The 121,354-nt window shown below is 38.7% G+C and overlaps 1 protein-coding gene across 3 annotated transcripts; it reads left to right on the forward strand.

Moving 5' to 3' along the window:
* Window positions 1-14,426: 14,426 nt before the first annotated feature.
* On the forward strand, window positions 14,427-101,960 carry YLPM1 (YLP motif containing 1). Of its 3 annotated transcripts, XM_003408770.4 has the most exons (21): window positions 14,429-15,427; window positions 35,165-35,404; window positions 36,298-36,477; window positions 37,290-38,263; window positions 64,034-66,160; window positions 68,788-68,911; window positions 72,575-72,992; window positions 73,105-73,197; window positions 73,424-73,619; window positions 74,103-74,221; window positions 75,090-75,244; window positions 75,784-75,846; window positions 76,133-76,252; window positions 76,492-76,668; window positions 76,756-76,839; window positions 77,110-77,193; window positions 79,368-79,448; window positions 82,590-82,641; window positions 87,628-87,758; window positions 101,069-101,251; window positions 101,571-101,960. In XM_003408770.4, the coding sequence occupies exons 1-20, from the start codon at window positions 14,558-14,560 to the stop codon at window positions 101,213-101,215; spliced, it is 6,435 nt and encodes a 2,144-aa protein (XP_003408818.1). In that variant the 5' UTR covers window positions 14,429-14,557; the 3' UTR covers window positions 101,216-101,251; window positions 101,571-101,960. The 3 variants fall into 3 exon arrangements, with proteins under 3 accessions (XP_064148823.1, XP_064148822.1, XP_003408818.1); XM_064292753.1 differs by lacking the exons at window positions 82,590-82,641; window positions 101,069-101,251; window positions 101,571-101,960 and having other exon boundaries at window positions 14,427-15,427; window positions 87,628-87,752; XM_064292752.1 differs by lacking the exons at window positions 82,590-82,641; window positions 87,628-87,758; window positions 101,069-101,251; window positions 101,571-101,960 and adding an exon at window positions 79,715-82,583 and having other exon boundaries at window positions 14,427-15,427.
* The last annotated feature ends 19,394 nt before the right edge of the window (window positions 101,961-121,354 follow it).

Genomic DNA, 121,354 nt, shown 5'->3' on the forward strand with positions numbered 1-121,354 from the left:
TGAAAAGTGAGATAGACACCTCCACAATTATAGTAGGAGACTTCCACACACCACTTTCGGAGAAGGATAGGACTTCCAGTAAGAAGCTCAATAGAGACATGGAAGACCTAATTGCTACAATCAACCAACTTGACCTCATAGACTTATACAGAAAACTCCACCCAACAGCTGCAAAGTATACTTTTTTTTCTAGTGCACATGGAACATTCTCTAGAATAGATCACTTATTAGGTAATAAAACAAACCTTTGCAGAATCCAAAACATCGAAATATTACAAAGTATCTTCTCAGACCACAAGGCCATAAAAGTGGAAATCAATAACAAAAATCAGGGAAAAGAAATCAAATACTTGGAAACTGAACAATACCCTGCTGAAAAAAGACTGGGTTATAGAAGACATTAAGGAGGGAATAAAGAAATTCATAGAATGCAACGAGAATGAAAACACTTCCTATCAAAACCTCTGGGACACAGCAAAAGCAGTGCTCAGAGGTCAATTTATATCAATAAATGCACACATACATAAAGAAGAACGAGCCAAAATCAGAGAACTGTCCCTACAACTTGAACAAATAGAAAGCGAGCAACAAAAGAATCCATCAGGCACCAGAAGAAAACAAATAATAAAAATTAGAGCTGAACTAAATGAATTAGAGAACAGAAAAACAATTGAAAGAATTAACAAAGCCAAAAGCTGGTTCTTTGAAAAAATTGATAAACCATTGGCCAGACTCACAAAAGAAATACAGGAAAGGAAACAAATAACTCGAACAAGAAACGAGATAGGCCGTATTACAACCGACCCAACTGAAATTAAAAGAATCATATCAGATTATTAGAAAAAAATTGTACTCTAACAAATTTGCAAACCTAGAAGAAATGGATGAATTCCTAGAAAAACACTACCTACCTAAACTAACACCATCAGAAGTAGAACAACTAAATAGACCCATAACAAAAAAAAAGAGATTGAAAAGGTAATCAAAAAACTCCCAACAAAAAAAAAGCCCTGGCCCGGACAGCTTCACTGCAGAGTTCTACCAAACTTTCAGAGAAGAGTTAACACCACTACTACTAAAGGTATTTCAAAGCATAGAAAATGATGGAATACTACCTAACTCATTCAATGAAGCCACCATATCTCTGATACCAAAACCAGGTAAAGACACCACAAAAAAAGAAAAATTACAAACCTATGTCACTCATGAACATAGATGCAAAAATCCTCAACAAAATTCTAGCCAATAGAATTCAACAACATATCAAAAAAAAATAATCCACCACAATTAAGTGGGATTTATACCAGGTATGCAAGGTTGGTTTAATATTAGAAAAACCATTAATGTAATCCACCATATAAGTAAAACAAAAGACAAGAGTCACATGATCTTATCAATTGATGCAGAAAAGGCATTTGACAAAGTCCAACACTCATTCATAATAAAAACTCTCAGCAAAATAGGAATTGAAGGAAAATTCCTCAACATAATGAAGGGCATCTATACAAAGCCAACAGCCAACATCATTCCAAATGGAGAGAGTCTGAAAGCATTCCCTTGAGAACGGGAACCAGACAAGGGTGTCCTTTATCACCACTCTTAATTCAACATTGTGCTAGAGGTCCTAGCCAGAGCAATTAGGCTAGACAAAGAAATAAAGGGCATCCAGATTGGCAAGGAAGAAGTAAAATTATCTCTATTTGCAGATGACACGATCTTATACACAGAAAACCCTAAGGAATCCTCCAGAAAACTACTGAAACTAATAGAAGAGTTCGGCAGAGTCTCAGCTTACAAGAAAAACATACAAAATTCACTTGGATTCCTCTACATCAACAAAAAGAACATCAAAGAGGAAATCACCAAATCAATACCATTCACAGTAGCCCCCAAGAAGATAAAATACTTAGGAATAAATCTTACCAAAGATGTAAAAGACTTACACAAAGAAAACTACAAAGTACTAGTGCAAGAAACTAAAAGGGACCTGCATAAGTGAAAAAACATACCTTGCACATGGATAGGAAGACTTAACATAGTAAAAATGTGTATTCTACCAAAAGCCATCTATACATACAATGCACTTCCGATCCAAATTCCAGTGACTTTTTTAATGTGATGGAGAAACAAATCACCAACTTCATATGGAAGGGAAAGAAGCCCCGGATAAGTAAAGCATTACTGAAAAAGAAGAAGAAAGAGGGAGACCTCACTCTACCTGATTTTAGAACATATTATACAGCCACAGTAGTCAAAACAGCCTGGTACTGGTACAACAACAAGCACATAGACCAATGGAACAGAATTGAGAACCCAGATATAAATCCATCCACATATCAGCAGCTGATATTTGACAAAGGACCAGTGTCAGTTAATTGGGGAAAAGATAGTCTTTTTAACAGATGGTGCTGGCAAAACTGGATATCCATTTGCAAAAAAATGAAACAGGACGCATACCTCACACCATGCACAAAAACTAACTCCAAGTGGATCAAAGACCTAAACATAAAGACTAAAACCATAAAGATCATGGAAGAAAAAATAGGGACAACGTTAGGAGCCCTAATACAAGGCATAAACAGAATACAAAACATTACTAAAAATGACGAAGAGAAACCAGATAACTGGGAGCTACTAAAAATCAAACACCTATGCTCATCTAAAGACTTCACCAAAAGAGTAAAAAGACCACCTACAGATTGGGAAAAAAAATTTCAGCTATGACATCTCCGGTCACCACCTGATCTCTAAAATCTATATGATTCTGTTAAAACTCAACAACAAAAAGACAAACAACCCAATCAAAAAGTGGGCAAAGGATATGAACACGCACTTCACAAAAGAAGATATTCAGGCAGCTAACAGATACATGAGAAAATGCTCTTGATCATTAGCCATTAGAGAAATGCAAATTAAAACTACGATGAGATTACATCTCACTCCAACAAGGCTGGCATTAATCCAAAAAACACAAAATAATAAATGTTGGAGAGGCTGTGGAGAGATTGGAACTCTTATACACTGCTGGTGGGAATGTCAAATGGTACAACCACTTTGGAAATCTATCTGGCGTTTTCTTAAAAAGTTAGAAATAGAACTACCGTACAATCCAGTAATCCCACTCCTCAAAATATACCCTAGAGAAATTAGAGCCTTTACATGAACAGATATATGCACACCCATGCTTACTGCAGCACTGTTTACAATAGCAAAAAGCTGGAAGCAACCAAGGTGTCCATCAACAGATGAATGGTTAAATAAATTATGGTATATTCACACAATGGAATACTACACATCGATAAAGAACAGTGACAAATCTGTGAAACATTTCATAACATGGAGGAACCTGGAAGGCATTTTGCTGAGTGAAATTAGTCAGTTGCAAAAGGACAAATATTGTATAAGACCACTATTATAAGATCTTGAGAAATAGTATAAACTGAGAAGAACACATTCTTTTGTGGTTATGAGAGGGGGGAGGGAGAGAGGGTGGGAGAGGGTTATTTACTGGTTAGTTAGTAGATAAGAACTGCTTTAGGTGAAGGGAAGGACAATACTCACTACAGGGAAGGTCAGCTCAACTGGACTGGACCAAAAGCAAAGAAGTTACCAGGATAAACTGAATGCTTCAAAGGTCAGTGGAGCAAGGGCGGGGGTTTGGGGACTATGGCTTCAGGGGACTTCTAAGTCAATTGGCAAAATAAATTCTATTATGAAAACATTCTGCATCCCACTTTGAAGTGTGGCATCTGGGGTCTTAAATGCTAATAAGCAGCCATCTAAGATGCATCAATTGGTCTCAACCCACCTGGATCAAAGGAGAATGAAGAACACCAAGGTCACACAATAACTATGAGCCTAAGAGACAAAAAGGGCCACATGAACTAGAGACTTACATCATCCTGAGACCAGAAGAACTAGATGGTGCCCAGCCACAACCGATGACTGCCCTGACAGGGAACACAACAGAGAACCCCTGAGGGAGCAGGAGAATGGTGGGATGCAGATCCCAAATTCTCATAAAAAGACCAGACTTAATGGTCTGACTGAGACTAGAAGAATCCCTGCGGTCAGGGTCCCCAAACCTTCTGTTGGCCCAGGACAGGAACCATTCCTGAAGACAACTCATCAGACATGGAAGGGACTGGACAAGGGGTTGGAGAAAGATGCTGATGAAGAGTGAGCTACTTGTATCAGGTGGACACTTGAGACTGTGTTGGCATCTCCTGTCTGGAGGGGAGATGGGAGGATAGAGAGGGTTAGAAACTGACAAAACAGTCACGAAAGGAGAGACTGGAGGGAGAAAGCGGGCTGACTCATTAGGGGGAGAGTAAATGGGAGTATGTAGTAAGGTGTATATAGGCTTATGTGTGACAGACTGACTTGATTTGTAAGCCTTCGCTTAAAGCACAATAAAAAAATTTTTTTTTTTTAAAAAAAAGTCTGTCTCCCCACTGGCTAGATGCAGACTTTATGGCAGGAGCCAGGGGAGCCACATTGAACCCAGAGATGGAAACTTTATGTTAAAGATGATAGCTTTGGACTGCTTACCTCTGAACTGTTCTATGAATGGAAAATGACCTTTCATTTTGTTTAAGCCAATTTAGTTTCTCTTTGTTACAGCAACTTAACGTGCATCCTTATGAGTAATTCAGTTCTTTTATATATAATCCAATCTTTTATATATTATCTATTCTAAAGCCATTTCTAGTTTACCCTTGCTTGGAAAGCCTGTGTTCATTCATTCTCAGGGTGTTTTTGGTGATATTCTTTTTGCATCTGATCTATACAAATAAACTTCTTTCTATGCCATGGCCTTTGAGCACATTTGCTTGACAATAGAGGCTGCTTCCCCAGTGTAGTGGTTATTTGTTGTTTTTTGCTTGCCCTATTCACTCCTTCTTCTTAACCATAAGAAGTACCATAACACAACAATATCTTTCCAATACACTTCCTTTTGAGTTTCAGTTGTTACTATGGTTAACATCCAAGGAACTGTAATGGATACAACTAATCTCAAGTTTCAGGCTCTCCTATACTGTACAGATCATTGGGAATGGTCAGAAGGATTAACAAAATAGCAGCTGAGATTACTTATGAACACATGGGTTTCTTTAGGATAAAATGGAAACATGGCCCCATGGTGATGTAAAAGGGAAGAAACACTCACATTGCCAAGGTTATGTATGATCAGGTTACTTAGTGAACCCTGGTGGCATAGCAGTTAAGCATTTGGCTGCTAACCAAAAGGTCGGCAGTTCGAATCTACCAGCTACTCCTTAGAAACCTTGTGCTACTTAGAAACAGTGCTACTCTGTCCTTTAGTGTCACTGTGAGTTGGAATCGACTTGACGGCAATGGTTTTTTGTTTTATTCTAGATACTATCCCTCCAGGATTCTGGCAAAATGGCTGCATAAGTGTGCATAGAACCAATAGCAGACTACATGTTTCTAGATCCTACTGTTTAGAAAGGTACAAACTGTAACAGCTATCGGGAATTTTTACACCACAAAATGGCATGCCAGTCACCAGCCAATCAGAATATGGCCTTAAGCCACCAGCCAATCAAACGTCACCTCCTTCTTCCAGCCGTCACCTATCTCCCTAGTAACAGCAAGAATGAAACACAACAAGAAAGACATGTAGCTGTGTTATAAACCTCATCTACAGAAGACTCATGGTAGTTGACTTTAACAGCAGTGACAATTAACAACTGACCCCCTCTGAGGTCTCTCACATAAAACCCTCTGTGTAATTTGTGCTTTAATGTATAAAATTTCATTCCTTTGTTCATTTTGAAAAAAAGCACTTTATACTTTTATTATTTACTTTTTCTATTGTAGATTAGTAAAATTAGTCTCTAAAAAATGGGACTGGGGTCAAACATGTAGCGTGAAATCGATGTTACCAAAATGTCACAAGGACAGCTTTTTCTGGAGACAGAGGTTCATATAATGAAGATGGCTGTGATTTTTGAAAATTAATTATAGAGGTTCGAAGTTTTGGGTGGCTATGTTAGTTCCCTGAAGGTGAGAATTTGGGATAGGTTGCCACCCGGCATTTAGCACAATGCCTAAATTTGTCTTGAAACAATGAGGGGAATGCCAAAGAGCCTGTTTCAACAGTGGTGCTGTCTCCCACAGAGGTGCTGAAAGGCTCCTTCTTGAGGGAAGGGTTCAGGATCCAAAAAAAAAAAAAAAAACCAAACCCGACTCATAGCGACCCTATAGGACAGACTGGAACTGCCCCATAGAGTTTCCAAGGAGCGCCTGGTGGATTTGAACTGCCCATCCTTTGGTTAGCAGCCGTAGCACTTAACTACTATGCCACTAGGGTTTCCTTTAGAGAACCTAATAGCTAAGACCCAACAGGCCAGGTGGAAAGAGAAAAGACAGAGAGAGCTTTCAACCTACCTCCACCTAAATCTCATCATTCTCTGTCTCCCACTAACAGCACTTTTCCTCTCCTTCCCTCCTTTGTTTTTTAAAACATTTTTTTAAATTGTGAAGTACAGCACACAAACAGGAAAGCACAAAGCATAAATGTACAGCTCAATGAGTTGCTGTTTTTTTTTTTTTTTTTTATCACAGCACAGCTCAGTGAGTTTTAACAAAGCAAATATTTGCGTAATTACTGGTTGGTTCAAAAAATAGAACATTGTCGGCACCCCAGAAACGCACTTCTGCCTTGTCCTAGTCATTACTACTTCCCTTTTCCCCAAAGGCAACCATTGCCCTCACTTCTAACATCAAAAGTGCCTCCTTTCATTCAACATTTTCTTGGAGATACATTTATTAGATTATACAACAGAAAAGTGCACAAATCATAAGTGGTCAGCTTGATGAATTTTTCACAAACAGAACATACCTATGTGTGCTGGGTTGAATTATATTCCTCCCCACCCCGCCAAGAACTATATTTGTGTACCTGTGAATGTGACTTTATTTGGAATTTCAGACATAGTCCAGTTATGATGAGTTTATACTGGATTAAAAGGTGGGCCCTAAATCCGGTATGGCTGTTGTCCTTTTAAAAGGAGAGAAATTTGGACAAAGAGACACAGGCACACAGGGAGAATGCCATATGATGACAGAGGGAGAGATTGAAGTGATATGTCTACAAACCAAGGGATACCAAGGATTGTCAGCAACCACCAGATGCTAGTAAGAGGCAAGAAAAGATCCTCTCCTAGAGCCTTCTGAGAGAGCATGGCCCTGCCGACACCTTGATTTTGGACTTCTAGCCTTCAAAACAATAAATTTCTGTTATCTTAAGCCACCCAGTTTGTGGTAATTTGTTACAGCAGCCCTAGGAAACTGATACACTATGTGTTATGGGTTGAATTGTGTCCCCCAAAATTATGTATTATAAATCCTAACCCTTATACCTCTGTTCATAATCCCATTTGAGAATGGGTTCTTTGTTACATTAATCAGTCAGTGCAGGGTGTGTCTTAAATCAATCTGCTTTGAGATTATAACAGGAGGAGATTGAGCAAGCAACCAAGCCAGCAAGCAGAGATGGGGAAAGATAAATGCCAAGCCACATGAAGATCACCAAGAAAAAGACAGAAGCTCAAAAGAGACAAGGACCCTCCTCTAGAGCCAACAGAGAGAGAAAGCCTCACCCTGAATTCGGATTTCTAGCCTCCTAACTGAGAAAATAAACTTCTGTTTGTTAAAGCCACTTGTGGTATTTCTGTATATCAACACTAGATAACTAAGAGACTATATAACCAGCACCTGGATCAAGAAACAGAACGTTACCAGGGGCCTCCATTGTGCCCCCTTCCAGTCACTATCTGCCCCCAACGGTAACTACTATCCTAAATCCTAATACTATATGTCAGTTTTGTCTATTTTTAAGCTCATACATATGGAAACGTATTGTAGATAGACTTTTGCAGCTGAGTCCTTTCACTCAACATTGTGTTTATGCGGTTCATCTGCGTTGCTGCATGTAGCTATAGTTCATCCACTCTCCCTGCTGTTCTGTATTCCATTGTACAACTATACCACCATTTGATGATCCATTCTAGAGGATGTGGACATTTGGGTTGTTTTCCAATTTACAGCTATTACAAATACTGCCGCTATGAAAATTCTTGTCCAGGTCTTCTGGTGAACACATACATGCATTTTCTGTTGGTTGTATGTCTAAGAGTGGAATTCCTAGGTCTTAGGCTATAGGTGGAAACCCTGGTGGCGTAGTGGTTAAGTGCTACAGCTGCTAACTAAAGGGTTGGCAGTTCGAATCCACCAGGCACTCCTTGGAAACTCTGGGGGGCAGTTCTAGTCTGTCCTATAGGGTTGCTATGAGTTGGAATTGACTCGATGGCACTGGGTTTGGGTGGGTTAGGCTATAGGTATGTTCGGTGTTAGTAGATCCTGCCAAATAGTATTTCAGAGTGATTGTCCCAATTTACATTCCTACCAGCAATGTAAGAGAATTCCATCTGTTCCACATCCTTGCCAACATTTGGTATTACGTCTGTAATTTTACCTGTGTTGGTGAGTTGCACATATACTGGTATCTCATTTTGGTTTTAATTCACATTATGCTGGTTTCCACTGAGGTGGAACTATTTTCACATGCATTGATCATTTATATTTCATTTTATGTGAAGTACCTGTTCAAACCTTTTGCCTATTTTTCTCCTATAAATTGTCTGTCTTTTTCTAATTGATTTGTAGATTTCCTTACATTCTCTATATATGAGTCCTTTGCATGAAAAATTTCTCACAAAATATTTCATTTACCTTTTGTTTTCCCCTTTTCATTTTCTTAACGAAAGTTGTTGTTAACTGCTCTTGTGTCAGCCCCAAACTCATGACAACCCCATGTGTTAAAGAGTAGAACTGCTCCATGAGGTTTTCTTGGCTGTAATCTTTACAAGAAGAGCCCTGGTGGCACAATAGTTAAGTGCTCAGCTGCTAACCAAAAGGTTGGTTGTTCAAATCCACCCAGTGGCTCGTTGGGAGAAAGACCTGGAGATCTGCTCCCGTAAAGATTTCTGCCTAGAAAACCCTATGGGGCAGTCCTACTCTATCACACAGGGTCACCATGAGTAGAAATCGACTCGACTGCCCACAACAAGTCTTTATGGAAGCAGTTCACCAAGCCTTTCTTCAGTGAGCTGCTAGGTGGGCTTGAACTGTCAACCCTTTAGGTGAGCAGCAAATCACAAACTGCTTGCACCATCTAGGCTCCTTAATGAAGGCTGTGTGTGTGTGTGTGTGTGTGTGTATGCTGGTATTTCTGTTACAGCAACACTACAGCACTAGATAACTAAGACCTGGTGGTGTAGCGGTTGAGGCAGAGATTGAAGTAGTGTGTATAAAAACCAAGGGATACCAAGGATTGTCAGCAACCACCAGAAGCTAGTTGAAGCAGTTGGCTGATAATTGAAAGGTTGGCAGTTGGAACCCACCAGCGTGGGAGAAAGATGTGGCAGTCTGCTTCCATAAAGATTTACAGCCTTGGAAATCCTATGGGGCAGTTGTGCTCTGTCCTGTAGGGTTGCTATGAGTCAGAATTGACTCGATGACAATGGGTTTTTTATATATATTTATATATACCAAACCCATTGCCTTTGAGCCAATTTCAACTCATAGTGACCCTATAGGACAGAGCACAACTGCCCCATAGGGTTTCCGAGGACCAGCTGGTAGATTCAAACTGCTAACCTTTTGGTTAGCAGCCATAGCACTTAACCACTGTGCCACCAGGGCTCCATATAGGTGTGTATATGTTCTTGTGGAAAAGTTACTAAAAATGAAATCTATCACCAACCTAGAAAACCTCTCCATAAAAATAGAAGAGAAAGGTTTTATTATTGAGTAAGCATTAAACCAGAATGTGATGCATCACAGGCAATGCGCTGGAGAGATCACAAAGACAGAAAGAAATTTTATTCTTTAAATACCTGAGTGGATACGTCTCATTACACTCATGTTTGAGATAAATTTTTTTCAGAAAAACAAATTCTACCATTATGAGTTACCTAGAATGAATTCTGAAAGAACTGGGGAAGAGTTGAGTTTCTTCTTTTATTTTCAACAGGGAGAATTAAAACCTCTTGTTTTTCGAAAGGGCAATAGTTTGAATCCGCCGGATGCCCCCTGGAAACCCTATGAGGCAGTTCTACTCTGTCCTATATGGTCGCTATGAGTCGGAATTGATTCAACAGCAATGGGTTTGGTTTTTTGGTGGTTATTTTTCAATTTGTACTTTTTCTCACAACGTACATATATTTATTTGTATAAGGCAGTCCCTGGATTACAAATGAGTTCTGTTCCTAAGTCTGTCTTTACATCAAATTTGTATGTAAGTCAGAGCAGTTAGGTATGGTTTATATCTAATGTCAGTTAAACCCCAACCCAATGCCATCGAGTCGATTCCGATTCATAAATGTCAGTTAGTCAAATGTTTTTCTTAGTACATATTATATAGTGTACCTTTCTATGCATAAAAAAATTAAAGAAACACTTCCAGATACACCAAAACATCTCTAACATAATACAGTAATAATAATGATGTTTTGATGCCTGTCAAAAAGTAATGCCCATTATTACAAACTATTGTATGTACCCAGAATTTTTAATATAATAGGCTTTGCTGCAGTTGGTTCCTAACTATGGGTTTTATGTAAGTCAGATGTTCATAACCCAGGCACTGCCTGTATTCACTTTATATTTGGCAATCATATTCTTATAATTTATCTGTAGATTATTTTGGATTTTCTGTGGACACAATAATACCATATGTGAATAGCGACAATTTTGTTTCTTCCTTTCCAATATTCAGATACTTATATTTTTTATTTCTTTTTATTACCTTATTGCCACAGCATGACCTGCAATACAATGCTAAATAGATGTCATGGTTCTTGATCTAAGTGGGAAAACTTTCAAGTTTTCATCATTAAGCACCATTTTGTTGGAGTTTTTTGGTATATTCTTTTTATCAGATGAAGGAAGTGCCCTTTTACTTCTGGTTTGCTAAGCTTTAAAAAAAATAATGAATGGATGTTGATATTTATCATATTCTTTTTCTGCATCTAATGAGATGATCATATAGTTTTCTCCTTTAATCTATTGTTGTTGTTGGGTGCTGTCGAATCAATTCTAACTTGTGGTTACCCCATGTGACAAAGTAGAACTGTCCAATAGGGTTAATCTTATTGCCAGGTCTTTCTCCCAGAGAGCTGGTGGGTGGGTTTGAACGGCCAACCTTTCAGTTAGCAGCTGAGTGCTTAACCGTTGCACCAGCAGGGCTTCTTTTTAATCTATTACTATAGTGAATTACGGGGCCCTGGTGGCACAGAGGTTAAGCATTTGGCTGCTAATCTAAAGGCTGGCAGTTCAAATCCATCAGTTGCTCCTTGCAAATCCTATGAGGCAGTTCTACTCTGTCCTTTAGGGTCGCTATGCATTGAAATCGACTTGACAGCAACTGGTTTGGCTTGGTTTTTATAGTGAATTACACTTATTTTTATATTTTTTAAAAGAGAATTTCAACAGAACACATTAAAAACACAACTAGCTGAGGCTTCTGGGTTGAATAACATTCTATTTCTTGATCTCAGTGCTGGTTACACAAGTATGATTGGTCTGTGAATATTCACTTAGCTGTACACTTATGACGTGTAATTTTCTGTATGTATGTTATACTTCAATGCAAAGTTAAAAGAAACACAACTAAATTCCTATTTGAAAATAAGAAGCTCTTTCTTTTGAAGGATACCTAGATGCCCCACTTTCTACTTACATCTCCCTCCTAAGAGAGGTGAAGATCTAGGTTGCTAAGGTGGAAGCAAGGTCAAATCTTTAAGTGGTGCACTACTGACACACTTAATATTTTCAGAGTTAGGTACTGGTTTTTGCAGAATCTAGTGTGTATCAGCTTTACTTTTTTTTTTAACTTTAGATGAAGGTTTAGAGAACAAACTAGTTTCTCATCAAACACAACACACATTGTCATATGACACTGGTTAACAACCCCACAACATACATGTCAACACTCTCCCTTCTCAACCCTGGGTTCCCTATCACCAGCTTTCCTGTTCCTTCCTACCTTCCAGTCCCTGCCCCAGGGCTGGTGTGCGCCTTTAGTCTTGTTTTGATCCATGGGCCTTTTCAATCTGTGGCTGAAGGGTGAACCTCAGGAGTGGCCTCATTACTGAGCTGAAAGGGTATCCACGGGCCATACTCTCAGGGTTGTTCTAGTCTCTGTCAGGCCAGCAAGTCTGGTCTTTCTTTTTGAGTTAGAATTTTGTTCTACATTTTTCTCCAGCTCTGTCCTGGACTCTGTATTGTGATCCCTGTCAGAGGAGTCAGTAGTGGTACCCAGGCACCATATAGTTGTACGGCACTCAGTCTGGTGGAGGCCATGGTAGATGTGGTCCATTAGTCCTTTGGACTCATCTTTCTCTTGTGTCTTTAGTTTTCTTCATTCTTCCTTGCTCCCAAAGGGGTGAGACCGGTGGAGTATCCTAGATGGCCGCTCAGCTTTACTTTTCAGTGATTCAGTCAAGCCAAAAAAGGAGTTCATGTTCTGTGTTACGTTAACAGATTTTTGGAGGATTACATTTTAGGTTGTCTTCTCCAGGCAATCTTTGTATCTGGTTTGTGCTATCTTTACTTTAACTCTGTGATTATCCAACGTTATTTTTCATATTTTTAATTTCTTATTTATTGTGCTTTAAGTGAACGTTTACAAATCAAGTCAGTCTCTCACACAAAAACTTATACACACCTTGCTATGTACTTGTAGCTGCTCTCCCCCTAATGAGACAGCACACTTCTCCTCACCACCCTGTATTCACAGTAGCCATTCAACCAGCTCCTGTCCCCCTCTGCCTTCTCATCTTACCTCCAGACAGGCCTCCAGAACCAAGAAGCTCACTTCTCACCAGTATCATTTTCTGTCTTATAGTCCAGTCCCTGTCTGAAGAGCTGGCCTTGGGAATGGTTCCAGTCTTGGGCTAACAGAGGGTCGGGGGACTGTTACCTCCAGTCTCAGTCAGACCATTTAGTCTGGTCTTTTTACATGTATTTGAGATCTGCATCCCACTGTTCTCCTGCTCCATCAGGGAATCTCTGTTTTGTTCCCCGTCAGGACAGTCATCGGTGATACCCAGGCACCATCTAGTTCTTCTTGTCTCAGGCTGATGTAGTCTCGTTTATGTGGCCCTTCCTGTCTCGGGCTCATTTTTTCCTTATGTCTTTGGTGTTCTTCATTCTTCTTTGCTCTAGGTGGGTTGAGACCAATTGACGCACCTTAGATGGCTGCTTGCTAGCATTTAAGATCCCAGATGCCACTCACCAAAGTGGAACGCAGAACATTTTCTTAATATGTTTTGTTATGCCTATTGACCTAGATGTCTCCTGAAACCGTGGTCCCCAAACCCCTGTCCCTGATAGTCTGGCCTTCAAAACATTTGGTTGTATTCACAAAACTTCTTTGCTTTTGGGTTAGTCCAGTTGTGTGTTGTCTTTCCCTTCACCTAAAATAGTTCTTGTCTACTATCTAATTAGTGAATACCCTTCTCGCTCCCTCCCCATCCTTGTAACCACCAAAGAATATTTTCTGCTGTGTTTAAACTTTTTCTCGAGTTCTTATAATAGTGGTGTCATACAACATTTGTGCTTTTGCCAACTGACTAATTTCACTCAGCATAATGCCTTCCAGATTCCTCCATGTTACGAGATGTTTCGCAGATTCATCATTGTTCTTAACCGTCCAACATTAATTTTTATGTGTTGAGATATTCTAAAGAATTCCATTTCTGTTTTTACAATACCTGCAAATGTTGCCTTTTATATGTCTGCAGGAATTGGTGCAATCTTACATTCTGTCTTCAAAACAAGTCTCCATTCTTTCACAGGTTTGTTCCCTATTGAATTTTTTTGGTTAGAATTGCGTTAAGTGTATTCCTTTAGTTTGAAATCAACTAGTATCTTTATAATTTCTCTCTTTTAAGACCACGGTAAGCTTCTTCATTATTTTAAGTCTGATTTTATCCTTCCCAGATACGAACATTCTGTAGTTTTTTTCATATAGGCTTCACATATTCCTTATTAGAGTTTTTCCTAGTTGTTTTGTGCTTTTTCTGTTGTTGTTGCGATTGTGAATGGAACCTTTTTTTTTTTTTTTCATTCAAAAATGAACCCATGGGGCGATAGGATCTCTACCACCTCTTGTAACTGTGAGACTCTATGGTTCCTTGGTTCAATGAGAACATTCTACTCGCGCCTGCATTGCCTGAACCTTAAGGAAGATGGCAACCGAGAGTGGCCAAGCGAAGGGCCGCTCTACCTCGCCTTTGTTCTCGTCTCAGTGGGTACTGCGCAGGCGTACTCGCCCCAGCCCGATCCCCGCCTTCCCGGTCGCGGGCCCAGCTCGGTAGCGCCGGCGCACTGGCGCGCTCCGTTTACACGCTCCGGGGCCTGTAGGCGCCGCGAGTTCCGGCTGTCGCCGCTGCCACCGCAGCTCCTGAAGGTCGGTTGCGAGGAGTAACGGCGCCGGGACGAGCCCTGCGCCTTCTTCTCCGATATGTACCCGAATTGGGGCCGGTATGGCGGGAGCAGCCACTATCCACCGCCGCCGGTCCCGCCGCCGCCGGTGGCGCTTCCTGAGGCCTCGCCGGGGCCCGGGTACTCGAGCTCGACGACTCCTTCGGCCCCCTCCTCTTCTGGCTTCATGAGCTTCCGCGAGCAGCACCTGGCGCAGCTCCAGCAGCTGCAGCAGATGCACCAGAAGCAAATGCAGTGCGTGCTCCAGCCCCACCACCTCCCCCCGCCCCCCCTGCCACCCCCGCCGGTGATGCCGGGGGGCGGCTATGGGGACTGGCAGCCGCCGCCGCCGCCGATGCCTCCGCCGCCTGGGCCGGCCCTCAGCTATCAGAAGCAGCAGCAGTACAAACATCAGATGCTTCACCATCAACGAGACGGGCCTCCTGGTTTGGTTCCCATGGAGCTGGATTCCCCTCCTGAATCTCCGCCTGTGCCGCCAGGATCCTACATGCCTCCGTCTCAATCTTACATGCCCCCACCTCAACCGCCACCCTCGTACTATCCCCCGTCCTCGTCCCAGCCCTACCCGCCTCCCGCTCAGCCGTCCCCTTCGCAGTCGCCACCGTCCCAATCATACCTGGCTCCCACCTCATCTTACTCTTCCTCCTCCTCCTCCTCGCAATCCTATTTGAGCCATTCCCAGCCCTACTTGCCCCCTTCTCAGGCATCTCCTTCCCGCCCCTCCCAGAGCCATCCCAAATCCCAACTGCTAGCTCCACCACCACCGTCTGGCCCTTCTGGGAGTAAGACAACAGTTCAGCAAGAGCCTTTGGAGAGTGGAACCAAGAACAAGAGTGCTGAACAGCAGCAAGCCGCCCCTGAGCCAGATCCCTCTACGATGACTCCACAGGTAAGAAGGCATCTGCTTGAGCAGAATCTTTTCACTTAGAGGATCCTAAGTGAGTAGGCCTCAGGGCTTTAACCGGTGCTTAGCCTGATTCCAACACAATGACTAGCTAATTTACACTCAAGGATTCTATAAGAGAGATCTGACATTCTGGCTTTTTAATCAGCTAAATGTGGATAACTGGAAGAACAGTGTTTAAATGAAAGATGTTCTGGACATCACAGAGTAGTGGGGTAGCTCAAGAGTTACTTGTCAATCTGTTCCTTGGTTTCATTCAAGCAACCTAGATTTTGTTGCTGTTGCAGAGGGCTGTGTTTTAAAATTGCATTTTAAAGTAAAAATTCCTTTTGAAAGGCAGCATAAAGAAGAAACCATTCAAAGGGCTAACACTTGAAGTGTATGACCAGTTAGCTTCTTCAAAAAAAAAAAAAAAATGAGGGGCCACTGATAGCTGTCAGCTTCCTGAATTAGGAGGCCTCAGCAAATGAAGGCTGGAAGTCTGTTTTATCAGAAGCATCCTAATTATGCTTATAGGTGCATGTTGCAGTTTTGTAGTTCATTCCCCAACAGTAAATAGGTGTGTTTCTAGAGATTTGACCCTTTTTGTGTGTCTCTTGGTGGAATTGGCCCATACATCCTTTTCTCACATCACTTTAAGATAGGTTTAAGACATGACCAATGGGCTGCTTTTCATTGTTTTTACCATTAACTCCAAAGTGACTGCCTTGGAATTTGGCCAAGGTAAAAAAAAGTTTGTGATATCTCTTCATTTGCAAGAGAGCTGTTCCTCTAATCTTCTGTTTGAAGCGAAGCTTTCCACAGAATGATCAAAATTGACAGGATAGTGGTAACAGTTGAATTTCTCCATTGAGAAGGAAGGTAGAACTAAAGCAGAATAAGTGATTTGTTGTAATTTCTTAAAATAGATACTTTTTGAAATTACTAGTGCATCTCAATAGAGGACTTTTATTATACAGGCTTAGATTAATATACATAAGATTTCCCAAAGATAGGCAAGTTGTATTCTAATTTTACAGCGGTTTGACGTTAGAAATTAACAGAAGCAAGTTGTTTTAAGGAGTGATGCTTGGCACATCATCATGAGAACACACTTGAAGTGCTGGAATAAGGAACAGTGGAATAAGTGCTTCTATTGGTTTTCACCAAATTAGAACCCTCGCCCAGGTTATTTCCTCGATTCCTCTGTCATATAGATAGAATTTCTGTCGCCTTCCCTCCTCACTCTGAAATTTTCAGTGTTTTGTTGTTAAATGCTCTCAGAGTTAGTCCAAACCAAAATATAACATTTATATGCTCGTCTTTACAAAACTACCTTTTTAACTTTTTAGAGAGACAGAAAAATTGTGTTTTCTGTTTTTTTCTTTTTTTGGTCAGCCTGGTCTATAATATAAATACTGACTTTTGAATGCTGCGTTTGCTTTGCTGCCTTTGTACCCTTCTCTATAGTGAATGTCTGTCAGTGCCTTGAATATTCAGTGCCTCCAAGTCTTTGATGAGAACCAGAAACAAAGCAATAGATGATGAAGCTTGAGAGGCATGCATTGGTCAGATCAAGAAGGGTCTTGTAAACCTTTTGAGGCTTTTGTTCTTTTGTCTAGAATTCATCCCAACTTCTTCTACCCCCTTCCTCCCTTATAGTTGTATCTCTTTTAAGGAACATCTCAGATATCAGGGTCTCCATGGAAGTATGCCTGAGCTCACCCATCTGGTTTTGTTCTGCCCTTCTGATTGCAGACAGGAACTGTCTCCTGATCTTTTATCTCTTGTAGCACCTAGGACAGTGCCTTGAATGCAAATTGTTGGCTCTCCACAAAGTTTGGTTGAATAAGATACAAGATTTGTCATGTTCTTGACTTAGAATACACCCTACTCTTCACCTACTATCTCGTTAACTTCACATTTTGCATTACGATAATAGTAAAAATCTAACTGTTTTGCACGTTAATGACTTAGATCTGATAGTAACGAACGCTGAGGTGTGAGGTGAGAGTAACGCTGGCTGTGATGGTTAAGGTTATGTGTCAATGTGGCTTGGCTGTGATTCTCAGTGGCTTAGCAGTTATGTAATGATGTAGTCATCCTCCATTTTGTGATCTGATGTGGTCATCCTTCATTTTCACATAATGCCGATTTTTGCATAATGACCTGGTCTTTGGAACCTGACCATGTCAATAAGTGAGGAGTGGGTATACTTTTGTTTATTTGATAAATGTTTTCTTCATACGAGTGTCAATCTCTGACAATTAATCCTCTACTCATTTATTATTCTTTGATTCATATTTTATTTTTGGAATGTGTCATTTAAAATTTTTTATGGTTAAAGATTTTAAACATATACAAGAGTAGAGAAGATGGTATGATCTCCCCATATACCCATCATTCAGATTTAATAGTCATCAAGATTTGCAGTGTTTGCTTCATGTAGGCCTTTTTTTGTTGTTGCTACTGAAATATTTTAAAGCAAATCTTAGATCCCATGTCATTTTATCCCTATGTTCTTAATTGTTGTTAGTTACCATCAAGTTGGTTCTGATTCATGGTGACCCCATGTGTGCAGAGTAGAACTGCTCCGTAGGGTTTTCAAGGCTGTGCCTTCTCAGAGGCATATTGCCAGGCCTGTGTTCTGAGTCGTATCTGGGTAGGTTTGGCAAGTAGTCGATGGTTTGCGCTACCCAGGGACTCCTTCTTCTTCTTTTTTTAAATAATATTTTACTGTGATTTAAGTGAAAGTTTACACAATAAATTAGGTTCCTCTTTAACAATGTTTATCCTACAGGATCGCTGTGAGTTAGAATCGACTCTGTGACTGTGGGTTTGGGTTTAAGAATTTTTATATAAATTGTTCAGTGCCATTGGTTACAAGTTTATAATGCATCAGCATTCTCATCATTTCCATTCTGTTTGTTGTGTTTCCATTGATCTAGCTTCTCTTCCCCTCCTTGCCTTCTCATATTTGTTTTTGGGTAACTGTTGACCATTTGGTCTCACATAGTTCATTGTTCAAGGAAGCACATTACTCATGGGTGATATTGTTTGTCTTATGAGTCAATCTATTATTTGGCTGAAAGGTGACATGTAGAAATAGCTTCAATTCCAAGTTCAAAGGGTGTCTGAGGGAGATAGTGTTGGAGGTTCCTCTAGTCTCTATCAGCCCAGTAGGTCTGGCATTTTTTAGGAATTTGAATTTTGTCCTACTTTTTTCTCCCATTCTGTCTGGGACCTTCTATTGTGTACCTGGTCAACAGTTAGTAGTGGTAGCTGGGCACCATTAGTTCTTCTGGTCTCCGGTTAGAAGAGGTTGTGGCTTATGTGGGCTCTTAGCCCCATGGACAAATTTCTTTTCTGGGCCTTTGATTTCCTTCATTCTCTTTTGCTCCACACAAGTAGAGATCAATAGTTTTATCTTAGATGGCCGCTTGGAAGCTTTTAAGAACACAGATGCTACTCATCAAACTGGGATGTAGAACATTATCTTTGTGAACCATGTTACGCCACTTGACTAAGTTGTACTTCAAGACTATTGTTCCAAGCCTTTTGACCCAGTAAACCAATCCCATGAGTTGTTTGAAAGTGTCTAGGAAGGTTCTGTAACTGTGCCCCCTATGTGGTTTGTTATTTATGTGGGTATATATGCAGCACACACAAACGTATGCCTATAAATACACCTATACATGCATGTGCATTTAGAATCAGCTCACTGTATCCGTGGGTTCCGCATCTGTGGATTTAGCCAACGGCAGATCAAAAATATTCCTTAAAAAAAAAAAGTTCCAAGAAGCAAAACTTGAATTTGCTGCATGCTGAGCAATAAACTGTATCCACATGAATAAAATGATGTGTAAGCATACCCTGCTGTAGCCTCCCACCATTTCACAGATCCTCAGTCTCTCTCCAGCACTCATTGTTTTTGAGTATTGTTCACCTCAGTGTCTTGTGATTATTCCCTAAACAATACGGTACTGTATAACAACTGTTGATATAGAATTTACATTGTATTAGTTATTATAAGTGATCTACAAATGATTTAAAGTATATAGGAGGATGTGCTTAGGTTATATGCAAATACAGCACCATTTTATATAAGGGACTTCAGCTTTCACAGATTTTGGTATCCATGGGGGTCCTGGAACCAACCCCCCTGGGTACTGAAGAATGACTGTACTCACATATGCCTTCCTATACACATATATGCATCCATACACATATTTTTTGGTTGTTTTTACTATTGTTGAAAAATTATACATGTTACAGCATTTACCAGAGTTGTCTTTTTTTCTCACGTACTTAGTGTCTTTATTTACATTGGTCAAGTTGCACTGACTTCCAATGGTGTCACTAGGGGGATGACTTCCAGTGGCGTCACTGGGGGGTGCAGGGGTGGTGCAGACCATGCTGGTTGACACTCTCAGTGGAGTTGACACTAAAATGACTGTCTGTAAAACTTCTGTGCAATGTTTCAGCAGAAATTTATTATTTTTTGTAAAAATATTTCTGGAGTTAGAAAACCAAAAAGGAAGAGCACAGTCAGCGTTACTCAAGCTAAAAGAACTGAAGAAAAAATTCAAGGTTTAAGTTGCAATATTGAAGGATTCTATGGGCAAAATATTGAACGATGCAGGAAGCATCAAAAGAAGTTGGAAGGAATATACAGAGTCACTGTACCAAAAAGAATTGGTCGATGTTCAGCCATTTCAGGAGGTAGCATATGATCAAGAGCTGGTGGTACCGAAGGAAGAAGTCCAAGCTGTAGTGAAGGCATTGGGGAAAAACAAGGCTGCAGTAATTGATAGAATACCAATTGAAATGTTTCAACAAATGGATGCGATGCTGGAAGCATTCGCTCGTCTATGCCAAGAAATTTGGAAGACAGCTACCTGGCCAGCTGACTGGAAGAGATCCATATTTGTGCCCATTCCAAAGAAAGGTGATCCGATGGAATGTGGAAATTGTCAAAGAATATCATTAATATCACATGCAAATAAAATTATGCTAAAGATCATTTAAAAGCAGTTGCAGTGGTACATTGACAGGCAACTGCCAAAAATTCAAGCTGGATTCAGAAGACGTAGAATGAGGGATATCATTGCTGATTCAGATGGATCTTGACTGAAAGCAGAGAATACCAGAAAGATGTTTACCTGTGTTTTATTCACTATTCAAAGGCATTCAACTTTGTGGATCATAACAAGTTATGGAAAACATTTCAAAGAATGAAATTCCAGAACACGTAATTGTGCTCATGTGAAACCTGTACCTAGACCAAGAAGCAGCCGTTTGACCAGAACAAGGGAACAAGGGATTACTGCGTGGTTTAAAATCAGGAAAGGCTCGTCAGTGCCCTTTTAACTCAGTACTGAAGTCACTCCTGAGGTTCATCCTTCAGCCAAAGGTTAGACTGGCCCGTAAAACAAAACAAGACTAAATGGGCACATCAGCCCCAGGGCAAGGGCGAGAAGGCAGGAGGGGACAGGAAAGCTGGTAAAGGGGGATGTAAGGTCAAGAAGCAGAGAGTGTTAACATGTCACGGGATTGGCAGCAGTGTCACAAAACAACGTGTGTAGTAATTGTTTAATGAGAAACTAATTTGCTCTATAAAAATCTAAAATGCGATAAAAAGAAAATCAGGGACGGTGTGTGTCAGGGTTGTATCCTTTCACCATACTTCTTCAATCTGTATGCTGAGGAAATAATCCAAGAAGCTGGACTGTATGAATAAGACTGTGGCATCAGGATTGGAGCAGACTCATTAACCTTCGATATGCAGATGACACAACCTTGCTTGTTGAAAGTAAAGAGGACTTGAAGCACTTACTGATGAAGATCAAAGTCTGCAGCCTTAAGTATGGATTACAACTCAAAGAAAACAAAAATTTTCACAACTGGACGGATAAGCAACATCATGATAAATGGAGAAAAAAAAATTGAAGTTGTTAAGAATTTCATTTTACTTGGAGCCACAATCAACACCCACGGAAACAGTAGTCAGTAAATCAAATGACATATTGTATTGGGCAAATCTGCTGCAAAATCTTTAAAGTGTTGAAAAGTAAAGATGTCACTTTGAGGACTAAGGTGTGCCTGACACAAGCTATGGTATTTTCAGTCGCCTCACATGCGTGTGAAAACTGGACAATGAATACGGAAGATGGAAGAATTGATGCATTTGAATTATAGTGCTGGTGAAAAACATTGAATATACCATGGACTGCCAGAAGAATGTCTTAGAAAAAAGTAGAGCCAGAATGCTCCTTAGAAGTGAGGATGACAAGACTTTTTCTCAGGTATTTTGGACATGTTATCAGGAGGGACCAGTCCCTGGAGAAGGATGGATTGATACAGTAGCTGCAACGGTGGGTGGGCTCAAGCATAGCACAATTGTGAGGTGCAGGATGGAGCTGTGTTTTGTTCTGTTGTACATAGGGTTGCTCTGAGTGGGAACTGACTCAATGGCACATAACAACAATAGTTAAAACAGCAAAAAAAATTTTCATAAGCCCAGCTTACAGGTATCAGCATACCTACAAGGCTAAAACTCTATGCTAATTTACTCCTTGAACCTTCTAATGTGCTCCTGACAGAGCTGTCATTATTACCCAATTACAATAACACTTCAAATGACCAGGTTTCATCTGTACACACTGCAAGCATGTGCTGTTGTTTTCGTTACTGCTGGTGTTTTTGTAGTCACTGGTTGTCAGATTTTCTGGAGTTTTAGCTATTAATATTATGGTAATTAATATGGGGGGGTGACACCATGAGTTACTGCACTGGGTGGCGCTAACCCTAGTGACGCCACTGCTGACTTCACCCATATTTGAGGTTTCCTTTTCCATTACCAAAAGTAAGAAGTGTCTGCTGTCTAGAAAGTGATTCCTCCTTTCCCTCCCTCCCGTTCTTGGTAACCATCAAAGAATGTTGCTTTCTGTGTGTAAAGCTAGTCTTGGTTTTTTATAAAAATGATGCTGTACAATATTTGTCCTTTTGCGATTAACTTGTCTCACTCAGCATTAATATTGTCCAGATTCATCCATGTTACAAGAGGTTTCACGGAGTCCTCGTTATTGTTTATAGTTATGTAGTATTCCATTGCGTATGTGTACCCTCAGTTTGTTTATGCGTTCATCCATTGCTGGGCATTTAGGTTGTTTCCATCTTTTTCCTATTGTGAATAATGCTGCAGTGAACCTGGGTGTGCTTGTGTCTGTTCATGTCACTGCTCTTCTATATACGCAGGAGTAGGATTGCTGGATCATAAAGTATTTCTAGCTTTTTGAAGAAGCACCATACTGTTTTCCATAGTGGTTGTATCATTCTACAATCCCACCAGCAATGTATATAAGTTCCAGCCCCCCCCGCCCACAACCTCACCAGCATTTGTTGTTTTCTGATCATTGCCATTTTTGCAGGGGTAAGATGATATCTCATAGTTTTGATTTGTATCTCTCTAATGGCTAGTTTTGATTCGGCACTGGGTTAATGGCTAGTTTTAATTCGTTTCTCTCTAATGGCTAATGGGAAACCCTGGTGGTGTAGTGGTTAAGAGCTACGGCTTCTAGCCAAAAGGTTGGCAGTGTGAATTTACCAGGCTGTCTGTGGAAACCCTACGGGGCAGTTCTACTCTGTCCTGTAGGGTTGCTATGAGTTGGAATCAACTGAATGGCAGTGGGTTTGGTTTGGTAATGGTTAATGGGAGCATTGGTGGAATAGTAGTTAAGAGCTTGGCTGCCAACCAAAAGGTTGGCAGTTCAAATCCGCCAGCTGTGCCTTGGAAACCCTGTGCGGCTCTGTCCTACAGGATTGCTATGAGTTGGAACAGACTCCATGGCACCCAGCATCAACAACAATAGCTAATGATTGTGAACATCTTTTCACGTGTTTGTTAGGCTGCCTGAGGTACTCTTTATCTTAATTAGGCATTCTGAAAACAAACAAAAAAAAACAAAACAGAAGGACCTTTTCTTAGATAATTACATTAGAACCTCTAACAAAATTAACAGTATTTTCTTGGTTTCATCTAACACCTGATCCATATTCAGATTTACCCTATTGTCTCATGATACTAACAAAAATAACAATAATTCCTCGGTATCATCCAATACTCAGTCCATGTTAAAATTTGTCAGTTGACTATATATTGTTTGTTACAGGTGGTTTGTTGGAATCAGGATCCAGACAATATACACAAAAGAATCTTAACTGAGATTAGGGTTTCTCAGCCTTAGCATGTTCAGATATTTTGTACAAGATTATTCTCTGTTGTGGGGGGAGCTGTGCTATGCATTGTAGGTTGTTTAGCAGCATCTCTGGCCTCTACTTACTAGATGACAGTAGCAGGCTCCAGTTGTGACAACCAAAAATGTTTCCAGACATTGCCAGATATCCCCTGGGGGACAAAATTACCCTTGGTTGAAAACTTCTGATCTAGATCAATCCTACCTACTCTTGTTTCTCCCCCGTGTCATTGAACTTAATGAAAAATCTGCATCAGTTGTCCTGTAGAATGTCCTACTTTCTGGATTTGTCAGTTTGCTTGCATTCTCATGGTGTCCTTTGACTTGTCCCTCTCTCTCCTATGTTTTTTGTAAACTAGCAGTTAACTCTGAAGGATTCTTAAATTTAAATTCAGCTTTCTTTTGGCAAGTGTACTTCATAGGTAGCTCTGTGTACTTTATATGCATCAGTCAGGAGGCACACAATACCTGATTGTCCCACTTTTAGCAGTGCCAACATTGATCAGTAGATTCTGATGGTGACAGTCTGGTCCCTTCACTGTAGAGTTCCCATCTTTCATCAGATACTTCATCTAGTGGTTCATCCATTGATGGTATTTGCCTGAATGTCTAATCAGAGGCTGTAACATGGTGATTTTTCTGTCATTTTTCCCACATTTCCTATATGTAAATCTTTGCAGAGAAACTCAACCACATGAACTAGGGCTATTTGGTCGAAATATAGTTAGTACATAAGAAAAACAAGATAAACATCTTTTTTTCCATTTAATTTTTAGTGTTCAGAGTAAAGCATTTGTGATTTAATGGAATGTGTCTTTTTAAAGAACTAGCTTTTCTGTATGTTTAAAGGATTTACTAGATAAAATGAATAGTAACCTTTTGTCATTAATTATGATTTTATTTATCCTTTTCTCAAAACAGCTGTCATGGATTGAATTATGTCCCCCCAAAAAGGTATCAGTTTGGCTGGGCCATGATTCCCAGGATTCTGTGGTTGTCCTCCATTTTGTGATTGTAATTGTATGTTAAAGAGGTTCAGGGTGGGATTGTAACACCCTTACTTAGGGCACATCCCTGATCCAATGTAAAGGGAATGATGTAGTGATATGATATAATCTCATAGCAACTGTACTTCTCTTAATTACTCATTATATGTCATTCTTTTCTATTGGAACAAAGAAGTCAATGAGTATAGGTACCATATCTATCTTGTTCATCATTTCATCATCAATACTAAGCACAATACTTGGTACATAATTGTTACTCAATAAATACTTGAGCATTAAAAAAATGACAGTTCTAACAGAAAGGGCTACATGAACTAGAGACTACGTCATCCTGAGACCAGAAGAACTAGATGGTGCTCAGCCACAATCGATGACTGCCCTAACAGGGAACACAACAGAAAACCCCTGAGGGAGCAGGAGAACAGTGGGATGCAGACCCCAAATTCTCATAAAAAGACCAGACTTAATGGTCTGACTGAGACTAGAAGGACCCCGGTGGTCAGGGTCCCCAAACCTTCTGTTGGCCCAGGACAGGAACCATTCCTGAAGCCAACTCATCAGACATGGATTGGACTGGATAGTGGTTTGGAGAGAGATGCTGATGAGGAGTGAGCTACTTGCACCATGTGGACGCTTGAGACTGTGTTGGCATCTCCTGTCTGGAGGGGAGATGGGAGGGTAGGGGGGTTAGAAACTGGCAAAATGGTCATGAAAGGAGAGACTGGAGGGAGAAAGCGGGCTGACTCATTAGGGGGAGAGTAAATGGGAGTATGTAGTAAGGTGTATATAAGTTTATATGTGAGAGACTAACTTGATTTGTAAACTTTCACTTAAAGCACAATAAAAATTATTCAAAAAAAATGACACCTCTAAAAACTCTAATCAGAGCCAACAACTTTACCTAAATTGTTATCTTAGTCATCTAGTGCCGCGAAGACAGAAATAGCACAAGCGGATGGCTTTAACAAAGAGAAATTTATTTCCTCACAGTCTAGTAGGCTAAAAGTCCAGTACAGTCGGGAACTCTAACCTAATTGAAGAGGCTTCACTTTATAAGTGATATTTAAGTGAAATCTGAAGGATTGGTAGAAATTAACCAGATAGAGTTCAAAGAACTAAGTTCAGTATGGCTAACTGAGGAGCCCTGGTGGTGCAATGATTAAGAGCTCAGGCTGCTAACCAAAAGATCAGCAGTTCGAATCCACTAGTGGCTCCTTGAAAACCCTATGGGGCAGTTTAACTCTATCCTAAAAGGTTGCTATGAATCAGAATTTTCTTGATAGCAATTTTTTTTTCTTTTTTTTTTAAGGCTAACTGAAAGCTCAGGATGAGAGTGGTAGGCACAGGTCAGATCAGGGAGGGCCTATTTAGGACTTTATTCCTGGGGCAGCTGGAAGCCTTGAAAGGATTTTATACAGGTGAATGTGACAGATAGGCATTTTTTGGAAAGTTCACTCTGCCTGCAGTGTGGAGCGTGGAATCGAAAGGAACAATAATTATTTACAGAGAATAGTTATTGAAGTAATCCAGGCAAGTGACTTGGACTTCGATGGTGATAGAGAAGATGGAGAGAAGCGGAAGGACTAGATAAATATTTAGGTGCTAGAATACAATTGGAGATTGAGTAGAAGTGGAGCAGGAGACTTCAGGATGATTCCTGATTTTCTGGAATGGGCCACTGGGTAGATGGTGGTTCCATTTGCCAAAACAGAAAAACTTGTAGGAAGAGGAAGAAAAGTTTGGGGCTGATGATATAACTGGCTTTCAGGCCTTTTAGACATAAGATTCCAACTGAAGGTATCCAGGTGGCAGTTATATAGGTTTAGAGATCTAGAAGACGTGATAGATTTATAAGTCATTAGCATAAAAATGGTATTTGAAGGCAGGGAAATAGATGAGATATTCCAAAGAGTATGAGTAAGAACAGAGCTTAAAGGACATTGGGCCTAGCCCCTTAGGATACCAGTATCTAAGAGGACAAGTGACCAAATAGATAGATGGGAAATCAGGACAGTGCAGGGTCACAGAAGCAAAGGGATGACTCTGTTTCTAGGAGGAGGGAGTGGCCAGCTGTGTCACATACTGCTGAAATGTCAAGAAAGATAAAGACTTCGAGTCATCGTTGGCATTTACTGATAAGTAGATTATTGTTGACCTTGGCAGGAGCAGTTTCATAGTGACTGAAGCTATTAATTGCATTGATTTAAGGAATGATGGAAGGTAAGGAAATGGGGATGGTGAGTATAGACAGCTCTTTCAAGAAGTTTGACTAAAGGAGAGTGAGAGAGAATGAGGGCAGGAGTTGGAGGAAGAGTTGAAGTAAAAGAGCATTTTTTTAAAGATGGGAACTGTTTGGTGACCGAAATTCAAAAATTGTGTGTCAGTTTGTTGTACTGTGGTGGATTGCATGTTGCTGTGATGCTGCAAGCTATACACCAGTGGTGGTCAGGTTTCAGCGGAGCTTCCAGACTAAGACAGACTGGGAAGAAGGACTTGGCGGTCTATTCCTTAAAACATTGGCCAGTAAAAACCTTATGAATAGCAGCAGAACATTGTCTAGTATAGTGCTGGAAGATGAGCCCAAGCCCCTCAGGTTGGAAGACACTCAAAATTACTGGTAAAGAGCTGCCTTCTCAAAGTGGAGTTGGCCTTAATGACGTAGATGGAGTAAGGCTTTCAAGACCTTCATTTGCTGATGTGGCATGATGCAAAATGAGAAGAAACAGCTGCAAACGTCCGTTAATAATTGGAACATGGAATGTATGAAGAATGAATCAAAATTGGAAGTTGTCATAAATGAAATGGGATGCTTGAAGATTGGTATCTTAGTCATTAGTGACCTGAAATGGACTGGTATTGGTCATTTTGCATTAGACAATCATATGGCCTATTATGCTGGAAATGACAAATTGAAGAGGAATGGTGTTGTATCCATTGCCAAAAAGAACATTTCAAGATCTATCCTGAAACACAAGGCTATCACTGCAAAGAAGACCAGTTAATATGACTATTATTCAAATTTACACACCAAACACTAATGCCAAAGATGAAAAATTGAAGGTTTTTACCAACTTCTCCAGTCTGAAATTGATCAAACATGCAATCTAGATGCATTGAAAATTACTGGTGATTGGAATGTGAAAGCTGGAAACAGAAGAAAGATCAGTAGTTGGAAACCATGGTCTTGGTGATAAAAATGATGCAGTGATTGCATGATAGAATTTTGTAAGACCAGCAACATCATCACTGGAAATACCATTTGTCAACAACGTGAACGATGATTGTACACGTGGACCTCACCAGATAGAATACTCAGGAGTCAAACTGACTACATCTGTGGAAAGAGACAATGGAGAAGCTCTATCAGTCAGAATAAGGCTGACTGTGATACAGACCATCAATTGCTCATATGCAAGTTCAAATTGAAGCTGAAAAAATTAAAACAAGTCCACAAGAGCCAAAGTACAACCTTCAGTTTATCCTACTTGAATTTAGAGACCATCTGAAGAATAGATTTGATGACATCAAGGACATCATACGTGAAGAAAGCAAGAGGTTATTTAGGAGACAGGAAAGAAAAAAAAAGACTAAAATAGATGTCAGAAGATACTCTGAAACATGCTCTTGAACATAGAATAGCTAAAGTGAACAGAAGAAATAATGAAGTAAAAGAACTGGACAGAAGATTTCAAAGGGTGGCCCAAGAAGACAAAGTAAAGTATCATATGAAATGTGCAAAGAGCTGGAGTTAGAAAACCAAAAGGGAAGAACACACTCAGCATTTCTCAAGTTGAAAGAACTGAAGAAACAATTCAAGCCTTGAGTTGCAATATTAAAAGATTGAACGGGAAAAAAATTGAACAATGCAGGAAGCATCAAAAGAAGGTGGAAGGAATACGCAGTCACAGTACCAAAAAGAATTCATTGACATTCACCCATTTGAGGAGGTAGCATATGATCAAGAATTGCAGTGGAGGTGTTGGGGAAAAACAAGGCTGCAGGAATTGATGGAATAATACGAATTGAGATGTTTCAACAAATGGATACAGTGCTGGAAGTGTTCACTCATCGATACCAAGAGATTTGGAAAACAGCTAAGTGGCGAACGGACTAGAAGAGATCCATATTTGTGCCCATTCCAAAGAAAGGTGATCCAATGGAATGTGGAAATTGTCGAATGGTATCATTAATATCACTCACAAGTAAAATTATGCTACAGATCATTTAAAAGCAGTTGCATCAATAGATTAGCAAGCAATTGCCAGAAATTAAAGCTGGGTTCAGAAGAGGACATGGAACAAGGGATATCATTGCTGATGTCAAATGGATCTTGGCAGAAATCAGAGAATACCAGAAAGACGTTTGCCTAGGTTTTATTGACTATGCAAAGGCAATCAATTGTGTGGATCATAACAAATTATGGATAACATTGCAAAGAATGGGAATTCCAGGACACTTAGTTGTGCTCATGTGAAACCTGTACGTAGACCAAGAGACAGTTGTTCTAACAGAACAAGGGGATACTGCGTGGTTTAAAATCAGGAAAGGTGTGTGTCAGGGTTATACCCTTTCAGCATACTTACTCATTCTGTATGCCGAGCGAATAATCCAAGAAGCTGGGCTATATGAAAGAAGAATGGGGCATCAGGATTGGAGGAAGAGTCATTAACAACATGTGATATGCAGATGACACACCCTTCCTTGCTGAAAGAGGACTTGAAGCATTATTTATTTTATTTTTATTGTGCTTTAAGTGAAAGTTTACAAATCAAGTCAGTCTCTCATACAAAAATGTATATACACCGTGCTCTATACTCCTAGTTGCTCTCCGCCTGATGGGACAGCACGCTTCTCCTCTCCACCCTGTATTCCCTCTGTCCGTTCAGCCAGCGTCTGTCCCCGTCTGCCTTCTCATCTCCCCTCCGGACAGGAGCTGCCCACACAGTCTCATGTGTCTACTTGAGCCAAGAAGCTCACTCCTCACCAGTATCATTTTTCTGTCTTATACTCCAGTCCAATCCCTGTCTGAAGAGTTGGCTTTGGGAATGGTTCCTGTCTTGGGCTAACAGAAGGCCTGGGGACCATGACCTCCGGGGTCCTTCTAGTTTCAGTCAGACCATTAAGTCTGGTCTTTTTACGAGAATTTGAGGTCTGCATCCCACTGTTCTCCTGCTCCATCAGGGATTCTCTGTTGTGCTCCCTGTCAGGGCAGTCATCAGTCGTAGCCGGGCACCATCTAGTTCTTCTGGTCTCAGGCTGATGTAGTCTTTGATTTATGTGGTCCTTTCTGTCTCTTGGAAACCCTGGTGGCGTAGTGGTTAAGTGCTACGGCTGCTAACTAAAGGGTCGGCAGTTCGAATCTGCCAGGCACTCCTTGGAAACTCTATGGGGAAATTCTACTCTGTCCCATAGGGTCGCTATGAGTTGGAATCGACTCGACGGCACTGGGTTTGGTTTAGTTTTGGTTTTCTGTCTCTGGGCTCATGATTACCTTGTGTCTTTGGTGTTCTTCCTTCTCCTTTGCTCTAGGTGGGTTGAGACCAATGGGTGCATCCTAGATGGCTGCTTGCTAGTGTTTAAGACCCCAGACACCACTCACCAAAGTGGGATGCAGAATGTTTTCTTAATAGATTTTATTATGCCAGTTGACCTAGATGTTCTCCGAAACCATGGTCCCCAAACCCCTGTCCCTGCTACTCTGGCCTTCGAAGCATTCGTTTATTCAGGAAACTTCTTTGCTTTTGGTTTAGTCCAGTTGTGCTGACCTCTCCTGTATTGTGTGTTGTCTTTCCCTTCACCTAAAATAGTTCTTGTCTACTAATTAGTTACTCTCGTAACCATCAAAGAATATTTTCTTCTCTGTTTAAACTATTTCTTGAGTTCTTGTAATAGTGGTCTCACAATATTTGTCCTTTTGCAACTGACTAATTTCACTGAGCATAATGGCTTCCAGATTTCTTCATGTTATGAAATGTTTCACGAATTCATCATTGTTGAAGGAGTTATTGATGAAGATCAAAGACTACAGCCTTCAGTATGGATTACACCTCAATTTAAAGAAAACAGAAATCCTCACAACTGGACCAATAAGCAACATAATAATAAACAGAGAAAAAAATCGAAGTTGTCACGGATTTCATTTTACTTGATTCCAGTCAATGCTCATGGAAGCAGCAGTCAAGAAATCAAATGATATATTGCACTGGGCGAATCTGCGGCTCCGACTTCTTTAATATGGTAAAAAAAAAAAACAAAGTTCTTGCTTTGAGGACTAAAGTGCACCTGACCCAAGCCATCATATTTTCATTCGCCTCACACGCATGTGAAAGCTGGGCAGTCAATAAGGAAGACGGAAGAAGAATTGATGCCTTTGAATTATGGTGTTGGCGAAGAATATTGAATACACCCGGGCTTGCAAGAAGAACGAACAAATCTGTCTTGGGAGAAGTACAACCAGAATGCTCCTTAGCAGCAAGGATGGCGAGATTGTGTCTCACATACTTTGGACATGTCATCAGCAGGGACTAGTCACTGGAGAAGGACATCATGCTTGGTAAAGTAGAGGGTCAGCAAAAAAGAGGAAGACCCTCAACGAGATGGATTGACACAGTGGCTGTAACAATAGGCTCAAGCATAGCAAGATGTGGGGATGGCGCAGGATCAGCAGTGTTCCATTCTGTTGTACATGGGGTTGCTATGAGTTGAAACTGACTTGATGACACCTAACACAGCAATTCCTGGAACAGAACTTAAATTTCAACAATATTTAAAATAAACATATTTTCAATAAAATTTTAAAACAGAAATTCATTTCTTTGTTTTACTAGGGCTTTTTTCCCTGCTTAGAATATAAGGCATAGAACATTCAGTGTTATAGGAATTTATAATAACCTGGATAGAGAAGGTAACCTTTGAAATCATTAAAACATGACACACACATACCCCCCTACCCTTCCTCCTTTTTATTCCCCTACTTGGAAAATTGTTTAGACCTAGTTCAGTACTGTACAGGTAGCAAGTGGTCAGTAATAAATTAGCATTTTTTTGGTGAAAATATTTATGACAAATAGTGTTTACATCCCTTAGTATTTAACTCACCTCACTCAGTCTCATTTTAAATGTGACACATGCTGTGATTTTCCTTTTTTTTATGAACCAACATCCCATGTGAGATGAAGCTGTTTGATAAGATGGGACTTTGAGAAAAACTGGCATCTAGTACTAGCTTCATTAACAAGCCCAGGTAGCCTTTTTTCTTTCTAAAATAAGGAGATAACCACCCTTCCCTTGAAGTTACTGAGGACATTTCTGAGCGATGTCATCATTATTCATTTGCAGAGCCTCAGAAATGCACAGAAGGCTAGGCCTTAGATTGAATTCGACCTGTTTTCTGCTTATTGGGTTCATACTAAATAGAAGTTGGCATAGGAGGCATATTCTCAGTATATTAACAAGCACTTGAGCCTCTAACAAGGTTCTTCTTAGCCCCAGTCTGGGTTGAAGACAAAGATAGGAAGCATGAGAATAAGGTGGGTGCAGATTGGTAAGGAATCTAGATGTGTACCTTCTTCATATCTGTAGCCATTGACTTCTATTTTGTGAAAGATAGTTTGCATCTTTGTATTTTTTAGTGATGTTTTCAAAGAAACTAAAAAAGAAATCTTAATGTCTCCTATTTGAAAGGAACTGAGTTTATTTTTTGAGCTGAAGCATAAAAAGAAGCATAAGCCTGCTGCTATTTTCACTATTTCCTTAAAATAATGGAAGAAAGTTGAAAATGTTTTAATACTAAATTATCATTGATGATCATACCCAGTTATATTGATTTTTTTTATGTTGGCTAGTCAAAGTAATTATATCCCAGGAACTGATGACTCTGCGTATGATAATGAAAAACAAAAACCTCCATCATGGGCCAAACTTCAAGATGAGTTAGTGAGATGGAACTTGTTCTTCCCAGCATATTGGAACAAGTTGCAGGGCCATTGAAATGAGTGGCCTAGAAGGGAAGCCTTCATTTGATCAGCAACCATAAGCACCAAATAGGGTATAAGAAAAGCGTAAAACATCTCTCCCCCCAGAAAATTATATTCTAGGAGTGAAAAAAAACAGGTAACAAACAGTATGTTTAGGGAGGAAAAAAAAGTTATGTGTTATGTATATTTTGTGTATCTGTTTACATATGGAAAATTGGGAAGTGATAAATAAAATATTAACAATATAGAAAATCCTGGTTATCCAAAGATAATTGGATTAGAAAATAGCCCAAGTAAGATGAATCTATTTAGCACAGGGACCAAAAGTTTATTATGAGTAAAAAAAATTCATTGGGACACAGTCTTGAAAAACAAAGCCCAAAATGATGAAAATAATTTGATTTTATGTTTAATGGAATTGTTATCTTAAAATGAATGGCGTCTTAGAGTGAACAAAGAATAGATTGGGTTTCTGTGTTTAATTTGTGCCACAAAATTGTATGGCAGCATTATATATCACTTTTTATCTAATTTTTGGGTGTATCAAAAAATATTGTTAGGATTTATCAATTTCCCAAATAATTTATGAAATTTCCCCAAGGTTGACTGTCAACCTTAGACACTCATATCCTTCTTTTCCAGTTCCTGTTGTAAAAGCTCTCTTTGGTTGTTAACTGGTTAAGGCTTCTGCCAGATCCTCATCTGTTAGTAGTGAGCTCAGAAGTTCTGTGACATCACTTTGATCAATTTCATAAAATCCTGCATCCTTACAATTGAAGTGGAAGTAAATGCTGTTGTTAATCATAAAAGTACATAGGGCAGTTGATTAGTGAATTTTAGAATTATGACAAGTTTTGTGTTTATTATTCAACTTTGTAATTACGGAGAATTAATGAGGACTGACCCTGTAGTTATTTCTAAGTGGTGAGATTTTTTATTGATTTTAATTAATTAATTATTGCTTACTTGTATTTTCTAATTTTTTTCCAAACTGACTTATTACTGTTGTAATTTTTTTTAAATGGAAACAAAATAAGCTCCCAGAAAATTAAATTACAGTATGAATTGGAAGAAAAAGCCAAGACTTTTAGAAAAAGTAAAAAGCATTCAGTCCATTCTCATGTATGTGTGCATACCTGTATGACTAGACTAATGATATACAGGTGTTTAAAAGAGGGAATAGCACTGAAGGGGAGAGGAGTTAGAGAGAAGTAGGACTATTTGATTATACCCCCACTCCTCACTTAACACCTCGGTTAAGTTCCAAAGACCAGGCTGTTATGCAAAAATCAGCATTATGCGAAAATACAGGATAACTACATCAGATCACAAAATGGAGGATGACTGCATCCTTATATAACTGCCAAGTTACATCATTATATAACTGCCAGATTACATTATTGCATTACTGCCAAATCACTGAGAATCATGGCCCAGCCAAGCTGACGTGTAACCTTAACCATCACAGCCAGCTTTCTCGGCATTGGTTACTGCCAAACATATGCTGTTACTGCACAAAATAGTCAGATTTTTTTTTACTGTTGTCGTGAGTGCAAAATGTTGGGTAAGGAGATAGTTGATAAGTGAAGAGTAGGTGTGTTCATTAATTACACCCCCCTGTGGGTAAATATAAAGAAACTAAGGGTAGATTAAAAATAAGTAGCTGTGTCCCAAAAGAAATGAAAGCAGGTGTGCAAACTGAAACTCGTACACCAATGTTTATTGCAGCACAATTCACAATAGCTCAAAGGTAGAACAGCCTAAGTATCCATCAACAGATGAATGGATAAACAAAATATGACATATTCATACAATGGAATATTATTCAGCCACAAAGAGAAATGAAGTCCTGGTACATGTTACAGCATAGATTAACCTTAAACATTATGCTGAGTGAAATGTTAGTCACAAAAGGACAACTATTGTGTGGTCACACTTATATGAAATCGGCAAATGTAAAGAGACCCAAGCCTATTAATGATCACTAGGGGTGGGAGGAGGGGAAAACGGGAGTCATTGCTTAGGGAGCACTGAATTTCTGTCAATAGTGTGGAATGATCTGGAAACGGGTAATGGTAGTGGTTGCACAACATGATGAATGTAATCGGTGCCACTGAATTGTACATGTAAAAATTGTTAACTGGCAAATGTTATGTAAGTATTTACTACAATTAAAAAAATAAATACCTGTGAGTGTACTGAGTTTCCTTTGATCATTTATCCAAAAAACTGTTCTGACATCCAAAAGCATGTATTTTAAGAGTTGAGAAGTATGTTGAATTAACATGTTTAATTTAAATTTATAAATTTGGGGGACGGATTGATATTTTTCTCTCACCTACTATGGATTCACATCTTGTTTACTTATTTGCCTTTCTCGGTCCAGATTTGCCTTTCTTATATGTAGATACATGAATACAGACACAAATGTAACTCCCTATCAAACCGTGTTGCAGAGATACAAGGATTGTCAATTAAAATTCTTAAAAATGGCTTTTGTTTTAGGAACAGCAGCAGTATTGGTACCGACAGCACCTGCTTAGTTTGCAGCAGAGGACAAAAGTGAATCTGCCTGGACACAAAAAGGGTCCTGTGGTAGCAAAGGATACACCAGAGCCAGTGGTAAAAGAAGAAGTCACTGTACCTGTCACTAGTCAAGTAGCAGAACCCCCTCCATCGGAGGAGCCTCCATTACCCCCCTCTAATGAGGAGGAGCCACCTCCCCTCCCACCTGAGGAACCCCAGGTAACCGTGGAATTATTGTAGTTTATTAAATTGTTTGACTTTTCTTGGTTCATTTATGTCATCTGTATACATAGATATATATTTACATGTGTTTTTTAAAGTACATGTACAGTGCTATTTGTGGACTAATCATATAGATACATGTCTTATCAGTTGTAGAAAAGTTTTTTCCCTGGTTTAAGTGAGAGCAAAGAATTAGACACTCTTCTGCTTTGAGTGTCTCTAAGTCCTAAAGGGGTGCCAGGATGGTTTTGTAATGTTGATGGCACATGGCAATAGTTAAGAGCTTCAGCTCTAGAGTCAAACTGCTCAAGCAGGAGTCCAGGCAGCACCACTTGCTGGTGGCAACTTTAGGCAAATTAGTTAACTATCCTGTGCTTCAATTTCCTATAGAGCCATTGAAGCATTAAATGTGATAATTCTTGTCACTTTTGGCACACTGAAAGTTCTCACGTTAGTCCAAAGGTCATTATTCTCCCAAGAGCCTTCTGTGAACCTTTACTGAAACATAACGATTGGATTGTAGTTCTTCAGTACATAGTGACAAAGGTGAAAAAGAGATTTCCTTGGAAACCTCTCGTATAGTGAAAAGGACAGTAATCCTGGGTTCACTTTCTGCTTGAGAAACGGTTTCCTTTTAAGGAATGGTGAGATTATTATTCCGATGAAGACTATGGAATTTTTAAACTCCCTTGTATTAGTATCCATAATAGCAGTAGAGATAGAGCTAGGTGTTTTATCTGAAGGTTGAATCGCTTATCTCATTCATCCAGACATGTAGGATTCTGGACTTTCTAGTATATTTATAAAATATTCAGTTTTTTTTTTTTTTTAATTAATTCGGTTGCTGTTTTATGATTTATATAAAAACATATTCTTTCTTTTATTTTTAGTCTGAGGACCCAGAAGAAGATGCCAGGTTAAAACAGTTGCAGGCTGCAGCAGCACACTGGCAGCAGCACCAGCAGCATCGAGTCGGCTTCCAGTACCAGGGGATAATGCAGAAGCACACGCAGTTACAGCAGATCCTGCGACAGTATCAGCAGCTGGTGCAGCAGCCGCCGCACGTGCAGGCAGGTGCCTCCTCGGCCGGCAGGCGGGAAACTGCCCCGAGGAGTTTGAAGGGTTTGCTATTCCTGAAAGAGATTCGAGCATCAAGCACTAAAGATATCAAGTGCTGACAGTTGTTTCCCAAAGGATGCCAACTAGTAATCTGTCACATTTGCCGGGGGCTTGGGAAGTGCGATATAACAATACATGATGTTGGGGAGAGAGGGCATAATGGGGTCTCCTGATGGCACCAGCCCTGGCTAGATGTTAGAGTACTGTTGGTAAGGGATTTAAGAACCAAGGATTTTTACTGCCTAGTTACAGGTCAACCCGTGTTTCACATACAGACCACTACAGTAGCAGACAAGCCGATAATCCACCGAAAAGACCGTATGACGGTAACAACAAAAAACCCTAAACAAATACACCATAAAAGATAAAGCAACTTGAATACTTGTTTTTCTTATATCTTTGAGGTAATATCTTGTATTGATAGATTTATAACAATAAATCACCTTTCAAGTTCTTAAAATGATACTTGGTAACATGAAACACTTGAAAAATACTCATTGATGAGGTAGATATCTGCTTTAGTGTTTGGCTGATTTTTCTAACTCTGTGATAAACATAAATGTAAGTCAAAAGAAGAAAGAAAAGTGATCATTGAAAGAATTTGACAAATCTATTCCTTTTTCTTTTTTATTCCTAGCTTCCCAAAGTCTTTAGTGTTTTAATTTCTTCAGGCTTCAAACGTCTTTAATTCATTAATATTTTAGCTTGTGATTAATTCTCTTATATGAATGTTTTAAGATAATTTTTCTTCCTTTATCTGTAGACCATGTCTGTAGATATGCAGTTGCGGCACTATGAAATGCAGCAGCAGCAGTTTCAACATCTCTACCAGGAATGGGAGCGAGAGTTTCAGCTATGGGAGGAACAACTCCATTCCTATCCTCATAAAGATCAGCTTCAGGAGTATGAGAAACAGTGGAAAACATGGCAGGGACACATGAAAGCCTCTCAGACCTATCTCCAGGACAAAGTCAATTATTTGCAAAACCTGAAGAATCAGTACATGGGGAACATGTCAATGCCACCTCCTTTTGTTCCATATTCTCAGATGCCTCCACCTCTACCAACAATGCCACCCCCGGTACTGCCTCCATCATTACCACCTCCAGTAATGCCCCCAGCCCTACCTGCTACGGTGCCACCACCTGGCATGCCCCCACCTGTGATGCCGCCTTCTCTACCAACCTCTGTGCCCCCACCAGGGATGCCTCCATCTCTTTCTTCAACAGGGCCACCACCAGTTCTTCCCCCACCTTCCCTCTCTTCTGCAGGGCCACCACCAGTTCTTCCCCCACCATCTCTCTCTTCAACAGCACCTCCACCTGTTATGCCCCTCCCACCATTGTCTTCGGCCACACCCCCTCCAGGAATACCTCCCCCTGGAGTTCCACAGGGGATACCTCCTCAGTTAACGACAGCCCCAGTTCCACCAGCTTCCAGTTCTCAGAGCTCACAAGTTTCAGAGAAACCTAGACCAGCACTGCTTCCCACTCCTGTGTCTTTTGGTTCAGCCCCACCCTCAACTTACCATCCTCCAATGCAGTCAGCTATTGGCCCATCAGAACAAGTGAATTCTAAAGCTCCTCTGAATAAGTCTACTCCATCATACAGCTCGTTCTCTTCTGAACAAGGACTTGGGGAATCTTCAGCTGCAGTCAAGGACATGCCAGTGAGGTCAGGTGGACTGCTTCCAGATCCTCCTAGAAGCAGTTACTTGGAAGGTCCAAGAGGCCCAAGGTAGGCCTGCCTTTGTTTGTTTATTTTGTTGACTTAGGCTGTGTAGGCCTTGATTATACAAAGAGCTTCATTTATACAATTTTTATATTCTCTTTTTTATACTATTACATACATTCCTGACTCAAAATTAATAATGTTGGTATCATTAGCTTTTTACACATGAAATAATGAAATCTAGAAGTGGTAATATACCCCCATTTCTTTGATGTCATTGCCTTTATCCTGTATGTAGAGGTTACAGTCCAGAATGGATGTAGTGTTTAAGAGCAATGTTTATCAAGTTCTTACGGACTTTTCAGCTTTAAAAATAATTTTTATTAAATTTGTTTTGCTTTTTCATTCATTTGGCAAACAATTGAATTGGTGGCTATTATTTGTTAGATAATATGCTGGCTGTTGGGGTTAAAGATGAATAAGCCAATATTCTAGTGATACAAAGCAATGAAATGTAGCGTAAGAGTAAATAGGACGTTTATTTCCAGCAAATATTTGCCAAGCTCCTGCTCTATGGCAGGCCCTGGAGATGCAGTAGTGAATTTAAAGAACAGACCGAATCCCTGCCCCTGCGGAGCTTACATTTATAATTTTCCTCTACTAGGGAAGTATTTTTCCTTTGTTTAAGCCACATTGTTATTTAGAAAAGCAAAACAAACAAAAAAACTGGTATACTTCCTATCTTTTTTTCTTCATGTCTTTTGAAAAATATTAAATTTATTTTTCCAAGTTTATAAAAGCATATTTTTTTCCTAGATAATTCTATAGGAAAATATTTTCTATCAGTTTTTTTCTAATTAGAAATTGTCATAGAAATATATACTTCTTATACAAAATTCAGACATACCAGAAAAGTATAGGAAAAAAAGAAAGTCACCTATTTCCACCATCTGGCAATAATCAATTTTTTAAATATAATAAAAGTGGGATTGTACTAAGTATAATCTCTTGTAACTTTTTCCTATTATCAGAATATTGATGGTAAGCACGTCATCTTAAATTTAAACTTAATTTTAGCATTTGAAAGCAAACTGTATCTTTTATCTGTTCTCCAGGTTTTAATTCTGAAAACAATGTGACACAAAACTATTCAATATCAAAGCTAAGAGAAGGTGGAGGCAATAACATGAATTCTTTTGTGCGCCAGAAGCCTTACTAGAGACTTTAATCTCATGTAGTCTTTTCAACCTGCCTGTGAGCTAGGCAGGTTATCCTACCTTTAGCATTTACAAACTGAGGTTGGGAGGATGGGAGAATTTGCTCGAGGTCATGTGGCTGGGAGAGTGGAGCCTCAGTCCACACCCACGCGGAGCTGAGTCTACAGAGCCCCCCAGAGCGGAAACACTAACAACTGTATCTAATGCCATGATTCAATGATAGCCATACCGTTAGTGACTATAAATACATTTGTAGTTAAGATTTATTTGGAATGTGTTTTTTTTTTTTTAATTTATCAGGGTATGATTTATGTAACAAAAAAAATTGCCATTTTAACCATTTTTAAGTGTACAGTTCGGTGACATTAATTACATTCACCATGTTGTGCATCCATCACCACTATTTCCAAAAGTTTTATCACCCCAAACAGAAACTTGGTACCCCTTAAGCGATTACTCTCCATGTCCCATTCCCCAGTCCCCTGATAACTGCTAATAAATTTTTTTTTGTATGCATTTGCTTATTCTAGGTATTTCATATAAGTGAGGTCATACAATATATGTCCATATGTGTTTCACTTATTGCATTCAGCATAATGTTTTCAAGGTCTGTTCATGTCAGCATATATCAGGACTTCATTTCTGTTTATGGCTGCATAATATTCCATTGTATCTGTATAAAAACCTTTTATTTGTCCATTCACTTGTTGATGGACACTTGGATCATTTCCACCTTTTGGCTGTTGTGAAGAATGCTGCAAAGAACATTGGTGTACAAGTATCTGTTTCAGTCCCTGCTTTCAGGTCTTTTGGGTATATACCTTGGAGTGGAATTGCTAGGTCATATGGTTGTTGTTGTCAAGTGCTGGCGAGTTGATTTTGAGTCATAGCGGCCCCATGTGACAGACTAGATCTGCCCCATAGGTTTTTCTAGGCTGTAATCTTTATACGAGCAGATCACCAGGTCTTTTCTTCTCTGGAGCCACTGGGTGGGTTTGAACTGCTAGCCTTTTAGTTAGCAGCCATGAGCACTTAACCATTACGCAACCAGGGCTTCTCAGGGTCAAGTGATAATTCTGTGTTTTTGAGCAACCACCCAACTGTGTTTTCTCCACGGCATCTGCATCACGTTACGTTGTCACCAGCAATGCACAAGGGTTCCAATTTCATCACATCCTCACCAACACTTGTTATTTTCTGTTTTCTGATAATAGCCATCCTATTTTTATTGGGTGTGAGGAAACCCTGGTGGCGTAGTGGTTAAGTGCTGTGGTTGCTAACCAAAGGGTCGGCAGTTCGAATCTGCCAGGCGCTCCATGGAAACTCTATGGGGCAGTTCTACTCTGTCCTATAGGGTTGCTATGAGTTGGAATAGACCCAGCTGCACTGGGTTTGGTTTGGTTTTTATTGGGTGTGAAGTGGTATTTCATTGTGGTTTTGATTTGCATTTCCCTGACGACTAATGATGTTGCATACGTTTCCATGTACTGACCAGCCATTGGTATATCTTCCTTGAAGAAATGTCTATTCAAGTTCTTTGCCTATTTTTTAATTGGGCTATTTATCTTTTTGTTGTTGAGTTATAGTAGTTCTTTATATATTCTGGATGTTAAACCTGTATTAGATGTATGGTTACCAGAAGTTTTCCTATTCTATAGGTTGTTTTTTTATGTCCTTGATAAAGTTCCTTGATGCACAAAAGTTTTTAATTTTGATGGAGTTCAATTTATGATTTTTTCTTTTGTTGCTTGTACTTTTGGTGTCATATGTTGAAAAAAAAAATTTTTTTTTTTTTTTTATATATAAGAATCCATTGTCAAAAATAAGGTCTTGAAGCTTTGCCCGTATGTTTTCTGCTATAAATTTTATGGTTTTAGGTTATGGTTAGGTCATTGGTCCATTTTGTGTGCCAGGTGTATCCTCTTTTTTTTTTTTTAGCTGTGTTTTTGGTGAAAGTTTACATGGCAAGTTAGATTCCCATTTAGTGATTCATAAATTGTTTTGTGACATTGGTTACAGTCCCAGCAACATGTCAGCATTCTCATCATTTCTACCTCGACTGCTGTGTTTCCATCCTTCCAGTTTCCCTGCCCTTCCTTGCCTTTTCATCTTTGCTTTTGGGTAAATGTTGACCATTTGATCTCTTATAGTTGATTGTGTAAAGGAGTACGTTCCTCCCGGGTATTTATTTTATAGGCCAGTGTATTATTTGGCTAGAAGATGACCTCTGGGAGTGGCTTCCAGGTTAAAGGGGTATCTTAGAGTGATAGTCTTGTGATTTCCTCTAGTAAATCCAGTAAGTCTGTATTCAGTCCAGTAAGTCTGTAAATTTTAGTTTTGTTCTACATTTTTCTCCCATTCTAACCTGGACCTTCATTTGTGTCCCTGGTCAGAAGGGTTTGGTGGTAGTCGCTGGGCGCTATCTAGTTCTTTTGGTCTCGGGCTAGAAGATGCTGTGGTTCACGTGTTCCGTTAGTCCTGTGGACTGATTTCTTCCTCGAGTCTTTGGTTTCCTTCATTCTCCTTTTCTCCAGATGGGAAGAGACCAATAGTTGTATCTTAGAAGACCACTGGCAAGCTTTTAAGATCCCAGACGCTATGTACCCGAACTAGGGTGTAGAACATTATCTTTATGAACTAAGTTATACCAGTTTACCCAGTTGTCCCACGAGACTATGGTCCTAACCTTCAAACCCAGTAAATCAATCCGACAAGGTGTTTGGATATGTCTTGTAAGTATCCATAACTGCCTCGTATGTGCTTTTTGTGTATATGAATATATATGCAGCACATACAAACATGTGTATACATACACCCACAAATATAGCATACATATTTACATATGTAACCACTCACTTATTTTTTGCTTGTTATTACTGTTGCTGCAAAATTGTATATGTTATAGCATTTACTCACCATAGTTGTCCTTTATTCTTACGTACCTCTCAGCGTCTTCATTAACCTTGGTCACGTTGTGCTGACTTCTCCCATATTGTGTATCGCCTTTCCCATCACCAGAATTAATATGTGTCTGCTGTCTAGTAGGACCCCTGCTGGTGCAGTGGTTAAGAGCTCAGGCTGCTAACCAAAAGGTTGGCAGTTCGAATACACCAGCTGTTCCTTGAAAACCTTATGAGGCAGTTCTACTCTGTCTGTAGAGTTGCTGTGAGTTGGAATCGACTTGATAGCAACAGGTTTGGTTTTGGTTTTGGTTTTACTCTCTAGTAAATGATTCCCCTTCCCTTGCCCTCTCATCTCTGGTAACCGTCAAAGAACTTTGGCTTCCCATCTCTCGCAACCGTCAAAGAACTTTGCCTTCACATCTCTGGTAACCATCAAAGAACTTTGCCTTCCCATCTCTGGTAACCGTCAAAGAACTTTGCTTTCTGTGCATATACTTGACTTATTATAAAAGTGGTATCAAGCAATATTTGTTCTTTTTTGTGTTTGACTTATTTCACTCACCGTAATGCCCTCCAGATTCATCTATGTTATAAGATGTTTTGCAGACTCATCATTATTCCTTATTGTTGCATAGTATTCCATTGTACGTATGTACTCACAATTTGTTTATCCATTCATCCATTAATGGATATTTAGGTTGTTTCCATTTTGCTATTGTAAATAACGCTACAGTGAACATGGGTGTGCATATGTCTATTTTTGTCACTGCTCTTACATCTCTAGGATATATACCTAGGAGTGGGGTTGCTGGATCATAAGGTATTTCTATTTCTAGCTTTTTGAGGAAGCACCATGCTGTTTTCCATAGTGGTTGTACCATTTTACAATCCCATCAGTAGTGTGTAAGAGTTTGTCTCCCCAAAATTTTGCCAGCATTTGCTGTTTTCTGTTTTGTTTTGTTTTTTGGTCATTGCCATTTTTGCAGTGGTGAAATGGTATCTCATGGTAGTTTTGATTTGTATCCCTGAATGTCCTCTTTGGTGAAGTGTCTGTTCATGTCCTTTGCTCATTTTTTTGATTGGATTGTTTGTTTGTTGTTGAATTTTTCTATATATTTTAGAGATTAGACCCTTCTTAGCTATGTTGTTATCAAAAAACATTTCCCAGTCTGTAGGTTCTCTTTTTACTTTTTGTAAAGTCTTTTGATGAGCACGCTGTTGTTGTTAGGTGCCGTCGAGTCGGCTCCGACTCTTGGCAACCCTGCGCACAACAGAACGAAACACCGCCCGGTCCTGCGCCATCCTTACAATCATTGTTAAGCTTGAGCCCACTGTTGCAGCCACTGTGTCAGTCCACCTCGTTGAGGGTCTTCCTCTTTTCCGCTGACCCTGTACTTTGCCAAGCATGATGTCCTTCTCCAGAGACTGATCCCTCCTGACAACATGTCCAAAGTATGTAAGACGCAGTCTCGCCATCCTTGCTTCTAAGGAGCATCCTGGTTTTACTTCTTCTAAGACAGATTTATTTGTTCTTCTGGCATTCCATGGTATATGCGATATTCTTCGCCAACACCAGAATTCAAAGGCATCAGTTCTTCATCGATCTTCCTTATTCCTTGTCCAGCTTTCACATGCATGTGATGCGATTGAAAATACCATGGCTTGGGTCAGGTGCACCTTAGTCTTGAAGATGACGTCTTTGCTCTTCAACACTTTAAAGAGGTCTTTTGCAGCAGATTTACCCAATGCAATGCATCTTTTGATTTCTTGACTCCTGCTTCCATGGCTGTTGATTGTGGATCCAAGTAAAATGAAATCCTTGACAACTTCAATCTTTTCTCCCTTTATCATGATGTTGCTCATTGGTCCAGTTGTGAGGATTTTTATTTTCTTTATGTTGAGGTGCAATCCATACTGAAGGCTTTGGTCTTTGATCTTCATTAATAAGTGCTTCAAGTCCTGTTCACTTTCAGCAAGCAAGGTTGTGTCATCTGCATAACGCAGGTTGTTAACGAGTCTTCCACCAATCCCGATGTCCCATTCTTCTTCATACAGTCCAGCTTCTGGGGTTATTTGCTCAGCATACAGATTTAATAGGTATGGTGAAAGAATACAACCCAGATGCACACCTTTCCTGACTTTAAACCAATCAGTATCCCCTTGTTCTGTCCGAACAACTGCCTCTTGATCTATGTAAAGGTTCCTCATGAGCACAATTAAGTGTTCTGGAATTCCTGTTCTTTGCAACGTTGTCCATAATTTGTTACGATCTACACAGTCGAATGCCTTTGCATAGTCAATAAAACACAGGTAAACATCCTTCTGGTATTCCCTGCTTTCAGCCAGGATCGATCTGACATCAGCAATGATATCCCTGGTTCCACGTCCTCTTCTGAAACTGGCCTGAATTTCTGGCAGGTCCCTGTTGATATACTGCTGCAGCCGTTTTTGAATGATCTTCAGCAAATTTTTCCTTGTGTGTGGTATTAATGATATTGTTCTATAATTTCCACTTTCGGTTGGATCACCTTTCTTGGGAATAGGCATAAATATGGATCTCTCCCAGTCAGTTGGCCAGGAAGCTGTCTTTCATATTTCTTGGCATAGACGACTGAGCATAAGTATTTAATTTTTAGATGGTCCCAGTTTCTAGTTTATCTTTGGTTGTTCGTGCATTTTTTGTTGTGTTTGATAATGTATTTATGCGAAAAATTAGGGTCCCTAGTTTTGTCCCTATGTTATCTTCCGGGAACTTTATAGTTTTAGCTTTACCATTTAGGCCTTTGATCCATTTTGAGTTAGTTTTTGTGTATGGTATGAGGTATGCATCCTGTTTCATTTTTCTGCAAATGAATATCTGGTTTTGCCAGACCCATTGTTAAAGGGACTGTCTCTTCCCCCATTGAGTGGACTTTGATCCTTTGTCAAAGATCAGCTGTCTGTATTGTTGTTGTTAGGTACCATCGAGTCAGTTCCAACTCATAGCAACACCATGTACAACAGAATGAAACACTTTGCAATCCCGTGCCACCCTCATAGTCATTGTTATGTGTGAGCCCATTGTTGCAGCCACTGTGTCAATCCATCTTGTTGAGGGTCCTCTTCTTTTTCACTGACCTTCTACTTTACCAAGCATGATGTCCTTTTCCAGAGGCTGATCCCTCCTGATAACATTTCTAAAGTATGTGAGACGTAGTCTCGCTGTCCTTGCTTCTAAGGAGCATTCTGCCTGTACTTCTTCCAAGACAGATTTGTCCATTCTGGCAGTCCATGGTATATTCAATATTCTTCACCAATATCACAACTCAAAGGTGTCAGTTCTTCGGTCTTCTTTCTCCATTGTCTATCTTTTGCATGCATATGAGACGATTGAAAACACCATGGCTTGGATCAGGCGCACCTTAGTCTTCAAGATGGCATCTTTGCTTTTCAACACTTTAAAGAGGTCTTTTGCAGCACATTTGCCCAGTGCAATGCATCTTTTGATTTCTTGACTACTGCTTGCATGGGTGTTGATTGTAGATTCAAGTAAAATGAAATCCTTGACAACTTCAGTCTTTTCTCCGTTTATCATGATATTGCTCATTGGTCTCCTTGTGAGGATTTTTGTTTTCTTTATGTTGAGTTGTAATCCATACTGAAGACAGTGGTCTTTGATCTTCATCAGTAAGTGCTTCAAGTCCTCTTCACTTTCAGCAAGCAATGTTTTGTCATCTCAATATCGCAGGTTGTTAGTGAGTCTTCCTCCAGTCTTGATGCTCCATTCTTATTCATATAGTCCAGTCTCTCAGATTTGCCCAGCATACAGATTGAGTAAGTATGGTGAGAGGACACAACCCTGACAGACACCTTTCCTGACTTTAAACCACGTAGTATCCCTTTGTTCTGTGTGAATGACTGCTTCTTGATTTCTGTACAGGTTCCTCATGAGCACAATTAAGGGCTCTGGAATTCCCATTCTTTGCAGTGTTATCCATAATTTGTTATGATCCACACAGTTGAATGCCTTTGCATAGTCGTTAAAACACAGTAGACATCTTTATGGTATTCTCTGCTTTCAGCCAGGATCTACGTGACATCAGCTGTGATATCCTTGGTTCCATGTCCCCTTCTGAATCCTGCTTGAATTTCTGGCAGTTCCCTGTGGGTATACTACCGCAGCCACTTTTGAATGATCTTCAGCAAAATCTTACTTGCATGTGATGTTAATGATATCGTTTGATAATTTCCGCATTCCATTGGATCGCTTTTCTTGAGAATAGGCATAAATATGGATCTCTTCCAATTGGTTGACTGGTAAGCTATCTTCCTAATATCTTGAAATAGGCAAGTGAGCACCTCCAGCGCTGCATCCATTTGTTGAAACATCTCAGTTGGTATTCCGTCAATTCCTGGTGCCTTGTTTTTCACCAGTGCCTTCAGTGTAGCTTGAACCTTTTCTCTCAGTACCATCAGTTCCTGATCATATGCTACCTCCTTAAATGGTTGAACGTCAAGCAATTCTTTTTGGTATAGTGATTCTGTGTATTCATTCCATTTTCTTTTGATACTTCCTATGTTGTTTAGTATTTTCCCCTTAGAATCCTTCAGTATTACAACATGAGGCTTGAATTGTTTCTCTAGTTCTTTCAGCTTGAGAAATGCCGACCATGTTCTTGCCTTTTAGTTTTCTGTCTCCAGGTCTTTGCACATGTCATTATAGTACTTTATCTTCTTGAGCTGCCCTTTGAAATCTTCTGTTCACCTCTTTGACTTCATCATTTCTTCCTTTCACTTTAGCTAGTCAGCATTCAAAAGCAAGTTTCAGAGTCTCTTCTGATGTCTATTTTGATCTTTTCTTTCTTTCCTATCTTTTTAATGACCTCTTGCTTTCTTCATGTATGATGTTCTTGATGTCATTCCACAACTCGTCTGGTCTTTGGTCATTAGTGTTCAACACATCAAATCTGTTCTTGAGATGGTCTCTCAATTTAAGTGAAATATACTGAAGGTCATACCTTGGCTCTCGTGGGCTTGTTCTGTTTTTCTTCAGTTTCGTCTTGAACTTGCATATGAGCAATTCATGGTCTGTTCCACAGTGGGCACCTGGCCTTGTTCTGACTGATGATTGAGCTTTCCCATCTGGGAAGGTCCATGTGTATAGTTGCTGTTTATGTTGGTGCGAAAAGATATTTACAATGAAGAAGCTGGTCTTGCAAAATTCTGTCACATGACCTCCAGCATCATTTCTATCACCAAGGCCACATTTTCCATCTACCAATCCTCCTTCTTTGTTTCCAACTTTCTCATTCCAATCACCAGTAATTATCAGTGCATCTTGATTGCATGTTCGATCAATTTCAGACTGCAGTTGTCCATTGATGAATGGATTTACTATTGGGTTCTCCCTTCTGTTCCATTGGTCTGTGTATCTTTCGTTCTACCAGTACCAGGTCGTTTTGATTAAGTTCTGATATCGGGAAGTGTGAGGCATTGTACTTTTTCTTCTTATTCAGTATTGCCTTAGCTATTCAGGGCTTTTTTCCTTTCTATATAAAATTGGAAATTAGTTTTTCTATTTTGTTAGAAATGGTTGAGATTTGTACTGAGATTGCATTATATCTGTAGATCACTTTGGGTAATATTGACATTTTCGTAATGTTAAGTCTTCCAATCCATTGAGCATGGGATGTTTATACATTTATGTAGTTCTCTTTTGGTTTCTTGCAATAGTGTTGTGTAGTTTTCCTTGTATAAGTCTTTACATCCTTGGTTGGATTTATTCCTAGGTATTTTATCCTTTTGGGGGCTACTGTAAATGGTATTTTTTTTTTATTTCCTTTCTGGAGTTCTCCTTTTTAGTGTAGAGGAACCCAACTGATTTTCATATGTTGATCTTGTACCCTTCCACTTTGTTGAACTCTTCTATTAGTTCCAATAACTTTATTATAGAATCTCTGGGATTTTCTATATATAGAATCATATCATCTGCAAATAAGGATAGTTTTACTTCTTCCTTACTAAGTCGGATACCCTTTATTTCTCTTTCTTGCCTTACTGCTCTGGCTAGGACTTCCAGTACGACATTGAATAAAACCGGTGATAATAGGCACCCGTGTCTCATTCCCATTCTCAAGGGGAATGCTTTCGGTTTCTCTCCATAGAGAATAATGTTGGCTGTTGATTTTGCACGTATGCCCTTAATTGTGTTGAGGAATTTGCTTTCTATTCCTATTTTGCTGAGAGTTATTGTCAGGAAAAGGGTGTTGGATTTTATCAAATGCCTTTTCTGCATCGATTGAGTTGATCATGTGATTCTTTTCCTTTGTTTTATTTATGTGGTAAATCATGTTGATTGATTTTCTAATGTTGAATGACCCTTGAGTCCCTGATGTGAATCCCACCTGATCGTGATAGTATTATTATTATTTTGATATGCTGTTTTATTCTCTTGGCTAGAAATTTGTTGAGAATTTTTACGTCTATATTCATGAGGGATAAAAAAATTTTTTTTTCTTATTTTGTAGTATATTTGCCTGGCTTAGGAGCCCTGGTGCCACAGTGGTTAAGTGCTTGGTGCTGAACCAAAAGGTCACGGTTCGAACCCACCAGCTGCTCGGGGGAGAAAGATGTGGCAGTCTCTTTTCCTAAAGATTTATAGCCTTGGAAACCCCATGGAGCAGTTCTCCTCTGTTCTGTAGGATCACTATGAGTTGGAATCAACTCAACAGCAATGGGTTTGGTTTTGGTGGTTTTTCCTGGCTTTGGTATCAGGGTTATGCTGGCTTCATAGAATGAATTAGGGAGTATTCCCCTTTTTTCTATGTACTGCAATAGTTTGAGTAGAATTGGTGTCAATTCTTAATCTGAATGTTTGGTTAAATTCTCCAGTGAAGCCATCTGGGACTCATTTTTTTTAAGACATCTTCAATTTCTTGTTTTGTTATGTGTCTATGTATATGTATGTATTTACCTCTTTTTATGTCAGTTTAGGTAGGTAGTATGTTTCTAGAAATTTATCCATTTCTTCTAGGTTTTCGAATTTGTTGGAGTGTAGTTTTTCTTAATAATTGTTATGATCCTCTTTATCTTGGTTGATTTTATTGTGGTGTTGCTCATTTTGTTTCTTATTTTGGTTATCTGCGTTTTCTCGTTTTTTTTTCTTTGTCAATTTGGCTAGTGGTTTGTCAGTTTTATCGATCTTCTCACGGAACCAACTTCCAGTTTTGTTGATTCTTTATCCATTGTTTTTCTATTTTCTATTGTATTTATTTCTGCTGTAACCTTTACTATTCCCTTTCTTCTGGTGACTCTGGACTTTTTTTTGCCGTTCTTTTTCTATTTGTTCAAGTTGTCAGGTTAAGTTACTAATTTTGGACCTTCTTTTTTGATGTGTGCATTTATTGCTATAAATTTCCCTCTGAGCAGTACTTTTGCTGTGTCCCAGAGATTTTGGTATGTTGTGTCTTCTCATTTGATTCTAAGATTTTTTTAATTTCATTTTTATTTCTTCTATGACCCAGTAGTTTTTAAGTAATTGAGTTTCCATGTATTTGATTTTTTTTTCCCCTTGCTCTTTCTGTTCTAGTTTTATAGTATTGTGGTCAGAGAAGATGCTTTGTACTATGTTGATGTTTTTGAATTTATTGAGGCTTGCTTTGTGACCTCGAATATGGTCTATTCTGGAGAATGATCTATGTGTGTTAGAGGAGAACATGTACCGTGCTGCTGTTGGGTAGTATGTTCTGTATATGTCTGTGAGATCCAGTTAGTTGATTGTGTTATTTAGATCTTCTGTATCTTTATTGGAAACCCTGGTGGCATAGTGGTTAAGTGCTACAGCTGCTAACCAAAAGGTTGGCAGTTCAAAGCCACCAGGTGCTCCTTGGAAACCCTGTGGGGCAGTTCTATTCTGTCTTATAGGGTTGCTATGTATCGGAATCGACTCAATGGCAACGGGTTTGTTTTTTTTGGTTTTGGTATCTTTACTGAGTTTCTTTATAGTTGCTCTGTCCATTGTCGAAAGTGGTGTGTTGAAGTCTCCTACTGTTATTGTAGAACTATTTCTCTTTTCAATAAGCGTGTCTTTTTTATTTGAATTCCTTCTTAATCCTGGATTGAGCTAACGTTAGATTTTAGATTGGTGACTAATTGGTTTTAGATCTGGTGACTCATTGGTTGTCAAATAAGTAAATTCTTAACACTTTATGGAACAAATTTCATGCTCACTTATTTTCTGATATATTCATGTTTTCTCTCTTTTGCCTACCAAATCTTAGCTTAAAATAGGTAGAACCTATTTTCTGTCTTTTCTTGTTTGAAAGGAACAATTAATAATCTTAGTGCTGGAAAAGATCTTAGCAATTATCAAATGCAGTATCACCTCTACAGCAAATCATATTTTTATTGCATTTTAGTTTGTCATGCTGAGTCTTGTACATATTGCCGTACTTTTATTCCTCTTTGCTGTCTCTTGAGGTAAATAAATAAGGAAAGCTGAGATTTAAGAGAGGTTATAAATATAAATAAATTGCCCTAGATGACATAGCTGGTGAATGGTTGAGATGGGATTAGAATCCAAGGCCTTGTGATCAATTTTTAAGGCCATTGTACTTCCTGTGACAAGCAGTTGATGAACTCTGAACATTTGCACAGCAGTTAGGAACTGCCCTATAAGGCATCAACAGTTTTCCAGAAAGTTTCTTTCTTTCATTGAATCTAAATGTGTTACTGTAACTTCTGCCCGTTGATTCTAGATCTGCCTCTGTGCAGCAACACAGAATGAGATATCACATAAGCTCAAATTCTTTTCTTTTTACCATTACGTTTGTTCTAGCCTCCTCCTGCTATATTGCTCACTGTCCTTTGATAGGCCTTTGGTTTGTTAGTCTCTTTCAGAATGAACCCTTACGTCAGATGCAAAAGACCGTAGGCCTATTACCAACTTTGTTGTAAACAATGTACTTACAAAAAGCTTAGCAAATTGCCTTTATTTGTTTTTATTTTCGTCAGTACTCTCACAGGGTTGACTCATGTTGAGTATAACATCAACTTGGCTTGCTAGATCTTTTTCACATTGTTAAGCCAAGTCTCTCTCATCATGAACTTGTACAACTTTTTTTGTTTTGTTTTGTTTTTCTTTTTCTAATTTAAGACTTTACATTTATCTTTACATTTCATCGAGTTAGGTTTGGTCCATCATTGTAGCCTGCAGAAATCTTGATGAATGTTGATCATATTGTTTTAGGTATAAGATATCCCTCCCCAGATTTTTCACCTGTAACTTTAATAAGGATGGCTTTTTTTTTTTTTTTTAATCCTTGAATTGGGTCCTGTTCACATTATCCACCTTGTTTTAAAAATCCTTCCCCAAATTAGCCTATATCATTCCTATTTCTGTCACCCTTCCACTTCTTGCCCATTTGGCCCATATAGAGTACAGTTTATGACTGTTGCAAGTCAGTTTGTGACTTGGTGGGTGTTCAGGTAAAAAAATACCAGTGGGAAGCTAGTTAGGGAGTAAAAGAGACTTAAAAAAATAAAAAAAGAGACTTAGGTAAGAATAATCCATGCTGTTAAGGAAATGTGTGAGCTTCTTTAATTAGTTGAATTTAGATTTTGCTATGAACACATAACTGATACAGAAAGCCACTGTATCTTTTTTCCATAAACAAAGCTGGGTAGGGAAAAAAGAATTGAGAACATAGGTAACTGATTTCCTAATAATGTGCTATACGAATAAGGTACTGTAAATTACTTGGAGTTTTTTTTAAATACTGGTTTAGCCTGCTTTTTAAAAAATGTAAAGGAACCCAAAAAGTCAAGTGACAAAACTGCATCATGTCAATAGTACACCGCATTGCTGAGCATCTGAGGCAGCTGCTTTGAAACTGGTATGTGTATGTGTGTGTCTGTCGTTGAATTTACCAAGTCTTCCAGACTACCCCTGCCCCAGTAAACTGTCGTGTCAGTGGACTTTGGTTTCCCAGAGCCTCTTACTTTTCAATAAATAAAACTTACTTCTTGAAGATAACATGCAGAGAAGTGCACAATTGTAAATATACAGTTTAGTGAGTTTTCACATATACACACCCATGTCACCACTACCCAGATCAAGAAATAGAAATTATCAGTGTCCGAGAAGTCCCCATTATACCCCTTTCCAGTCATTTTTCCTCACTGCAAAGATTACTATCACTTTTACACCATAGATTAATTTTGCCTATTTTTGAACTTTAAGTAAATGGAATCAGACTCTGTGTATTCTTTTGTGTCTGGCATCTTTCATGCAATATTATGTTATTGTGAGATTCATCCATGTTGTATGTAGCAGTAGTTTATTCATTCTCATTCTTGTATAGTATTCTATTGTACGAATATACTACAATTTGTTTATCCATTTTCATATTGGTGGTTATTTAAGTTTTTTGGTTCTAATGAATAATACTGCTATGTGTCTTTTAGTGCTGTATGTATCTGTCTTGGTCATCTAGTGCTTCTGTAACAGAAGTACCACGAGTGGATGGCTTTAACAAAGAGAAGTTTATTTTCTCACAGCCCAGTAAGCTAGAAGTCTAAATATAGGGTGCTGGCTCCAGGGGAAGGCTTTCTCTCTCTGTTGGCTTTGGAGGAAGGTCCTTCTGATGCATCCATCTTTCCTTGGCTTGGGAGCATCGCAGTGCAGGAACCACAGGTCCAAAGGATGCGCTGTGCTCCGGCACTGCATTCTTGGTGGTATTAGGTCTCCATGTCTCTCTGCTTGTTTCTGTCTTTTATATCTCAAAAGAGATTTGGCTTATGACAATACCTAATCTTGTAGATCTTATCCATATAAAAAAAAATATCCATATAAGTGCCTGTAATTCATCTCTTTACATCATAGTGATAGAATTTACTGCATGTAGGGAAATCACATCAGATGACAAAATGGTAGACAGTCATACAATATTGGGAATCATAACCTAGCCAAGTTGACAGATAATTTTGGGGACACAATTCAATCCATGACAGTACCCCATTAGTTGCATATCTGAAGGTTTTGTGTGTGTGTGTGTATTTAATTTTGATGGGCATATACCAAGGACTGGAAATTATTTGATCACACGGTATGTACGTGCTTTGCTCTGATAGATATTGTCAGTTTTCCAAAGTGGTGGTTTCAATTTACACTCTGACCAGCACTGTTTGAGTGTTCCACTTTTTACACATCCTTGTCAATACTTGGCATTGTTAAACTTTAAAATTTCAGCAGTCTGGGTGGATGTTTAGTGTTGTTATAGTATGGCTAATTTGCATTTCCCTGATGACTAATGGGATTGAACTTTTTTCCAATTCATTTTTGGTCAGTTGGAGTTCTTCTTTTATGAAATGCTGATTCAGGTCTTTTCCCCATTGTTTTATTGGGTTATCTGTTAGTTTATTTGTTTTTTAAATTGATTTGTAAGAGTTCTATATATAGTCTAGATATCAGTTCTTTGTTCTTTATATGTGTTGCAAGTTTCTTGCATAGCTTACCTTTTAACTTTCTTAACCTTCAGTATACCAGAAGAGTAGTCTTCACTGTTTACCATTTGGGTCTAATGGATTCTTTTTATTTTGTTTTCTCAACTTTAATTTAATTTTATGAATAAATTTACAGAACTAGGACTAAAGAGTGAAAAACAACTTCTTAGAAATTTTAATAAAAATTTAAAAAGGCCAAAACTCCTTTCATTAAGTTTTGCCACACAAACATCATAAAAGGTGAAATAATTTTGTCACATATCCTTTTAGCAAAACAGGATGGTCTAGGTTCTTGCTACAAAATATGTAATGAAATTCTTCCTGTTGAATAAGTGGATGAGAACACCACATTCCTTTCTGTCTTCAAACATATTGTTCCCTCATCGAATCTTGAGTTTGAGAAAATTCATCTAGGATAACATCATCTGAAGACTCATAGTCTGAGACTTCACTTTTTTGATCAATTTGACATCATTATTAGAGCCTAGAGTGCTGCTGTGTCTTTGTATTTACCTCTTGATTCACCTAATAATTTTGAAACAAAATTTCAATGTATTCTCTTTGTCATAGACAGGAACTGAAAAATTCTGAATTCTCGACTGTGTTCAATGAAACCTAAAAGCAAATTACAATATTTTGGGCAGTGTAAGTGGGGTGACCATTTGTTTTACTATTGCTTTTATCCTTCTAGGTAACACCATCTTATTATTTTGTATTCTTATTATTTTAATCTTTTTTAAAATAGTTGGGAATAATCGATAAGTAATGATGGGTAATGATGAATTCTAGGATAAGGAAGTCACAAAATATTTCAAGATGTAGAAAAAAGATCACTAAGGTCCCATAATGTATCTTAGATTTAGAAAAGGATCTAATAGAGACCTGTATGGTAAGTGCAAGCTAGAATGAGTTTTATTCTGTTTTAAAAAATTAAATTTTCTTTTGTTTGGGAAGATCAATAAAAAAAAGTCATGAAATATTTATTCTTACAAATAGAACTATTAAAAAAAGTATATCAAAACTCAGTAATTGTAATTGGTTCAGTGAATCCTGTTGAGCCCTGAGGGTTAATGGTGCCTTTTTTGATTAGTAGAAATTATTTTTTTAACTGAAATAATTTTTTTTAGTTGTGGTAAAAACATATATAACCAAACGTTTGCCAATTCAACATGTTTTATGTGTACAATTCAGTGATATTATGTTCATCATGTTGTGCAACCATTATCCCTCTCTGTTTCCTGATTTTTTCATTACCTTTACCAGAAACTCAGTGCCCCTAAGCAGTGACTCCCCCACTCTCCCTCTCCCATTCCTGGTAACCACTAATGAACATTGGTCTCTGTACATTTGCCTGTTCTAGATGTTTCATATGTCCTTTTGTGACTGATTTATTTCACTCAGCATGATGTTTTCAAGGTTCATCCATGTTGTAACATGTATCAAGACTTCATTTCTCTTTATGACTGAGTAATATTCCATTGTATTTATGTACCACATCTGTGGATGCATATTTGTGTCCACCTTTTGGCTCTTGTGAATAGTGCTGCAAATGAACATTGGCGTGCAAATATCTGTTTGCATTCCTGCTTTTCTTTTGGGTATACATCTAGAAGTTGGATTGCTAGATCGTATGATTATTCTGTTTAACTTTTTGAGGAACTGCCAAACTGCTTTTCACAGTGGCTGCAACATTTTACAGTCCCACCAGCAGTGGATGAAGCATCCAGTTTTTCCACATCCTTACCAACATGTGCTGTTTTTTTAATCATAGTTATCCTAGTGGGTGTGAAGTGGTATGTCATTATGGTTTTGATTTGCATTTCCCTAATGACAAATGATGTTGAGCATCTTTTTATGTACTTGTTGGCCGTCTCTATATCTCTTTTGGCAAATGTGTATTCGAGTCCTTTGCCCATTTTTTGACTGAGTTGTTTGTCTTTTTGTTGTTAAGTTGGAGGAGTTCTTTATATATTCTGGCTATTAAACCCTTATTCATTATGTGGTTTCCAATGATTAATAGAAATTATTTTAATTTAGTAGGCAAATTGATCTTTTTCCTTATAGTGCTTTTTTTTGTATTCTGTTTAGGAAATCTTTGCTTATGCAAAGGCTATATATATATTATCCTGTTTTATTTTATATCTTGCATTGTTTTACTTTTTATTTTCAGATCAACAATTACTGTAAAATTTTTTTTTTTTTTTAAATATATGGTGCGAGGTATAGGGGTCAAGGTTCATTATATTCCATATAGCTATCCATTTGATCCCAGCAGTATTTATTGAGATCATTATTTCCCTACTGCTTTGCAGTGTCCTTTTCATCATAAATCAAGTGTCTGTATATGTTTGGATTTATTTCTGGGCTCTATTTTATTCCTTTGGTCTAGTAGTCCCTGAGTGGTGCAAATGGTTAACATGCTTCACTGCTAACCAACAAGTTGGAGATTTGAGTCTACTCAGAGGTGCCTTGGAAGAAGAACCTGGCGATCTACTTCTGAAAAAGCGGCTATTGAAAACCCTATGGAGCACAGTTCTGCTCACAGACATGGGATTGCCATGACTCAGAATCGATTCAGCAGCTGTTTTTATGAATGCTGTAGTTATTCTGTATGCCTTCATCTGTCATGAATGCTCTTGTGTATAGTGATTACTTCTCTTTGGAATTTTAGTTTTTAGGATCTTAGTTTATATGTGTTAGAAAATAGGCATTATTTGATATGAAAACTAAAAGAGTAGGAATTTGATTCCAGAATTTAGTATCTTTATAATTCACATAGTCTGCTGATTTTAGTATGTTTATATAAGTAGTGTGATAATCAGACATTACCTTGTTTAAGGATATTTGTTTTCTGCATACTGCTTAGGTTTTTATATTCAATTTGGAGGTTTTACATCATATTTTGAACTTTTTATATCTAATTCTGTGAGTTTTATACTGAGATCTAGGATATTATACTCAGATTTAGGGTTTTATAACTAGTTTTAGGGATTTTATTTTTTAAGGTTTACAAAACAACAGTACAAAGGAAAATTTTCTAGATATTTAAACACCAAATATTTATTTTTCTTTTCTTCTAATTTGTGTGCATGCACCCGTTTTATGTGATTGGATTTAATGAATACATACTGTTTTACTTTATTTTGAATACATATTTTTATCTTATACAGTTATAATATTTTTGTATTGATGTAAATATGGCTTATTTTTATATATTAATTTTTAATGAGTATCTCTTCATATTTATTAATATATTTATTTATTCTAGAGGCCTACAAGTCCTTTGCTTTTATAAATGAAAAGGGTTTTGATAGCCTAGCATTTTGTAACATCCTTGAACTTTGAAAATTTGAAGGTGCAGTATTGATAAATAGTAGCCATATTATATGTGGTGTTGAAAGTATATTTCAGTGGTTTACCTAAAGAATAAATAAAATGGTGGCCTTTGGCTGTTGAACAACAATTTAGTCTGAAAGCAAAGCACCCTACGTTTTCATGGAAACTACATTTTCTGTGCGCAGGCACGAGGCTATGCAATAATGAGTTCATTACTTTTATCAACTCTTCCACCATGTTCTCTTTCTTCTTATCTGCACACCTTTGAGTGCCTCTTGTTTCCTGTCCTTTTCTCTGATCTTTACACGTGCTCTTCTCTTTGTCCAGATTACCCTTCCTCTATTTTTTGCTTGGCTAATTGCTATCTTTCCTGGCCAGGAATGGCACTTCAATAAGTATGTGTTGGGATCCTTCAGTGAGTCAGACATTGGGAATACTATGTGAGCAAGACAAACATGTCCCATATTTATCAAGCCCTGTTCTTATTGTTAATTTACTTATCTCACTCTTTCTATGGACTGTAAACTTCTTGAGTTAGGTATCACGCTGTTCCCAGCACTAACACAGCACCTGACAATTAGTAGGTGCAGTAAATGTTGCTTAAGCCAAAATGTCAGTCATGGATAAAATTCTCAAGGAGTTTACAATCTAGTTAGGAAGGTAGCTCATTCACATCCAGAATTTGATAATAATAATAGATAACATGTTGATAAGGTTTCCCTGGTCACTTATATGAATGAATAGTTGAACTGAATGCAAAGCAGATGATTTTATATAACTTTAATGATCTAAGATATTATCGTTCCAGGTACTTTGAATTAATAAATGTAACTGCAAAAAAAGGGATCAAACCCTCACAAGCCTTGAAACAGTATACTTTTTTCTCTCTTTAAATGTGTGGTCTTCATCCTTAGCACTGCAGTGTATACTTTGACATGTCCCTGGTCAACTCCTTTTTCCTTTGTCCACAGTATCTGTTAAGTCTTCACCATTTTGCCTAGGTTGTCTGCCCTAGTGCTGCTTTCTTTATCTCAGCAAACTTTTTTATTTGGCTTTATATTCTTAATTCAGCTTCCTGCTTCACGGAGAAAATCAAGATTATCTGTCCTGGTAAAACCCCTCACTTCCAGCTCTTACCTTTATTTATCAACACCATATGTATCTGTTCTCATCTTCTTTCTTGTAGTCTAGAAGAACCCCTTTAGGTTAGGCCTAATTCCCTCTCTGTACCTTTTAAAGAAATCCATTTATCACTTTTATCAAAGTGATACCTACACATGGTTAAAAAAAAAAAATGAAGAAAATCACCCATCTACTGCTCCAAACCACACTTTATTTGTTTACCAGCAACATCTTTTAACTTTTTAGTTATTTCTTTTGGTAGTTACCTTTACAATGTATGCTTGTGCTGCTCTTTCCTGATGTACGTTTTAGGTATTATATAATTACTTCTTGTTCAGATAAAGATTTAGTTTACACCACTCCCTGCTTCTCCATCCCCATCTGTCCAATGTGTCTAAATCACTGTTTTTAGATAAATCAGTAAACCATGTTTATATTATTTTATAAATGTCGTTCGTTGTAGAGCCAAGTAGTATACTATGATTACATTTTCTTTCATGTAATAACCTTTTTTAGAATCTCCAGTTGTCTTTCTTCTTTAAAATAATCGTCTACCCTTGACCCCTGAAACACCATTTTTTTTTTTTAACTCCTGGAGGATCTCTCTCTCAAAGTCCCACATCTTGTTGCTTTTGCCTAGGCTGGTTGGCTGGTTGGATGTTTTCAAGATCTGCAATGTGGCTGTTACTGTGGCTTTTCCCTTAACTATCTTCCTGGATTGGATTCACTGTTTATCGAATTTCATGTCTTCCTGTTTATTGCCACCTTTTCCGGAAGAGCATGCTGAAGTAATTTACAAAGAGAGTGTGGACAGGAAGTAAATTTTCTGAGTCCTTCGCATGTCTGAAAAGGTCTTAATTTCAGCTTTATATTTGATTAATACTTTGGATATAGAATTTGAAGTTGGACATAATTTTTCCTCAGGATTTTAGGATCATTGTTCTAGTTTCTTCTATCACCTAGTATAACTATTGTGCTGTTCTTATTGTGTCACCTCTTGGGTTATGTATCTTCCCTAATGCCAGAAACTTCTAGAATCTTTTTATCCCTCATATTCTGAAATTTCACAGTGATGTGTCATGGTTTTTGTTTTTTGAGTTTTTTTGTTTGTTTTTTAGTTTTATTATACTAGATAGTGTGCTGGACCCTTTCTGTCAGGAGATTGGAGTCTGTCTTAACTCTGGGAAAATTTCTTTGTGCTACTTCTTCATTTTTTTTATTTCTTCTTCTTTCTGGAACTCATAAGTAGGATTTTGGACCTGCTGGATAGATTATCTTTGTGTCTTATTTTTTTCTCTTTTACTTTGTCGTGCTTTTTGAGATACTATGATTTTAATCCTTTTATCGCAGGGCTTTTTAAGAATTTTTTTTGAGAACTTAGTTGTTTTTTTTTTTTTATTATTTCAATAGTTCTTCTGGTTCCAGCTCTTTTTTATATATAGCAAATTGTTCTTGATTTGGAATCCTGGTGGCATAGTGGTTAAGAGCTGGTCTGCTAACCAAAAGGTCAGCAGTTCAAATCTACCAGCCACTCCTTGGAAACCCTATGGGGCAGTTCTACTTTGTCCTATAGGGTTGCTATGAGTTGTAATTGACTCGATGGCAGTAGGTTTGATTTTTGGGTTTGTTTCTTGATTTGTGAGTACTGTATCTTTAAGAATACCTCTGAGGATACCAATTTGATTTTTTTTTTTTTTGGTTTTTCATTGTCTCTGTTTTCTCCAGATTCATGTCCTGTGTATCTTTGGTCACTCCTTTTCATTTTGGAGACATTCTTACAATATCTAGTGATTCTTGGGCTCCATTTTAGTTAAGAGTGGGAGACAATGACAAGCTCTTTGGGAACTCTGTGTGTGTGTGAAGGACTTGTCAACTGTTAGACTTTAGGTGACAGGGTAGGGAACTGGCGACTAATGCTAGAAGACTCATAAATACAAGGGTTTAAAGGTAGTCAGCATCGGGGGAAGCTGGTCGATGGCTCTGAGTATAGACTTTAATTTATATTTTTTCAGCCCCAAGTCTTACTCCTGTCCTTCCCCAACATCCCTGGTATGTGAGAATCCTGAACCTTTCTGGGTTCTGTGGACAAACCAGCCCTATTTTGGGTTTATCCCCTCTGTAACCAGTGCTCTTAAACTACTCTTCTTCTTGCTCCGTAAGTTACTGCTCATATTCTTTTTTTGTCTTCCAAGTTAAAAAAAATATATACTCATCTGCTGGTAACCTATAACCGATTCCCAAATCCTATAACTCATCTGTATTGTGTGGGTTTATGTATTTTTAAAATGTCTCGTGATAGCTTTGTAATGTGGCAGCTCGACTAGGCTGAACTACATTTCCCAGAGTTGCCTTTCTTATATGTTTCTAATTAGGGTGGGCTACTGTTTTTTTTACAAGGGAGATTTTTGCACCTAACACGACACAGTTATCCCTGGACAACCAAAAACACTCTAACCCTTTCCCTAAAAGAGGATAAAAAATCCCTTTATTGTCTTTGGGGTAGAATCATTTTTCTTCTCCTGGTTGATTCACACTGTTTCTTTGATATTCTGTAACTTAAATGCTAAGATATTAAGTTACTGTTGTTAGCACATTTTATGTTATGTGATAAGAAAGAAATTAATCAAAAATATTTGGTTAATATGCATGTATATGTATGTATGTTAAAATGCATAGATATCAAATTAAGGAAGAAATATACCTACTCCTCACTTATCGACTATCTCCTTATCCAACATTTCACGTTATGACAGTAGTAAAAAATCTACTATCTAACTATTTTGCACATTAACAGTATATGACTGGCAGTAATGAATGCCAAGGTATAAGGCAAGAGTAACGCTGGCTGTGATGGTTAAGGTTATATGTCAGACTTGGTTAGACTATGATTCTCAGTGGTTTGGCAGTTATATAATGATGTATTTTGGCAGTTTGTAGTGATGTAGTCATCCTCCATTTTGTGATCTGATGTGGTCATTGTCTGTTTTCACATAACGCTGATTTTCGTGTAACGACCTGGCCTGTTGATAAGTGAGGAATGGGTGTACTCCTAACTATGACAGTTCTTATTTCTACAACTGGTCACTTAGTGGTAACTGGTATTTATAGCTACCTTCTTCCATTACCAAGATATACTCAAACCCACTGCCATCGAGCTGATTCTGGCTCGTAGCAACCCTATAGGACAGAGTAGAACTGCCCCATACAGCTTTCAAGGATCACTATGTGGATTCAAACTGCTGACTTTTTGGTTAACAGCCGTAGCTCTTAACTGCTATGCCAACAGGGTTTCCTTTCTTCCATAACCCATTCCATATTCCTTTTGCCCCCAGCAGACATCTCAGCTTGTCATAGTTCCTTTCCTGGTAGAGTGATCTAAATTCTTGAAGGGTCTGGGCTATTAGGAGTGCAGCCTGAATTAGGTTATTGTAGTTTTCCATTGACTTTCATCACAAAGCTTAGAAGTACTAAGAGGTGTCCTAGAGGATCTCCTGCATTCCAGATATATACTTTCTTACCCCTATAGTGTAGTAGTAGCCCAGTTTCTCTTTGAAAGTCAGAATCAATCACCCTCAGCCAGTATAGGAAGCCCCTTCTTTGCCTGCTGATTCAGAACCCACAGTGGCCAGGTGGCAGTCTCAACTTGCAGTTCACTAGAGTCATTGTTGTGTCCCCTGGTAGAAGTATTCCTCCTTTTGGAACTAAGACTTCTAGACCAGCAAAGCCTAAAGTCACAGGAGTGGGAAGGAAAAAACTTACTGAAGTGGTATTTATTACTATTGATTGATTTCCCAAACAAATGAAACAAACATCCTTCTATTTCTCATGAAAGGTATCGTTGTCCACTCAGTCATCTAAGCCAGAAACCTTGTATTTATTCTATATTTTCCCTTTCCATTATCATTTTAATTCCACCTACTCCTAAATCCTATTAATTCTACCTTCTTCACATCTCTCGCTTTTATCCCCTGTTCTACATCCTCATATTGGTCACTGCCTTAGGCCAGGCATCATCTTCACTTACCCAAACTGTAGAAGTCATCTTTAAACTTTATTCTTCTATCTGTCCATCAGTTTTCTGCCAGTACAGTCTTAAAAATCAGACCATATTCAGTGACTCTCAGTGTTTATAAGGTAATTCTAAACTCCTTAACCAGCTGAATTAATTTAGCTGTTGTCACAGAGATCCAAAGTTACATGGCTTTAACAAGTCAGAAGTTTACTTTTTCTCAGGACTTATATGATGGCTCTACAGGATCTAAAATCTAGATTCTGATTTGTTACTTCACCATACCTAGTACAGAGCCCTTAGCAAGCTGTCCAGAATGCTTCACTTCACTACCATGTCAAAATTGTAGACGGCATGAAAAACAAAGTAGTGAAGGGGAAAATGTACCCTTCTCTTTAAGGTTACAACCCAGAAGATTGTGTAAATCATTTTCACTTCAGCCCGTTGGACAGAACTTGGCTACACCTATCTAAAAGAGAGGAAATGGAGTCTTAAGTCTGGGCAGTCTTATGTCTAGCTAAAAATAAGGGAGGTCTATTACTATAGAAAAAGGGGGAGTGGATGTTGAAGGGCCACCAGCACTCTCTGCCATACAAGGCAGACAAAGTTTTCTGGGGATTGACCCTTACCTACCTCTTTACCTTATCTTTTAGTTTGCTGTTTTTCCACTCTTTCCTCTTTCCCAACTTTTCTACTCTGTCTCCCCTTTACTTCAGCCATGCCAAACTGTTTGTACTTCCAAACATGCTATACTGGTATGTATATGTTTCCCTGCCTCCCTCATGCTTCCTTAGTATAAGATCCTTTACAACCTACTCCCTGTCATCTCCAACACAGTCCATCGGCCCAATCTCAGAGAATTTGTCTTTCAAGGCTTTATATAAGCATCTGTTTTTGGACACCACCACCCTCACCCTGGTAGAATTGAGCATTCTGCCTTCTGTTGCCTTTATTATACACAGATAGACATTACTCATTGCACCTATTGTAGTTGTTTATACTTAGGTTCTCTTTCTGCTAGATTGTAAATTCTTTTAGAGCACAGATGATGTTTTATGTGTATTTCCCTTGGACGTAGTGTGGTGCCTAACAGATGGGGTGTGTGACTAAATATTTACTGAATGAGTGAGTGGGTCCACAGCAAACTCATCTCTGTCCAGACTTTTTAAAAAGTCAAAGCGCACTCTTATAATGTGCTGCTGGTTTTTAAACTTTTGTCAGTTACTCAAGATCTTAATGCCAGCTCCAACAGTATTTATAATCATCATATTTTATTATTTCATATTCAGTTGTTAGCTATATTTTAATTCTAAAAGTACCGTCAGATTTAGCTATGGAATTTTTTTTTCCTGTTTAAAATGAGTAGGCTTTTCTGTCTGCCAAGGCGCAGTACTTCTAATTGCCATTTCAACCATTTTTATGTGTGCATTTCAGTGGCATTTTTTACATTCCCCTGTTGTGCAACCATCACCACTCTGTTCCCAAATACAGTTGCTTTTTAACAATTCCATTTATCAGTGACTTGCTGAACGGTATGTGTCCAATTAAATGCGATAATACTGGCATGATTTGCAAAGCCTGTCCTAAGACCTGAGCACTGCCGCTTTAGCATACTGATTTTAGGATATAGGTGACTCGGATTTGTTAATGACTGAAAGAGTCATTGTTGTAAACAGATTCTAAGGCAAGACTGCCTTAACTATTTTTACGTGGAGAATACTTTTTCCTGCTTTACTGTCTTGAGTAATATCTTTTGTTTTACTTGTAGATTTGATGGTCCTCGAAGATTTGAGGATTTAGGGTCAAGGTGTGAAGGACCGAGACCCAAAGGGCCTCGTTTTGAAGGAAACCGCCCCGATGGGCCAAGACCCAGATATGAAGGTCACCCAACAGAGGGCACTAAAAGCAAATGGGGAATGATTCCCCGGGGGCCAGCATCTCAGTTTTATATCACCCCCAGTACATCTCTAAGTCCTCGACAGAGTGGACCACAGTGGCAGAGCTCCAAACCAGCCTTTGGACAGCAACATCAGCAGCAGCCTCCTAAGTCACAAGCGGAACCTCTTTCAGGAAACAAAGAACCATTAGCAGATACCAGTAGTAACCAGCAGAAGAATTTTAAAAGGCAATCAGCTGTGTATTCCATTGCTGCAGATGTAAAGGATGCCAAGGCGGCTCAGTCAAGTGAGAATCTAAGCGACTCTCAACAAGAGCCACCTAAAAGCGAAGTCTCGGAAGGGCCCACAGAGCCTGCTAACTGGGACCAGAATTCTCAAAGTATGGAGACCCAAATGGACAAAGCCCAAGCTGTTACTCAGCCTGTACCCCTTGCAAATAAACCTGTACCTTCTCAATCTACTTTTCCTTCAACAACAGGGGGGATGGAGGGAGGAGGAGCAGCAGTAGCAGCATCGTCATCCTTAACTACAGATAATGATTTTAAATCTATGGGTATTGGTCTGTCCCATTCAGAAAACAACCAAGATAAAGGGCTGCCTCGGCCAGATAACAGAGATAATAGGTTAGAAGGCAGTCGAGGCAGCAGTTCATCTTACAGAGGTCCTGGGCAAAGCAGAATGGAAGACACACGGGACAAAGGACTGGTAAATAGAGGTCGAGGCCAGGCAATCAGCAGGGGCCCAGGGTTGGTCAAGCAAGAAGATATTCATGATAAGATGATGGGTAGAAGAGAAGACAGTCGAGAGAAGATGAACAGAGGAGAAGGCAGCCGGGACAGAGGGTTGGTGAGGCCAGGAAGCATTCGGGAGAAAATGCCAGGTGGTCTGCAAGGCAGCCAGGACAGGGGTAGAGGTGGCAGCCGAGAAAGGGGGCCACCTCGGGGGGCCAGCAGTCAGGAGAGAGGACCCCCTCGAAGGGCTGGGAGTAGGGAGAGAATACCACCCCGAAGAGCTGGGAGCCGGGAGAGGGGACCACCTCGAGGGCCTGGCAGCCGGGAAAGGGGACTGGGAAGACCAGATTTTGGTCGTGATAGAGGTCCATTCAGACCAGAACCAGGAGATGGTGGGGAGAAAATGCATCCATATCACCGAGATGAGCCTCTTAGGGCTCCATGGAACCATGGAGAAGAGAGAGGGCGTGAAGATTTCCCACTAGATGGTAGAAATGCTCCAATGGAACGAGAAAGGCTTGATGATTGGGATAGAGATAGATACTGGAGAGAGTGTGAACATGAGTATCAGGATGATACAATGGATCCATATAACAGAGAGGACAGGTTTTCAGCACCACCACCTCGGTCTCATGATGGAGATAGGCGAGGCCCTTGGTGGGATGATTGGGAAAGGGATCAGGATATGGATGAGGACTACAATAGGGAAATGGACAGGGACTTGGACAGAGATGTGGATCAGATTGGAAGACCCATGGATATGTATGATAGAAATTTGGATAATGAATGGGACAGAGATTATGGGAGACCACTGGATGAACAAGAATCACAGTTTCATGAAAGGGATATTCCACCTATTCCATCTTTACCAACCCTTCCACCTCTTCCACCATTGGATAGATATCGGGATGATAGATGGAGAGAAGAAAGAAATCGAGACCATGGTTATGATCGAGATTTCCGTGATAGGGGTGAGTTGAGGATTCGAGAGTATCCAGAAAGAGGAGATACATGGCGGGAAAAGCGAGATTATGTTCCTGACAGAATGGACTGGGAAAGAGAACGGTTGTCAGACAGATGGTACCCATCTGATGTGGATAGACATTCCCCCATGGCGGAACATATGCCCTCCTCACATCATTCCTCTGAAATGATGGGGTCGGATACAAACTTAGACTCTGACCAAGGCCTTGGAGGGGTAATGGTTCTCAGTCAGAGGCAGCACGAAATCATTTTGAAGGCTGCACAAGAACTGAAAATGCTTCGGTAAGTTGACTGCTTAAGATAATTTCTTTTAGTCAAAACCACATTCAGACTGTTCTTTTTAAAGTGATGTGACATATTTGAGTGGAATCATTTTACTTCCAGTTCTTACCATGTAATTTTAAGTTATATTTCTGGTCATCCAGAGTTGTTTTAGAGTTTGGACAGGTTTTTAGGAACTGTGTTAATTATAAACTTATGCCCCAAAATGTGAAAATTGATAGCCCTTCTTGGCTGTTGCAGCTGTGTTGCTGATATGCCATGCCTGTGCATGTTAGAAGTGCTGAACCTGTTCTGAATTTCACAGGGCTCATATGTGGCCTCCATTTTTCCTAGTGGTCACTTTGTTTGTGGGGATTAGATCTGACAGATTTCATGTTCACTAATCTTTGATATAGTTTTGAAAAGTGCTGCCAAGCATGTATGTTTTTCTCTGTGGAAGCTGAGAATGCTTTTACTTGGGAGTGTCGTCACATTCTTCTAACCATTGTTACTTTCTTTTTGGGGTGTTTTACCTTTCGTTATTACTAGAAGTAGGTATCTGCTTAAGGATGTTGCTTGTTTCTACACAATCACATATTTTCTTTCTGAGCTAGAGAATAGAATTTGGATTTCTTTCCTTATAGTCAAGTAACTATGTATAGATGTCTACATAATGCTTCCCGTGTTGTAGCAATAACAACAAAAGCTAACTTTTATTGCGTACTTACTGTGTGCTAGAAACTGTACTAAAGTGCTTTGAGTATATTAACTCACTTAATACTTTACTTAAATTGACTACATCCTAAGGATAGGAAGTTAGGGGTCAGTGACAGAGTGAGGATTTTTTTTTTTTTTAAGTACGTTCTTAGGAATTAGTAATGTTTTAGGAAAATTAATGAACAGATTTTGATAGATTCCAATATATTGTGTTTCCTTCATTTTTCACTTCTGGCCTGCATTTGTGAATTATACAAATTGAAGTTGTAATCGAAGCTTTAGGACTAGAAAAGTATGATGATAAAAAATAGCTTAAGGTAAAGATGAAAGTCAGGTGCTTTAAGCCGCAAAACCGATTTCTGTGGTCGATAGAGAATATGCAGTAAGAGGTGTATTTTTTCCTGAATTACTCATGCAGAAGACGTGGAAAGCGTGCCATAGAACAGTCAGCTACTACGCTATTCACTTTTACACTATTTAGGCATTTTTAGTTGAACACCTACTACGTGCTGTGCTAATCATTTAGCATGTTATCTCAGTCCTCCTATCTCAGATCCTTACATCGCAAAGGCCTGCAATGATAAGTAGTAGTATCTCCATTTCACAAATGAGGACACTAAGGCTTAGAGAGGTTAAGTTCACTTGGTCGATAAGTGACAGACCCAGGATTTGAACCCAGGTCTGTCCAGTTCCAAAATCTGTGTGGTTTATGGCGAGCAGTAAGCTGATTGTGTTGCTAAGCTACCAGGATTTCTTTCCTTTTCTTTTTAAAACTTCCTTTTTCATTCATTATTGCTTTGCGTAAAAATGCTAGGTAAAAGATGCTTCCCTTCGTCATTTTTTTAAAAAGCTCTTTCTAGGCAACATAAACACAGTTAAACAAAATATAGGAAGCGCTGGATTAAGAGTGGTTGTAGTTGAATACAAGTAGCCTGTGCTTTCAGTGTACAGTCGTAAGGAATATCATAAGGAATATGATTTAGATGAGGCAGAAAATAATCTTCTTATATACTAGACCATTATTTTCTTGTCCATTTGGGTCACTACACTTTATAAAATGTAGGGAGGAAATTGTAAAAGGTCTGAAGAGGTTGCAGTAAATGTTACATGTCTTATGGTTAGGCGTTGTAAGTAAAAGTAAAAGGAGTTTGACCAGAGATTCAAAAAAGAAACCCCGAAGGGTTTTACTTAATTACTCTTTAGGAATATGAAGTGTTGTTTTTTAGCAACATATGCTGACAGTCGTTCTCACCATCTACAAAATGCCCACATAAACCAGACAGGTAACAAAAACAAGTGAAAGTGGGCCAGATGTTGTCCGTTGAATGTGGTGTGGATTGTGGCAAACTGCTTCATCTAAAGCGGGCAGCCACTACACTCCACCTAATTGTTGGTATGTGGGAATGTAGGCCCAGTGTTATCAAATCTCTTTTAAAAATTGCATTTAGAGATGAAATTTTTTGTTTTATAAACAATAGCAACAAATTCAACATTCTAATTCAAAAAACTGATGTGAAGGCCAAATGAAAAAACCTCTCTAGGTCATATTTGACCTCTGTGCCACCATTTTGCAGTCTCTGGTGTAAGGAATATTGAACTAAGAGAGAAACAAAGCAAGAGAGAAAATCATGACCAAGTAGATAAGATATTAGAATGGACTACTGAAGCAGGTTGAAGAATCTGTCCTTGGAGATCTTCAATAATTTATAGTTCTCTATAGGCCTTTTTTTTTTTTTTTTTGGCCTTAGGACTGATCAGTTAGCTACATAACAACAGGAGAGGGTTTCTCCAGGGGTGCTCTGTGGGCACTGTAGAGGGTTTTAGGACAAAGTTTTTAGGTCTTTTTTTCTCCTTTGATGCTAGTTGTAGTCATGTCGGAATGGAGTAGCAATGCCTATATGCAATGGGAATTTTGTTTTATTTGTTTACAGGGAACAGAAAGAACAGCTTCAAAAGATGAAAGACTTTGGGTCTGAGCCACAGATGCCTGACCATCCACCACCCCAGGAATCATCGAGATTACAGAATACAGCTTCAAGACCTGGGATGTATCCGGTATGGGACGATGTGTGCTCAGGGAATGAATGGTTTCTACTTTATGTGTTTGTATGCTGTTTGATTTTTTGGTATTACAATAAGTATAGATTTCCTCTATAAAAAAATGTAAATTTTGGAAAAGTAAAAAGCTGTGGTAATAGATCTTTGAAGATCTTATAAACATGACCAAAAGAATGGCAGAAATGCTCCTTTTCCCCAGGTTTTGATAAGTACACCAAGCACACCTGAACTACATGGTTTCATGTTTACAAAATTGTAGAAATTTCCTCATAATCCTTTACGTCCAAATCTTCCTGTTTCCCATCTAGGCAGTCTCAGGGCTTCCACCTGTTATTTATGTGACCCTCATCATGTTCCCACCTCTTCAGGCAGGATCCAACCTCACACCCCAAGTTCAGGCAGTAATAATAAGGGATGGTTTATGTTAAAGAGTTGTGTGATTAGATTCTCCCTTTTTTTGTTGTTTGTTTGTTGTTTTACGCTTAAGCCATGATAGGCTTTAAAAATGTTATGCAGATAACTTTTAACGGCAAAATAAGACCATTTCATCAAATTATCTGTTTTCACTTCTCAGTGTTCTCTTCCATCGTGGCCTAACATATAACACTCGTGCCTAGTTGTGGACAACAACCACCCTGTCATTGCTTACTCCCTGAATTGTATCTAGTAACCTACACATGCATCTGCCTACAAGGTTTCTCTCTGTGGTTGTGTCTCCTTCAAACTCAGCATATGCAAAATGGAGCTTATTATCGCAGCCTCCCCCTCCCCCCCCCGCCACCCCACTGTTAAATTTGTTCTTTCTCCCCCTCACCATCACCTAGTCATCCAAACTGGAAACCTGAAAGTCAGCCTTTACCTCTTTCCTCTATCTTACCCATTCATATCCGTATCAAATTTTCTACTGATTGATTTTACTACCTTTGTAATGTTGCTCAACTATTCTATCTGCAAGAAACCCTGGTGGCGCAACGACTAAGTGCCTGGCTGCTCATGGAAGTGTTGGCAGTTCAAACCCACCCTGTAGCTCCTTGAGAGAAAGTCCTGGCAATCTGCTTCTATAAAGATTACAGGCAAGAAAACCTTATGGGGCAGTTCTGCTCTGTCACATGGGGTTGCTATGAGTGGAAGTTGATTTGAGGGCACCTAACAACAACATGGAAACCCTGGTGGCATAGTGGTTAAGAGCTATGGCTGCTAACCAAAAGGTCAGCAGTTCAGATCCCCCAGGCGCTCCTTGGAAACCCTATGGGGCAGTTCTACTCTGGCCTGTAGGGTCACTACGAGTTGGAATCGACTCGATGGCAGTGGTTTTGGTTTGGGTTTAACAACAACAGTTCTATCCTCTTCTTCCCCACAACCTCACTTCTGATCTTCATCCATTCTTGCCTAGATTATTTCAGAAATGTCCTAACTCACCTCTCTGTCATTCCCCTCTGAACCATTCTCCACTCTGCTCCCAGAGTAATTATTTTATTTTTAGAATCATCTTTCTTGAGGTATAGTTTACATACAATAACATATGCCCATTTTAAGGCTACAGTTTGAGTTTTGACAAATGTAAACTGAATTTCCATGACACCAAAAAGTTTCCTCATGCCTCTTTGTAGTCAGGTCCAGCCCCACCATCTGGGCAGCACCAATGTGATTTCTGGACCAAGTGGACATTTTAAAAAACGTAAATCTCACCACATTGCTCCCTGGCTTTAAATTCCTTCGGTATTTCCCCATTGCTTTCAGCATAAAATCTAGACTTTTTTTTTTCTAAATTTTATTTGTTTTGTTGTTGTTGAGTATATACACAGGAGAACAGACACCAATTCAACAGTTTCTACATGTACAATTTAGTGACATCAGTTACTTTCTTCAAGTTGTGCAACCGTTCTCACCCTTCTTTTCTAAGTTGTTCCTCTCTCATTAACATAAACTCTGTGCCCCTGCAGGTTCTTCTCGAACTTTTCAAGTTGCTACTCTAGACTCTTTTGCGTGGCCTTTTATGTTCTCCCTGAGCTGGCCGGACCTCTGCTTACCATTGCTTGCTACCCCCTACCCTTATGCTTCACTCTCCCTGCGTGTGGAGTTACTTGCGATTGTGTGAATGTGCCAGACTCTTTCACTGCTCCATGACATTGCATATGCATTTTCTCTAAGCCTAGGGTTTCTTTTCTCTTCCTTTCCCCAGCTGGTTACTTCTTGTTCCTCTTTTAGAACTCACTCTGCTATCTTCTCTTCCACTTGTGTGAGACGATTGCTCTCATATATGCCCCTGGAACACCTCATATTGACCTCTGTCATATCCCTTATCATATTGATTTTTGATAGTTCTCTTTCCTTCCAAATTGAGCCCTTAAGGATAGGAACTGTGTCTTTTATCTTTGAATCTCCTAGCAAGTAGTAGGAGCTGTGAATGATAGATCCACATTTCTGCTTTATTCACTTAAACAAACATTTTTCCATATTGCTACAGTCTCTATAATATTTTTAATGTGCAATAATTTATTAAACTATTCCATTTCTTTTGAACTTTTGTTTCCAATCTTTGACTCTTATTATTAACACAACTGTAATGAATGTCTTTGTATCAAGTTCTTACTTTGGATAACTGCTTAGAGTGATTTTAAATTCCTAAAGTAGAATACTTGAGTCAAAGAATAAGGGCTTTTTGTGATTCTTGTAATATAGCCAAATGGATCTCTAAAATAGTTGTATAACATCTATACTACGGCCTTACATGCATCAACCAGTTCATTTTTTTGTTGTTGTTGCTAAATTTAGTAGTTTTAACATGTATTTTTGATTACTAGTGAGCATGAGTTACGAGTTAATTGTATTTCTTCCTGTATAAATTTTGTTTTTACTCTTTAGTTTATCCTTTAGGCTCCTAAAGTTTTTCTTATCAATTTGTATTATCCTTACTATAATGTGGAAGTTAATCCTTTCTTATAAATACTGCAGGTTTTTTTAAAATAAATGTATCTTTTGCTCTTACTCTATAGTATGAATAAAATACTTTTTGTTTTATTTATAGACATAGTCCCAAGATTGTTTAGGCTATTTAAGCCTTGCCTAGATAGCTGGGCTCCAAAGAAAGTATCTTTGTCCTATGGAAGCATTTTCTTAACAAAGTTAAAAATGCCATACCCTAATAAAATTTTTACCTCTAGGTAAGAACAGCCATTTATCTTTAACTGTAGCCTGTAGTGGCCCCCGGTTAAGTACATTCCCCTGTATATGAGGCATTGGGGGCTCTTTGGTCAAACTCCTGCCTCCGGTGTGGGAGACTCAGGGCTAATCCCTGGCCAGTGCACCTTATGTGCAGCCACCACCTCTCTTGTCAGTGGGGGCTTGCATGTTGCTATGATGCTGAACAAGTTTCAGCAGGGTGTCCAGACTAAGAGGGACTAGGAAGAAAGGCAGGGCAGTTTACTCCTAAAATTAGTCAATAAAAACCCTATATTTGCAAAAAGTTTCTCCCTGTCTGTGACTTACCTTTTCATTTTTAAAGTGGTGTCTTTTGAAGCATGAAAAGTTTTTAATTTTGAATAAGTTCAATTTACCGTTTTTTTTCTTTTGTGGATTGAGAATGAGACTTTAATTCCTACTGATCTGTGAAAAGATGGTGGTATGCTTGTCTACTAAGCTATTTACTCTGTTCTCTAGCCTCCAGGGCCCTACAGACCGCCCCCTCCTATGGGTAAACCACTAGGTTCAATTGTAAGACCCTCTGCTCCACCCGCAAGAGCATCTGTTCCTGTGTGCAGGGCACCTGTCCCAATACCGCCACCACCACCTCCTCCGCCTCCACCTCCTCCTCCTCCAGTGATAAAGTCACAAACTTCTGGTGTGGAACAGGAGCGCTGGGATGAAGATTCTTTCTATGGACTCTGGGATACAAATGATGATCAAGGACTGAATTCGGAATTTAAGTCAGAAAATGCAGCAATTCCATCTGGTCCGGTGTTACCACTCCCACCTGTTCACCCTTCCATTCCTCCTCCTGGCCCAATGCCTTTGGGTATGCCACCTATGTCCAAGCCCCCACCAGTGCAGCAGACTGTTGATTATGGCCATGGCCGAGGTGAGTAATGATGGTGAACTGGTATTTGGGATTCTAGAGGAACCGTTAGCTTTAGCTTTGGCTTCTTTAAGCTGCATTCTTACAGTGTTTTATCCCTGGTTTCATTTACCAGATATATCCACTAATAAAGTTGAACAGATACCCTACGGAGAAAGAATAACTCTGCGCCCAGATCCAATACCTGAAAGATCAACTTTTGAAACAGGTAGGAGTCCTAGAGAGATCAGTACCTTTAAAACCTTTAGGACCTGATTATCATATAATTTTCCTTTTGGTCAGATTGTCTGGGCCTCCCCTTGATATAGCTAAAAGATTCTTAAATTGAATTTAGGGCAGCAGTTTATACTAGTTCTAAAGTTAGAGTTGTACTTTTCCGCTTTTATGTCATTAAAAGGGACGTAAGTCTTTTTTTGTATGACTTGCTTTTGTAGAGCATACATGCCAGCGTGATCGTTATGATAGAGACAGAGACCGTGAGCCGTATTTTGATCGTCAAAGTAATGTCATGACAGATCATCGAGATTTTAAAAGGGATCGAGAAACACATAGAGACCGAGACCGGGATCGTGGTGTTATCGATTATGACCGGGATCGATTTGACAGAGATCGCCGACCCCGAGATGATAGGTACGCTGTGAAGACTAATCTTTGCGAGGTGTGCGTATTACTGTATACCTAAGCTCTGCAAAGGTCAGTGTATCTAACGGCATTCAGTAAGTGACATATTCGTTTCATGTGTGTGTAATTTGGAAAAGGAAGAGCAGTTCTGGACCAGTTTTCAAGAAAGTAGGTGCTTGCATCTTCTCAGCTTGAGTTCCAGAGAATTAAATGGGAGATGGGAGACAGCCAGAAGGGAGTGGAAATGGTATTGTCAGTAAATGTTCAGTCATTACTTAATTAGTAGGCAAGCAATTTATTTGTGCAATTCCTGAGCTTGTTAGTTATATGTACGCAGGGCAAACCTAAATGGAAAAGCAAAATCAAATTGTAAATATTGACTGTGGAGTCACTACCCATAGAGAAAGTTGGGCAGATAATGATGTTGCATTATAAAGCAGAGATCTCCAAATATTTTTCATTTACCAAAGTGCTTCCTGTTATACGTTCTAGGACTCAGTCGTATCGAGACAAAAAAGACCATTCTTCATCCAGAAGAGGGGGGTTCGATAGGCCATCCTATGACCGGAAGTCTGACCGACCAGCCTACGAAGGGCCATCCATGTTTGGAGGTAGAGCAGTGCCTGTTACTATAAGGGTGTTAAGAATGTGAACATTAGGAGTTGCTTTTCACTGTAGCTATGAATTTAAACTTGCAGAGTAAAATCCATTCACAGAGATGGTGGCACTATCATCAAAAATAGCAATATAATTAATGAAATAAAGCATAAATGCCTTTTTATATTATAAAAGAAATCCTGGTGAATGGAAACAAAATTACTTAGGATCCCACTATCCCCCATACTACAACTATTAAAAGATTGTGCATTTCCTCTCATTCTCTGTTCCATGTACATATTTATGAAGTTGTAATCAAACTATAAATATAATTTCTGTGTTGTGCTTGTTCCAGGTTTGAGGTGGTACCATAGACATTTTCCCATGTGTAAACCTGTTAAATTAATGGCTCTGTGATATTCCATTGTGTGGATAAAATATAAAGCTCTTATTGTTGGACATTTAGGTTGCTTTTAGTTTTTTCATTGCTATAAATTATACTTAAACTAGAACTTTTATACCTATTTTTAAGAACAAGCTTTCCCAAGTTAGTGACTCTTGTTCTTAAAACTATAAAGGGGAAGTTACAGAACTATCAGTCATACTTGAGACTATCCAGCAAAGTATATAGTATTTTTCTATGTCCTGTTGCTTAACTTTTTTCCTAAATTTAATACAAACAAGGATGGATTCAGTATTTTTTTCAAAACATTCTGTTTGCCTAAAATCATACCTAAAAGTTGCTTAAATGTTCTCTAATTGATGGCTCACCAAATCATCAAACTTGGTTTGAGTTATATTACCTTAGGGTTAGTGGGGAGAATTAAATTTTAAAATAATTGCTGTATTAATAGTAATTTTGTTCAACTGCTCTACTTCTAGGAGAACGAAGAACCTACCCAGAGGAACGAATGTCCTTGCCAGCTCCTTCACTAAGCCACCAGCCACCTCCAGCTTCACGGGTTGAGAAGAAGCCGGAATCTAAGAATGTGGATGACATTCTGAAACCACCAGGCCGAGAGAGCAGACCTGAGAGAGTGAGTCTGATGAGGCTGACCAGTTTTCTTGCAAATCAAAACCTAAGAGGTTTTTAAAATATCTGGAACATAACTTCTCTCCTTTTCTGTAACAGAGTATTAATAGCAAATTCAAGGCATTATACCATCTCCAAATCATCACACAATTGAAATCTCATAAGCTGTCTACCCTATAGAATCTTCAAGAAGTTAAAGCTTAGTTGCTTGGCAAAAAAAAGATGTTGAAAACTTTTAAAAGTAATTTATAGGGGCTCAGTTAATTGCATTTTGAAGAAGGGGAGAAGTGGTTTTAGGTTTCTGGTATGTGGAACAAAAACAGGGAGAGGTACAAGACTTGATTCATCTAGGCTTATTTAACTAGTGAAGTATACATTCTTAAATTTGTCTCGTAGAATAACTAGGTTCCATTTGAGTAAACTAGTACTGGAGTTTTCAGCCAGATATTTTAACTTCATATATGTTCAATGGATAGATAGATCATTGCAAAAAAATCCTCTCTGAGTGGTCTTTTTTTGGTGTGTGTGTGTTTGTTGTTTCAGATTGTTGTTATAATGAGAGGATTGCCTGGCAGTGGAAAGACACATGTTGCAAAACTCATTCGAGTGAGTATGTGAAAGCCAAAGAACTTGTTGCTTTTGTTAGTCACTTGCCTTCTTAGCAGCAAGGCATTGGTACAGGTATCTCCCACCTGATCCCATTCTAGCTGGTCCATGTGATAGATGCCGTTGTGTACCAGTTTTTTTACCTTACACAAATACTTTGCCTCTGCTTGATTTGAAACCGCTGAATGATTACGTGTTATTTAGTCACAAGAGGGAACATTGATGTGAACATTCATTAATTTATTCTATAAATTCTCTTTAATCTCTTTGACTATATGATTCTTAGGATAAGGAAGTAGAGTTTGGAGGACCTGCACCCAGAGTTCTAAGCCTGGATGATTACTTCATCACTGAAGTAGAAAAAGAAGAGAAGGATCCAGATTCTGGAAAGAAAGTGAAAAAGAAGGTATGGTATATTCCTTTCAGATTACAACCTGATTCAGTAATAGTATTTAATGGAAAACATCCTCAGAAGGAGATGCGGCTTTTCTGAAGACAAAGAAAAACTGCTTTTTTCTGAATAAAATTTAGTACTCAGGTGTGAAAGAAGGACTTCAAAGTCATCTATTCAGATGCTACCCAAGGAAGAGGCTTAGAATGGTTCTTTGCTTTTGCTAACTCTAGATCTCTTTTGGGGAATCTTAGGTAATGGAATATGAATATGAAGCTGAGATGGAGGAGACCTACCGCACCAGCATGTTCAAAACTTTCAAAAAGACTCTGGATGATGGCTTTTTCCCCTTTATTATCCTGGATGCTATTAATGACAGAGTTAGACATTTTGACCAGTTTTGGAGTGCAGCAAAAACCAAGGGTTTTGAGGTATAGACCTAAAAGAACTTTAAAACATTTTGTGTTGTCAGGTAAGTATTGTATTTGTTTACCTAATAATTATTAATTCTTTCCTAGGTATATTTGGCTGAAATGAGTGCAGATAACCAGACTTGTGGCAAGAGAAATATTCATGGAAGAAAGCTTAAAGAAATAAATAAGGTGATTTTTGGAAACATAAAATGGTGGAGTATGCTAAACTTCATTTTGTCAATATCACCGCTGTTTATTCCGTTTTCTTCCAGAATATCTTTTCTTCCTGCTTTAATAAATGTTTCTTTTCCTTTGCATGTAAGTGAAAGGGGTGGGATAGCTGATCCTGGAACTGGCCTGTGAGACTTTACAGTATTAGTTAAATTTATCTTGGGTGCTCACTTAGTCTTTATGTGAGTAGTTTCCAGAGATAATTTGACCTTCTGAATCTCTCAATAGATGGCTGATCACTGGGAATCTGCACCTCGTCACATGATGCGTCTGGACATTCGTTCTTTGTTACAAGATGCTGCTATTGAAGAGGTGAGTGTCCTTTGGCTTGAATGCAGTGCAAAAGAGACGTTCTTTCAACTTTTTATTTTGAAAAATTTTAAACCCTCAGAAAAGATGCTTAAAGAATACAAAGAATACCTGTACCTCTTTCATCAAGATTCACCAGTTATTAATATTTGCTGATATATATTCTTCTTATAATTATTATTATCATTATTATTTTGTAACTATTTTAGAGGTAAGTTGCAGACCTCATAACCTTTCACCTCTAAGTACTTCAGCAGATATCTCCTAAAACCAAAAACATCCTCTTACTAAGCTAGAAGTCAGTTATCAAATTCATAACATTTAACATTGATATAATACTTTATTAAATAATGTAAATTTCTTGGATTAAATTTCCTGAATTATCTCATATAGAATCCGTATGCAGATTTTGCCAACTGTTTCCATAATGTGCTTTATAGCATTTTTTAATTTTAATCCAGGATCCAATCCTTTAAAATAATTTCTCAGCCATGTCATTGTCATAAAAGACAAAGAAAAAGGGTTTTTGAAGAGTATAGGCCAGTTGTCTTGTAGAATGCTCCTCAGTTTGGGTTTGTCTGATTCTTTCCATGTAATTAGATTTCGATTAAACATTAGTAAGAATACTACATAAATGATGTGTCCTCAGGGCATCACATCAGGAGCCATATGTTATCAATTTATCTTATCACCTCACTCGGTTAAGGTGGTGTCTGCCAGATTTTTCTGCTGTAGAGGTACCTTTGTCCCTTTCTAATAGGTAATCTGTAGGGAGAGACTTTGAAATCGTAAATATCCTGTTCCCCAGCAGATTTTCACCCATCAATAACTCTTGCCTGAATCAATGATTAATTTGGTGGAAGTAAATCTTTATTATGAAAAAGGAGAGATTTTGTATTTTGATCAGTTGTGTACTTCTGTTTCCTTTGACCTTCTCCCGTAATTGAGTTACGTATGCTCAATGTTTTCATTGTTTTTTTTTACCTCCTGTGCCACTCCTCAACCCATTTCCTTCTTGCCTTTGCCCCCACCACTGTCCAGAATCTCCCTTCACCGGTAACTTTCATGACAATGGACAGTTCTTATGCCTCCTGTTGCCTAATTTTGCAGCCACACTGGACACAATTGACCACGCTCAACTTGAAAGCATACTTTTCCCTTGGCTTCTGTGAGTCCACATTCTTTTGGTTCTCACTCACCTGAATTCTCTTATCTGGCCATGCCTTTTCAGTCTCCTTTGCTGGATCCTCACACTGCCCAGTCCTTAAATGTTGGTGCTCTTAAAGGCTATATCTCTCCTAGTCCCTATTTTCATTCTACATAGGTAATCTGCACCTTCCTAATAGCTTTGATTGCCACTTATATGCTCTTAATATTAAGTTGTCAAGACTATAGTGAGTTATATCCGTATCTTAACAGTAATTCCATCCAAGTGGAGGGATTGTAGGTAGTTTTTGTAATTCTTCTTTCTCTCATTATTTTCCAAATTGTCTACAAAAAACATACGTTAATGCATCTCAAACTCAAGGTATCCAAAATGTGATATATTCTAACCTGTTCCTCTTTTGGTATGCTCTGTTTTAGTAATTAGAAGCACCTGATTGCTGAAACCAGTAATCTGGGAGTCATCTTTAACTTTGCTCTCTCTTATTCCGGCTTCTGACTCTACCCCTCCACCACAGTCAGTCTATAAGTTTTGTCAGTTTTACTTTGTAAATACTTCTCTAGTCCATTCTACTTTATATTACCACTACTGTCATTCTGGGCCAAGCTACTATCTTATTTTCCATTATATCCTTTCTTACATTTTGAAGTTTGAATCATATATGTTTTATCTGATTGGAAAAATAATTTTTAAAGGTTTTAAAAAGAAATCCTAGTAACCCGTAGGCATTCAAAACAGGTGAGCATCTACTCAGAGCAGAGCATTGTACTAAACCCCTAGAAAATTATAAAGATAGATGTCCCAGGAAGATTAAAGGCTAGAACACTGCTCTGTCTTTTATGAGCTCTGCTTCAAAATTTAGGGTTTTAAAATTACTTAGTACGTAACAGTGAATCTGTGTTGTTTTGCCCTGGGTAATTGTGCTCCTTCCAGATCTCACTGAGGGACTCAACATTCTCCTAAACGTTATTTCAATTTGATTTTTTTTTTTTAATTACTTGGGGGAGTATAGGTAGAGATGGAAGATTTTGATGCAAATATTGAAGAACAGAAAGAAGAAAAGAAAGATGCAGAAGAAGAGGAAAGCGAACTGGTAGGAGACTGACCAACCACTTTGAACAAAGTGTCTCTTTATTAAAATTCTTAAGAAGGATATTGTTTTAAATTTAGATCTGTGGTCAGATTACCGCTGTTTTGATACACCTTTTAATGGTAAAAGTTTCCATAGTCATCTCCAAGGAGACTTTTGGATACTTTTGATTTTTCTCCAGACCAAAAGAACCCTCTACTATATTATTAAGAGAAAATTTTAACAGACTGCTGAGAAACTTACCCTTATACACACTCATCTATTTGTAGGTAGTTTTACTTATCAAGAAAACCAATTAAGTATGAAAGGACATTTTTACATTCCAGCAGGTATGTGATGCAGCCTACACAACGTTGTATAATTGTCTCTTCTTTGCTACAAGTTGTCAAAATTGAGTTTCTGTCAACTGAGGCAGAAGAATTGTTATTGAATGAGGAGACTGAGAGTTGCCACTTACTGCTGGATTTGTTCTCTGCATTTTATCCTTTTAAGTGATGGGGGAAATTATTTGACTGTGTAGGCAATGAATTTTGCTTAGACTGATTAGAGGCTTATGTAGTGTGATTTCTAAGTTCCTGTGTACCTACTGTAAATACTTTTGATCACACCTCTGTAGAAATGTTTGCCTTACCTGTCATTCAGGAATATACCACCGTAGAATTATGTGGACTTTTCAGTGTTTGCTGATGAGTACAGTGATCTGCAATGCCTTGAAATAGTGTTGCTTCTTTAATCAAAAATATTGCTCAGTTTATATAATACCTCAGCCTTTCCTAAAGCTGCCTCTCATATTCTTCTGAAAATGTACAAAGTGAGACCCTAATTCCTACCCTAATCCCTACAGTATACAGAGTCTCTAAGGAGTGGTCCCATCAAACCATGTGTGATATAGAGGACTCTCGATAGAAACTGTGTGTTTATGTAGTGATGGCGTCACCCTCTACATGCCTAGATTTCAAATGTGGATTAAAAAAATAAGCTTTAAAGTTAATGGCATTTGAGTCTCAGTATTTTTTTTTAAACAGTTTTTTTTTTTAAGTTGTGTTTTGATATATATGATCTAAAATGTAGGCAGGAAATTCATGTAAAGGTCCACGCTGTTCCTGAATATGGCTAACGACTTCTTTAATTACTTGCAGCGTGTGTACTATAAAGTCATATGAGAAGTCTGTGAACTTTTAGCTTTCTAAAGCTTCGTCTTCTTTTGTGAAGATTTCGGTTCAGGAATTAGATCAAAACATCTGACTTGCTTAGGTGCAGGTCAAAGCTTGGAACTTTAATTGAATGTACTTTTTAATTTTTAAAAGCAAAACACATCGTAATACTGTATTTTTACATCAGAGACCTGGCAAAGAAGTCTTAGAACTCTGCCTACTGGACTATCTCTTCTATTTCCAAATGGCCTATCGTTTCAAGAGAGCAGTGGGAGGATAATAGAGTTTAAAGGAAGAAGAGGGTGGTTCCAGCAGCGGGAAATGAATACATTCATTTTGCTTATCTTTATGTTTAAAACTTCTCTTAACTCATTCTAAGATTCAGAATCCAGATCTTCTGCTATTGGGGTCTTTTCCAAGAGTAAAAGATTCTTGGAGAATTTTAACCAAAGGGTTAAGAGCAAGTTCATGTCATTCAGACTATTTTAATGGAACTCTCAGTAAACTTCACATTTTCCACTCTGTACTGATTAAAACAGCTGGGTGAAATCCAAACTTTCCTTGATTAAGAGAATCCTTTCGGGGGATCATATGTATGATATTTTGCTTTCTTTAGTACTTCAGTGAACCTGGTAGATATGGCTCAGAGTTTATAAATATATTATTTTAGTGATGTTTAGGGTTTTCAGATGATTTTTGAGATGTGATTTGTACAAATTTGATTGATATTTTTAGCACCATTACTTCAGCATAGCTTGTCTTGTTTATTTTAAAAACATATTTGAAAAAGATAATATAATTTATAACCTGAAATACTATCTAATAAATTAAAATTGAATTATTAGTTCTGGTTTAAAGATTAGAATTATATAAAATCCGTAGGTTACCTAGAAGGATGATGATGCTATAGAAAACTCTTACCCAGAAACTATTGCCCTGAAGCCTTCGACAGACGTTCTGACGTACCTGCGTGTCAGTCTGTTCTATGAACTTAAACATTCCCAACAATGGAGGGATATATTGACCCTTAAAAGAAGATATTGATACCTTTGATGAATCAGTCCTAAATAATAAGTTTTAATATTAAAGCTTCTGTATGTTAGGAATTAATTAAAAAAAAAAAAAAAAAACAGTCCGAATTAAGGAAAAGAGAAAAATCTCAATAAATCACATGGAAAAGCATACATTTGCTAAGTGAATAAACTGAAGGGGTTACTGGATAGTTAAATAGGTGCATTGGGAAATTTGAAAACTATATATAGGAGTTTGAAATAAACTACACAGTTATTTTATTAAATGTAAGATATAAGTTGCGGAGATGCCTGCATTTTCATAAAATAAGAAAACACTAATTTTAAGACACATACAGTATCAGAAACAATAATTTTCAGGTGATTAAAGAGAAATGCTCTGAAATTGATTCAGTAGAATTAGCCTTTGTAAGATGGACTGAGTCTTTTTAAAATGAGGTGCACTTTATAGTTGGGTTCAGTGATACCGAGTTTTCTCCTTTCTTCTGAGTTTTTAAAATTACAGTGGAATATAAAGTAACACTTAAAAATGCTCTTTGAACCTCATGGTTACTTTCACTTGAGAATAGCAGTTGTATTTAGAAAATAACCTAGCTGGTATAAATCCTATGCTACTCCGAATGATATTAATATTAGCACAGTAACTACTTGTACATTCTTAGCATATTTGCTATACGGCTGTTGTTCAGACTGCGAGGGTGAGTCCTGCACTGTAGCTGCCTCACAGCGCCTTCCCGGTACTGTCCTGAAGTGACTGCTCTGAAATCTGGCAGTCCAGTTTGGTGAATTTGGTAATTCAGTTTCTTCAAAGATGAGACTGTGCTTTCCCTAAGGATAAGTTTGTAACAGTGAGTGGAAACTGAATCCATTCCCAGTTTTAATGCTTTTCCAGTTCAAAAGTGATGTGCATGTATGTGTCTCTTTCTAACCCTTCGAGCTTCTCTCTGTGTACGATTTAGGGTTACATTCCGAAAAGCAAATGGGAGATGGACACATCTGAGGCAAAGCTAGGTGGGTATTTCCTTTTTCCTGTTTTTATATGTGATACCTGATGGTAACGGTCATAGATCTTCTGTAAGAAGAGCAAATTTGCCCCAAACCTCTGCTTAAACCAAGATTTTTGGCCTACCTTACATCGTCCTATCTATTTTGCTAGCTTTTGGTGTAATTGTATTTACATCTTGTGACAGAGAGTGAAAAGAAAAGTATTTTAGAAGAAATAGGTGATGAATTTAGTAACAACATACTGTTACTTCTAAAATCCATTCTTTTATATAAATCAGAAATGTTGGTGCTGATGAGATTCCTGCTTTGTAAAAAAAATTTGACTGCAGTACAAAATCGAACCTGATTATGAATACTTTGAATGATAATAATAAATACTAAACTTTTAAAATTAATTAAAAGGCAATTAAATTCCTTATATAAATTAGCATTCCTGGGTGGGAGGAGGTAGATACAGTTTTTGAGGAGCCTGCTTTTATAAGATTCCATTTGTATTTTCCTTCACGTTGTCTTTAGTGCCAGATTACAAAGTGAAACGGTTAAAGTGATTGTTCAAATAAAAAATTGGAGTTGCTTAATAGGAGGTTATCTGTGAAGCAGAAAATTGTATGTATCCAATGGATTTTCCTCCAATAGCTCATGGTGATGTTACATAACATTTTTTCAATGATTTTTTTTTTTTTTTTTGTCCTCACTTAAAGAGAACTATTTAACTTGTTGATTAAGATATATTAATAAAAATCTAAGAAAGTGCAATAAAGCCTTTTTGAGAAGATTAGGCTTACTGAATTATGAAGTATGACTGTCAATCTCTGTTTCTCTTCCTGGCATCGTGCTATTACTCTAAAACTGAAGTAAGCATCTAAATATCTTCAATTCATAGAAAAGTTTGAGCCATTTAGCTGCTTCACTACTGGGCCACATTGTGTGTGCTTCTGACATCAGAGGGTATGTTTTACTTACAATGCATAGGCTATGCCTTTGTTTTGCTCAACTGATCGTGTTAGCAGTTGATGTTAATCAGGTCCTGTGTTGAAAGATAGTTCCATAAGCTGGAGTATTACTATATTATCGGGGTAGATGCTTTGTTATAAACTCTAGAAAATTTTCCTAGTTTATGTCATGTAAAAATTGTGGTTACTGACGTATTCTTCTATTATTCTTCCTTCTGTGGGAAATCTTAATAATAACCAACTATCTGCTTCGGTAGACGTTTAAAGTATTTATAAGTGTTTACATGCAATTAAATATTAATAGTAATCAATCACCAATTTTTAATGATACTGCTTTAGACCTGCTTGTTTTGACATGAGATTGAATCTGTTTGTAGTTCTTTATTTTAGATTAACCTGTAAGACTAACTAAGATCACTCTTCTCTTTCTGGTTCTCAAAATAGTGATTATCTTTTGGGACAAAGATAGAGATCATAAATAAAGATATGGGGATTGTAAAAGTGATAAATTTCTTAACTAAGAATATAATCTTCATAGGCCTCATGTAATATATGATCTGGGATAATGCTTTTTTTAATTTAAGCTAGTCCATTTTCTACTTTTTCTTTCTAGTTTCTAAAGAAAAAAGAAAATAGAATCTCATTATGATGATTATTCAAGAAAATATGGTATTAAATTTAGCACTGATTTCTGGAAAAAAGTCTGGCCTGTCTACCATTTGCTTCTCAGAAAATACATTTTGTACAAATTCAGTCAATTTTAAAGACAGAACATTAGCCAGTGAATTCCAGAAATGGATTTGTTAAATAAACCATTTCAGGCTCTGAAGGTAATGAACTAGAAAATAAATTCTAACATATTTGCAGCTGGGCTTTTTTTTTTTTTGATTGTCTTTAATAAGAATGGCAATAATATCTTGTATAATAACTTTCATCTTATACAAATTATATTAAGAGCTAATCCAGCTATGGAGGAAGGCAAATTGAGTGTGAGTATTCTTGATAGAATGAGCCAGTTGAGAAGATTCTTCTCTAAAATATGACGATTTTGCATTGAAGAATTATCCTGTTTATTTTGCCTTCCTTATCATAACAAATTCAATATGTTTGATTAGCAGATACAGTTTATTTTTCTGAGGATTTTGCCAGCATTCTTAAATTCTTGGTAACATCATCATGCTGGGTGGAAACGTATGACACTTTAGCCTAATATGTTTCCACCCAGCATAATGAATCTGAAGCTGAGGAATTTTGATTTACAAATGAGTCTGCCAATGAGGAAATACCTAACTGTAGTCTTCATGCAGCTGGTTAAATCTTATTGCAGACTTCTTGATCTGTGCTCACAGAACAGGCCTGCACTACACCTGGCCTGGTGTCATGGAGCTGTTGAAGGCCCTCTGGCCCACCTGCAGTCCACATGGCTGGCTTCTGCCCGGCTGGGACACAGGCACCCTGATGCAAGGGTGGGTGTTATATGCTATGTCAGATGCTGGGATTCAGCATTGGAGCCACTAAAGTTCCAATGACATGATTTTAGTTCCTCAAACCGTGAGGACTGAAATATATGAGGCTGTTACCATCCTGCTATAAATTTCTCCATATCAAGAACTTTTACTTTTCTCACCTCAGTGTCATTTGCCTGTGCTTATGAGTTGTGTGTATAGTTCTCTTTAAGTGAGGACAATACACACAACTCATAAGCACAAATTGAGTTGCCTGTATGTCAGATTCATCTCTTCACAGCGGTGTGTAACTATTATTTGTTTACTCACATACACTTGTGTTTTCATCTTGGACAGATTTTCAGAAATACCATTTATGTTTAGACTATAAATAGATGTATCTGAAGAATTTTTCTGTTGTACTATAAAAATATATACTGTTTTGAAAATGTAAAATTCTGTGACCTTCCAAGTTGAATATTTAAAACTTCACCTTCATATTAAAAGTTCATCTTTTGAAACTCAAACCTCTGAAAATCATTAGTATGGGTGTATGGGACACCATTCTTCCTTCTACACTTAACACCCCAGATTCCTCTTCCCTCACCTTATGTCATACACCTGTGCATTTGGGCTTTCAGGATGCCATGTGGAAGAGGTGTAAGCCTTTCATCAGCCTCAAGGAGGACACTTTAAACATGTCAAAGCATGATTAAATTTCAAATTCAGCATTTCAAACAAGGGTGCTCAGACTAGAAATATCTGCTCCTGTGAACTTCCATGTTGCAAATATGGAACTCCTCATCTGTAATTTCTGTCATATACCCAGTGTATAAGGAAAAGTTTTTGCGGTTTTCACATTGCCCTTTTGCATTGCTGCCTGGTCATGCTCTGTTCTTGGAATTAAAATATGAAATTTTCCCTGTGAAGTATGTTCATGTCAAAGCTGACCTTCTAACTAAGTTTGAAAATCCTTTGCTGTTTATTTAATAAGTGTGTTGGAGTTTCCCATTCGGCTCTTCTGGTAATACTGTACATGTTGAACTGAGAACAGTTGTATTGTTTGTGGGACTTTGTTGATTTTCTAATACCATATCTTGTGTCCCTGTGCAGCCAAGGGGTCACTTCTTGAAGATTTTGTGTAACACGAGCTGTCATGCACATGTAGCTAGAGCCATTTGGTACAGCATATGACTTATGGAGGAGGTTAGAAGACTGTTTCTGTGGAAGCCATCCATGTTAAAATTCTGCCAAAGGGGGGTGATAAACTTTTCTTGGGCTGTGTAAAGTGTTGTAGTTTACCTTAACTGATTTTTCAGTTATATTGCTTCTATGGGGGAGGGATTTAAGAAATAAAAGCTTTGCCAAGTATGCAAAATTTTACTGAGTTTTGAAGCCTGTCTGATATGAATACTGTTAGTTGTGTGTGAAACTTTCCTGTTTGAAACATAAACTCACCTTCCCTCTTACCACTGCTTCTATTGCACTTCTTCTTTCATATCAAGTTCTTCCAACTTGGTGCCTAAAAAATTTCTATTCCTTACATGTTGTGCCCTATATGAAGTTCAGTGAAGTATGGTTATTGTGTGTCTCTGAAGACTTTAGGCTTTCCTCTATTGGCCTGCTTAATAATAGTGTGTTTCTGTAACCCCAGATGATTCAGAGGTTTAGTGCTTGGAAGTAGCTAAAACGTATGTATATATAAAATACAGCTCATAATGTTCCACACGTGATATTCCAAATCAGTATTGACAACAAATAAAAAAAGCAACACATTTTCATTGCATGTTCTTGAAGACATCTGAACTCATATCTCATAATTTCTGAATCAGGAGTCCCTGTGTATTTAATTGATTATAGTTTGGGGCCCTTGGAAAGCCTAGCCCGCTCAGATTGAGGAGTCAGTAAGAAAATTGAAATCTGGTCACTTTGGCTGACTAGTCCTTAGCCTCAGAATGGTCCACAGCACTTCATAGCATAACCAGAAAAAGTAGTGATCTTATATAGTCAGCTTATTCATAAACATTAACTCACAGTGAATCGTCGCATAGCAGCCCAAATCCTGAGATTCCTGTTCAATAGAAACTGTTAATCTAAAACTTTTTTAAATATTAGCTTGACTCATTGTGTTCTTGGTACTACGTGCTCTTATGTGACACAGTATTACACAGGATAGGAGATCAAATGGGTGGTGCTAATATTGTGTTTACAAAAAAAAGAGTGGAAGAAATTGTTCTTAGAAAAAACCAACTTTGCGTTTTCCTTCCGAACATAAGAGCTCTGAGGTGCTATGATTTTGGAAGGCTGGGGAGCAAGGGGGCCAGGAGACAAGTGGCTTTTCTTGTCTTTGCCCGTATTTGTTACTTAAACCACCATGATAATGGCTTCCAGTATGAACATCAGATAAACCATGGAAATTGCGCACAACTTGATATTATCTCAGCCAAGAAGATACTTTGGATCTGCAAGTGATGCTGCCCTCAGAAATGTGGATGTGCCTTCTGAAAGTGTTCCAGCTTTCTTTTCCCTTGTTTGTGTGTTTCGTGCAAACTCACACTGTTCCTTAATGCCACGGCTCTGTGTTTGTCCCCCAGACAAGTTGGATGGCTTGAGGACTGGCACTAAAAGGAAACGTGACTGGGAGGCAATTGCCAGCAGAATGGAGGATTATCTCCAGCTCCCTGATGATTATGATACTCGTGCTTCCGAGCCTGGGAAGAAGAGGGTAAGGAACTTTGTTGGTAACTGCCAGCAAACCAAGGGGCCTGTAGGCATCTGGTTTTAGAAGGTTACAGAGAGATAATTATATGACTGTGACTTTTTAGAGTGATGTAATTTATACTATATCCTATTACATGTCCAAAAGAGGAGTCAGACCTTACAAATTATCAGATCAAAATGTACAAGTAACTTAAGAGATGGAGAACAGAACCTTACGTGGCTAGGTAAGGTGTTGTCAACCTTACAGGAGTTGGAAGCAGCCACTTGTGCCATTTTGTCATGGGGGCGAAAGAGTCAGGTGCAGAGTAGGGTGTTGAGAACCTGTGCGACTTCTGAATGGATTATATGTGGAAGGTCCAGGAGTAGATGGAATCAAAGGTGACTCCTTGGGGTTTGGGCCTTCAGCACTCCATGTATGTGTTATCGTTTATGAGCTCACAAAACGCAGGGGAGTCACAGGTTTGAGAGAGAAAAATGAGAAGTTCAGTGAGGGACTGATTAAGTTAGAAGTTAAGTGAAGATGTCAAATTGTTGAATTTGCTAGTGTGAAACTCATGGGAGAGATCAGGCTGAAATTACAGATTTGGAAGTAATTAGTGTATCAGTGGTATTTAAAACAATGGGGCTGATCTTGCCCAAGGAGAAAGTATAAATAGAAAAATTAACAGGACTCAGGACTCCAAAATTTAGAAGTTCAGGTAGAGGTATTTCAAGAGGAAAAGAGTAGTCAATTGTTATATGATTCAGAGAAGTTAAGTTGGGAATAGAGAAATGGCCATTGGATTTGGCAACGTGGAGCTCAGTGATGATTGCAGTTTTCATAGAGAGATGAGGGACAGAGCCAGTTTTGGAACAGATTGAGAATGAATGGGAAATGAAGAACAGACTGCAAACGCAGACAACATTTTGGAGAGGTACTGCCATGAACAGGAGCAGAGAAATGAAGCCAGGAGATTGGACAAGTCTTTTACATAGATGTCAATTCAGTAAAAGTGATATATGTGTATATCCATTAAAACAAAATAGCAAAGCAAAAGACATATTATAGATACTGTTTTGCCTAAGATTTTTTTCTAGCTAATCTGTCTTTATCTTTCTATATAAGTATACTGCTCTTTTTAAATGGCTGCCTGGTATGCCATTGGCTGTACCATCACTTGCTTAATCAGTCCCTTGTTGATGGATGCTTATGTTGTTTCCATTTTATTGCTAATACAAACACTGCGATGAAAGTCATGGTGCATATGTCTTGGCATCTTTTTGCAAGTACATTCGTAGGGCGAATTTTAAAATCATAAGAATATATGATTTATCACTGTGACAGGTATTGTAAAATTGTTTTCCAAAAAGCTTGTACCTATATTTACACCCACATGTAAGTAAATAGACCTGTTTTTCCACATTCATACCAGAAGAGCTATTACCAAACTTTTTAACTTTTGCCTTTCTGATAGGTGGGGGGAAAAAGAAATCTCATTTTGCATTTTTTTTAATGAAGGATGATTTAGAGCATCATTTCTTCATCTTTGCATGTTGGTTATCTAGTGCTGCTGTAACAGAAATACCACAAGTGAATGGCTTTAATGAACAAATTTTTTTTATAACAGTTGAGGCTAGAAGCCTGAATTAAGGGTACCAGCTCTAGGGGAATGCTTTCTCTCTGTCGGCTCTGGGGAGAGGTCCTTTCCTCTTCAGCTTCTATTTCCTGGTTCCTTGGAGATCTTCATGTGGATTGGCACCTATCTTCCCCCATTTCTGCCTGCTCCTTTTATATTTTGTAAGAAATTAACTCAAGACACACCCTGCACTAATCCTGCCTCATTAAAATAACAAAGACAACCCATTCCCAAATGGAATTAAACTACAGACATAGAGGTTAGGATTTATAACATATTTTGGGGGGACATATTTTAGTCCATAACACAAATTGTTCTTTGTGTTTATTTTTCTATAGATTTCCTCAGAGCTTGAATATTAAAAGACTTTTTTGTTTACGAGAATATATATGCCAGTAAAACTTCAGTACAGTGGGTACCATTAAAAAGAATTCCAGGTTTTAGAGCTCCAAAAAAAAAAAAAAAAATTTTTTTTTTTTTTTTTTCAGATACTGCAGACAGTCCCTAAACCTGCCATCATCTATATGGCTTGAGGGAATGGGGGAAGGAGGTCCAATTAGTGGCCCTCCTTTTGTGCCCAGCCCTATGCCTGGGCTACTTATTCCAGCTTTGGAGCCCTGGTGGTGCAGTGGTTAAGAGTTCAGCTGCTAACCAAAAGGTCGGCAGTTCAAATCCATAAGGTGCTCCTTAGAAACCCCATGGGGCAGTTTTACGCCGTCCTGTAGAGTCGCTGTAAGTTGAAATCGACTCATCAGCAGTGGGTTTGGTTTTTGGATTCCTGTTTTAATATTGAGGCTATCAGAAGTAGCTTTTCCTTGAGAATAATAATTCAGTGTACATCTGGTAACAACGACTAATCTGGAATGAGAAATATTTTTCTCTATTTTTACTCAGCTGCCACTTTCTTAATAAAGTAGTAGGTGATCTATAAAAATAGCATGGGGCGGTATCTGACATCCTCCAACCCCACAAGGGGGAAGGAGAACCAGGATCAACAGCCCAAGGCTGATTCTTATGAGGTGAGGGTCAGACATGCCTCCTCTCTCGGCCGTCTTTACCAATTCTGACACCAACTGTCCCACAGCACTCACTGCTAGGTTTAATGATTCATCACAGTGGCCACACAGAACTCACAGATCATACTCACGGTTATGGGGTTTATTAGGGAAGTAACAGTTACAATTCAGGCTCAGGCTCTCAGGATACAGTTCTTCCATCAGTTCTACCTCTTCCCAACTGTGCTCACAGGCGCATCTCTCTGTGGCCCTAGGCCTCTCCCCAAAGGTACTTAGCTTTCTCTCTCCATGGGCCAGAAAGCCCACCACACTGTCTCCTGCTGCCAGGTCTCTTCTGCCAGATCTCCCTTGCCACTGCTTCTCACTGTCTTCAGGGATACAGCTTGCTCTCTCTCTCTTTCTTGGTCTCAGTCTCCTGCTTCCAGGAGCTTAGCACAGGCGTCCCAGGTTCAAAGGATGTGCTCTCTTCTCCTGGATGTTCTTCCTTGGTGGTGGTAAGATCCACTTTGCTCTGGAATTGGCTCTCTTTTAAGGCAAAACTGACCAATCCACTTGGTAGGCTGCAATTACCTTATCACACAGCCCCACCCAGTCACTTGGGTGGGAGTTACAAGACCATGGATAGAAAGGCCACACATGAAAGTAATCATTCGCACCACAGATCTCATGTAATTTTCTTTGTGAGTTGGGTGAGGCAAAGAGCTGAGCAGCACACTTGCAGTTCTTTACAGTGGCTCCTCTTTAAGCCTCCTCCCCTGCCTTACACCCTGATTTCACATAGTTTTTAATTCTCAAGCCAGTCCCCAAAATCAATATCAGAGTATAAGGAAGTCCTATAGGTAGAAAGAAATGCTAGGTACATTCCTCATTCCTTTCTTGGGGTCTCTCAATTTATATAATTCTTTTTTTGGAAATACCAGATGAGTTCCTGGGATTTACTTCTATAACAAAAAGGTAGTTCTGTAGAGTTGATCACACTAGAATTTTACCTAAGTGGTTAGGCTTTAAAATATAACTTATTTTTTTAAAGTTTCACTTGCTTAAGGAAAAAAAAAAAAAAAGCCATGGCCGTTGAGTTGAACTCCGACTCATAGCAACCTTATAGGAAAGAGTAGAACTGCCTTATAGAGTTTGAAAGGCTGTAAATCCTTACAGAAGTAGATTGCCAAATCTTTTTATCATGGAGCAGCTGGTGGGTTCAAACTGCTGACCGTTTGGTTAGGAGCCAAGTGCTTAACTACTGTGCCACCAGGGCCCCTTTTCACTTGCTTAGTTAGGTATTAAATGGTAGCTCAAAGGCCATCTAAGATACTCCACTGGTCTCACCCCATCAGGAGCAAGGGAGAATGAAGAAAACCAAAGGCACAGGGGAAAGATTAGTCCAAAGGACTAATGGACCACAACTACCACAGCCTCCACCAGACTAAGTCCAGCACAAATAGGTGGTGCCTGGCTACCGCCACCAGCTGCCTGGACGAGGATCACAATAGAGGGTCCCAGACAGAGCTGGAGAAAAATGTAGAACAAAATTCCAACTCTTAAGAAAAAAAAAGGCCAGACTTACTGGATTGACAGAGACTGGAGAAACCCTAAGAGTATGGCCCCCGGACACCCTTTTAGCTCAGTAACAAAGTCAGTCCTGAGGGTTACCCTTCAGCCAAAGATTAGATAAGCCCATAAAACAAAATGAGATCAAATGGACATACCAGCCTAGGGGCAAGGACAAGAAGGCAGGAGGAGACAGGAAAGCTGGTAATGGGGAAACCAAGGTCGAGAAGGGGAGAGTGTTGACATGTCATGGGCTTGGCAATCAGTGTCACAAAACAATTTGTGTATTGTTTAATGAGAAGCTAGTTTGCTCTGTAAACCTTCATGTAAAGTACAATAAATAAAAAAAATGGTAGCTCAAGTGAACTTTAATTTGCATTTCTTTGATGACTGTAGGAGGTAAACATTTCCATGGTATTTGTTTGCTGGACTTACATGTTTTAGAAGTATTTTTGGTGACAAGGGATGAAATATATGTACCTCAAACATTTGAATATTAGTGAAAATTTTTCTGTATTATAACTTTTTTTCCCCATGGAGAGAGGTGGCCAAAGAAAATGTGGTATAAATTTCAATAAAAGCATCTCTAGGTAGATAAGGAAAAAAAGATGGGGACAGTGGTGGTTCAGTGGTAGAATTCTCCTCTTGCATGTGGGAGACCCAAGTTCCATTCTTGGTCAGTGCGCTCCGTGTGCAGCCAACACCTGTCTGCCAGTGAAGGCTTGTGTGTTGCTGTGATGCTGAACAGGTTTCAGCAGAGCTTCCTAACTAAGATAGTCTAAGAAGAAAGGCCTGGTGATCTACTTCCAAAAATCAGCCAATAAAAACCCTGTGGATTTGAATAGCAGGGAAATTCCTCAGTATGACTCAGGGCATATATGAAAAGCCAACAGCCAATATTATACTTAATGTAGAAAGACTGAGAGCTTTCACCATAAAATCAGGAACAAAACAAGGGTGCTTGCTCTCACTGCTTCTATTCAACATTGTATTAGAACTCATAGCCAGAGAAATAATACAAGAAAAAGAAATTAAAATTATCCAGATTGGAAAAGAAGTAAAATTATCTCTATTCATGGGTGACGTAATCGTATATTTAGAAAACCCAACAGAATCCACAAGAAAACTTCTAGAGCTAATAGAGGAATTAGGAAAGTTACAGGTACAAAGTCAACAAACAAAAATGACTTGGGTTTCTGTGCACCAGCAATGAGAAATCTGAAAGGAAAATTAGGGAAACAATTCCATTTACAATAACATTTAAGAGAATAAAATACTTAGGAATAAATCTAACCAGGGATGTGAAGGACTTATACAATGAAAATTATAAAACACTGGTGAAAGAGATTAAAGAAGACTTAAATAAATGAAAAGATGTTCCATGTTCATGGATTGGAAGACTTAATATTGTTAAGATGTCAAGGCTGCCCAAAGCGATCTGTAGATTCAACGCAGTCCTCATTAAAATTCCAACAGCCTTCTTTACAGAAGTAGAAAAACCAATCGTCAACTTCATATGGAAAGGCAAGAGGCCCCGAATAGCTAAAACAATGTTGAAAGAGAAGAACAAAGTAGGAGGACTCATACTTCTTGATTTTAAAATACACTATACAGCTGCAGAATCAAAGCAGCCTACTACTGGTATAAGCATAGACACTAGACCAATGGAATAGAATTGAAAGTCCAGAAATAAACCCACACATCTGTGGTCAACTGATTTTTGACAAGGGTGCTAAGTCCATTTGACAGGGAAAGAAGAGTCTTCAATAAATGGTGCTGGGAAAATTGGATTTGCATATGTGGAAAAATGAAATGGGATGTGTGCCTCACACTGTACACAAAAACAAATTCAAAGTGGATTAAGGACCTAAATGTGCAAACCAAAACCATAAAATTCTTAGAAGAACAAGCAGGGGCAATGCGGTCAGGCCTAACTTTCAACAATGGATTCTCTAATACAATAACAAAAGCACAAACAGCAAAAGACAAAATAAATAAATGAGACCTCATAAAAATTAAACACATTTGTTCATCACTTTTTTTGATCATCAAAAGACTTTACCAAAAAAAATGAAAAGACAAACTACCGACTGGGGGAATATCTTGGGAAACCATATATCTGACAAGAATCTAATAATCAAAAAATACATAAAAGTTTTATAGCTTAACCACAAAAAGACAAATAACCCAATCATAAAATGGGCAAAGGACATGAATAGACATTTCACCAAAGAGGACATTCAAGTGACCACCAAATGTACGAAAAGACACCCAGTGTCATTAGCCATCAGAGAGATGCAAATCAAAACCACAGTGAGATACCATTTAACTCCCTCAAGAATGGCTAAGATAAAACAACCACAACAACAAAAAAAAAGCATTGGCAAAGATGTAGGGAAATTGGAACCCTTAACCATTGCTGGTAGGAATGCCAAACAGTACAGCCATTGTGGAAAACAGCGTGGCAGTTCCTCAGAAAACTAAAAGTGGAACTACCATAAAAAAAAAAAATTCCACCCCTAGGTATATACCAAAAGACTTGAAAGCAGAGACTTGTACACCAGTGTTTATTTAAGCACAGTTCACAATAGCCAAAAGGTAGAAACAACCTAAATGCCCACCAACAAAGTATGGCACATACATACAATGGAATACTACTCAGGCAGTAGGAGAAATGCAGTCTCAGTACATGCAACAGTATGGATGGAGCTTGAAGACATTATGTTGAGCAAAATAAGCCAATCACAAAAGGACAAATATTGTATGACCTCACTTACGTAAAAAGACAAGAAAAGGCAAATGTATAGAGACCAAGAGTTGCAATAGTGAAGGATTCTATGGGCAAAATATTAAACAATGCAGGAAGGATCAAAAGAAAATGGAAGGAATACACAGAGTCATTATACCAAAAAGAGTTGGTTGGTGTTCAGCCATTTCAGGAGGTAGCATATGATCAGAAACTGATGACACTGAAGGAAGAAGTCCAAGCTGCACTGAAGGCATTGGCAAAAAAGCAAGGCTCCAGTGAGATGTTTCCACAAATGGATGAAAGGCAGGTAGTGCTCACTGATCCATGCCAAGAAATTTGGAAGATGGCTTCCTGGCCAACCGACTGGAAGAGACACGTTATTTATGCCTGTTCCCAACTGAATGAGGAAATTATTGGACAATATCATTAATATCACACACAAGTAAAATTTTGCAGAAGATCATTCAAAAGTGGCTGCAGCAGTATATCGACAGGAAACTGCCAGAAATTCAGGCCAGATTTAGAAGAGGTCATGGAACCAGGGATATCATTGATGATTTCAAATGGATCCTGGCTGAAAGCAGAGGATACCAGAAAGATGTTTACCTGTGTTTTATTGACTATGCAAAAGCATTTGACTGTGTGGATCATAACAAATTATGGATAACATTACAAAGAATGGGAATTCCAGAACATTTAATTGTGCTTATGAGGAACCTGTACACAGATCAAGAGGGAGTTGTTCGAACAGAACAAGGGGATACTGCATAGTTTAATGTCAGGAGAGGTATGTGTCAGGGTTGTATCCTTTCACCATACGTATTCAATCTGTATGCTGAACAAATAATCTGAGTAGCTGAACTCTATGAAGAAGAGCGGAGCATTAGGATTGGATGAAGACTCCTTAGTAACCTGCAATATGCAGATGACACAACCTTGCTTACTCAAAGTGAAGAGGACTTGACACACTTACTGATGAAGATCAAAGACCACAGCCTTCAGTATAGATTACACTTCAACATAAAACAAAAATCCTCACAACTGGACCAATAAGCAACATGATGATAAACAGAGAAAAGATTGGAGTTGTCAAGAATTTCATTTCACTTGGATCCACAATCAACAGCCATGGAAGCAGCAGTCAAGAAATCAAGAGTGCATTACATTGGGCAAATCTGCTTCAAAAGACCTCTTTAAAGTGTTGAAGAGCAAAGGTGTCACCTTGAAGACTAAGATACACCTGATCCAAGCCATAGTGTTTTCAGTTGCCTCATGTGCATGCAAAAGGTGGACAATGAATAAGGAAGACCAAAGAAGAATTGACGCCTTTGAATTGTGGTGTTGGTGAAGAATATACTGTGGACTGCCAAAAGAATGAACAAGTCTGTCTTGGAAGAAGTACAACGAGAAGCAAGGATGGTGAGACTATGTCTTACATACCTTGGACATGTTATCAGGAGGGAGAAGGAGATCATGCTCGGTAAAGTAGAGGGTCAGTGAAAAAAAGGAAGACCCTCAATGAGATGGTTTGACACAGTGGCTGCAGGAGTGGGCTCAAGCATAACAATGATCGTGAGGATGGCACAGGGCCAGGCAGTGTCTCATTCTATAGTGCATGGGGTCAGTATGAGTCAGAACCAACTCGATGGCACCTAAGAACAACAACGTAGAGGCCGAAATTTATTAGTAGTACCAGGGGCTGGAGGGAGGGAGGAGGGGAGGTTAACAGTGATGGAAAAATTGAATTGATTAAGGGTAGGGTTGCACACCCGATTATTGTAATTGCTGCAAAATTATAAGTTGTACACCTGTAAAAAGTTGACTTGGCAAAAATTGTGTGATAGGTGTGTTTACAACAGCAGCTAAACAAAAAAAGAGTAGCTGCTGAGGCTGCTTATGTACAACCAAAAACCTCATGGGATTTGGTTTCTTGGTGTGGAGGTTTAGGGTCATGGTTTCATGGGACATCTCAGTTTATTGCCCTGATAACATGTTTGATGCTTCTGTTCTACCTCCTAATTCGTTGCATAGTGCCTGGGGTCGTAAAAGCTTGCAAGTAGCCATCCAGGGCATAACAATTGGTCTCTATTCACCTGGACCAAGAGAGGAAGAAGGACAATCAGGGATAGGAGGAGGATATGGAATGTGTAGCTAAATACCTCCATGAACAACTGCCTCCTTTGCCATGAGACCAGAAGAACTGGATGGTGGCCGGCTACCATTACTGAACATTTTGCTCAAAGATTCCATAGTAGAATCCTGATCAAAGGGAAGAAAATGTAGAACAGAATTTCAAATTCTCATGGACTCTAGATTTTCTGGAGCCATGGAGGATAGATGAACCCCTGAAACTATTGCCCTGAGATACTCTTTAAACCTTAAACCAAAAATATCCCCTGAAGTCATCTTAAAACGGAACAGTAGCTTAGCTTAACTAGTAAAAAAGTCTGCCTTGAGCATTATGCTCTTTTGAGAACTGTCTACATGGGATCAAACTGATGACAGCAACTTGAAAGATTAGATAGAAACCTTAAGGGGCAGTGAATTTATTTAATGAAGGAGGAGCAACTCAGAAAATTAGGGTGAGAATGTTTGCACAATTCGAAGAATGTAATCAGTGTCCCAAAATTGTACATGTAGACACTGTTGAATTCACATATGTTTTGCTGTGCATATTCTCAGCAACAAAATAAAATTTGGGGAAAAAAACTCAATGGATTACAGCGGTCCCATCTGCAAGTAGTCGGTTGTGCGTGGGGTTGGCTTAAGTCAGACTCGACAGCACCTAACAACAACAGGTAGATTAGGAGGAGCACTGACATTTAAAAAGGCGTTTCTAGCTGAAGGTCATTTATTCTACTCCTTATATATTTTCTTTTATATTTTTAGTGTTATGGTAATCATTCATTCATTCTACAGCATTGAATATCCATGTATCAGCCCTGTGGGTAAGGCTTCTTAAGGAGCAACCTCCAATGGAGGAGCCCAACATATAAGTAAATAATTTTAATATAGCATCAGTATATATTAGAATCGTGAATGATTTCCAGATATTTTAATTTCAAGTTTAAAACTTTGGGCAGTTACACCAAAACATACTGCTTATTTTTTAAAAAATACATGCCTTTTCTTCTAATCCCACATTCTTTATTCTGTCTGAATTTTAAAGACCTAGAATTTAAACCAGGGATTTAAAAGGTAGCTCTTAGTTTATTCAGGGTGAGATTGATCAGTGTATTTAACTCTGTGCTAAGGATGGTCATGGATTTAAATTTACTGTGTGCTGGTTACAGCATTCAGTGGTCCCAGTCTGTCTATCGATCATTCATCCCCCTTAGCCATAGCTATCTTTCTCTAAAATGTCTACCCTTGATCTCAGAGGAGCGGATAGAGTGTGTATGAATCAGAATAAACACATCAGCATTAATGGGCAGAAGGCTCTGAGATCTTTGTATATAAAAGCTGACATCATTTATTAGGCGTTTTACTAAAGGCTATGAAAGAAACTAAACCAGAAGTTCTCCACACTCCAAAATCTTTAAGAAGAGTCAAGTGTTGTCAATAATTTTACTGCTATTACTACCTATCTTCCTGTTTGGTCAAGTGGTTGGTTCTTGGAAAAGCCTAGTCATTTCATTACCAGTCTTGCAAATGATAATGAGGAAAGTCAGTGTACCTCTGAGAGCGGTAACGAATTTCCAGGTCTAGTGTAAAAAGCATAGTATTTTTCCATGCCCTGGTTCCCTTGTCACAGATAATAAACCGCAAGCCGTATCTAAAATACAATATCTGTAGACATTGGTGCCGTGCACTGCAAACAACTGTTTCATAGTCTCTCTTTTGAAGAATTCAAAATTTTACAGAATGTATATAAATTTTTATTTGTATTAGTAATATAATATGTAGGTATCTGCATTTAAAAAAAAAAATCAGAGTACCATAAATTATGGTATCAGTTGGGTCAGTCTCTTGGTCTCTTTATCTCATGAATGAAAGTAACAATACCAGCTCCCTGTTTTCTCTCTCTTAAGATTAAATTTCAATTGGCATAACATAGTTTATAAAGAATATGTTCTACATTCTACTTCAGTGAGTAGCGTCTGGGGTCTTAAAAGCCTGTGAGCGGGCATCTAGGATACTCCACTGGTCTCACCCCTTTGGGAGCAAGGAACAATGAAGAAAACTAAAGATACAAGAGAAAGATTAGTCCAAAGGACTAATGGACCACATCTACTACGGCCTCCACCAGACTGAGTTCAGAGCAACAAGATGGTGCCCGGCTACCACTGGCTCTGCTCTGCTCTGACAGGGATCACAATAGAGGGTCCCGGACAGAGCTGGAAAAAAATGTAGAACAAAATTCTAACTCAGAAAGAAAGACCAGACTTGCTGGCGTGACAGAGACTAGAGAAACCCTGAGAGTATGGCCCCTGGTTACCCTTCTAGCTCAGTAATGAGTTCACTCCTGAGGTTCCCCCTTCAGCCAAAGATTGAATAGGCCCATGGGACAAAACAAGACTAAAGGGGCGCACCAGCCCTGGGGCAGGGACTGGAAGGCAGGAGAGAACAGGAAAGCTGGTAATAGGGAACCCAGGGTTAAGAAGGGAAAGTGTTGACATGTCATGGGGTTGTTAACCAGTGTCATGGAACAATGTGTGTACTAACTGTTTGATGAGAAACTAATTTGTTCTGTAAACCTTTATGTAAAGTACAGTAAAAAAAAAAAAAATTCAAGAAATACTAATTGTGTAGAAATAAATAAAAGTCAGTCCTTGACTTAGGGTTTTTATAGTCTGCCAGGAAGACAGATCCATAACTGGATAATTATAATACAGCCTGGAAGTTCAAAAGTAGATGTGTCAAAATCCAGAAGTAACTCCTGGGAAGGAATGACTAATTATTTGACTGGCAAAGGAAAAGAGAGGAAAAAGCAGAGAATGATTGCTAGACTCATGTCAGGGGACAATGTTAGGGAAAAGACATTTCAGGAAGAGGAAACAGCAAGTGCAAAGTTACAGAGATGTGAAATGCACAGTGTGCTCTTAGAGCTAGAAGTAATTTTGTATTGCTTGTCAAAAACGCTGTAGGGCACAATACAGGGGAAGTTATCACAATTAAACTAAATCAAAAGCTAAGAAGCTTCCTGAACACAACCAAACACTTGGATTGGGGGAGGAGGAAGGCCTAGGGACCGTGGTTTCGGTGGACATCTAGGTCAATTGGAATAACAAAGTTTATTAAGAAAACATTCTGCATCCTACTTTGATGAGTGGCATCCAGGGTCTTAAAAGCTTATAAATGGCCGTCTAAGATGCATCAGTTGGTCCCGACCCACCTGGAGCAAAGGAGAATGAAGAACACCAAAGATGCAAGGAAAATATTAGCCCAAGAGACAAAAGGGCCACATAAACCAGAGACTCCATCAGCCTGAGACCAGAAGAACTAGATGGTGCCCGGGCACCACCACCAATGACCACCCTGACAGGGAACATAACAGAGAGTCCCTGACAGAGCAGGAAAAAATTGTGATGCAGAACTCGAATTCACGTTAAAAAGACCAAACTAAGTGGTCTGACTGAGACTGGAGGAACCCTCAAAGACATGGCCCCCGGATGCTCTGTTAACCCAGAACTAAAACCATTCCTGAAGCCAGCTTTTCAGACGAAGATTAGACTGAACTGTGAAACATAAAATAATACTCGTGAAGAGTGTGCTTCTTAGTTTAAGCAGATACATGATACTAAATGGGCGACTCCTGTCCAGAGACAGCATGAGAAGGCAGAAAGGGACAGGAGCTGGTTGGGTGGATACGGGAAACCCAGTGTGGAAAGGAGGAGTGTGCTGTCATAAGGATTGCACCTAGTGTCACATAACAATCCCAATATGTGTATAAATTTTTGTATGAGAAATTAACTTGAACTGTAAGCTTTCACCTAAAGCACAATTAAAAAAAAAAAAATGCTGTAGGGAAAGGAGTTAAAGCAGGTGAGAGTTGTGACCGCACGTATTTTAGGAAGATTACTCTTGGCAAAATGAATTTGAGGGGATGAGAATGAAGACGGGAAGGCTAGGTAGAAGTTAGTGCTTTACTTCAGTTGAGAAGTAAGGTCAGTGAACTAACATGGAGTGGCTGAGGAGATGGAGAGGAAAGGACTGAGCTGAGACCTCAACTGTTCCAGAGGTAGAATGGCTGGGACTTGGTAGTTGACCAGCCATATATGACTTAAAATATATGGCTTCCTCTAATTCCCTCAGGTTAATTTTTAATTGTTTACACTCCTAGTTTCACATTAGTTATCCTACTCCTTAGATTATTCAGAGAGGGAGGAGGCCCTTTGTATGTTTATTTTTCCTAAAGCCCAGACTAATGTTGTGTTCTTTTTAGGTGAGATGGGCAGACCTGGAAGAAAAGAAGGATGCAGATAGAAAAAGGGCCATAGGTTTTGTGGTCGGACAGACTGATTGGGAGAAGATCACAGATGAAAGTGGTCACCTGGCTGAAAAAGCCCTCAATCGAACCAAATATATATGAGACTTAGTTTTTGATCGGAATCATTGTTCCTCTAAGGTAAGAGTGCACAGTCATATAAATAGCCTACTGTGTGGTTGCTTTGGAGGGTTTGAGATAAAGAAGACAGCATGCCTTACAAAAAATGCTTCTCTTCCCTTTATTATTTTCTGGTTCTAAAAAGAGTTAAGTCTCTGCTAGTTGCTAACATTGACAATGCCAGGAAGCAATAAAGGGAAGCAATTTTCGGTAACCTGGCCCACTTATAAAACATAAGACCTGAGAAAAGCTTGCATTCTGTAGATTTGGAAAGGAGTGGAGTGATGTGAACTACTTGCCTATTCTTCCCTGGCTTGACAGCCTTTTCTTTTCTTTCCAGGTGGTTCGTTTTGAGGTGATCTGAAGCCAAGGCCTCACAGAGCTTCGTTGTGTGTCACCTTGCTTCCACGTTTCAGTTTTTGTTTTGTATTCTACTGCTTTAGTTTTTTAAAGTTCTCCAGTGTCCCCAAGAGGTATTAGAATCTTGCTGTACCCAAGCAAGACATTAATTTTTCTTTTTAACTATTTTGGGGAGGGAGGGAGCGATAGCTTAACTTCTGAAGCCAGGTGGGGTCCACTGGAGGATTCTGACAGAATATTTCCTTCACTGTACAATGTCACGGACTATCTCTATCGTCATTGCTTTGTGGCTGTTTTTGTTTTTTACTGTATGTAACTGGTAGCTGATTGTAGTAGGATTAAAAACAATAAACTTTCATGATAAAGCCAATGAGATTCATGGGCTATATAGCATGGGCCCGTTTCTCTTGTTTTATTTTCTTAATTTTATTTTTATTTCATGTGTCCTAATTCCATGCTAGCTGAACATCCCCAAACCTCTTTCCTATTGAATATTATATAGCTCAATGATTGCATAGCACATGTCATAAATACAAGGTTCAGTGATGTTCAAACACTCATCTTTGTTTTATAGCTGATTTCTTTCTCTATCTTAGCATCTTGAAGACTGGTAGAGACCAATTTCAAATACTCATCAGCTCCCTGAAGCATATCTTCTGTAACATAATGTTTTCTTTTGGCCTTTTGTTGTTGTTGGTCCTTCCTCCTACCCTCCATCTCTTCTTTACTTGCTCTTTTCACTTTCTCCCTTTATGTTCTGTTTTGGTTTTTACCTGATCTAGCTTTGAAACCCTGGTGCACAGAACTGATATACTCCATGGAACTCGGGAGCTTGTTGCCTTACTGCCGAATTTGAATTGTTGATTTTGTAAATCAAGATTGCAGGGAAAGAGTATAGAGATTCAGAGTCCTCTGACTTGTAACCTTGAAAAGCCTGCCAAGTTTTCAAGTTCTTGCCAAATTGCTCATTATTGGAAAGCGTGGCCTTCTGAATGGAATGTCTTCTCTTGTGGATAATACCAGGTGGAACCCAGAAACATACAGAGCTAAAGCCTAAATATTACACCCACTAAATATTACCTAAATAAAGCCTAAATATTACCTAAATATTACACCACTTATCGACATGGCTAGGATCCAAAGAGACTAGGTTGTTGTGTGAAAATCAGCATTATGTGAAAATAGAGGATGACCACATTAGCTCACAAAATGGAGGATGATTACGTCTTTACATAACTGCCAAATTACATTATTACATAATTGCCAGACCACTGAGTATCATGGTCTAGCCAAGTTGACACATAACCATAACTGTCACTGCCAGCGTTAACTCTCGCTTTGCCCCTTGGCGTTCATTACTGCCAGATATACATCGATAATGTGCAAAATAGTCGGGTAGTAGATTTTTTACTATTGTCATAAATGCGAAATGTTGGATAATGAGGTAGTCAGTAAGTGAGGAATAGGTGTATTCCTATTTAAAAACAGAAAAGGGGCTCTTCTCTTTTCATTCTACAAGGAAATAAAGTGAGTGGGTTAGTGGGTTAGCACTATTTCTATTTTATAATCCAACTCAGCAAGTTGTAAGTTTGCTCACAAAAAGCTTAAGTATTTTGAACTGTTCTTTTTCAGGCTATAGACCAAGAATCCTTTAGTTTTATGACCTATGTTAAATACTGTGTGAATAGAGCTAATATTTACTAGCATTTCAATAGTATCACTTTGGGTTCAAAAACTTGAAATTTTAGTACTGAAGACTCTAATGGGAAATCCTGACAACCTTTTGTACTTTTATCTTCTCTGAAATTCTGGATGTTTAAACATAAGATGCTTTAAGTTCATTAACCAGTCAATATTGAATGTGTAATTTGCTACATTAAATAACTTCCAATGTTTGTAGTATTTAATAAGCTATTTCATTTGCTTATTTGGCCTACAATACATTTCTGTGAACTCGTCTTTCTCAACAATATTTATTATGTTGAATGAAGGTACATCACAGGAATTACTGTTTGTACTGTGACCCATTTACTAGTTACCAAATCTACCAATGTCTGTTATCGTCAAAAGAAAACTTCAAGAATGTGTTCTCTAGTTCAGAAGAAAATGGAGGCATACATGTTCTTCTAGAGGATAGTTTGTTAGTTGTCCTTAACCTTTTTCCCTCTGATTGACAGTATTCAGGATAAAAGCAGAAACCAAACCCATTGCCCTCAGAGTTGACTCCAACTCATGGCAACGCTGTAGTATTCAGGATGCCAGTGGCCATATGCAAATTAGCATAAGAGGTAGTAATCACTGATGAATCACTCATGTTTTTGTCTTGTGGCCGTGACTTTGTGTCTGTGCTCTCATGCCAAGAAGAGTCTTTGAAGAGTAAATAGAGTCAGAAAGGGCCTCTACCAGTTTTCAGAAGACATAGGTTAAACATGGTCTTTGGGGTGAATGTAAGAGTGTTGCCTACTTTAGGAAACTGGCATAACAAATAACCTCAATGCAAGGAGATTGATGAAAAAGATACATTTGAGAGTCAGGGATTAGGCACCAAAAAGAAAGTAATACTCCCAATTGGTATTTGACTTTGCTAGTCTGATATGGGCCTGTTAAGAAATTCTTAAAGTGGCATTATCATTAGAAGCAGAATAGGATAGGAAGTCCAAGGATATCTTGGAGAAATTTGGCGTGGGTAGAAAATGCTTTGCTATTTCAAATATTTTAAGTTTGTTAAGAGGCATGTCCTTGGAATATAGCGGACTAAACTTGGATTCCATTTATCTGCTAGCATTTTATTTTTATTAACATTTTCTTATCTCAGATAACTGCTTGGTATGTGTTTTTAAATTTTTGTTTTAGTCATATTAGGTTTATTTAAAATTGTGACGTCTTATGTCTTAACACAAAACAGTCTGATGTTGGGAAAAGTTTCTGATACCTTGGTGGGGAAAGTTCCTAATATCTTTAATGTTTCGATCTTTTCAAGAATATTTAAAGTCTCTTCTGGGCAATTAACTTGGTAAATGAAATGCAGGAACTTTTCTATTTGGGAATCATTTATTTAGGGCTAAGTTGGCATATTCAAAATATTTTAATTACTGATCGCAGAGATGGGAAGCCAGTAATAAAACAATGGTCCATTTGTTGGCATTTATTTGACTCACATAATTTTCCGAAAGTTTGAATTTAATTCAGATATCAGTGACTAACCCAGAAGTTTATTGACAAAGATAAAATCTTCAGTTTCTGGTTGGATCTATTTCCCTTCTTAAAGAGTTGTTATCATGATAGGACAAACCAAAGTAGGTACCATCTCATCTACAGACTAAGTATTAAATTCTTAATTGGATTGACTAAAAATTTCAGCCTAGGTTTTCTTTACTTTGGAAGGCTGTTAGTTTTTGTGCAAAAGTATTGTATCTTGCTAACTGTGCAAGTTGCAGTTATTTTGGTAATAGGTGCCTGGAGCCTGGCTTACTGCTAAGACTGTAAAAGCAGCAGGTTCTTTGCTACAACGAGAACATACAGATTTTAGAGTTTTAATCCTGAGCTACCAAAACAAGATAAGTTTAACTAAGCTATAGAAAGAACCCTGGTGGTGTAGTGGTTAAGTGCTACAGCTGCTAACCAAAGGGTCAGCAGTTCAAATCCACCAGGCGCTTCTTGGAAACTCTATGGGGCAGTTGTACTCCTTCCTATAGGGTCGCTATGAGTCGAAATTGACTCGATGGCACTGGGTTTTTTATAGAAAGAATGTATTAGCATGCATTTAGTATGTATTGGAAATATTAGAATGTATTTAGTAGTGACAGACCCTAATACAAATTCAGCTTCCTCTTAGAAGCTCTGTGACAATAAGCAAATCACTTAACCTGTCTGGGCTTCAGGTTCCTTACCTGTAAAATGAATATAACAAAACACACCTACTAAAGGTTGCTGTGAGGATTAAATTGAGATAATGCACGTAAGCTGCTTGGCACAATAACAAGAACATAAAGCTCAGTAATTGGTAGCTGTCATCATTATTATGACTCTTGCACTTGTTTTCACACGCTGTTTTGAAATTCAAGATTTCCAGTTCAGTTGGAGGTAATTGTCTCCTTTTGTATCAGCTACTATAGACTGGTGGTGCAGAGGTTGAGAGCTTGGCAGCTAACCAAAAGGTCAGCAGTTTGAATACACCAGCTGCTCCTTGAACACCCTATGGGGCAGTTCTAGTCTGTCCTATAGGGTCGGTATGAGTTGGAACCAACTCAATGGCACCTAACAACAACAACTATAGACTGAGTGTGCCATATGAAACAGTACAGTGTGAGTGGGTTGGAAGAATAATTGTTCAGAAGTATTTTCAGATAACCCAGGACGCTGATTTTCAGAACCACTGTGGATGCTTAAGAGGCTTGTGTGCAAAGGCTGATTATTAAATGCCCAGGAAGGCATGGAGGGTAACAGAAAGCAGTGTTTTGTCCACAGGTGTGAACAAAAGTGAGGGCACTGAAGCATTGATTTGCCTTGATTTTCACGAATTCAAAGAGAAAATAATTTTATGAATAGGCAATATATTCATATGGTATAAAATTCAGAAGATTCAAGAGAGTATATATTAAAAAGTCTCACTTCCCTCCCAGCCCCCAGCCTCCCACTACCTCATCTGTAGAGGCAATCAGAGTTAACTTTTTGTGTCCTTTCAGAAAAATTCTATGAATAAGCATTAAACGTATACATTTTTCCTGTTTGTTTTATTTTTGGTTTACCCAAATGGCGGAATGTTATAAACACTACCTTGTTTATTTTTTTCCTTTAGCAGTATGTTTTACAGATAATTCGGATTATATATAAGCATGCCCATTCTCATTTTCCTTGTTGAATTTCCCAAAGGTGCATTCTAATTGTAAGGGGGTTTACTGAAGAATTTTAGAAATTGCTTTGACTCTTCTCCTATGTATATAGCATGGAATATATTGTTTTTGTGTGTATATGTATTTAATTCTATGCAGTTTGATCATGTGTGGGTTCGTGTATCCATTTCCACCTTCTTCCCTCCCCCACCTCATCCGTAACCATTAATCTGTTCTCCATTTGTATAATTTTGTCATTTCAGGAATGTTATATAAATGAAAGCATACAGTATGTGGTCTTTTGGGATTGGCTTTTTATCTTTTTCACTTGGCGTGATTACCTTGAGATTCATCCGAGTTTCTGTGTGTATCACCAGTTTGTTTCCTGATACTGCTGAGTAGTATTCCATCCCATTCTTTTTATGGCTGCAGAAAATTTCATTTTATAGTTCACCATAATTTAATTTTCCACATCTGTTGAGGAATATCCATGCTATCTTTTACTGCTATAAATTGTCATTTTCATATATTCTGATCACTCTGCCATTCCTGTACTTGTCTAATCTCTTAACAATGATGGCATCCTTTACATAGAGAGTCTCTGAGGGTGACAGGCACGTAAGAGCCAGCACAGCACAGTGGTGACCAATCAAGAGAGCATAATAGTGATGAGGTGGCAAAGGCAGATCTTGTTTCCTGGAAATTCCCACTTGATAGGATCTGACAAAGCAAAGAACCATGGTGTGTTTTAGGAGACCGGAGTGACCAGAGACCCTTAGGTTCCCTGGTCCACACAGATGACTGAGAGTTAAGACATTAGGCTCCTGTCCTCAGTGCCTGGGTATTTTATGCACCTGCACCTGATCTGATCTCAGACCTCAGGCTCCACTGCTTTCACATTTGACAAGGAGAATCCTCATGACTGGGCCTGAGCTTCTGCAGGTATGGGCAGCCCTCAGCCTGCCAGCAGGGCCTCGTATTTGTGTTTCTAAGAAGAGCCTGTGGATTGAGTGTTTACTGTGTAAAGAGTTTCCTATTTAAGAACATTGTACCAAATATCGATACTCTTGTTTTTGACCATATTGCTCTAGATTACAGATCTTACTGTGTTTGAAGAATCGAAATCATCTCTTCCACCTTAACTTGAGATCCTACTCTCAAAAAACCAAACCCAGTGCCATCGAGTCTGTTCTGACTCATAGCGACCCTATAGGACAGAGTAGAACTGCCCCCATAGAGTTTCCAAGGAGCGTCTGGTGGATTTGAACTGCCAACCCTTTGGTGAGCAGCCGTAGCACTTAACTACTACACCACCAGGGTTTCCCTGCTCTCAAAAGATGTATCATTTCTGACAGTGAGTTCCTATTTCTTGACTAGGTATATCTAATGTTTGTTTCTTTTACAGCGACTAGCTCAGTGAGTGGCTCAGCTGAGCCAATGGAAGGTTTGTCTTTAATGTGTATAATGGGTCATAAACTCTTGCAGAGTCGGGAAGTAACAGATGAGTGAGGCAGAAGGTGGAGACCGTGGCAACCTGGAGAACCAGGCAGATCCTGCTTAAGGGGAGCAGTGCCTGCTCAGCCACAGTGGATTGTTGTACTGTGGGGATGTGGATCTTGTGTTGCCAGATTTTCTGAGTTTTCAAGAAAAGTCAAATTTTTATGTGATCTCTAATATTTTGGCACCACTAACTTTTTTCAGTTTTTGTTTTGTTTTCCTGTGAGTGCTTTGGCCCACACAGTCTGCCTGCCACATCTGACTTGAGGACTGCCAGTTTGAAACTCTGGATCTTTAGAAAATAGGTTGGAAAGACCTTGGAGTTCATTCTTGTCAAACTCCTCATTTTACAGATGAGGATTCTGAGGCTGAAAGGAGAAAATTGGCTTGCTCAAAGTCTCAACAGTTAGTCGATGGCAAAGCTAGGCCAGAACTTGGATTTTTCTTTTCCCTTAACCACAGCACCTCCTTTCTGAGAACATTCATAAGTTCTAGGACAGTGAATACTCCAGTATCACGTGTGTTGTATGTGTGGGCGCACATGTGTGTTAACTAAACTCACTGGACCTGGAAATACATTCTATTCTAAATATGTCTATCAGGGACAACGCAATTCAGTCGATTACCCCTGAAACCATCTTACTTGAACTCTCCCAAGGGCACCTGGGATCTCATTTAAACATTTATTACTTGATAAATTATTTGATATTTCTTTTTAATCATAGAGGCTTAAAATTAATGAGTATTACATTAAGTTATTGTACAAGAACAATGGGGGTTTTCTGTTATTTGTTGTGTGTGCCGTCAAGTCAGTTCTGACTCAGCACCATTAGGACAGAGTCGAACTGCCCTGAGGGTTTCCTAGACTGGAATCTTTATGGAAGCAGATTGCCAGATCTTTTCTCTAAAGTGGAGTGGCTGGTAGGTTCAAACTCCAAACTTTTGGTTTGCAGCCAAGCACTTAACCATTGCGCCACAAGGGCTCTTCGTTTTCTGTATAGAGGAGAGAAAATCATTTACGTATGGATGTTCAGATTGCTTTTAGAAGTAATTTTGTTTCTGTAATTTGTAATTTCTTATGCAGTGTTACTAGTCTATTTGCTTTAGCTTCGATGACAAGCATCTTATCCCACTTCACTTGGTAGTTCCCCATTACCTGCCTTATTAAGGACAATGTCTACTTGGCATCCTCAATAACAGGATCCCAACCATTTCTCCAGCTTCCTCTTCCACTGTTCTTAGTACATATATCCTACACTGCAGACTGAGCACTCCCAACAATTTCCTGTTTTTCTGCTACCCATTTATCTGAACCTTTAGAAATTGTAACTATCTTACAAGGCCCAGCTCACATGCTACCTCTTCCTTTATGCTGTTCCTGGTCTTTCTATGTTGCTCCCGCCTTCCAGTTCTCTGGGCTTTATTTTTATTTGTCCCACCACCTTTTCTTTATTTGCCTTTGTGATAGAGCAATGTATATATTTGTCCTATTCCTTCTTCCTCATCTCTTCCTACTCCCAAATGCAAGCTCCTAGAAGGTAAGGGCTATGTTTTACTCATCTTCCATCCTTAACAGTATTATACCTTGTGTATTTATAGTTGGTGCTCAATAGCGTATTTAGACTTGATGGCATAGTGAATTTTAAATAGTAAAATTCACTCATATAGGTCAACATACGCATGATTCACAAAACTCCAATCTTTGTGTTGGCTTTTTCACTGCCTCTGTATTTTCAGGTTGGTAGCTTATCTAGTAAGTATTATATAAAGCAGGCATTGTAAATTCAAAATGCATACCATGGACAGGAAAGTATTATAAATGAGATCATTGGACAATTGTTTCATAATGGCATGTTAAGTAATGTTCTTTCAACAGAAACATTTCTTTGTTTGCAAATTAGACATGTCTAAATATTCTTCACTTTCATGGAAAAGTATCCTCTTTCCCATTTTTCTTGAAACATTTGGCATTTTCCATCTGTCCTTAATTAACTTTTAGTAGAGATGTAAGTACAAGTATTAATTTTTTTTCTTAACTCTACTGTGAGGAAAACAACAGTGGAAGCAGAATAAAATATGGCAACTGACCCTCAGCCTCAATGTTGAGGAAGACAGTAGAGCATGGTGGATACTGGGATGATGCAGAGTGCTTGCCCTATCTCAATGAGACAGTTCTTCTCCAGCAAGCTGTGGGACCAATTGGAACCCTTATCCATTGCTGATAGGAGTGCAAAATGGTACAGCCATTGTGGAAAACAGTGTGGCTGTTCCTCAAAAAACTAAAAATAGAACTACCATTTGGCCCAGCAATTCAACTCCTAGGTACAGACCCAAAAGACTTGAAAGCAGAGACTTAAAAAAAGACTTGTACACCAGTGTTCATTGAAGCACTGTGTACAATAGCCAAAAGGTGGAAACAATTAAATGCCCATCAGCAGCTGAATGGATAAACAAAATGTTGCACATCCATACAGTGGAATACTACTCAGCCAGTAGGAGAAATGAAGTCTTGATACATGCTACAGTGTGGATGGAGCTTGAGACATTATGCTGAGCAAAATAAACCAATCACAGAAGGACAAATATTGTATGACCTTACTTACATAAAAAGAAAAAGCAAATGTATAGAGACCAAAATTCATTAGTGGTACCAAGGGCAAGAGGGAGGGAGGAAGGGGATTAACGGTGATGGAAAAATCACATTGATTAGAAGTAAGGTTGCACAGCTGACTATTGTAATTACTGTCAATAAGTTGTACACCTGTAAAAGGATGAATTGGCGAACGTGTGATATATTTACAACAACAAGAAAAAAAAATGGAGCTGCTGAGCCTGCTTATGTACAAACACTTCAGGGGATTTAGTTCCTTTGTTTGGAGGTTTAGGGTCATGGTTTCATGGGGCATCCCAGTTAATTGGCCTAATAAACGTGTTGAGTGCTTCTGTTCTACCTCCTAGCTTGTCAGGTAGTACCTGGGGTCTCAAAAGCTTGCAGGAGACCATTCAAGGTGCAACAATTGGTCCCTGTTCACCTGGAGCAGCAGAGGAAGAAGGAAAGTCAGGACTAGAAGAAGGATATGGAATGTGTGGCTAAATGCCCCTGTGAACAACTGCCTCCTTTGCCATGAGACCAGAAGAACTGGATGGCGCCCAGCTACCATTACTGAACATTTTGGTCAAAGATTCCATAGAAGAATCCTGATCAAAGGAGAGAAAATGCAGAACAGAATTTGAAATTCTCATGGGCTCTAGACTTTCTGGAGCCATGGAGGGTGGATGAACCCCTGAGACTATTGCCCTGAGATACTCTTTAAACCTTAAACCAAAAATCTCCTGAAGTCATCTTAAAACCAAACAGTAGTTTAACTTAACTAGTGAAAAAGGTCTGCCTTGAGCGTTATGCTCATTTAAGAACTGTCTATGTGGCATCAAATTGACAGCAGTAACTTGAAAGATAAAGAACCTTAGGGGGCAATGAGTTTGTTTAATGAGGGAGGAACAACTCAGAAAAGTAGGATGAGAATGGTTGCACAACTCAAAGCATGTAATCATTGTCTCTAAATTGTACATGCAGAAACTGTTGGTGTATGTTTTGCTGTGTATCTTCTCAACAAGAACAAAATAAAATTTAGAAGAAAAAAATATCACCCATAAGTATTTGCTCCTTTAAAAAAATCACTTATATGACACCAAATGGTCAAAAAATTACTTTAAAATAAAGATGAGAATATGAGGGCAGGGAAACTAGATTAATGGAAATGGAACAATCAAAATGAGAATAATGAGAATGTTCATGCATTGTGAAGAATGTAATCAATGTCACTGAAGAATTTGTGTAGAAATTGTTGAATGACAACCTATGTAAACCACTATGTAAACCTTCACCAAAAACACAATAAAATATTAAAAAAAAAAAAAAATACCATGGGGCCAATACAGTACAGGCAAGATAAATCACATCTTGAAGCTACATATTACCTACAAGCCATTGTTTTGGGACTTCTGACAGATACCCTCAAGGACGGTAACAATTCTGAAAGGCAGCTATTGCAGAGGAAATACCTGTATGAGGGGAAACATCAGATTATATTTGAAAATCTTATAATCTATTGGAATATTTTAAAATCTAAATATTTTTACAAACATCTTTTTACCAATATTTTGAAATAATTCTGTTTTCATTGAGCCAGATGGCAATACATACATAATATACTAACGCTGAGTTTGCAGTGGGTTATTTTTTGTTCATTGCTTGCTTTCATATGAAAGCATGGATATTGCCACCAGCTGCCCCCTTGGGTGGCATCCTTACAGTGTCTCCATTTCTCAAGATGGATGTGAGCATCTTGTGTGTGCACAACTGAATAGTGGGCATACCTGTTCCAGAGAAAAGAAGACAATGAGCATTCCCTTTGGTTAAGTGGAGCAGCTGAGCAGCCATACCCAGATGTGAATTTGACCAGAATATTCTGCTCATAACTCTCCAGTTTTCTACTATGCCCACCTGGACATATGAGGACACATGTCATTAAAACTTCTTTGTTGGCACCTATCAGTGTCAAGGTGGGTATACTTTTGTTAAATGTTTGGTTTCTTTAAGTATGTTTTTGGGCATCATCTTTTTCAAATTAATTTCAGCCATAAAACATGAATTCATTCTCATTATAAAAATTAAAGTATAGATTAAAAACCCCCTTGAACAACAAATAACAAATCCTAGAGATAATTAGTATTGTTTTGGAGTGTGGCTTTTCAGACATTTTTCTGTGCGCCTATGTACATACGAATGTACCTGTAAGAATATGTTTTATTGTTTTTTGCATGAGTGATATTCTTTGCAGATTCTGCAGATTCACTGTGGTTTGGATATATGTGTGTGTGTGTGTGCGCACACGTGTATGTATATTGTCTATAACATTTTTACTAATTTGTAACAGTTACTGTCATAATAGCGTTTCAGTGAACATCCTTGTAAATGCTCCCTTGTGGCACATTTTCACATTTTCCCAAGGAAAATACAGAAGAGTGGAATTTAGTGGGGCATAGTGAGACAATTTCTCCTAATAATTACATATATGTGTTTTGAAGATAGTCCTAACTTGATGTTCATGGTATCAAAGGAAATTCTTCTCTTGGTATTATAAAATTGCAGTTTTATATGCTGTCCTCATTTGAATTCTGCCTTTTGAATCTAGGTTTGGAATTGATATGGATAGAGAAGATGGGTTCTAAGTAGTAGCCGTAGTCCAAAACAAAAAGTTTTGGGACTAGGTGCTGTGTTTCATTGGTGGAGAAATTGACATTTGACAAGATACTATCTCCCTCTATCATAAAATTCTTTCCTAATGTTTCTCTGATCCCTTTGAAGGCCTGACAGCTGGATCCAAAGGTGCTGTGAAAATATTTTCTTACGTCACGCCTCTTCTTTAATACTAGTTTGAGTGATCCTAGAAAATATAATTTTTGGTGCTTGCTTTTCAAAAGAGAAAGACATTAGTTCAGTGAGGTCTGAAATACCCACTTTTCTTGAGAGGATCTAGTTAATTTATTTAGGTATTAAAACAACATGTTTTAAGGATTTTCCATTTCTCAGCGGACATAAACCTGAGTGTGTTAGTAGGGCCTCTACAAGATCTGAAAGCCATTATTCCCAGTATCTGTTGTCAGGAAAGGCCGTTGACAATGGAGGCCCTAACCCATGGATTGGTAAGATTCTAGCTGAATAATTGCTTGGATTTCCTAAGCATCCAAATATATTACTCCTTTGTATGCATCGTTTGAAAAAATGAAATATGAAGTGTTCCATGAGAAGAGTTGGGTGCTAAATAAAGCAGTGGTTATCAAACTTTGCATATAGGAATTAGTTGGGGAATTTTTAAAACTCTCAAATTTCATCAGGTAATTCTAATGTGCAGCCAAGTTTGAGGACCAGTGAGTTAAAGGCGATTTTAACATTTCTCTCCAGCTGAAGAGAGAGATTCATCAAACAATTTCTAAAGGCCTTGGTCTGTTGGTTAACTCTGCAGGTGTGGACAGTGCGGTTGTTGGAAGGATACTTGTTAATAAGAAGTTCCTTAAATGTGCGAAATAAAATCCACATAGCCTGAAAGAGTTAATGCATTTTCCAAAGGTGCTTCACGGCCAAGAAACAACTTAGGCACAGGGAGAATCTGGCTTATTGGGAGCAAAAAAGGCCAAGATTTAAAATGCTTTTTAATCTAAAACATGTGTGCCCCTGGGCCTGAAAACAAGCCTAGTATATTTACAGTTGTGCTGAAGGTTCCTCACAATTGATAGAAATATGGATAGAAATAAAGGTTGCAGTACAGTGTTACCTAAACTTGAAAGTTTTGAGGAGAAATTTGATTTGTGGAGGAGGTCACAGGTGGGAGAAGTACAGTGAGCAGGCAGGAAAATTTGGTTTTTTATGGCTTCTCCTTTCTGATTTTGAGTAGAGCAGAATTAGCCCATAGTTCTGATGGTCTGTGTAGTCAGAACAAAACTAAATAAGCCCCAATAAAATGAAAATTGTTGTTTCATCAAGAAACTAGAATGTGCCTTATTAATGTCATCTGCTTTGATAGCTTAAGACAATTAGCTATTTGTGGCATAAGTGTTCTTATGAAAGCACATTAATCTGTGGTGGTTATGGGATGAATTGTTTCCCCTCAAAATATGTATCAACTTGGCTAGGCCATGATTCTCAGTATTGTGTGGTTGCCCTCCATTTTTGTGATCTGATGTAATTCTCCTTCATTTTGTGATGTGTTATAAATCCTAGCCTCTATGCCTATGGTTATGGTCCCATTTGAGAGTGAGTTTTCCACTATGTTAATGAGGTAGGATTAGGGTGAGATGTATCTTGAGTCACTGCCTTGCTAGAGGATATGACTCAAGTCACCATCCTTACCCCCAGTCACTTCCCTTACCACTCTTATTCAAGTCATGCCCTTACTTGAGTCACATCTTTTATCTTACAAGAGATAAAAGGAGAGAGAAGCAAACAGAGATAGGGACCTCAATACCACCAAAAAGAAGAGATGGGAGCAGAGTGCGTCCTTTGGACCCAGGGTCCCTGCACTGAGAACCGAGAGACAGAGAAAGAGCTGTAACACCAGAGACAGTGCAAGATGGTGAGAAGCGGCAGCAGCAGAATCAGGAGACCAGTGACCCGCTGAGCAAGAGAGAGCTAGCTGAGTGCCTTCAGACAGGAGACTTCCTGGCAGAGTGCAATGCCTCTGAGCACTTATTGGAGAAACCCTGGTGGCATAGTGGTTAACAGCTACAGCTGCTAACCAAAAGGTCAGCAGTTCGAATCCATCAGGCGCTCCTTGGAAGACTTATTGGGGCAGTTCTACTCTGTCCTATAGGGTTACTATGAGTCGGAATTGACTCAACAGCAATGGGTTTTTTTGGTAAAGAGCTTTGTAAAACTTGCCCAGGCAGGGCAGAGGCCAGGCCAAGGGGCTGAGGTGCCGAGGGCCAGAGACAGGCCTGCCTGTGAACATGGCTGAGAAGAGGTTGTCCTGATCAACGCAGACCTTCCTCCAGAACCAACAAAACTTTCCTTGTGAGCCGGCACACTGAATCCAGATATCTAGTCTCCTAAACTGTGAGAGAATAAACCTTGTTTGTTAAAACCATCTGCTTGCGGTATTTCTGCTAAAGCAGCACTAGATAACTAAGATGATGGTGATGTGAGCTTTGTCTCTTCCTTAGAAGACATCGCTCCTTCGCTAGAACTCTCAAAGATACTTATTCCACATGGGATTTTTTTTTTTAACTTTTTATTTTGAAATAATTACAGATTCACAGGAAGTTGCAAAAAATGTATAGAGAAGGCCCATGTACCTTCACCCAGCCGCCCCCGGTGGTAGCATCTTACATAACTAGAGTATACTTTCAAACCCGGGGAATTGACCTTGGTATACTCCACAGATCTTATGCAACTCATGGTTTTACAAGCACTTATTTGTACATATGTGTGTAGCTGTATGTAATTTTACCACGTGTAGCTTTGTGTGACAATCACTGCAGTCAAGATACAGAACTTCACGTGAGATTTTGAAGAACTGTTAAAGGATATGGAATGAGTCACTTTGTTGTAGTCCCATCACCAACATGAGTTCAGGACTTTATATTGTTGGGTACTTCTGCTTTGAGAGGGTAGGTAGCATACATTTTTCAACCTATAGTGGCTTATTAGCCTTCCTTCTTTTTCATAGGAGCCCTGGTGGCACAGTGGTTAAGAGCTACAGCTGCTAACCAAAAGGTCGGCACTTTGAATCCACCAACAGCTTCTTGTAAACCCTATGGGGTAGCTCTATTTTGTCCTGTAGGGTTGTTATGAGTCAGAATCAGTGGCAATGGGTTTGGTTTGGTTTTGGCTTTTCATGGGATCATCATTATAGGTGCTTTTCTCAATAACTTTGTCTCGAGTAGGTAAAGCATGGTCACTTGCTTTATTTGAAGGAAGTGAAATGATAAGTATATACCCCAAACCAAACCAAAACCCCGTTGTCATCGAGTCAATTCTGACTCATAGCGACCTTACAGGACAGAGTAGAACTGCTTCATAGGGTTTCCAAGGCTGTAATCTTTGCAGGAACAGACTGCCACATCTTTTCTTCCACAGAGCAGCTGGTGGGTTTGAACTGCCGACTTTTTGATTTAGCAGCTGAGCGCTTAACCACTTTGCCACCGGAGCTCCTAAGTATATATCCCAAAGCATGAAATTCTGTTAACTGATTCATTTTGGGGTAACTCTACCAATTCTGGCATAACAGTGATGGGTTGAATGCCAGAAAGTTCTGCCAAATCTCGGAACCTATGGTTGCTTACCAGTCAGTAAGCATTCCACAAACATATTGTGGTAAATTGTCCTGGTTCCCTGACTTTAGAGTCCTCAGGTGTTTGAGGCCTGCTTAGACTATAGACCTCCCAGAGGAATACCCTGATGTGTTTGGAGTGAATAAAAACCCAAAACCCGTTGCCGTCGAGTTGATTCCGACTCAGCGACCCTATAAGACAGAGTAGAACTGCCTTGTAGAGTTTCCAAGGAGTGCCTGGTAGATACGAACTGCTGACCTTTTGGTTGGCAGCCGTAGCTCTTAACCACTACGCCACCAGGGTTTTCTTGAAGTGAACAGGCATGGTTATATAATAAAAAATGGAAGCATGCACACAATATCATATTCGAAGCTTTAAGAACATATCTAAATTGCCTTACATTTTTTAGGTTATTACTGCTTCCAGAGCTTACGGATACATAATCATGTCTACCATTCCCAGGGTGTGAGAATTTAAATTATCTTTGTACCTAGCATGTCAAAGCTGTTTAGGGAAATAAGTCTGATGTTATTAAACTTACTGTTGCCAGGATTTGCTTATGAATCTACATTCTAGCAACATAGTTTGTGTTTATGTCGTTCTGATACTACAGCCCGCGATTTTCCTTAGAAACTCTCAGTTTTGGTAAGTATTCTGTAGGAGAGGAGGGTTTCTGGAGTTTGTTCTGGTTGGTCCAGAGTCAATTCGCTCAGCCCTGATGAGGTTAATGGGGTATGTGATGAGTAAAGAAGTGTCTGAACACCACGCTCGGGATCTGGAGCAAAAGCAGCTTTGGGGTATTTATAAAGAATACCTTCTGCCAGGTGGGACTGTGTCTTTTTGGTTAACCCAGTGCCGTCGAGTCTATTCTTTTTGGGTAGGGATTTAATATAGTGAGAATTCAGTAAAGTGTCAAATTGATAAACCCATTGTCTCATAAAGCTTGATCTGAAAAGTTAATTTATTTAGAAACAGACTAGCCAAAAAAACATTTAAGGTCTTAAATATTCTTAAAAATGTAGTCACCAACCCACTTAGTACAATTCATGACAAAGCAGAAGAGGATGATAATAAACATTAATGACTATGAAATAAAGAGAACCAGAAGGGAGGCCAGATTAATGTCAATATAAAAAGTAAACCAATTTTCATGGAGAAGTGATCCTAACATTTTAAATGTCAGGAGAGGAATACCAGGGTTGTGTCCGTGTTATGATCCTCCTACCCCTGCTCAGTCAAGGAATCAGTGAGCCAGTATCTTTTAACAAATGAATTGTACCACCTACAAAGCTGTTTTGAATTCAGAAGTTAATAAAAATATTCAAGCCAAAAAGAGTCTATTCAATGGACATAGATATAGCCCTAGAAAGCAATGGTTGAAGATAGCAAGTTGAATAATTTTAGAAATACCATATTAATTTCTGAGCTTATAAGAGTGTGTCAAAAATGGAATGCATTGTATTAACTTGTAATAGACAACTGCAGGCCAATATTTTAGCAACCAGCTAGCAAATAAAGGGTAGAACGAGCCCTGATGGTACAGTAGTTAAATCCCTAGGCTGCTAACCAATAGGTCAGTGATTCAAACCCATCAGCCACTCTATGGTAGAACGATGTGGCAGGGCAGTCTTGTCCGTAAACTGGGGCAGTTCTACTCTGTCTTATACGGTCGCTATGAGTTGGAATCGAGTCAAAGGCCATGGGTATCTTTTTTTTTTTTTTAATGCCATGTGCCAAATTAACACATCAACAGAGAATTGTTACAAAGAGTAAATGAGGGAATGCAGATAAAGCTTAAAGCACAAAGCTTGGCACATAGTTAACGGCTCAATAAATATGAGCTGGGTTTTCTTTACCTCTCAGAAAACATACTAACGTATCAGTTTGAACCTAAGTTTTATGCTGTCCTCTTAGGTGTTAGTGCATGATTATTGTAAAGACAAAATTCAAAATATATTTTATCTTAGTAATGTCACACATCTGTGCCATTCTTAAACTAAGATCCTTTTTTCACTGTAAATAGTACAAATTCATGACTTTGCTAAGTTTATGACTGCTGAATAATTAATAATATAGCTAACATTTATTGAGCATATGCTAGACATTAGGAGTATGCTGAGCATTTTACATGTATTTTATCTAAACATTAGAAGAATACTATGAGGTAAGTACTACTATTATCCCTATTTTACAGATGGGAAAACCAAGGCCAAGAGAGTAACTTGCAGATCTATAGCTGGTAGGTGGTTAAGCCAGGATGAAAACATACGTTACAGAGCCTGTGCACCTAACCACAGTACTCTATTAAAGAAAGGTATCGTTTGAGGGGGAAAGCAAAGATTGGGGGCCGGGGGGTGGGGTGGGGAGCAAATCAAATAAGTGAGAAAAAATGGAGAAAAGGTAAGGGGAGAGACATTTACCTAAGGCAAAACTTCTGGCCAGAAGCAGTTACCAAGGCGATGGGAATCTGAGTCACAGAAATCAGTAAATAGGGGAAGAAAAAGATTTTGCTGAGTGAAGAATACAAAAATAAAAACCCACTGCAAAGAATAGGAACTTGCATTTGATTGAGAGTTGAGTCTGGAAAATTTGGAAATGGTAAAACAAGACAGTTTGTGAGCATGAAGGGGTGAGATTGTGAGAAAATAACCCTCAAAGGCTGTTGGTGAAAGAGAAGGCAGCCTCCTCAGTGAGTAGATAGACATTCCTCTGCTGTTTTCATTGTACTTGCCCTCACCATTTCATCAGATAACCCCTTCTTCCTCTGGAGGCCAGCATCTGCTTGTTTTGTACATGAACGGGCTCTTGGTTATACCGTTTAGGCTTGTATATTCTGAAAGTGGTTCTTCTTGGTCTATAGGAATTGTCTAACTCTGAAAAAATACTCTTTTCACCAATTGTCTTTTTCCACAGGTAAGTGTTTAAATATCTTTATTACGTGTGGCTGCCATGATCTGCTTCACAGATCCAGCATGTATTAATACTCTGAAGGAGGTCATCAGAGCTCTTCTTTATAGATGTTTGTGTTTATATACTTATGGTAAATCTGACTAAGAATGTTTTTCTATTTTCATAAAAAGTATTTATATTTGCCATATTGTCACAAATGTATCTGTTCCCCTAATGCATCAAACCCTGAGGCAATTCTTTTTTTTTTTTTGTCTTTTATTATTGTACTTTAGCTTCTCATTAAACAATTAGTACATGTATTATTTTGTGGCATTGGTTACCAACACCATGACATATCAGCATTCTCCCTTCTTGAACTTGGGTTCCCTACTACCAGCTTTCCTGTCTCCTCCTGCCTTCAAGTCCCTGCCCCAGGGCTGGTGTGCCCCTTTAGTCTCCTTTTGTGTTGTGGGCCTGTCTAGTCTTTGGCTGAAGGGTGAACCTCAGGGAGTGACTTCATTACTGAGCTAAAAGAGTGTCCAGGGGCCATACTCTTGGGGTTTCTCCAGTCTCTGTCAGACCAGTAAGTCTGGTCTTTTTTTGTGAGTTAGAATTTTGTTCTCCATTTTTTTTCCAGCTCTGTCCAGACCCTCTATTGTGATCCCTGTCAGAGCAGTCAGTGGTGATAGTCAGGCACCATCTTGTGCTGGACTCAGTCTGGTGGAGGCTGTGGTAGTCGTGGTCCATTAGTCTTTTGGACTAATCTTTCCCTTATGTCTTTAGTTTTCTTCATTCTCCTTGCTCCTGAGTTTTTAAGACCCCAGATGCTACTCACCAAAGTAGGATGTAGGACATTATAAACCATGTTAATGTCAGTTGAGCTAGATATTCCCCGAGACCATGGGCCCCACAACTCAAACCCCGAAGCAATTCCTGAGAATTGTAGAGCACTTTTCACATTCACAGGAGCAGCCTAATAGAACTATAGCTTATTTTAGCTATAATGTTCTGTATCTCTTTCCTGTCTATCCCTCTATTTCATTATCTTTCCTGGTTTTCTCAGTCCTGAGAAAATGATCTTGTATTATGTGAAATCTAGACAAATAGCTAACGGTTTATGTAAAAACATCAAAGGATTTTTAAAATTTCTGTTTTGTTCTGTATTCATACATCATCAAACTACTTTTGATTTGCTTTACAGAACAAAGGGTCAAAACTACAAAGAAAAGGGTTAGAGTCAAAGATTATGAAAATTTAGAATATATAGAGCTTTATCCAGAAAGCTGGTTACTGTTAAATCAAAGTTTTAGTTAATTTTACAAGGATTTTAAAAAGAAATACTTTCTAAAGACACATCAAATTAGGTTATGGACGTACCAGTGTACTTTTTTTTTTTTTTTTTGAGAATTCTATATTTTGTCATTGAAAAAAAAATTTTTTTAAAGTAGAACTTCATATAGCGATGGGGCTGGAGTGTAGAACTTCTTTTTAGTTTTTTTAATTGTGCTTTAGAAGAAGGTTTACAGAGCAAATAGTTTTGCTCTGTAAACGCATATTGTTTTGTGACATTAGTTGTCAACCCCACAACATGTCAACACTCTCCTTCTCGACCTTGGGTTCTCCATTACCAGCTTTCCTATCTCTTCCTGCCTTCTCGTCCTTGCCCTGGTCTGGTGTGCCCATTTAGTCTCATTTTGTTTTATGGGCCTATCTAATC

This window comes from Loxodonta africana, chromosome 10, assembly GCF_030014295.1.
Source record: "Loxodonta africana isolate mLoxAfr1 chromosome 10, mLoxAfr1.hap2, whole genome shotgun sequence".
Lineage (NCBI taxonomy): Eukaryota > Metazoa > Chordata > Mammalia > Proboscidea > Elephantidae > Loxodonta > Loxodonta africana.

Coding starts and splice junctions, on each gene's coding strand:
- YLPM1 (XM_003408770.4), top strand. CDS start 14,558: ATGTACCCGAATTGGGGCCGGTATGGCGGGAGCAGCCACTATCCACCG. Junction 38,264..64,033: donor GAAGGTCCAAGAGGCCCAAG/GTAGGCCTGCCT, acceptor TTTTACTTGTAG/ATTTGATGGTCCTCGAAGAT. Junction 82,642..87,627: donor CACATCTGAGGCAAAGCTAG/GTGGGTATTTCC, acceptor TTTGTCCCCCAG/ACAAGTTGGATGGCTTGAGG.